We start from the raw sequence: 144,179 nt of genomic DNA on the forward strand, positions 1-144,179 counted from the left end.
GATGCGCTAAGATGAGCAATTATATAGCTTACATGACCCATGCGAAAGGCCAACAGCTATAAAATCTAAGTTTGTTAAAGAAATATCATACCTGACAGAGAGGCAGAAAAGATATTGAACTAAGTGGCTGTGAAGGAGGAATCTGCATCTTGAAACTTCTTTTCCACAACTCTTCTGAGAATCTTAAACATGCAGTCGTGGGTTCTTGGTAGAAAATGTGCTGTGGACAGGTCAAAGGGCTCCTGAAACCCAGTGCTTCTGAATCTCCTTCCCTCCGGCGCAGGAAGACATCTCTAGACCCCTAGTCCTCACTAGGCCCCAAGTGTGCTTTTATGACACCAATTCAACAACCTGCAGGACAACCTGGGAACAGCAGGACCCTAGAAACCACCGCCTATGTGTGAGACATTTTAAAGCTTTCTCAGGGAGGTGCCACTCCACAGCATCTCCTCCTCTGGGGCACCCAGTATTTTATGAAGCACTTCCCTGGGGAGAAGAGTTCTGACCAGGTCATGTTTCTGTTGGAAAACAGTGGCAAGGATTCCTGCACCTTCAGTCACTCTAAGCCACGGATGGGATTCCACGTAATAAAGCCAAGTATTTTCTGTGTCAGCTTACAACACAGGCAGTAAATTCTAGCTCTGAGGTAGCATTGATACAGCCATGAGGGTCCTTGGAATTTACCCTTAGGTCCCATATCACTTCTAAGTTGCTAATTTCCTAGCCAAAGCATAGAGTTGGAGTTTAAACATCTTTCCTCCCAGATGCATTGATCACCCAGGCAAGGTGGGGAGAGAATTTCCACTGTAGAACCACTGGGTACTTTCTCTGACAAAGCATGGCAACCACGGAAAGGAAATGTGCACTGGAGCAAGAACTGGACCCAGCGCGGCCTAAGCACACTGCGCCTGGGGTCTCTCATTTGATTTCCATGTGCATCTTCTCCCGCCCCCTTGAGGCTTAGGGTGGAAATGTATAAGACTGTATAGTAAAAAGCCACTTTTTCCTAATGTATGACAAGTCTGCAGTGGTTTTTTTAATATCTGTGGCACACCTCTGATCTTCCAGGACACACAGTAAGATAGTGCTTTCCTTTCATTAAAAAATATTTTTTAATCCTCACACGAGGACAGTTTTCCATTTTTGTTCAGACAGCGTGGGAGGGAGAGAGAGAGAGAGAGAGAGAAACACTGATGTGAGAGACACACTGACAGGCTGCTTCCTTCCTGTGTGACCCCGACCTGGGCTGGGGACGAACCACAACCGAGGCGCGTGCCCCTGACTGGAATCAAACCCCCATTTACCAGTCTGCAGGCCAACGTTCTAACCGCTGAGCCAAACCAGCCAGGCAACAGGGCTTTCCTTACCATGTGAGGGGGGTGGTCCATGCCTGTATCTGTGCTCCCCCTCTGCTCACCCCACTCTCATGACCACCTGGAATGTCCGCGAGGAAACATGGGCAAAGGGAAGTGAGAAAACGGAAGGCCGACATCGGCAGACACCGGCGTGGTGCAGGATACATTGGTCCGCCGCCGCTACACCACTGGCTTTGTCAGCTTCTCTTGACTCCTGTTGTTGATCAGGCAAAACAGGGGAGGGATCAAGGACAACTTGCGGGTTTAGCACACTGAAGTGGCCTCTTTTTAAGTTTTCAAATTTTCCACCTGCCTTTTCAAAACAGGAGATATTCCACAGTGATTTTCCAGCAGGCTTTTCTGAGGTAGATAAAACACGGACAATGCAGAGGGGGGCTGGGGCCTGGGCGGATAGGATTAGTCTGAAAGAAATCTCGTAGTGAAAGCGGAGCCTGTCACACACAAAACCACAGAAAAGGGAGGGGCTCAAGGCTGTTCACCTTCAGCAGGGGCCTTTAGAAACCACTAGGTGAGAAACGGGCTAATCTGGCCAGCAAAGGACAGAACTGTGGGAACAGTGACAGCACGAGAGGGACCCCGGTCAGCACTCTGCTAGTCAAGACCGGGCAGATATGCCAACCAGGCAGGAAACACGTATCCCTCAGGACCCTGGCGACCCGTAAGGAACATATATCACAGCATCGCACGAGCTGGAGGTTTAAACTGCCTCTTGTTGTTGTTTTGGATAAAGAACACATTTTGCCTCTTTCCTCAGGCCTATAATTTGAACACAGGTATTGTGATCACATCACGCCTGTCAGGGAAAGCCAAAGCCAGACTAAGTCATTAGTAAAATGGAGTGAGAACTCCTTTTTCTGCCCATTTGAGTTCCAGAAGAACTCAGGCCTGCCTAAGACCCAGCGCGCTTGAAACTCCAAGCTGGGGCCTCTTTTTCTGGAACATATCTGCTGGCATCCCAGGCAGATGCGCTGCTTTTAAATGAACCTAATGTTACTAGTTCAACACCATCGTCCCAGGAACACACAGAGCTACAGTCAGGTTCACACACAGCTGGTGAGGAAACACTCACCGGAGGAAAGAAATTCACCACGGGCTCCATCACTCACCAAGACTTCCGATACTTAAGGGGAGTTGTTTTATATGAGAGAGAGCAAAATATTAACTATTGACCTTGGTTTCTCTCCCCAGTCCAAGAATAACATTTGGTAGCACACCCACTGGAAACAGGGCGTCACACGTAGTGCTCTCGCGGGTTGACGTAGGCTCTCTCGGGATCGTGGCTCGGATGTTTGCCAGGGCTCCGGTCTTGGTAGCACAGCTGATTGTAAAGAGGGTGCATCTGCTCGACTCTGTCTTCCCCCACTGGGTTCTCGTCTTCATAGTCGAATCTCCTGCTATTCAGTCCATTCTAAAAATTCAAACATTGCTAATATTAGCAGAACAGCTGTTTGCATTTTTCTAGCACTTTGGTAAAAACAAGAAAGAACAGAATTCATTACAGTCTGTGTCCCCGATTCCTTATCTCACAAACTATTGCACGGCAAGGTAAAGTTCAACCGATTTTCATTTTCTAGTCCTTTGCTGCTTTCAGGACCTGAACAAGACTGGTGGCATCTCCTACACAGAAAACTGTACCTGATGAGTGGGGATATGGTCAGTTTCAGGTTTTGAGATTTGGATTAGCATCAGTTAACGTAAACCAGAGAAAAACAAGACTATGAACTTCAGGGGTCCCTCAGCATGGCTCAAGCCTGGAATGACTGCATGAGATATATAGAGAATGAAATTAAGCAACCAAAAATAAACAAACACACACACACACACAAAAAACCACCCCAAAACCCAAAAGAAACCTCAGGATTCAGCACTGGGGAGTTAGGGGAGACACACAGAAAAATGAATTGGGATTTGACCATATGCCCAATACAATGAGAATGAGAAACACTATCAAAAATATTCTCTCGTCTTGACCTTCCTCCCTTCCTTACACAGCTGACACTATAAAATGAACCGTCTGACGCTCACTGGTGGTGATTGGTTCCATAAAATTTCATTACTTCTAAGAGGGATAAGCAAGCTCAAGGAATTTACAAAATGATACTGCTGATGCTTAGATATCAGAGAGGTAAGTAAAATAAAATTTCATAGAAATCAAATGATGTTTTAATAACACGGTGGCCACCGGCTGCACCAGGGCTGACCGCAGCAACAAGACTGCGTTACTCACAGAGCGCTGGGGACCACCATCCTGTCTTCCCTTGAAGTGAGTTTGCAAAGGCAAGTGTTCAGTCTGGAGGAAGAGGAGAGAAAAAGGCACGCTCTTTAAAGCACCAAGCACACGGGAAACAGATCAACCAAGACTCTTGTTTTTAAAAGAGCCAATCATGTCTTGTGAAATTTCTGCCAACTAAGCAAAATATTCCAGATGAAGATGGAAAAAACAACATTTCTTGAGAGTTTCTCTCTTTCTCTCCTGGCTCCAGAATCCTTCTGGAAGGAAGAAGACAGACAGAACACCTGCTGCCGAAGATCCCAGGCCAGCCTGTTGACATCTGACTTCAAGGAGGACTCAGAGCAGGTCTCGCGACTTTCCTCGGCGAACAGTCCGCTATTTTGAATTGCTAAAAGTAGCTAATGAAAGGTCATTTTTTGTCTTTATCAATGGACAATTTATATGGTCAACCTTTACTTCCTGCTGTTATGCCCTGTGTCCTCTCTGCCCACACAGATTATAAAGGGCTCTCATGGTTTTCAAACCTTAGGAAGGCTCTTTCTCAGCTGCCCTTTGGCTTATGAACATACACTTACCCTTCAGCCCCCGGTCACATCTCACCTCTTCCTGGGAGCCTAGCACTAAACCCTCAGGCAGAGATGACAACTCTCCATTCTGGGCCTTCACAGTTGTCTGTGAATTTGCTTGTCTCCTTCACTAGAGTGGGGGTGCTGACTGGAATATTCTATGAACATCAGTTCAATGAATCTTTATAATAATTCTACAAAACCAATATTTTACAGACAACTAAAACTAAAGCCCAGAGAGGTTAAGTAAGTTGTCTCCAGTCACACAGCTGGAAAGAGGTAGACCGTGAGTCAAACATGGATTTGTTTGATGCCTAATCCTATATTCTTACATTGCCTCCTTCTGTCTCAGTGCCTGGAAAATAGATGTTCAACAAATATAACAAAAGAATGCCTGTATGTCTAGCATGTGGGATATCTATCAATATGCTGCCCCTTAATCTCTGGTCACGGAAATACTACCCATCCATCTTGGCCTGACTAGTCATTTTTCTTTCCCCTACAGGGCTTTTCCACATTGCCCACCAAAGCTAATTTCTGTAGGCCCTGTTTTCCTGTTCTTGTTTATACCTCTATGAGAGCACTCATCTCAATGCATTTGTTTCCTGTTCCTAACGTCAGTATCTTTCAAGCCAGTAAACAGCGAGCCATTCTTGGCCATTGTCCTCCACCCCCACAACCTCGCCTGTGGTTCTGTAACAGGAAGAAGTCAACAGTTAATGAATGTGCTGAATTCTAAACTATCAATTCTTGACATCCCATTTCAGGGTTATCCACATTATAAATTAGCTATGACAAATTCATCCCCCTTCTCATATTCTGCACGATTCTAGTGTGCTTTCCACACGACCAGTTCATAGTCAGAGCATGCAAAAGTCCAAGGCAGGGCCCGTGTCATGGCGGGGTCACTAGTCACACAGGACCTAGTGCTCAAAAGGGTCCTACTTTGGGGTTTAAGGCTCTGTGGTTGCCATCTTAGATTTCTCAATTTCATTGTGAATGTGTATTGTAAGTGATCTAATGGGATAATAGAGCATACTTCAGGGACTTGTAGCTTCAGCTCAAGGGCATCCCGCTACCTGCTGCTTGGCCATCACTCACTCACTCTGGTGCCCAATTTCTCCCCCCCGATACTGTTATAATACACCCAGTTATAAATAACTGGAAAGAAGCAAAGGGAAGGCCACATTTTATAGGTATGTCATTTGTGCAGCTCTGCCAGGAAGTTGCAGTTCAGATGGATGTGCAGTCAAGTGTGGGTGACACAGGGAAGGTGCTTGCCTGTCAGTCACACCTAGGAACAGGTCACTGGCCAGAGTAAGCATGGCTACTGCAAGCATGGGAAGATTTGATACTTAAACTCCTGAACACGGGAGTTTACTCTCTTGCCTTTTGGTGTGTTGCGCTCAATTCCTGGACTGTGGGGGCTCTCACTCTCTAGCATTTGCCCACACAATAGACTGATGTACTAGAACTAGCCAGATACTGTACTGGACCCAGCTCCATCACAGAACAGAAACTTTGGACACTGGCTTTGCTTCTAGCTCTACTGAATCCCCAAGTGCACATTTCCCAGGACTGGATTAAGAGAAATAAAATTTTGCAAGCCGAGGGATGTAATTTCACACAAATAAAAATCATTCATCCTCCTGTACGAATCTCAGAAAATTTGTTTTCTTCAGATGTTGTAAGAACCTGACCCTGAGCACCCAGTGGGGAAAGGGATCCCTACTTGCACTTGTGGACACCCTCCCACACTTCCACCGATAACACTCCCACATATACCTTCCCCCCTTGCCTCTGTCCAGTGACTACTGCTGCCCTGTGCCTAGCAAGGGCCTGAGTACTAGTACAGGGAAGACTGGGGTCAGGAGTGCATGCCCTTCTGCATCATGCCATATCTGGGAGGGGGCTGGAGAACATGTCTCATGAGGGCAAGTCTCTCACTCAGCCCTGATCTAGGTACCTAGTCTTACCATCTTGACATTTTAAATTTTGAAACAGGGGTCCTGCATTTTCTTTTCTCCCTGAGTCTCAAATTATGTTGCTGGTTCTGGTCCAAGGAAAATAAAAATACCTGAAATTAAAATTTGCATTTTGTTTTATTTATTAGCTGTTTTAGATTGTCCCTGTTGCTATTTCCCTTCCATTAATACATGTCACTGAGGAATGATTCTCCATCCCTGCTGCATTAATGTGCCCAGAGGCAGAGCACTTAGAGCTTCTCTGCAGAAAGGGCAGGTGCCTTGCTCCTGCTGGTGGCCGTGTGTGGGAAGCAGGGGTGCAGCCCACAGAGAGATCACGTTCCAGAAATACAGTGATTCCGACCTCCAGATTTCAAGTGAAGACTTGGTTAAAATATGTGCTGTTCTATGTTTATGCTATAAAATTCCAAATGGTAAATTTAACACGACCAGATAATAAATTACCATTCACACTTTCCTGACACTCTGGGTAAGATCTGCATTTTGGTCATTACCAAAGAAACACAGTGCACCCTAAGTCCTCCTGAGAAGCCAGTATTCATGGAGGATACAATGGGTGGCAAAGCATCATGAGAAACAATATAAATGGTATTAATAGTACTAGGGAATTCGAGAGGAAGGGAATTCTATTCTGTTTCAATACAAAGAGATTTCAAAGAGCCATGGCTTTATGACTAATAATAATAGCATTGCTACCTTTTTCTCATAATAGGAGATATAAAATTAGCCAGAAGCGGTATGTCTGACAATAAAGGACAAGAAAAAGAGTTCCTAGACCTGAACAGGGAAAATGGTGTCTGGACACTACGAACAGTCCTCACGTGCACCAACCGGATCACAAACAACTGTTGAAGTTCCTCTTCTCTACCCGATATTGCAAACCTTCATCCATAAATTACTACACCTCACATGAGCCGATGAATTTTTAGTTCTGCAATAATTAATCAAATCATTTATATAGACAGGAGCCCCATACAGCCTAGAGATGCACTCACCCAGCCCCCACACCCTGCCCCAGGAATCAAGGGCTATGGAAAAGCATGCTGGTCTCTACATGGTGTGGCCATTCAATGTCTCACAAGATACCTAAGGGACATAATGTATTCTAACAGTGTGTGTGTGGGGGGGTACACGTGTTCTCTTTCTGCTGCTAGTCCATAACTACATGAAAGGTTGCATGTTCTGATTTCTTTAAAAAGTTACTGACCACAGTAGAGAGAAAAGTGTCTTGTGTAATACCTCACATTTGGTGCTTAATACATAGGTACTGAATTAATCTATAATACCTTAACTGATGGGTTCGTGGCATATTTCTATTGTTCCTGCACTTTTTCCCTAGGAAGCCTTGGGCTACTCTGAATCTCTAATCCGTATTCCAGTTTCCCTACTTACATGTGTGCGTTACCTTACAACAATTGCTACTGAGCCACAACCCACATTCACTTTCCTGATTTACTGAAGTCACTCAGACTTCCATTCCTGGCTTCCAACGTGCTACCAACACTAGTTTTTCAAGTTTTATTATATGTTATCTTAATAAAAATTTTACCTTCTGTGGCTCAAAAAATAAACCCAAACCTTCACTTTTTACTATGTATTATATTTTAACCTGTTTTCAAAACAGAGCTTTCAGAGCTGTTGAGGTTTATTTCCAGTAATGACAGAGCAAGATTTCAAGTTGCTATGGTCATGAGGTCGACAATAATGCTGACAGAGTCCATTTGGATCCATTACTGCCACCACCAAATCGGAGTTCTTTTGCTCTCCTATCTTGTTTCATAATTTCATCTTAAGAGAGAAATAAAAAGATAATACCTATAAAACTTCAACTTCTTGGCCTGGCTGGTGTGGCTCACTGATTGAGTGTCGACTCATGCACCAAGAGGTCGCTGGTTTGATTCCCAGTCAGGGCACATGCCCAGGTTGTGGGCCAAATCCCCAGTAGGGGGCATGCCAGAGGGCAGCCAATCAATGTTCTCTTTCATTGATGTTCTTATTTCTCTCTCCCTCTCCCTTCCTCTCTAAAATCAATTAAAAAATTATAAAAAAAAAAATTTCATCTTCCTAAATACTAAAATGTGCTTAACTTACCTCTCAAAACTGAAGCTTAACAAGATACCTAGAGCTTATTATCTGCTGAAGGGCCATCCATCTTCTCTCAGTCCGTGTATGAAGATATTCTAAGCATCCTACAACCTCACACCTAGTGTGTGACTGGTGCTTCCTCTAAAGACCCCTTCCCAGTTTGGCATTTGCTACGCTTCCCTACCACGTCACTGGGTACTTTCCGCTGCCACACCAGACATAACCACCTATTTTAATGTGGAGTCACTATTTCTTATAGAACCAGAAAATCCCAGAGTATAGAGTATATGAAGAATGTATGAATAATACATATAAGACTTAATTACTTTGGTTCTGCCTGAAATCTTGGCCGGTTCTCTTAGAAATGGAGCAAATTATTACATACTGCCCCCCATTATGACTGTCAAGAAACTCTGAATCCTAGATAATACAACCTTTTTATGACTCTTTATATTTTAGTTTGCTTCTATTTGTTCTTTTGTTATTCTCTCAATTTCACTGGTAACCAGAGAAATCATGTCTCTTTCTTCCCTGTGCATCAGAGATTTAGGTTAATACCTAGGATTCACATTGAAATTACCTTTCCAGACACTAGAAAAGTGTCTGGAATTGCTGGGCTGCAGGACCCCCAGCCATTTTCTCTGAGTTCTTGCTCCATGACCTACATTATTTCCCTGGTTTATCTTCTACAAGATGCTCTGCATCTATTGGCACACACGCTCTTCCAATTATGCCTCCACAAAGCTTTTAAAAGGGTTTCATCCTATCGGCATATCTTGCCCTAATGCTTTTTCCCTGTGCTGACAAATGACACCTTTTTACTACTGCCTCCAGTCATGATGGAGAACTAACACGAGGCTAGCCCTCCTGCCATACATTACTAGAAAACTGATTTTAAAAAAATACATGAAACAACAGTTTTCAGATACTGAACATTGTGCTGCACAGCACTGGGGTCTCAGAGAATGGGAAACACGCGCGCACTCGCGCACATACGCACGCGCACGCGCACGCAGCAATCCCCTGACAGCTCGGATCTGTCTGCTGATTTGGGAGGAGAAAACCAAGAAGAGCACAGGGTGTTGCTGAGCTTGGGTCAGAGCTCTGCATTCCGCCAAGCTGAGGTGGCCCTAATCTGTGGGATAGGGTACTGAAGTGAAGGAGCGTCCTCACTGAACATGTGAGGCGTTCAGTAGAGACGCCAGGGTCACACTAGGAGTAAGGCTAAAGCAGTTCTAGAGCCGCTAGAACTACCCTAACCAACAAGTGTCTAGCATCTAATATAAAGGTACTAAACATGACAAAAAGGGCAAGAAGAAAAATAAGAGAAACCAACCCCCAAATTATGAAAATGTATGATGGAATTAGGAGACAAAAACTTTAAAATAGCTCTTACAAGTATGTTTAACAGTATAAAGGAAAATATGAATATGAGAATTGAAAACTATGAAAAAGAACCAAGGAGAATGTCTAGAACTGAAAAATATATCTGAAATGAAAAAGTCACTGCATGTCCCTAATAAGATGATTTCAAAACCAAAGTGCTGTAAAACAATGATTAAAAAAATCTAAATTGCAGCCAGAGAAAAAAATAAGATACAGTACGTACAGAGAAACAAAGATAATTATCACTGGCTCCTCAGTAGGAAGACAATGAAGGCCAGAAGACAATGAGGCTACAACTTTAAAGCTCTGAACGAAACAACACAGTCAAATTAGAGTTATATATTCCACAAAAATATTAAAAAACAAAGGTAAAACAAAGAAATTTTCAGACAAACAAAAGCTAGGAAAAGTTGCCAGCAGACTGGTACCATAAATAATGTAACAGAAAAGTTCTTCAGGTTGAAAATACTGACTCCAAACAAAACTTCATCAACTTCATCAGTTTTTGTTGTTGTTTTTTTATCCTCACCCGAGGACATTTTTTGTTCAGGTAGAGTGGGAGGGAGAGAGAGGAAGAGAGAGAGAAACATCGATGTGAAAGGGACACATCGAGTGGCTGCCACCCGCACGACCAGCCAGGGCCAGGGACAAACTGCAACCAAGGTACATGCCCTTAGCGGGAACCGAACCCGGGTCTCTCCGGACCGCAGGCTGATGCTCTAACCACTGAGCAAAACCGGCCAGGGCAACTTCATCACTTTTTAAATGTTTAAAAAAAATCCATTATAGTCCAAAACAAAAATAATAAGAATGTATTGTTGGGTTTATAACATGGATAAACATAATGTAGAAGAATAATAAGGAAGGAAGAAATGTAAGTGTCTGTTAAAGTTCTTATATGATACATAAAGTAATATAATGTTATATTAAAGTAGTGGTAAGTTAAAAGTACACATGCTAAACCCGAGAGAGATCACTAAAAAAGTAAAAACAAAGAGGTATAGTTAATAACTCAATAGAAGAGATTTAAAAAAATACCAAAAACACTCAGTTTATTTAACAGAAGGCAGAAAAAGACTGGAAAAAGGAACAAAGAACTGATGGGAAACAGAAAACAAGTAATAAGATGACAAACTTAAGCCCAAACAGCAGTAAATGTATTAAGTAAGAATACACTAAACATAGCAACTAACGGGAGGGCTTTCTGAGACTGGGCAAAAAAGGCAATTCTCAACTAGATGTTATCTATGTGAAATGCAATATAAATATAAAGACATAGATAGCTTAAAACTAAGAGGATGGAAAATGTATACCATGAAAACATAAATAATAAAAATGTTTTAAAAACTGGAACTGCTATATTAATATTAAAGTGATTTCAGGGAAAGGAAAATTATGAAAGATAAAGAATAATCTTTATAATGATGAAAGGACAAATTTATCAAGATGGCATAACAAAATAATTTTTAAAAAATATTTTTTATTGATATTTTAGAGAGAGAGGAAGGGAAAGGGGGAGAGAGATACAAACATCAATTGCCTGCCTCCTGCTTATCCTCAATGTGGATTGAGCCCACAACCTGGGCATGTGCCCCAACTGGGAATCAATCTGGTGACTTCTTGATCCATGGGTTGACGCTCAACCACTGGCTGGTCAATAATCTTAAATGTGTATGTACCCAATAAGAGACTACAAAAACATACAAATAACAGACAGAACTGAAAGGAAAATAGATGCATTCACAAATATAGTAGGAATTAACACTCCTCTCTAATTGGTATAAATGTAAACTGAAAATCATTATGTACAAAGAAGACTTGAAAAACACTGTTAACCACTGTGACCTAATTGACATTTATAGACTACTACACGCAACAGTAGCAGAATTTACATTTGTTTCTGTGCACATAGAATATTCAGTAAGATAGACCATATGTTGGGAAATAAAAGAAGTCTCAATATATTTCGAAGGATTGCAATCTTATAGATATATTTTAATCATAATGGAATTAATGTGAAATCAACAACAAAAACATATTTGGAAAACTCCAAAGTATTTGTAAATTAACAACATACTTCAGGTAACTCAATGGTCAAAGAAGAAATAACAGGAAAAGCTAGAAAATATTTTGAATTGAATTATAATGAAGTCATAACATAACAAACTTTGTGGAATTTCAAACAAAATGAGTGCTTAAAGAAAAATTTGTAGCCCTGGTTGGTTTGGCTCAGCGGTTGGAACGTCGGCCTGTGGACCAGAGAGTCCTGGGTTCGGTTTCCACTAGGGGCACATACCAAAAAAAAAAGAAAGAAAGAAAAGAAAAATTTATAGCTTTAATGTTTGTATTAGAACAGAAGATCTCAAATTAATGATGTAAGTGTATTCTTTATAAAGGTAAAGAAAGAAGATCAAATTAAGTCTGAAAAAGGTAGAAAGAAAGAAATAACAGAGTGAAAATCAATCAATAAATGGACATTGAACAAAATTAATGAAACCAAAAGTTGATTCTTTGAAAATATTAATAAAATTGGAAAACCCCTATTAAGAAAAAATACAAACAGATATCAAAACAAAAATGGTAACATTACTATTGCTCTCACATGAATTATTAGAAGGGTCAAAAAAATATGTTATAAAAACAATTTGAGCCCTGGCCAGTTTGGCTCAGCGGTTGACCATCGGCCTGTGGACCAGAGAGTCCCCGGTTCAGTTCCTGCTAGGGGCACGTACCAAATAAATAAATAAATAAATAAAATAATAAAGGCTGACAAGCATTCACTCTTATTAAAAAACAAACAAACAATTTGATGCCAATTAATTTTGGCAACATAGATAAAATGGACAAATGTCTTGAAAGACAAAATTAAAAATCCTTCCACAGAAAAACTCCAGGCCCAGATGGAATCACCGGTACATTCTATCAAACACTTAAAGGACTAATACTACCCTTAGGAACTCCTTTTAGGAGATTAGCTTCACCCTAATACCAGGACCAGACAAAGATAATACCAAAAAAAAAAAAAAAAAGAAATCTGAAAATTTTTATTCATTTCCCAAATTCTTAAATCAAAGCACTACTTAACAGATAAATGAATAAACAAATTATAGTATATTCAGAAAATGGGATACTATTCAGCAATAAAAAAAATTTATTCGTGCAACATGATTCTCAAAAACATTATGCAAAGCAAAAGAAATTGAACACAAAAGAACACACTGTGATTCCCTTTATGTGAAGTTCTTTTAAAAGGGTATAACTAATATATAGTGATAGAAATCACGTTAATGGTTGCCTGAAGCAGGAGGTGTGTGTGGGAGGTGGTGGTGGTGGAGGGTGTATAAAAGAAATTTTACAGGTGCTAGAAATGTTCTTGATTGGGATAGTGTGTACATGGCAAAGCTTATCATACTGTAAACTTAAAATAGAGCATTGATATCTCAATAAAGTTGAGTTTTTAAAAAATTATACCTTTGCATTTTACCATAGTTATTGCATTTTGGAGGAGCATACATGTGGAGGTAAAGTAGTCACTGATAGTCCAGAGTCTGGCACAACACAAGTAGATAGTAAATTGTTGATAGATTGTCTTTGATGCAGGAGTTTCTCAGCTATAGTATCCAACTGCCTATTTGTGCTCTAGTGACTGCATTCCAAAGCCAGAGATGATTTCACCACACCAAGGAAGACAGAAGAAAATGGCTACCATACATAATTCACAAAGTATAAATTCCTCGAGGCATAAAAGATATTACATTCCTATCCATTAAGTACCTCTCTGAATGGATTTATAAAACATTATTAAAATTATGAACAAAGGTCAATTTTCCTTTCCACTTTTTAAAATAGTTGTGAGAGCAGCTGACCATGTTGCATGAGCAACAACTATAAAGGCTGTGTTCTAATCAAGCAAAATTTATAACATTAATTAGGCACTTGTTTAATGAGATACATAATTGTTATTGTTCTCCATGGTAAATACTCATAAGGCTAAGCTATTCACGTGAATGTCTCTTATTATGAAAGTAGACCCTTGGCATTCATAGATTTAACATTGCTGGTTGTAACCATTCATGAGTGAGTTTAAAAAGGTTATGACAACCAGTAATTTGTAATTTTGTTCAGACACAAATCTGAATCAAGACCTAGGAGGTTTTTGTAACATGATAACTATTTAGTTAATGAGTTTAGCAACTGTTCAGTATTCATCTTTCAATGTGTCTTTATCATTCTCAACCCTCTGAGTTATAAAAAGATAGGGGTATTTAGGAATGTAGCTTTTCTCAAAAGCCTAAACATGTCAAGGGGGTGCTGTATTATTAATCAACCTTTTTATAAAACTTACTAGTTTTCCTTATTATTTTCTAGTTAATTCTTTTTTCTCTAGTATCTATAATCAGTCATGATGAACACAGACTGCCACTATACATTGTACAGGTTAAATGTGCAGAGTCTGTCCATACATACCACCCTATAAATCCTTTCCTGTTGACACCCTAAGAGGTCTACAGGGAAGTTCCCCCAAACCTCACCTGGTGCTATCACAGAGCAGATGTGCAATGAACCCTTGCTGACATACTATCCATGCACAGGATTTGTCCTGACTTTCATTCTTAGTCGGTAGACCTCACAAAGGTCTTGGGTGCTGGAGCATGCTGAAAAACCCGTGCCAATTGGACTAAAAACCTTGGGGTCTGAATTCCTAACTGCAAGGACCACATCCTTCTCCTATTTCCTGCCCCTTAAGATAGGTGTTGTACAAGATGCTTTGCATGGGCTCATTTTCTTATACTATCTTCTTGAGGTAATTTTATTATTGTTTCCATAATAAAGATGAGGAAGCTAAGCCCTAGAGAGATGAAGCAATGATCCCAAATTCATAGAGCTAAGATTCAAATTCATGCTTATGTAATTCCGAAGTCTGCGTCTTAAACCATCACACAAGACTGCCCATCTTGAATATAACCAGTCTTTTCCTAACTAGACTGCAGAAAGGACGGAAAGGCAAGAAGATGATGAACACATCAAAGGAAAGAGGGCAGGACTGAGGGGAAAGACTGGCAATACTCAGTACTTGCTCACTTTGCCATCTGCTGAGTCATCTGTATTGGCACTAGTTACGCAGAAGCTATGGCCTACGTTACATCACCTCCTACTTTGGCTCCAGTCTCGACTAAAGGAAAACAAATGCAAGACTTTTCTTGAGTAGTTTGACACTCTCACAAATTTTTTTTTTAATCTGCCCCAGCTCATGGTCATTTGCTATAGGATACTTCAAAAAATTAATTTAGAGGGCATTTCCCTACTGTTTTGTTGTTCGTTTATATCCTGTGGTGATATAGTTGGCACCTTAAAATGCAAAGCCCGGTCCCCTAATTTATAATATTAAAGCCTGCAATGAGGCAGTTAATGGCAATTTCAAAGGCAGGCTTAAGTCATAAGATTTATTTATAAACAGAAGAATATTGGATATTTAATCCCATAAGGTAGCACTGGAATTTTCTCAAGTAACTGAAGAATTATAACAGCCCAGTTGTTGTTGAAAATGTTATCCAAAAGGAAGTTAGTGTTCCTTCTTATCGTTGGTAAATAAATTTCATTACTTCTACAGAATATACATTCCAGATTTTAATTTTTCAAAGTGAAATTGGATATGACACATTTTAATGAAATTTCTTATCTTGGTTTTGGTCTCACTTAATCCTTACATTAAAATACACAAGAAAGTGATACTTCACTTATATTGTAATATATATGCAAAGCCAAATATCTAACTAAAGCAGACAGATGATAAAGGTGATGGAAAATTATTTGCAGACAAACTACACACCCACATACAAGGCTAAGATGGCCCCCCTCGTCAATCCTACCCATTTCCAGGGCATAAATCAAATGGTTATGTATTCAGATGCACCGTTTTCCATAACAAATCAATGCCTGCACATTTTAACATCAGACTGCTGCACTGCCCTTGTCACTTCTGTGCTCTTCAAGCGCGTGCCTGAATGCTGTACCAGATTACCCACTCATACCACTTCATCTCAAAATTGCCACAAGGTAAACATTCAATTCAGAGCTGTTAATGTAATTTCATCCTGGTACCCAAACGCCTTCAAAGGTGTTAATTGCCTCTTCTGTATCAGGCAAGTATTGTATCCCAAGCCACTAAGCACGGAAATATTATCCATCACACTGCAATATGATGTGCCCGTGTGAAAAGATGTGTCCTGAGAGACCACATGACAGAAAGCATGGCAGTTCTAGCTTAGTTGTAATGGTCAAAATGTTACACGCTAAAATAAAACCAACTCTAATTCCTCTCTACAAACCATTATTATGGGCTTCCCCAAACCTCATCTTTAATCTAGCAGCTAAATTCCTTACTCAGCTCATGGTGCTGGAAAAAGAGACTCAGTAACAACATCTGTGTGGTTAACAATTTATGCTATTATTAGCAAAAGTGATTTAATAAGAAACTAAAAAGAACCTCCTAAAACCTTCACTATTGAACCAATTTTAGACTGAAAAAACAGATAATATACTAAACGTAGAACACCACTCCCCTTATGTTCCTTCCTATTGAAAGGTAAAATAATACAGGAATCATTTCCTTTACCAATACTCTACTTTTTCTATGGAGGGTGTAACTGAAAGGTAGAAGATGAAATAAGGAAAAGTCTGTATCTGTTTGTTTAATGGTTACTATCCCATAAACCAAATAAGGGCGCTCTTGGACATATTTAGCTAATAATTACGTGTATTTTTCTTTGGGGTCTTAAATTTAATTGAATGTTTTATTGTTGTTTTTTTTGTTTGATTGTTTTTAACATTTTCCTGAAAGGAAAAAAAGAAAGTAATAGGTAACATAAACTATTTTTCCTTCTGAAGGAAGATAATCCAATAACAGAAAAGAAATTAGACAGAAAGAGAAATCACCTGCTATTGAAAGCTAATATTAACCTTCAGGGACACCAATTTTGGAAATATAAAAGCCATAGTAGTAGTTTTATTTGAATTAGAGAAGTAACCTAATCTCAGTTTGGCATTTTCCTGCACCCAGGCACTAACCCTTAAACAGCCTGCACAAAGGCACTTAAGGTGGCATCCAGACTCGGAGGGAAGCACAGCCTGAGGCATCGTGGTTAGAGTGAAGGATCAGTGTGGCTGGAGGAGAAAGTGAAGCCGAGGACACAAGAGGCGGGAATCCTGACTGAACATCTGATGGGGATTTTGGTTCTGCTCTCTATGAAAACTGACCTCTGCAGAGGTAAACTTAAGTCGTCTCTAAATGGACTGGAAATTAGTGGTTTGTCCTCTGAAATACTCTCATCATTAATAATGCTCTACTAATGGAAATGCAAAAGAACCACGGGCCCTGGCGTCCAGTAGTTTGAAATTGTTTCATGTGGTTCTCCTTCCAGTTAAACAGCAAAGCAAGGCCGTTTGAGTGCAACCTCTTTGAAAACGGGAAGCCTGTCTCTGGCTTTCACTTTTTCTTTCCTATCACAGTACCCAGGACACTGTAGCATGTAAACGCTGATGATCTGACCTGCTTAGATGCCCAAATCACTGCAGATCTACAATTTTTATTTGAATCTTTTAGAGACAGATGTATTTTGGAATTCATAATTTTTCAGATTTTTAGAAAGGCGACAGGAACTTATTTCATATATTTAGAAAACATCGCTGGTACAGAATCTCATAACTAAGCATGTAAATATTTCTGTAGAGGAAAATATGAGTATTCATATTAAATAAAAAAATAGTGAATATATATATGTATGTATATATATAGTGGATTTATATGTATATATATAAAATTTCATGAGAGTCAGCAGTACAAAACAAATTAGGAAAAACTTGAGGTGCTTGGCAATGTAGATAACAGATTGCAGAGCTATAACACCAATCACACAGGAGCAACAAGAGTTCAGAGGCTACAACAAGCAAGATAAGCTATGGAGAGGGGGGGATGTACAGTGCTGGTGAGATGGGAGAACCATGTGACCACACTGAGGATACTGCACTAGGTATGGTGCGGGCCAATCCCCAAGTACCACACCGAGAGTTCAGAGCCTCCAGAGCGCCACGTTGAAAGCGGGCTTGATGAATATTCATCTGACCAGTGATGATGAAGATAAGTGTGGCTAGGTCCTTGGGCTGCAGGAGAATCCAGCACTTTACTACCAATAGTCGGGAACAGAGAAGGGAAAAGGAAAGAAGGCAGAAAACATCAATAGAACTACAGACCTAACTCAAGGCTGCAGATGCTGTAGGAATATCCAAAGAGGGAGACTAGGAGGGAAAAAAAAAAAGACTTGTAGGCCACATACTTTATTAAAAGATTATGGGAGAGAGCTATGTTTGTCTGTGAAAAGGATAACAGTGTGGATGACAGCAGAGAGTATTACTATAGATTGAGTTGAAGCGTGAGAAAGATCACAATCCACCCAGGAAAACAGAACATAGATTTTTCTGAAAGCACAATAAAAGGATAAAGGAATATCAGCCCAATTGCAGGAGGGAGTATATCACAGGGGCTGGCTAATCTTAAGGAAAGGACAAAGACCATAAAAGCCCTGGTAGTGAGCAAGCAGCTCATGTTACAGACATTGAGCCAACTGTGAGGTTGGGGAGGAGTCCAAGGGACAGGGCTGCTATGCACTGAAAAAAATGGACAAGCCTTTATGGGCCTCAGTTAATGATGAGTGCAAATCAGAGTTGAATTGAGAAATTCTGATCGAAAGCATCAAAAGATCCAGAAGAGGTGAAAATTGCCCAAGGCATGAAATTGATGAGAGGCAACAAAATGGGAGGGGTTAAATGTTATCACATGGAGGAAAACGCATATGAAGATGAGGAGCAGCTGGAGGTTCAGAAATAAGCCTCCCTTGTTCACAGAGATGAAGCACGTTGCCTTAAAGAAGAGTGGCATGCACTTGGACAGACCAGAGTGGGTTACACATCAGAGACTGAGCACCATCTGTGTATTCAAGGAAAAAGCATAATGTTTGCTTTTGATGGTAGCCTGTTTTTTTTTAATGTTGCATTTCTATGTAAGTTGCTTGGAGGAGAGGAGGGAAAATACATACTCAATGGAAGTGTCTTCAAAAGCTGTAAACATTTTCTATTACTTTTCCTCCAAAGAAGCTGAGAGTGCTTCGCTAGAATCTCATTTTTAGTTTAAAAGGATTTGGGGAAACTCAGCAATATAGGTGAACAAACGTTCTCAGAGAGACTTGTACTGGATTCCTCAGTAAGTCTAGGTGCTAACCTTGTTCACAGAACACACGAGGGCTCTGACCCATGTGCGTCATACTTGGCAGATTAAAGAAACAGACCAACAGGAAAAATATCCTCCTGATAACAATTTGCGGTGGAGAATTCTTTTATAGACATTATGACACTATTAAGGATCTTTACTGCCTAGCCTGTTCAATAATTGAACGTAAAGACCCACTTTAATTTTCTCCTTCTAAAATAAATTTTGAATACTATTATCATCTTATATTTAGTATGGTTTGGGGAAATATAAATTTTTTAAACTAAGTACATAAGGAAGTTAAGTTTCTTCTCTGCGACACAGAAGCCAGGCTAACTTTGGACCCTTTAAATGTGTACAAGTTTGATGGAAAGGATCTTGTGTGTATTTCCTACCATTCGCATCTAGATTTTAAAAAGTTTATGACATTTCAAGCTCATGTTCTTTTTTGAATATGGATTTTAATTTGGCATCATTTAGGCTTTCGCATCAAAGTGACAAGGACCCCGAAGGACACGAGTGTGGTGCATGCCCGTGTGGCTGGGGTGGGGACCGGCAGTGCGAGGCACTAGAATAAGAAAGAAAAGGGATCGTGGAAAAAAGCAGCTGCCAAACACCGAGGGAAAAATATAAGCACCAAGATTATAGGTCTTAAAATATACTTGTAGGACTCATAAAGAACAGTCTTGAAATATGGCAAGTATCCAGAAGGATGTATAACAATACATTATTTTATTTAAAAATACCATTTTAGCCCTGGCCAGGTGGCTCAGTTGACTGCAGTGTCACTCACAATACCGAAAGGTTGCAGGTTTAATTCCTGTTCAGGGCACATACCTAGATTGTGGGTTCAATCCCTCGTCGGCGTGTGTACAGGAGGCAACCGATCTATATTTCTCTCTTACACTGATGTTTCTCTCTCTCTCTCTCTTGCTTCCCCTTCCTCTTGTCTCTCTAAAATCAATAAGAGCAAATCCTTGGGCGAGGACTAAAAATAATAATAATAAAGTAAAATACCATTTTAGTTGAATTTGCATTCAGTTCAAAACAAGAAGAGAAGACTCAGAATATTTAGATGGTTAATGCCAACCCAAATGCCCGAATGTTACCTTATTTTGTGAAATGTTAAAAAAAAAAGTCTACCTCAAGTGCTTGGCTACAAATCTGTGCAGCAGACCTTAAACAGGGTCTGCAATTGGATGACAAAGTGAGTAGTTCTGAAAATATATGCACTTCACATTGTAGCTAAACTTTTTTTTTTTAACTTACTAGGAGATGACATATATATTTCAACTGTTTTTAATTTAAGAGGGTTTTGTTTTGTTTTTTTCCTTATGAGGTTCCACCCATATGTGCAGTGGAGTCATATGATATCTCCTTATAAATAGCTTTCGAATGGCAACATGCACTGGCGTATAGAGTCCTGTTCATGCAGATGCAAAGGCACCTGATGTCTGGGCAAGGATGATGTATTAAATCGCAGCAGCTGAGCATACTCTGGTACAATCCCAGAGGCTGTGGGCTAACACAGCTACAAAGGTCTAAGACTGTCCTTAATAATTGATGACTCCAAAGCAGCAGACTTGCTGAGCCCTTTTCATCTAAGGAATTCTAAAATGTTAGTGCAAGAGGGCCTCAGGGATTATTCAGAAACAAATGCCCTCCTTTTACACATGAGGAAGCAGAGTTCCAGAGAGGTAAAGGGACTTCCCCAAGGATTCACTCATGACAGGGCTGGGACATGAATCTCGATCCACATTTCTTGACTCCCAGGCCAGTGGTCTCTCCAGTATGTGCAATGCAGTGTGGACTCTCAAGCTAGGCTGCCTGGATTCTAACCCTGGCTCTCACAGCTGGGCAACACTGGTAGTTACTTAATGCTCTGAGCTGCAGTTTGCTCATCTGAAAGTTGAGGATAATGCTACCATGTTATTACTCACAAGGTTGTTATGAGGACTACTTGAGTTAATACATACAAAGCACTTAGGACAATGTTCTGTATTTAATAAGTACTAAATAAATGTAAGCTCCCCTTAGTGAGCGTTACTGTATGTTCTCTGAAATGGTAGGCAACAAGGAATAGAAGAGCTCGTACCTAGGAGCCCTTTACTAGAAATGACCTTGGGGATTCAACCTCTCAAAGCCTTCGTTTCCTCCTCTATAGAACAATGAAAACAGTAATTCCTACCTGAGAAGGTGCCTGTAAGAATGAAATGAGAGTTCATGTGAAATGTTTACAACGTGTGTGGCGTATAAATAGTGCTCAATAATTAAAGGTATTATTCACAATACAATAATTCAATGAAAGCTTCCACCAACCTACTTGTTCCCTACACACTACCTTTCGCCTGTCTCCATCCCTATGCCCAATAAAGAAGAAAAGAGTACGGGATTTATTCCTTGACATTAAATAAGAAAAAGGAGAAAAAAGTTTTTAAAAAGAGGATTTAATTTACTAAACAGCCAAATTTATCCACTACAACAGTGGATGACAGCGGACACTTTGGAGACAGGAAAAAGGGGATGCATGAGCACACTTGCCACTCACCAGCATATCATTTAGGGCCTCAATGTAGCGAAGCAGTCATTTTGTTAAATGTAGACTAGCTAATAAATGAACTAAAATACATGCTTTTCTCTCATATGCTGTTGGTGGCAGTGTACATGAATATAAAGTATACATTTGTTGGCAATAACCATCAATATAAAAATCCATATACCCATTACTTTTCACTTAGAGAATCATCTAATAGGTATGCTGCCATGTGTATAAAAAATTGATTTTACAATGTAATCATTGCAGCTGATGTAAAACTGTTTCCATAATTCTTAGTTCAAGATTCTTGGCATTTTTCCAGAATCTAATCATATGTAACTATCACTCAGGATTTTAATGGATAAGTGATGTCTTCATATTAGACCTTAGAAGATAAGTAAATGGAATGAACAACTTTAAGATATGCTATGTTAACCATGCTTACAATATACTAATTTTCTGTGATAGTGCATTTTATTTACCTTTGAGCACAATTTGCTATGGGAAAAAGATGTTTATTGACAATATCACAGTATCGTACTGTATCATGCTTGATGTCAAATTTTGATTTTATAACATCAAACATTTAGGGGAGTGATATCACCAAGATGGAGCAGTAGTAAAGTCCACCTCTGTCCTCTCACTAAATGAACAGCTAGACAGCGATCCACAAACAAAAACAGCTCAGGAAGAGCTCAGGAGTCCACTTAAGAAACTTCAGCAAAATAGTGGAACAAAACACCTGAGGATAACCGCAGGAAAAGGGAAGGAGAACAGCTTCGTGTTGTCTGTGTCATTCCATCCCCCAGGTCAGCACTGTTCAAGAAGAGAGAACTTTCAAGCTAGAAAGAGTTCCCCTTCTGGGAAAGGGAAGGCAGGGTGAATGACCAGCTTCCCCAGCCTTTTGGGACACCACCCAAAGCTTCTGTTTCACCTGCCCAGCGACTGGCAAAGCTGAGATGCATAGAGACAGCTAGGAATAAGGAAGAAGAGTAGGGGCTAACAATATCAGCCATGTAGTAAGAGCAACCTCAGTTCCCAGTGACCAGCTCTGCAGAAAACCCCAGAAGCTTTCATCACTGAAGAAACCAGAGCCAATCCAGCCATCATGGAACTCTGCAGATTTTACCAGTTTGCACACCGAAGTATTTACGTTTGTAGACCACCAACCACCTGAGTCCTTCCCCACTGCCTACCCTCCCTGACCCCATTGCAGTCCAGGATCCAACTAAACAGCAGTCAGCCCAGGCCTGTGTGGTTGCATGAGTTCAAGACACCCACCTAGACCTCTGTGGCTGACTCTCAATGTAATGCATGCACCTGGAGGTAGCCCCTCAAGCTGTGCACTTGCACACCGCCAGCTTACACCCATCACTGGCCTCCACTGTTGCGTATGAGGCTGTCACAAGATCTCACCGTCACAGAAGTACACTCAGACAGTCAAAGCCCCCACAGATGCTTGTGGGCCCAGATTCAGCTCTATCTCTAGTCACTGGCCTATACCACTGGACTTATGTATAGGACTTATGGGACACCATCAGGATAAATAATCATATATGCATTCCTGGAATCCCAGGAAGAAAAGTGAGAAAGAAAGGAGCAGAAAGCTTATTTAAAGAAATAATGGCAAAGAACTTCCCCAACCTGAAGAGATCTTGATATCCAAGTTCATGAAGGTAATAGGTCACTCCATAATTTCAATTCAAAACAATTTTGTCCTAGTCACATTAAAATAAAACCACCTACAATCAAACACAAAGGGAGAATTTTAAAAATCAGCAAGAGGAAAATTTTTCTCTCAAACAAGGGGATCCCTATGATGCTATAAGTGGATTTCTCAGCAGAGATTTTGCAGGCCAAGAGAGAGTTAAATGATATATTTAAAGTGCTAGAAGAAAAATAAAACTCTGCCCATCAAAATGATTTTACCCAGAAATTCCCATCAGAAATAAAGGCAAAATAAAGACTCCAAAATAAATAAAAGTTCAGGAAGCTCATTATTGCTAGATCTAACTTACCAGAAATGCTAAAAGGAGTTCTTCAATCTGAAATGAAGAATGCTAATTAGTAATATGAAACATAAAAATATATAGCAATGATAAAAGTAAAAGTATTTTCAGATTAAGAATACTCTACTACTATAATGTGGTTTGTTGACCACTAAATGTCAATACAAAGGTTAAAAGATAAAAGTATTAAAAATAGTTCAACTACAATAATTTCTTAATGGGTACACAATTTTATAATATAAAATCATAAGATAAGAAACAAGGCAAGGGTACCCATTGTCACCAGTCCTATTCAACAGTGTCTAGAAATCCTAGCCAAAGCTATTAGGCATTCCAAAGATATAAAAGGCATCCAAATTGGAAAGGAAAAAGTAAACTTATCTCTGTTTGCTGATGACATGATGTTGTATATAGATCCTAAAGACTCCATCAAAAAACTGTTACAACAAATAAAGTAATTCAGTAAATTCTCAAGATATAAACTTGACATACAAAAAATTAGTTGCATTTCCATACAATAACAATAAACCATCTAAAAACGAAATAAAACAATTCCATTTACAACAGCATCAAAAACAATCAAATACTCAGGAATAAACTTAACCAAGGAAGGAAAACATCTGGGACCAAGCTATGGGCGGGGGAGTGGAAGGATTGAGAAAAGAGAAAAAACTTATAGACATGGATAAGACTATGGTAATTGCCAGGGAGGAGGAGAGGTGGAGGAGGGTATGGGTGAATAAATGGTGATGTTTGGAAATTTGACTTGGTGTGGGAACACACTATACAGTGTACAGATGATGTGTTGTAGAATTGTGTACCAGAACCCTATATTATTTTGTTAACCAGTATCACCCCAATAAAGTCAATAAAAAGGAAAAAAATATCTCCTTTTACTCATTTTTAGTCATGTCACTTTGGCTATATATTTCTCACACCAGCTCAGGGCATCAAAATTTCTGAATTTTGCCTCGTCAGTGTGGCTCAGTGGATTGAGCATCGTCCCATGGACTGAGAGGTCCCGGTTCGACTCCTGGTCAGGGCACATGCCCAGGGTTGTGGGCTCGATCCCCAGGAGGGGAGTGTAGGAGGCAGCTAATCAATGTTTCTTTCTCACATTGCTGTTTCTATCTCTCTCTCCCTTCCTCTCCCTCTAAAAAATAAATAAAAACATATTTTAAAAAAATTCTGAATTTTGATTGTGAGTTAAACAAAAAAATTTCCAAGTAATTAGAATTGTGATCTATAAAAAAAGTTAAATTTAATGGAAACACAATTAGCTTAAGAAAATAAGAATAACTGCAAAAAAGATATTTGGATTGACAGGACAATCCTCTGTAGAGTGCGCGCACGCGCGCGCTCTCTCTCTCTCTCTCTCTCTCTCTCTCTCTCTCACACACACACACACACACACACACACGCACGCGCGCGCGAATGAAAACAGACCATTTTAACAGAAGTACACGTATTAGACAAGAGGAAGTTCTGCTCTGTTCATTTAGCACTTACTCTCCTGTACTTTGTTCCAGAAAATACATTCCATGATAAACATTAAATTAGAATTTGCTCAGAGGAAGGAGGAAAGATAAACTATATCATATAAGGGATGGTTGAAGACCCTGGAAATGCTCAAGTTGGTTTGAAAAAATAGTGAGAGCAAGTCAGAGAACTTTAAATGTTTGAAAAGCTATAAAACAGTTCCTGAAGGGTTGCTGTAAGCATTTGAGGTATGTAGGAAAAGCATCTAGATTTTAAAAATATATGTTCTTAATAATTGTAGCTTAAATGGCTTAAAACAATTTTAAGAATTTTTGAAATCAGAATCAGAAGTAATAAAGTTGAAAGGAGGTTAGATTTCTAATCAAAAATGAAATATGATGCATTGTAAGGCAGTGAAATTGTTCATGCAAGTGTTTTGATTTGATGCTGTACGATTGCCTTGGAATACTGAAGGAAACTGCCTTGCTCGAGAGGCTGGGCTATGGCAACTCAAATGGAACTCTCAACTGCAGGGCAACTCAGATTTGCCATGTGCTGCCCGGACAACTCTATCCACATTCCTTCTTTTAAAAAAATTAAGTACTGTGGATCATGGACAGTTAGTTCACTATGGAAAAAAATACCATCAGGAACAGGATTACAAAGTTATAGAGAACTTTAAAACTGTAATGGGGATGAGGGTGAGAGATTACTCTCTGAAAACAATTTTGATGCTTCTACTTCTAATTACATGTAGTATTTTGAAACATAAAGACAGAAAACAATAATTAAAATTAACCTAGTACAGCAAAAATAGAAAATAAATTTAACTATGAATTGCTTTTATATAAACAAACAAATACAAAAGTGGACTTATAACAGGTAAACTAAAATTATTGTTAATTAATTATTATTAATTATAATATCAACACTTAGTATGGTCAGTCTTTTTTAATTTTAGCCAATCTAATGGGTGTGTAGTGGCATTTTATTGTGGTTTAATTTTTATTTATCTTAGGATTAACGATGCTGAGCATCTTATTTTTTTTTTTTTTAGCATATTTTCATATGCTAATTGGCCAATAGCATATCTTCTTTAATGAAAAGTCTATAAAAAAATCTTCTACTTTTTAAAAATTGGGTTGTTATCTTCCTGTTATTGAGTTGTAAGACTTCTTCATTTATTATGGACGCAATTCCTTTGTCTGATATATGTGTTGCAAAGATTTTCCACCAGTCTTTTGTTTTCTTTTTTTTTTTTTTTTTTTTTATCCTCACCCGAGGACATTTTTCCATTTTTTATTCAGGTAGAGTGGGAGGGAGAGAGAGGAACAGAGAGAGAGAGAGAAACATCGATGTGAAGGGACACATCAAGTGGCTGCCACCCGCACAACCGACCAGGGCCGGGGACAAACTGCAACCGAGGTACGCGCCCTTAGCGGGAACCGAACCCGGGTCTCTCAGGACCGCAGGCGGACGCTCTAACCACTGAGCCAAACAGGCCAGGGCTGTTTTCTTAATGGTATCTTTCATAGCTCACACATTTTTAATAATAAAGTTTAACTTATTATTTTTTACCTTTTATATTCTGTATTTTTGTGTTCTGGTACAATTAATTGTTTGGTGTGTATGTGTGTGTGCACACAGGCACACATGGTTTCCAGCTATATGTGCAGTTTATATCTAGGCAAGAAGTAACCACAGTAAAAATTTTCAACTTTGTAGTTACCCTTTCTTGAATATATAGCATGCAATTTCTCAGGTTCTACTTAAAAGTAAAGCTACTATTTTACATCATTTTTCTAAAGGGGTATTTGTGGTTTCCATGGGAACACAGACATCAGTAATAAGGCATTTAAAATGTTTCAAAGAAACACATTTACATGGCATTTCTTTTAATAAACAGGATTGATAGCCGAAGTAATTACTGCCTACCAAACATTTAAAATTGAGATTTCTACCTTGTGTAAAGTGTCAATGAATTTAAACTAGGAATCATTAAAAAGTTAAGTATTTCCTTTTAAAGACCTTTAACAATTCTCATTCTTCCAGAGTTACCATGAAATATTCTAGTTAGCAAGTTTTATATCTCATTTAATAGTCATTGTAGTTAAAGCTAAGGTAAGGATATCATTCAAAGTGTATTTTAAGCTTTAGTATGTACGTGAGCAGTCATAACTGTAAGCCAACCAAAAACAATGTATACTTTCATTTTAAGAGGAAAATATTTTTCTTCTTTAAAAAAAGGTAAAAAAGAAATTAAAGTAATTTTTGTTTTTCATAAAAACAATAATATCTGGAAATGACAATAGATCTTGAAATAAAACTCAATGAAAACATGTATGGAGTCAGTTACCTCTAAAATGTATGATTTGAGTAACTCATTAGCTAACGAAGCAATTGCATAGTTAAATATTACATTTGGAGTCACACTAAGCTATCTATATAGGACATTGGTTCCCAAATAACAGCAATGTTATTTTTCCCCCTTCCACCTATGTTATTTTCCTAGGGGGAAAAAAGAGGCAAGAGGCAGGACTAGAAGGGGTCTTAAAATTCAACTTTACTCCCAGTGTGGAAATGTTTCCAGTAACATACAACAGAGGACAACAACTGTGTCCTTTGAATAAGCCATTAGGATTACTTCTTGAGGGATTAGCCCCATTATCAGACAGACCTAATTATTGGAAACTTTTTTTTTTTTTTTACATTGGGTATTCAAATCTATGTTCCTATGATCTTCACTTTCCGGTCCTAGCTTGTTTTCTAAAACTACAAAGAAAAATTATGTGCTCCAAATCAGTGGAACAATACAAAATCATCATGGAGTTCCACTGTGTGGAAAAAAGCAGATAAGCAGCCATGTCATCATAGAAGGGCTAAAGGAACCCTAGGTGGGTCCCCTGAAAAAAGAAGTAGGCCTAAAAGAATTCGTCATAAGGAAAGATCCTGAATGTGTTACAGATGTGTATGGTAGTCATCGCCACACAAAGGTAAAGAATGAGAGCTGTGACATCTTTGAAAACATGGCAATGACTTTAACAGGCCTAATAATTTCTAATACCTATTTGTAAAGTAGCATCAATGATTCAAACTAAAGGACCATTCCAGATACATTTTTTTCCCTCCAAACAATGGGTTTAATGTATTCCTCAAGAACAAAATGTTGTTTAATGTTAATGACATGATTAATTTTTAATTTACATGCCCAAGGAAACACATATGTCACTTTGGGGCTTATTTCTTCTCAGAATCAGATTTCCAAATATCAAGCAATATATTAAAACATTGAGTCAACAGTAGGCTAATTGCTTGCCCAGCATACATTTCTAATTAAGCATAGATCAGTAAGGCAAACAAAGGGAGATTACTGTACATAAAACTCAGGAGATGAACATCTTGGTTTGAGAATATGTGTCAAAGAATCAACAAAATAAATTTGGAATCCTGCCACAGCCAAATTTAACCAGTGCTGAAAACACGTCTCTGGGGAAAGAGAATGGTGATCTGTGTCTATCATCATCCTAGGAACAGAACATTTGTACTATGGTAGTTTGGTAAGGATGAAAACTCATCTGATGAGTTGCCAAGGCCGATTGGGTGAAAGACTCCCATACTCATATAAGAAAATGAAATACTTTAGTGGTTCATGGTCAAATGACTAAGGTTAACTCATCCAAAGATAACAAGCCTTTTTTGTTTTATCATACACACACACACACACACACACACATATATATACACACACATATATATATTTAAATTTCTTAACTTTTAGCAGTTTAAATATATTTAAACCAATAAGTATCTTGAAACTGAGTATTTTTAGGTGATTTCTAACTTGTAGCATGCAAAAAAAGTATGGCCTCTGCTTTATTGTTTAGTTTTTTTAACTAACAAACTCTTTAGAAACATTTAAATTAGTTCATTCAAACATGCTTTCTTCATATTCAAGAGGTTTCAAACAAAATTTGATTTGAATGAAAATATTCGAATTTCATTTTATTTAAGACTGCTGAGTAGATTCTAAAATAATCAAAAGTGTGTTAAGTGTTCAGTAAATGTGTCATTAAATTAACTTTGTTTTAAATAAAGTGATCAATTGCCCATTTTCTAGCTCTTCCTAAAAATACCTTATGCTGTTTTCTAGTTCCTCTGCCACTTCGTGAAAGAGAATTGAAGTGAAATATTAAACATATGATATATACATAGCAAATCACAAAATTAGAACCCAGGCTCCCCTCCATCTCTTAAAGTTCTCCAAATAAGATCACTGTCTCCAATTATACTCTGGACACTGACTATCGCAGAAACAAGTACTTCCACTATAGTTCACATTGGTACATTTTATTCTAAATTTGCTATTCTTCTAATTAAATGAGCTTAGGGAGATTTTTTTTAGAGGAGGTTAAGGTGTAGGAGCCATTTAATTATGGGAAGAAAGTACTTTGAATTGGAATGATCAGAAATGGAGCAAGAGACAAGAAACTGAAGAAAAGGCACGGGAATAAGAGGACTAGGGAAGTCTCCTAGGGAAACTGCAGTCTCAGAATCGGGGTACAAACACATCCTGACACTAGGGTACAAATATGTGAAATCAGGAACATCCTGGAAATTCTAAACATTAGATTGCTGTATAAATACATAAGGAGGATTTTGATATTAATCAACAGCCTGAGATAGAATTCCCCTGGGATTTTCATGTTAACAGGTGGTAGTAACAGATATTACTAAATGTATCTCTATTAAACCTTATTGGAAATCTCTATTACTCTCTTATTCCCTGATGGGAAGTGAGGTCCTGTGGCAGGCACAGAGCCTCAAGGTACTGCACATATCCCAGCACGAAGGTGGCTGCCTACGGCAATTCTTCAATTAGCTCAGCTCAGCTGAACCGAGGACGCCATCCTAAACTGACGCTGAAGGGGTCTGAAAATAAATCACTACAATTCACCAAATGAATGAACACTCTAAGTTTAGACATATCGGTAGTATTTATCTTAAATAATATATCATTTACATATATTCTCAAAAGTCCATATGTGGCATTTATAGTTTTTTTTTTTTTTTTTAACATGTCAAAAGAACTCAAAAAACAAATGAACAATAAAAAACAAACAAAACAAAAAAACAAAAATCCCACAATCTGCCAGGACCAATACTGAGACTAGGAGCCAAATTTGAAATTAAATTAGACTGATAGTATCTGTGTGAAACTATGTACAAATAATGAATAAGCCCAACCTCTGAAAACAATTTAGTTGCTTTGTTCTGAACATTTGCAATATCTCAGCTCTCTGTCCAGACTTCTCTGTACTTAAAAAGGAATCACTCCCAATAAAGAAAATCATGAGTGCACTTAAAGGAAGAAAGATAGGGCCTCTAAAATTTGGGAGAAAATTTCATTGTATTTAGCTTACTGTATTTAACTTCAATAGTTCTTTTATTTCTACTTACTCATGAGTCAATCAAGAGTCACCTGCAATTAAGACTTATCCTTCCCTGATGGCAGTCTGAATTTAACACAGGTCTCCAATAAACCACTCAAGATTTAATGTTCTGATTGTATCTCAACTATGAATAATTTAAATTTAATTCTTTAAAAATAAAGGCAAAAAAGCCCTGGCTGGTTTGGCTCAGCTGTTGGAGAGTTGGCCTGTGGACCAGAGAGTCCCAGGTTTGGTTCCCGCTAGGGGCACATACCAAAAAAATAAATAAAACCCACTAAAGCTGTGACTTTAAAAAATTAATAAAGGCAAAAAAAAACCCAAAAACAATTTAAGTAAATTAATGATTAGAATAATATGTTTCTGCATAAATTCCCAAGTAGCGTTGAGCTATAAAAATAGTTCCCCCCCCTCAAAGTTTACATTATATCTGAGCTAATGCTTCAGCCTTTAACATGGCTTATTTTGGTGGTAATATTAAGAAATTGATGCCCTGGCCAGTTTGGCTCAGCGGTTAGAGCTTCGGCCTGCGATCTGGAGAGACCCGGGTTCGGTTCCCGCTAAGGGCACGTACTTCGGTTGCAGTTTGTCCCTGGCCCTGGTTGGTCGTGCGGGTGGCAGCCACTCGATGTGTCCCTTCACGTCGATGTTTCTCACTCTCTCTCCCTTCCTCTCTCTCCCTCCCACTCTATCTGTACAAAAAATGGAAAAATATCCTTGGGTGAGGATAAAAAAAAAAAAAGAAATTGAGGTTTTCTCTGGCCGGTTTGGCTCAGCGGTTGGAGCGTCGGCCTGTGGACCAGAGAGTCCCAGGTTCAATTCCCGCTAGGGGCAGGTACAAAAAAAAAAAAAATTTGAGGTTTGTTGCCAGTTATTATGAGTTGACAGTGATAATTTTTTAGAAATGGTAAGATATTATAGATTAGTACTCTGTTATATCATCTTGTTCAAAGACAATGATGGACTATCTATAAAATACCCAAACTGTTTAAAATAAATTTACTAAGTGTTATACAGGAGGTGGCACTGTCTGATGTTTTCCCTGTTTCCCCCAAATTCCGGAAATTACTCTCAGCAAGCTGAGAAACTTATTTATAAATATTTTCACTATAAGTGAATCTCAAAAGCAATTACTGGCAGCTGAGGCGCAGAGCAGTTTATTAAATATCAAGGCTACAGAGGAAGTAGTAGTCATGGTTTCCGTTTCTAAAGGGCTTATAATCAAGAAAATAGAAATATAGGAGAACCACAAATACACATATAAGTACAAATAGTATATAATTTTTATAATGAATCAGTTCTTATAAAAGTGCTAAGGAACCAAAGCGAAGATGAAATGTTTATAGTGTAGATAGAACCAAGTGAAATTATACTATAAAAAAGTCTTGCAAAAAGGTGTGAATTAGAAGTTGTGTCTAGACTACTCAGAAAATCTTAAAAGGCTAATATTTAATTCTTTATTTTAATCATCTACTTTTTTTGGTATTGCATATTGGTGACTATAATAAAGCTAGCTCTTTTAGGTCATTTAATATGCATACAATAATTCAATCAGTATGAGAAATAGTTCTGAAGGAACTACTGCATAACATAGTTTTTTAGGTGTGTTTTTTTTCCTTTCTTAAGATAGCACTAATTCTCCCACTCAGGCAGTTCAGCCACAAGTCAGAAACAGGTAGCAGTGAGAATCAAGGTTAGATGATTTCAAGTCCTATCTGAAAAAGCCCATAATTAATGCACTGATGCTGCTGGTACCATTAAAAACACTGAAATGCATTACAACTCAGAAGCTTTAATGTCTGGAAATTACCACTACAGCTTCCTAAGACCAGGGTTGGTTTATACGTATGCAGTAAGTCTAAAATAAACTTTCTTAGAATATTTCTACAATTTCCAGCAAGTCAAAATAACTGAATTTCAACCTTCTTAATTATAACAAGATTCTTAGATCCCATTTGATTCTACTGAAGAAAAGAGTTAATGACATGATTCTAAAATACTTTACCTTTATGTACTACTTACTTATATCCTATTAAATTTTTTATTAAGCATCTTCTCTGTGCTAGTTACTGTAGCTGATACAGAGATAATGGTTACTTCATTTGTGAGCCATGGGTCACAAAACACTATTAGAGAGGCCAGGTCTTTCTAATTCCATATTTCTCAGGTGAGATGAGAATTACTTATAGTTATATGTCTCCTGAGAATACAGAAACCGAAGGAACTCTACTAACCAAGTTAAACTACTGTCTTTGAATTCACTCAATTTCTTTATTAGTGATAAAGTTTACACAGGAAAGATAAATGATGTATCATAAAATTATATTAACTATGTTAATAGCAACTAACAAAAATAAGTATTAATTCCCCCATTCCGGGAAAAAAGCATATTACAATGCCATATATAAAGTGGACTTCATTAAATTAAGAACTTCTATCCTTCAAAAATCACTATTAAAAGAATGACAAGCCCCCAGCCCCAGTTGGGGTCCTGTGGGTGGCAGCCAGTCGATGTGTTTCTCTCACATCGATGTTTCTCTCACTTCCTCCCTTTCTCCCTCCTGCTCTATCTGAAGATAAAAGAAAAAAAAAAATGCCCTCAGGTGAGGATAAAAAAAGAAAAAAAAAAGAATGACAAGCAAGTCCGGCACTAAGAGGTCACCGGTTCGATTTCTGTCCAGGACACATGCCCAGGTTGTGGTCACGATCCCCAGTGGGGGACATGCAGGAGGTGGCCAATCGATGTTCTCTCTCATCGATGTTTCTATGTCTCTCTCTCCCTTTCACTTCCTCTCTCTCTAAAATTGATAAAGGAAAAAATAAAATAAAATAAAAACTTATTTAAAAAAATGACAAGCAAGCGAATGGGGAAATATTTCCAAATCACATATCTAACAAAAGACTTGTATCCAGAATGTTTTATTCTGGTAGGCTGCTATAACAAATTACCATGGAATGGGTGACTTGAAGAACAAATTTATTTCTCACAGTTCTGGAGGCTAGGAAGTCCAAGCCTATTATTTACATACGATTTTTGTTCTTGGTGAGGGCCCTCTTCCTGGTTTCTGTCTTCTTGTTTCTTCCCAAGGTAGAGAGCAGAGGGAGAAATAAGCTCTCTCCTGTCTCTTCTTATGAGAGCACTATCCCACCATGAGGGCTTCACCTTCATGACGCAATCACATCCCAAAGTCTCCTTCTCCCATACACCATCACATTAGGGATTAGGGTTTCAAAATATAATTCTGGGGGGAGGGGGACACAAACATGCATCCACAACACAAATATATAAAGAACTTTCAAACTCAACACTAAAAAATAAGCAAATATTCGGACAGAAACTTAACCAAAGAAGAGAAATGAATGACAAATCAGCAAATGAACAAAATATTCCACATAGTAGTAACTAAGAAAAACATTTTATTTATTATTTTTATATTTTTTTTCTTTTTTTTTTATCCTCACCCGAGGATATTTTTCCATTTTTTGTACAGATAGAGTGGGAGGGAGAGAGAGGAAGGGAGAGAGAGAGAGAAACATCGACGTGAAGGGACACATCGAGTGGCTACCACCCGCACGACCAACCAGGGCCGGGGACAAACTGCAACCGAAGTACGTGCCCTTAGCGGGAACCGAACCCGGGTCTCTCCGGACCGCAGGCCGACGCTCTAACCGCTGGACCAAACTGGCCAGGGCGTATATTTTTTTTCTTTATTGAATTTACAGAGAGAGGAAAGAAGAGGGAGGGAGAGAAAGAAACATTGATGAGAGAGAACATCTTATAAAGATGTTCTGCCTCCTGCATGCCCCCACTGGGGACTGGGCCCACAACCTGGGCATGTGCCCTGAATGGGAATCAAACCGGTGACCTCTTGGTGCACGGGTCGATGCTCAACCAGTAAGCCACACCAGTCGTGCTTAATTTATATTTTTAAAATGTTTTTCTTGTCCTGCCAGTGTGGCTCAGTGGTTGAGCATCAACTCATGCACCAAGAGGTCGCTGGTTTGATTCCCAGTCAGGACACATGCCCAGGTTGTGAGCCCAATCTTCAGTAGGGGGCATGCTGGAGAGGGCCAATCGATGTTCTCTCTCTTCAATGTTTCTCTCTCTCTCTCTGTCCCTCTCCCTTCCTCTCTCTCTAAAAAATCAATAAAGAAAAAGTAAATAAATAAAAATACAAATTAAAATCATAATGAAATACAAACATACATCTATTAGAGTGTTTAAAGTTTAAAGAGTCTGATCATAGATGGGGGTGGTTAGAGTATGGAGCTACTGGTGGGAACAAAATGGAATAAAACACTTAGGATGACACTTTGGCATTTTCTTAAAAATCTATACTTTTTCACCCCATTTTAATATAGTATTTTATTCAAGGAATATACATACTGAAAAGTGTACAAAAAATTACATTTTTAAATTTACATTTACCATATGACGTAGCCATTTTATACCTAGGTGTTTACCCAAGAGAAATGAAAGCATGTGTTCATAAGAGCCCCAAACTGAAAACTATGCATCAACTAATAAATGTATTTAAAAATTCAGTACATCTATAAGGTGTACTATCTAAAAGAAATAACTATTGATCAACACAACATGAAGGAATCCCTGAATCATTATGTGGCAAGGCCAAAAGAGAGAACATATTATAAGATTCTATTACATAAAATTCAAGAACATGCAAACTAATACATATAGACAGAAAGCAGATCGGTGTTTGCTTCCCTAGGGATGTGGAAGGGGAGCAAGGAAGGTTACAAAGGGGTGCAATGAAACTAATGAAAATAATAATATGTGTATTATCTTGATTATGCTGATGTTTCCTGGGTCTGTTTGTATGTATGCATGTATCTATGTATGTGCTTATCAATAATATGTAAAATGTACCAAACTCACATTTTAAATATATACAATTTGCTGTATTCCAACTCTACTTCAATAAAATTCTTTAAAAAAAGGAAGTCATCATAGGCATTTGTCTATTTGTCACTAAATATGTAAGGTCCATAAAGACACATAATAACTTTTTTATTTGTTTCATTAACTATGTATTCCCAGTATTGGAACATATTGAGTAGTTAAGAAATGTTTGATAAATGAATGACAGGGAGGAAAACAAAACAGAACTATGAATCAAAAAATATATATTCTGACATTTTAATTTCATTTCAAGCGCTACTAAGCTTATAATAAAAGTATCAATAATTTCCAAAAGAAATAGATGCTGAATTTACATGAGTCAAAGTAGTGTTAGTTTTATTCTTCTACTAAAGTAAATTTACTGCCTGGTCTCTCTAATATTTTTACTAAGAATTACTAACTTCTTTATTAATTTAACAATAATAATAACAGCAAAAAATATAGAGTTCACTATGTTACAGACACTGTTCTAATGATATAACATATAGTAATTTATTAATCTCAGTAAAATCTTATACAGTAGACTTATTTTCTCATTTATAAGATTGATTAGTCAGAGCTTTGATTTAGTAAAAACAGCAATCCTTTATACTTCAAATGTTGCATTTCTATTTCATTTAAATATATTATTTCAGTATTATTAGTTTATAAATTTCATCCAAGCTTTCCTGCTCACAAAAATTATCCCTTCCTCAGACCAGAACAAGGCCCCACAATTCTTTGATTACTTGACTTGTTAATGGCTACTGCCTATTAACTAGAGACAATATGCAAGATAAAACTGTTTTGTTACTCAATGCAAGAAATACTCAGTCCTCATTTATTGGAAGAATCCACTCAGTCATATAGTTTCCTCTAATTCGGAAGAAAAATGTCAACTCTTCTGTCATCTTCCTTCCTCCCTTCCTTCTCCCAGACCCCACAACCCATAACGACAGGTAGTTTCTGGAAATGTGTTAAAATATTCAGATCCTGGGAGAAAACCAGACCATGGATAATAATTACACAAGAAACTTAACTAAAAATATTATTGGAAAATGGCAGTGATGTGTTGGAAAGATAAGTTTTGAGAAGAAATAATGGGAATTATAAAACTATAGAGAAATAGGATGATAGGTTCAGGAAAGCCTTAAATGAAATATGGCATGATTAGTAACTGAAATGAAGATATCCAGAGGGCATATCTCTAACTCTAGAACTTGATAACAAGTAGGAACATCATGTGCTTCTAAACCACAGTTTGATAATGTTTGAGTTCTAATCATAACACAGTTTTCCATTTTTTATATTTCTATTGTATGAATCAATGGGAATATATGATTCACCTTACTAAAACACACTTTTAGTAGGAAATGTACATACCATTCATGCTAGAATCAAAACAAGAAAGTTTCATATTTACTTATAAAATGTTCAAATGGCTCTAGTTTTGACCAATAAATAAGCACACAAAAAATGACAGACTGGCCCTGGCCGGTTTGGCTCAGTGGTTAGAGCGTCGGCCTGCGGTCCGGAGAGACCCGGGTTCAGTTCCCGCTAAGGGCACGTACTTCGGTTGCAGTTTGTCCCCGGCCCTGGTTGGTCGTGCGGGTGGCAGCCACTCGATGTGTCCCTTCACGTCGATGTTTCTCTCTTTCTCTCCCTTCCTCTCTCTCCCTCCCACTCTGTACAAAAAATGGAAAAAATATCCTCGGGTGAGGATAAAAAAAAAAAAAATGACAGACTGCAGGAAAAAAAAATGGCCTTGTACACTTGAAAATAGGTTGAAACTCACTAGTAATGAAGTTGCAAAGTTACAATAATATACGTACATACTATTTTTTTCCCTAAAAGGCTACCAATAACCAAGCAAAATACATATGCCATTGGTGAGAATTTGGAGAAATAGACATTTTTAAGCATTACTCAAAGGAGTGAAAGTGGTACAGTATTTATAGAGGACAATTTGACAATATCCATCAAAAGTATAAATGCATTTACTATTTGATGTAGCAAGATCAAGTTTAAAAATGTACCTTGCAGACCACTCGCACAGATAAAAAATATCACATATACTAAGCTATTCACTGCAGCGTTATTGGTTTTTGAAAATATTTTGACATTACAAACTCTGTAGTGCATATACATTAGTAGCCTATGCAGACAGAGGTAAAAGTGAAAAAGCTCTGTATCCCAATAAAGATCTCTAATATATCTTACAAGGAAATGTCAACATATGTAATAATATAAATAGGTTACCTTTGTAGAAGATCAAATGTGTGTGTTTCCTTGTCTATGCTTAAATAGGCCATATTAAGACCAACAAGAAATTTATAAAAGTGGTTTTCTGTAGAGGTGGTGGGGGTAGGGTAAATATGAATGGAAATGGGAATGATATGTTAGAAAAGATTCATTTATATTGTTTTGAATGTATTATCTACTCAAAATAAAATATTTAGAAACATTCTTCCTCCGTAACACTCTGGCATGAACATTTACAAAAATGTACTAAAGAATGTGTTATCTGCCCCGGCTGGTTTGGCTCAGAGGTTAGAGCGTCAGCCTGCGGTCCAGAGAGACCCAGGTTCGGTTCCCGCTAAGGGCATGTACCTTGGTTTTAGTTTGTCCCCAGCCCTGGTTGGTCGTGCGGGTGGCAGCCACTCAATGTGTCCCTTTCACATCCATGTTTCTCTCTCTCTCCCTTCCACTGTATCTGAACAAAAAAAAACAGAAAAATGTCCTCGGGTGAGAATAAAAAAAAAAAGAATCTGATATCCGATAGTGAATTATTGGATGAAAAATCGTAATTTTCCACACAGTGAATTCTGCTTAAGTACTGCCATAACCAGTCTGACTGATGAAACATTCCAGTCCACTAATTCAGGTTCTCAACAGATCTGTATCTTCCTTTTTCTTTTTTTTTATGATTTATTTTTTTTATTTAATTAATTCATTTTTGTTACAGATGTTTCTCCTTTTCCCCCCACTGATTCCCCCCTCCCCCACCCTCCCCGCCCTGTCCCCAGCTTTGTCCATCAGTAGACGAATGGATAAAAAAGCTGAGGCACATATACACAATGGAGTACTATGCAGCTGTAAGAAAGAAAGATCTCTTAACCTTTGAGACGACATGGAGGGACCTGGATAGTATCATCCTAAGCGAAACAAGCCAAAGAGAGAAAGACAAGTTTCATATGATCTCACTTATTTGTGGAATATAATGAATATAACAGTCTGAGGAATGGGGTAGTTCCAGAGACGTGGAAGTGGGGTACAGACTGACAATCCCCAGAAGAGGGGGTAGTGGGGGAGAGATAAACCACAGAACTTATTATATGCATGTATGCATGAACAATGGACACAGAGCTGTATCTTCCTATGCTAAAATGCCACTGACAAAGGGGAGAAAAAGCACTGTAGAAAAATCAGAAACTACAGAAAAATATAACAGAAAACATAATTTTCACTAAAAAGTGTAATACAAAGATAATCAATGCTCACAATTTGGAATGTTTCTATAGAGTCCCTGGCTCCCTGTTCTTTTTCATACACGATATATTGATATTTGATACATGATATTAGATATACTGACATTAAATATACTGAAACATAGTATCTGGGACAGGAATATTCTAGAATAAACACTGTAGAAATATTCACAGATCATAGACTAAGTCATTTCACTTAGTCATTCAAAATTTTTATTAGAGATCTGCAATGTGCCAAGAAGCACTGTTTACGGTCTACAGCAGATGTCCTTAAATTCTGAGCCACTTTATGCTTTTAAATTTTGAGGACTCAAAGCACTTTTGTTTATAGGGTAATTGCTACCTATATTTATCATTAAACATTAACATTAAGAAAAATTTAAAGTTGTATTAACTTTATTTAATGAGTAATTGACCCATAGTATATTAACATAAATAGGATCTTTGGAATGAAAAAATAACGTTTTCTAAAACACAGGTTAGTGAGAAGAATGGCCTTTTATTATTACTTTCTTATTTACATTTCCAAATCTTTTTAATATCTGAGCAAAATGTGAATTGGTTGAAATCTATGAAGAAAAAATGGTCTCACACAGATACATAGCTGGAAAACAAAGGAGTATTTCAATAGTATTTTCAGATATTTGGGAAGATTCTCTTAATACTATACCAAAATTCAACAAGTGGTAGTTTCTTAAGGTTAGTTGCTATCTGAAAACATATCAATAAATTTTTCATAGTCTGTTATTTGAAAATCTTTACATCTATCTTGTACTTTGAATGGATAGTTTACCTATGCATGATTTTGTAATAGCATGGATTGTTCATTTGGAAATTATTGGTACAATAAGTTATACATATCTTTAAAATCTTGGTACTTTTCATTATTCAATATTAAAAACTCATATTTATTAATTTCTCCACCAATATCAATCTCATGCTGACAGATACAAGTTTTACAAAAATTATAATTTTTACTTAGAATTGAAATTTTTTCACTGGCAACAAATACTGTCAGTTGTTTCCCTTGAATGATAGGTTTACGTCATTGATTTTTGAGAAACATGTTTGCAAAATGTTCGAGGCTGGATGACCATAGAGTTTTAGTCATTCTTTGCAGTAAAAATGGTGTTTCACAAAAAGGGCAGCTTGTTCACTGAATTCAGTTTTTCAAGTACTTTGCACATATATCCCCTTTCATCACACCGAATGTTAATACACACGTATTTACATCTATTACAAGTTTTAAACCACAAAAATTAATTTGTGTATTCCAATACCAGAAATAATGCCCATAAAACATTAAGGTTGTTGAAAAATAAAAATTTACCAAAATTCATCAGACAGATCATTTCTTCTGCAAATGTGAACATTAAGGTGGAAAAAAAAATCTTATGATAGCTCAAGAGATTATAAAGCTTTTAATAATGTCATGGGCCAACATTCCCACAATAATTTCAAGTGTGATATTCCCTATAATATTGCTGGCTTGACTGAAATCACTCGAGTCAAGTAACAGTATCTATATCAAGGAATCTACTAGTCTTGACTTCCCAAGAATAAATGCTATTTTAGGCTAAAACACAGAGTATTCTAAAAGATTTACATTTACATCTAGATTCTCCCATATTAGAAACTAAACTGTATTCACTAGATATTTTTTCCTGAAAATGTTCCTTGAATCATTTTAGTTGGTTTGGGAATTATTTTTTTCACATCTGAGTATAAAACTCTTCCAATACAAAGCTAAAAAAATAGCATTATCCAGTGTTGTTCAAATTTTAATACAAAAAAATTTATCCAATATTTCATGCTGGATTTAAAGCTCAATAAAATAAAGCCCCCTAAAACTGTCAGCATTTAACATTCTGCTAGAGGTTCTAATCATTGCAAAAAAAATAAAAAATAAAATGAGGAAAGCACAATAATAAGGAATAAAAAAGATCGCTTGTTATTTGTAGCAAGTGAATGCTTGAAACCACAGGTAGTACCGTACCCTATATATGCTATATTTTTTTCCTATACATGCATACCTATGATAAAGTTTAATTTACAAATTAGGCACATTAAGATATTAACAACAATAACTAATAATAAATTTGAATTCTAATAATATATTGTAATGTGAATAGCTTTGGGGCCACTATTAAGTAAAATAAGAGTTAGCTGAACACAAGCGCAGTGATACCACGTGGATACACTGGACAAAGGAATAATTCACGTCCCAGGTGGGGTGAAGCAGGGTGGTATGAGATTTCATCATGCTACTCAGAACTACACACAATTTAAAACTTATCAACTGTTTATTTCTGGAATTAAATATTTTTGCACTGTGCTTACCATGGGTAACAGAAACCATAGAAAGTGAAACCATGCATAAAGGGGGACCACTATACTATTTATGGGAATATAAATTGATACAGCTAGTTTAGCCAGCAATATGGCACCTACTTAAATGTAAAAACAAAACAAAACAACAACAAAAAAAACCCACAATAATTATATTTCTTTGCATATACTTTATGAATACATGTGCATAATACACATGTGTATATACTTTAAATTAAGTACATAAAAGTACCCTTAAAGCAACAATTATAATTATAGAAAAAAACTGGAAATAACCAAGGGAAATACTTAGGTAATCTGTGGTATGTCAACATGATGGAATACTATTTCAGCCATTAAAATAAATACAGGGACAGCAACATTTCTCAATCTTGACTGTGCATTAAAATTTATCTGGTGAGCTACGTAAAATACGCACTGCCTCCAACCCAGAGATTCAGATTCAGTAAACCTGAAACTGTATTAAAAAATCTTCATTTTTAATAACCCAAAGGATTTTGATAAAGGTGGCAACATTGACTACTTTGAAAAAGACTGGTCTGTAATACAGGAGAAAAAACAAGTTCTAGAACAATATGTATCCTATGATTACATTTGTGTTTTTAAAAAATATTTGTAGATTTAAATTTGAATGATGTGCACAAGAAAGTAAACTCGTAGTAAAAGTCTGAGATCACAATGGTGATCTCTCAGGAAGGTAATCATCTATTTGGGCAGCAATTCTCAACCTGTGGGTCACGACCCCTTTGGGGGCCAAACGACCCCTTCACAGGGGTCGCCTAAGACATAACAGTAGCAAAATTACAGTTATGAAGTAGCAACGAAAATAATTTTATGGTTGGGGGTCACCACAACATGAGGAACTGTATTGGGTCGCGGCATTAGGAAGGTTGGGGATGGATAAATAAAAGAGAACTTTCGCCCTGGCCAGTTTGGCTCAGCGGTTAGAGTGTCAGCCTGCGGTCCAGAGAGACCCGGGTTTGGTTCTTGGTAAGGGCACTTAACTAGGTTGCAGTTTGTCCCCGGCCCTGGCCCTTTTTGGGTCTTGTGGGAGGCAGCCACTCGATGTGTCCCTTTCATGTCGATGTATCTCTCTCTCCCTCCTGCTCTATCTGAACAAAAAATGGAAAAATGTCCTCAGGTAAGGATTTAAAAAAGGGGAGAAATTTTTCAGTTAATACATTTCCGTAGTATTTGATTTTTTTGGTACCAAGTATTTGATTTTTTGGGTACCAAGAATATTCCAATGTATTAAATATATAATGTTAAGAAAATAAAACATAATAAAATAAAAAATACATTCTAATGTCATGAGTTCATATCTGCTTCCTAAATGAAATCTCACTTCGTAGGCTTATCATCTAAGAACCTAACAAGCTGGTGATATTTCTTAATTACTTTTTGACTACATGCAAGACATTCCTTTTTATTTCCCTCACAGTTATGCGTGCCTCCATGCATCATCTCAGAGTACAGTAACAGTTCCCACTCAAGGAAATTGCCTCTTCATAATACCTCATTCCCCTGCCTAACTTATACTTAGAAGGAATATTCTCAGGGATGAGTTTTGGCACTAGTACCACCAAAGCAATGGTTAAGCAGGGTAGATAAATGTGGTGTCGAGAAACTGTTTCCTGCTGTTTCCATGGCAGAAAGAACACTGATGGATAGAACAAGTGAGTCACGGTGACATTTGGGAGCATGGCCTGGCTTACTAGCTCACTAGGCCTCGCTGTGAGGGCTAAGGGCTAACAACTTCAGGTAGGAGTTAGTTTGAAGTTGACATGTTATCCAGTGAAGTGGAACATTAGAAGACATTTATTATTACAACATACTATCATGGCTTGAAACTAATTAGATAGTAATTACACACTTACATATAGATTTCCTGGTATCCAGAAAACAGTTCTATATAATTTACATTTGATATCACAACATTAATTAAAACACAGACATATAATTAACATATGACATTATAATGCATGAATCATAAATTGTCTTACTGATGGATAATGAGTTTAGCCTAAATTACTCTTAAAAGTTTTATAGAATTAAGAGTTATTTAATCTCCAACTCAAGTTCTGACTTCCCTAAGCAAAATGAAAGCAACTAGCCTACCATTAGCAATATTTTATAGAATCAGTTTAACAGCCAGAAGATGAAATCAAACAATCATGCTTTTCACCTGCTTAATTTTATAGATGAGGACAAAGTCACGATTTACTGTAGCGTCTCTGATTCCCAAAGCCCAATGTTGCTATCCATTGCAGGTGCTCGCCCATCAATTTTCTTTCTAAAATTCCCATTACTTTTCCACAGAACTCTTCATTTTCACCCAGGTTTATGCTTTTGATTATCCAGTTTACTACAAGTGAAATTACTCTAATCAACAACTAATTTTATCACACGCTTCAAAAACTCCTACCTCCAAAATCAATCCATCCAAAAAGTCTTCTCTGACTTCAAGGTACTAATTGCAGTTTGTACCACAGCCAACTCAAATTTTTCAAGAAAAATCTTCCTTTGTCTTTATTTAGCAGTGCCTACCTACATACATAGCAATCATATTTTTTTAAACTAAAACCCAGAATACGTGATCTAAGCCAAGTAATTTTTTCCCAATTCATAAGCTTTTATAAATATTTAATTTGAAAATATTAATTAACAGTAAGTTATATAATCAATTGATTTTAGAGACAAGAATAAAAATATATGCCATTAGAATTGTCCTACAAAATTACTAACAACATTCTAAAAACATTCCCAACACTGAATCTAGAAATCCTCTGGTTAATTGCTAGATCTGTGGAGAGAGGAAGACAGCTATCCTTTTGTAGCAGTTAGCAGCTCTAGTTAAAAACTGTATTAACATTACACCTATTTGTTAAGTTCATTTATTTGCCAAAAGAAATGTGAGGCTACATTCTTTATGTGAAAACAGGAGGTCAGAAAAGATGGCAAGTCTTAACCCCACGAAACCCAACTTGTGTGAGATGACAAAGCTGCCAGGGAATGCTCCCTCCTGCCCCAGGCTTGGGCAGGACACTGACTACAAGGTCCACAAAGAAATAGAAACTGAAAATATCTTAATAAATATATATATTCCTTTGGAGTTTTTCCAACAAATTAAATTAACTAATTGGTGGGCAAATAATTTGTCTTATTCAAGTTGAAGATACAGGGTATATTTTAGGAATAAACTATTATAGAACATTCCCACAGGTAATAAAACTCCAATATAGGGTTAGAGCCCTAATAGGTTGCATGGGTGATAGACAAAAAACAAAATTAAAAACAAAAATAACTAAAGCTCAGAAAAAAAGTATTCAAATATTCTGATGGTTTAAACTTTCCCAAGTAAAGCATATTAATCTAGGGATAGAACTTGAGATAGAAGCACTGAATCAATACGTTCACTTGAATTACTGTAAATTGATTCTAAAAGAAAAATGTTATCATAAATGTTAATACGGGGTACAATATTCATACCCAGGCTTTCAAATTGGATTATAAACCTGTTGTTGCTAAATAAAGAAAAGTTAAAATTCAGACCTTGAATATATTGAAATATAAATAAAATACATACTCCAAGTAGAAAAAGCTCTTTATCATACCCTCCCGAAGACATTCAATTTTTTCACCTTATTATATAAAAATGCATATTTTATAATAAATCTCTATGTCAATAAAACTATATAACAGTGTCTTCAGCTACCATTTTAGTAAAAATCTGTACTGTTAACACAGTTTTGATTTCTCTTAGCTACAGTGGCCACTGCTTATTTTTCTCACCAATTTGTAGACAAAATTTGGCCACCTAAAGTTTTCAGAGAAATGATTACATATTACTATGCAATATTTAATACAGCATGACTAATATTTTGAAAGAAATGATATGCATTGCTTAGTATTTTTTATTTTATTTCATTTTAAGTGTAATCATGAACACTTACCTGACATAGAAGGTCTTTCTGAGGCAAAGGGGGGGATTGTTCTTCATACACAGGAGGCGGCTTATGTGTGGGTGGAAGGTCAATCCTGCATTAAAAAGGTTTTAAAAATGTGACTACCACATTTAGCAAAAATAAAAAAGAGAAAGAAAAAAACAATCAAGATTCTTTTAATTTTTGAGAATAATTCCTCATACTGACATTTATATATTAGTGTACATCACATTTAATTTAGCTCTTATATTTTCACTACTCTATCATAGATGAAAAACAAACTAGTTTTAAAGGTTCCAATGCTTAAGACAATCTAATAGATGTATTTTGTAAAAAAAACTTAAACAGAAGCATTTTTCAAATTATTACTAAGCAAATAATATAGTACATGACCAATTTACTTATGCTTGCACATTTTTGCATCTAGACGTGCCTGCAGATAGTAAAATGTGTGTAATGGAAGGCACTTTCCTCTAAAGCAGTGGTTCTCAACCCTCCTACTGCCGCAACCCTTTAATACAGTTCCTCATGTTGTGGTGACCCCCAACCATAAAATTATTATCGTTGCTACTTCATAACTGTAATTTTGCTACTGTTCTGTCTCAGGCAACCTCTGTGAAAGAGTCCTTCAACCCCCTAAGGTGTCATGATCCACAGGTTGAGAACCACTATGTGTCATAAAAATGATTTAAGACTATACTTTAAAATGATAATGAAAAAAAGTTTAGGTTCTATTTAGAAATGCTTCCAAAACTAATTTTCAAAAGCCTGTGGCCACTCTTAGCATAGTCACCACACAAATTAATTTTTGAATCTACAGACCATTATATATCTTGCAACCTGAAATAAACAAAGGAACCATTACAACCGTAGAGAATGCCTTTTTATTTATTTTTTGTGCCAAAATGACCTAATCTATTTTTTAAAAAAGTACCAATAATATTATGCATTTTAAGCACTGTTAAATTATAACAAAAATGAATATATCTTGTAGTTCTCTGTACTTTAAAAAATAATTTTTATATATTCTCACACTCTTGAAGATCACAGGTAAGTGATATTGAGTACTCATGATTAATACATCAAATAAAAATGTTACCTATATTAAAGGATAAAAAGAATGAAAACTATAGAGGCCAAATTCTCTGTGGTCTAATAAACTTCTCAATGAGGGCATGAAATAGTATTTTAAATGAACAGAATTCAAAGAATAAATAAAATGGTTACATGGATTTACTAGTTTAGTAGTAAATTATGTTTTTGAAATTATAGAAAATCCCAATAATTTGGGAACTAAGAGGAAATTAACCACATGCTAGTCACTCTTGAAATATTAAAGAATTTGACTTACAGATATTGCACTGAAAGAGTACTTTACAGTCCTTTTATTTAAATTAATTACTTCTTCTCATCTAATAAAAATCTCAGCAACCTTATTGCTCCAAAGTGCCATTGGTCATTTAGGTGAGAAAACTGAGGCTTATGGAGATCATGTGACTTGTTCATGGTCATGCCACTAATTTGATCATGATAAAGCTGAGACTAACTCCCAGGTGTCTTCAATGCAGAAAGATCAGTGCTATAACTGCCAGTCTACACACACATAAAAAGCATTTATAAAAACAGAGAAAATACATTCTCCAAGAGCCAGCCTTTGTCCTAATATAAAAACTATAATAACTACATAAGAAATAATGCCATTTGTATAAAACTTTAGAGTCCATAAACAACATTATCTGATTCTGCTCTCATCATAACCATGTGAGGTAAGTAGGACAGTATAATTCACATTTCACAGATGAAGCAACAAAGCTGCTGATGGAGTTACATAAATTGCAACATTAGTCTTTTGATTCTACAGCAAAGTGCAACTCCTGCTTTATAATTCTTTCTCAATGATTAGGCCAAAAAACACTGTTTTTTCTGTAAATAAAAAAGATGCCCATTTTATAATTCACCAAACCCAACATTCTTTAAGAATAAAAACTTTCTTTCTTTTAAATTTTTTTTTCTTTATTGATTTTAGAGAGAGAGGAAGGGAGAGGGAGAAAGAATAGAAACATCGATGAGAGAGAACATAGACTAGCTGCTTCCTGCTGCTCTCTCACTGGGGATTGAGCCTACAACTTGGGCATGTGCCCTGACCAGGAATGGAACCAGTGACCTCTTGGTGCATGCATCGACGCTCAACCACTGAGCCACACCAGCCATGTAAGAATAAAAAGTTTAAAATTTGATGTATTTAATAACTCTTGTCAGTTGAAAGTTAAGTCATATCTATACATAAGACAGGCATACACAATCTGAAGAATGAATTAAACTTCTAAGATATTGTTATATCTGTCTTTTCAACTACTTCATTAAGACCTACATTTTTATTCAGAAGGCAGGACAACACAGAGTCTCATTACGTTACCATTTGAAAAAGTGTCCAATGTAGTGTAGGTAAAAAAGATGTCTAATGTATTTGCTCCAGCAGCCCCTTGACAGTTTATTTACCAAGATGTAATTTGAGACATTCTGATGAAACCATGGTCATCAAAGATCTAAGAGAACCTTTACTTTTATCCTTGTCACTTTATATATGAGTAGCTACAAATATAGACATAAAGACTGACACATACTGAATATTCATAGTTGAACACAGGCAAAAAAAAGTTACTTACACTTTGTCAAGATAGGATGGTCTCTTTTTTCGAGGAGTCAGCAGCACAGTCACAAAGACAGCAATGATGAGAAGGGCGAGGACAGCTCCAATGACAGCTCCAGCTATGGCTATGGAAGAGGTCTGCTTAATTGGAACATCTGTAAGGTAACAAGAAAGAGGCTTTTCAAACAATTTGATAAAGTTCTTGAATTTGCATATCCCAATTTCTACAGTGTGCAAGGACTATGTGATTGAAGTATGTCATCCAACAGCAAGTTTAGAGGAACCCAAACTTGATCCACTGATTTTGTAGCATTATACTAACATTCTTCTTGCTTTTAAGATGTCACCTTAGCACTCCAGCTTTGCTTTTCTCAAGTTATAAAAAGAATATCAACAAGTGAACCTATTCTCTATGGGCAAAGAATATCTAGGGGAGTAAAGAAGATAGAGAAAAGAATAAAAATTTTAAGTTCTGACTGTAAAAGGTGATAAAACAAACAAAAAAGCAGCATTCTTTAATAGAGTTAACCAACAATATAGATCTTTACCATTCTTATTCTATTTAACATAGAATATATTCTATTAAAGAAACCAAAAACTGAAAGGGGCAAAACAACAACAAAAATCGCATATGTACTTAAAATAGTCAAAAAGTCACATTGTAAACCTTAAAAGTTTTTAAAATAGAAGTATACTATTATTAATTTATCTTATGCACTTAAGATAGTCTCTCTATTACAAAATTAATTGAAAATTCATCCCTATCTCCTGGCTATAGGAGATAGCACTATATCATTTCTGAATACCAATTTGTATTTCCCAGCCTTCATCACAAACTTATTAAGATTTTTAAAACATAGTATTTAGGGGTTAGAATTTCACATAATTCTTAAAAATTAAGTCACCCTATTTTATTAACTTCCAAATTAAAAAATTACAAAAATTATTATAACTATGTAATTTAAAAATAAGTATTATGAATATGATAAACCATCCTTAATGAGTAGTATTTTGACAATTTTAGCCACATTAAATCTAGTAACTAAATTTTGTTACAAAGTAACTTGAATATACATATTTTATTTCTCTAACCAATAAGAAAGATATTTAAAAAATTCTATAAATGAAAACTCAAGTTCTAAAGTTAAATATTTGGCCCAAATTAATTCAGTCAATGAGTAGTACAGAACACGGAATAAAATAAAGCTTGGTTGGGGTAGGATCAAAACTTCCACCCTTAAGCCTTTATTGGGAGAGAATACTTTTTTACATCTAACGCAGATGCTCTTCCTGGGTCCCCTATTTGGCAATGAAGAGCTCTTAGTTTTCAAACTGACATTCACATATATTCTTAAATAACTGCAATTACTGTTGGGGTCCAAATGTGGCAAATTTAAATGGAATTAAAACACTCAGTTTTGACATGTGTGTCACCTACTTACCATTGCAGTAGTCCATATAAATAAATATTTAGAAATATTTTCCAACATTTTAAATTGAAATGAGTGAAGTGGTGCTTCAGATTCCTAAAAATAATGCTTTCTTTCCAATTATAAAAACTTCTTTAGCAAACTAAAAAAAAAATCCTGGGTTTATTAATGGGTCATTTTATTATTAACTTCATTATAGACTAAAAATCTTATACCAGTGAGTGCCAAGTAACCCATTTCAATAATGTTTTAAACTCTGAATAGAATCTAATAGTTAAGTGTACAATTATTTTATTTTAAAAAAGGGTTTTTTTTTTAATTGATTTGAGAGGAAGAAAGGATAGAAATATCAATGGGAGAGAACATCAACTGGCTGCTTCCTGCATGCTCTCCACTGGAGATTGGGCCCACAACCTGGGCATGTGCCCTGACCGGGAATCGAACCAGCGACTTCTTGGTGTATGGGTTGATGCTCAACCAGTGAGCCACATCAACCAGGAAAGTATACAATTATTTTAAACAATATAACCGGCTCAATCATTCAGGATGTTACCCTCATTTTCTACTACCTGCCTGGTTTATCTTCCTTTTGTTGCTCATTTCTCTACTACATATTATATCCATTTGAATATGTGCTAGATGAGAGAAATATTTGAAACCTAAGACAGTCAAATATTACTGTTCTTGTAAATGTGAGAGATTTTGGATAACTTAAGGGTAATCTTCTATTCTATACTATCATTTTTCCCACCAGGAAATTATAGGTTTGTATTTAGTCTTTAAAAGTAGGCCAATGGATACACAGATTCAATAGTAGAGTACGTAAATCCAAGAAGCAAACCACTGATTTGGAATATAAGGAAGCAAAAAACGCCCAATCAGAACAGCAAAAAGAAAAAAGAATCCAAAAAAATTAGGATAGTGTAACGAGCCTCTGGGACAACTTCAAGCGTGCCAACATTCACATCTTGGGGGTGCCAGAAGGAGAAGAGAGAGAACAAGAAATTGGAAACCTGTTTGAAACGATAATGGCAGAAAACTCCCCTAACTTGGCGAAGGAAACAGATATACAAGTCCAGGAAGCACAGAGAGTCCCAAACAAGATGAACCCCAAGAGGCCCAAAGCAAGACACATCATTATCAAAATGCAAAAGGTTCAAGATAAAGAGAGAATCTTAAAAGCAGCAAGAGAAAAGCAGTTAGCTACCTACAAGGGAGTTCCCATAAGGCTATCAGCTGATTTTTCAAAAGAAACTTTGCAGGCCAGAGGGAGTGGCAAGAAATATTCAGAGTGATGAAAAGCAAGAACCTACAACCAAGATTATTCTATCCTGCAAAGCTGTCATTTAGAATCGATGGACATATAATTTCCCAGACAAGAAAAAGTTAAAGAAGTTCATCACCACCAAACCGTTATTATATGAAATGATGAAGGGTCTTTTTGAAGAAAAACATAAAATACATGAACAAACAAAATGGCAATGAATACATATCTACTGACAATGGAATCTACAAACAAAATGAACAGGTAGAACAGAAACATTCTCATAGATACAGAGAACATTTTGTTGGTTGCCAGATGGGAGGGGAGTTGGGGGAATGGGTGAAAAAGGTGAAGGAATTAAGAAGTACAAATTCATTGCTATACTGACAAACCTCAAAGGGAAAGGGGTTGGGGGCTGGGAAGAAATAAACCAAATAACTTATATGCATAACCAATGGACACAGACAATAGTGTGGGAAAAGATGGGAGGGGGGCGGGAATGGGGAGGAGGGGGCCAATGGGGGAAAAATGAGGAACATCTGTAATACATTCTACATTCAACAATAAAGATTTAAAAAAAAAAAAGTAGGCCAATTGAAACCTATTAAGGTTACATGATCAATCTTATTTGACCAACATCATATGCTCTGGCACTAGCACAAATAAAAAATCTCAATGTGTCAGATATGCTTGTTATCTATTCCACACTAGTTATTCAAAGGATCTCCTTTAATGAAAATTTTGCTTTTGCTAAGGGATAAAGCAGCCCTATGATTTCTGTCCAAGTGTACAGAATTTAAATGAGTATTGTTTTGATAATAATGGCAAAGTTAATACTATATTTACAGTAATACTTCTGAAATTATTTTTCTAAAACTCGTTATTCTTTTAATATTAGTCCAAATTAAGATTCTCAATGTACAGATTATAAATTCATCAAACCTCACATCTTCTCCAAGACAGTCTTTCATTCAGTCTTAGCCATATTAAATTTGGTAGTGCTTTGTCAGTACTAAAATTTAATCAGACTTTTTCTTTTTTTTTAATCCTCACCCAAGGACATTTTTGTATTTATCTTCAGATACAGTGGGAGAGAGGGAGGAAGAGAGACAGAAAGAAACATTGATGTGTGAGAGACATATCGATTGGTTGCCACCCATATAACCCTAACCAGGGCTGGGGACAAACTGCAATCAGGGTACATGTCCTCAGTGGGAACCAAACCCAGGACTCTCTGGTCTGCAGGCCGACACCCGAACCACTGAGAAAAACTGGCCAGGGCCAGACTTTAAATATCCTAAAGTAATTCCAGACTCAAATATATACTATTTTTAATATCTCAAAGTAATTCTCTGGTCTGCAGGCCGACACCCGAACCACTGAGAAAAACTGGCCAGGGCCAGACTTTAAATATCCTAAAGTAATTCCAGACTCAAATATATACTATTTTTAATATCTCAAAGTAATTCTAAAGTCTAGATACAATTTTCTAAACATTTAAACTATGGTTTATTTACCCAATTCTGTCCCATTAGTCTTACATTTTCTAGCTTTTGGATTCCTTAACTGAAAGTTGACAGTGTGTATACTATGACACTTTCTTCTATCTTAATTTGGGCATATTTATTTCACCTGCTCCATTTTCTCTTTATTCATATTTATCCTCTCTTGTTTGCACACTTCTTCTGAGTATCATGGCAGTCCAGAAAGTACTGAACTGAGAAACTAGAATAAAAGTGATCTCTTTACCAATTAGATAATCTACTCTATATAGGTAATTTGTTCAATACTTATATGGAGTATATTTCATATTTCCATTTTTTTATTTTCTACTGAGTAAAAAAACAATATATTTAAGGACACTAACAGATGATGAACATTAGTATAAAATGTAAAGGAAAAGATACAATTTTTTGCATTGAAGTAAAAGAATTTTGGTGAAAATTTAGAATTTAGTCCCAGCACTGCCTCCCCAACATCCGTGACTACATAATCTATATAGACTCCATTATTTCAACAAAAATGACTACAATGGGAAAAAAATTTTTTTTAAGTGTATAAAAATGTAGCCTTTGAAAACATTAGGTAAATGACATGAAGTAACATTACCATCACCCAAGGAGCTGATCTACTAAATCTGAGTCTGTGCTTATAAGCAGCCAGAAAACAGAAGGACGACGTGTTAAAATATTTAGCATTAAAGGACTGGTGCATGTTACCTCTTAAAAGAACAGCTTCCTGTCATCACAGCAGCTATATCAACATACATTGGGAACTCAATTCTAAAAACAGAAAAATAGCATTCCCCAAAACAACAAAAGTATACTGCCCACAATTAAAGATATAATTCATGTGTTTTATGAGGAAAATGTTAGAAAATCAGTTACAAGTCACACTGAAAAAAATATTAGAAATACTTTCATTATTTTTTGAAAAAATACATTCATTATAAATAATACACTTAAGTTTGTCTTTATTACAAATAAAAGATATGTGAAAGTTATTCACACATATACCTTATTCATATCTGAGACTGAGACATGACAAAATCTTTAAGAATTAAATACCATTCTATATAATAAAATACTTGTTTGCAGCAATTTGCTAAAATCATTTAAAAGTCCCCATTCAAACTTACAAAAATACCCAGCCCTAACAATTAAGTGAAACATTTAAGTTTTGCTTTTTTCCCTCGATTCCCTTCACCAAAACTTCAGTGATATGATTCACAAACTGTACAAACTTATCTTGCCACCTTTTATTTGCTCCCATAATACATATCACTGCATTGCCATTTTTTTCTGTATAAATAACCCCATCTTTATTTTCCATTAGCCTCTTGTAATGCTTATCTTTTCAATATGCCATCTAAGTCTTTATATCCATTCAAATATTTATCTTACTAGTTTTTAATACTCAATTTGGGTCAGGTCAGGCTCCTCAGCCACTAATTCAACAAATTACCTATAGTAATCTGTGTCAGGTCTTATGCTAAGTGCTAAGAATGCAAGGATGAGTGTCACAATAGGGAGCAAAATCCCCAAAGTGAAGACACAGAATCCATTAATATATTTTCCAATTAAGTATAAAAAGAGATGATCACATATCTAAAAAATAAATAAATAAAGGAGAAGGCATTTGATAAAAATAAATTCTGTACTAGTGTGTACGATGGGCACTGGTAGTTCCGATTGGTCCATGTGTGAGGTGTTCACGAGCCACACAGGGATTCATAATGTCTTATGTGAAGTGTGGAGCGGGAAAGTTCCAGAATGAAATCAAGTAGGTTGTTACACCCTTACTTGGCTGTTACCCCTTAGCACAGTCAGCATCATGTGATCAATTGTGACGTATGAGAGCTCAGCAGAATGAACAAACCTATGTGGAGTTAACTAACAGTCAAAAAGGTAAAGGAGGGATGACACGGGTGACCTGTGTGACAAGTGACCATCTGAATCATGGAGCAAGTGAGGGTATCATTGCTAATCCATGCTATATATTAATACACATTTATTCCCCATGAATATCATTTCTCCAAAGAACTGGCAGAATGAAGAGAACCCAATAATAGAGGCACAAATAACAACAAAAAACAAAAACTGTCAATGCAAATGTTACTCTTAATACACAAACTTTATCAGTTACATTATGAAGTAAAACCATGGCAATCTAATCAGATGAGATGAGTCAACCAAAAAAAAAAAAAAGTCAAATACATTAAGAGACCAAATAACATTTTAGGTTCACTCTCAATAAACCTCACACTAAACCCATACTATGCTGAAATCATATCTAATGTGAGGGGTGAGTTTATTGTGATTAGCAAGACATTGAAAAACCAAACATTTTGAACATGAAGACAAGCTCTAAATATTAGTTTGCAATTAAACTCTTGAGGTCCCCAACAATATACTCCCATCCATTTGAATCTACTTGTTTTTAAAAGGTAGCATTTTAGTTATCACACCTGAAAAACAAGTATCAAAATATATTGAACCTGAATTCACATCTTTAAATCATTGAATCAAAAAGTATAAAATCAAGATTAAATAAAAAAAATGAAGCACATTCATGCAGGGTTATTTTTAAACATTATTTTTTACAACAATTAAAATATTTTAGTGAGAAAAAAAGTTGACTTTAATATGAAGGACACAGTCTCCCCAAATATTTCTGCTTTAGTGAAACAATTATTTTTAAAATATTCCATCAAATGATAAAACTTCTATTAAAAATTTTTTTTTCTTTATTGATTTTTAGAGAGAGAGGAAGGGAGAAGAAGAGACAGACAAAAACACTGATGAGAGAGAACATGGACTGGCCAACTCCTGTATGCCCCCCACAGGGGTTGAGCCCACAACCTGGTCATGTGCCCTGATGAGGAATTGAACCAGCAACCTCTTAGTGTATGGGTCAATGCTCAACCACTGAACCACACCGGCTGGGCAAAACTTCCATTTTTGAGTATTTTTATAATGCATAGAGCAAACGTCTATAGTAGCACATATATAATTTGTAATCAATAGGTACAGAAAAGAGTACTGAAAACCACTGATTTAAAGAAGATGGATAGGGATCATATCTCGACATAATAAAGGTCATATATGAAAGACCTACAGCCAACATCATACTCAATGGACAGAAACTAAAAACATTTCCATTAAGAACAGGAACAAGACAGGGATGTCCACTTTCGCCACTCTTATTTAACATTGTACTGGAAGTCTTAGCCACAGCAATCAGACATGAAGAAAAAATAAAAGGGATCCAAATTGGAAAGGAGGAAGTGAAACTGTCATTATTTGCAGATGACATGATATTGTACATAGAAAACCCTAAAGACTCCATCAAAAATCTATTAGACTTAATAAATGAATTTGGCAAAGTAGCAGGATACAAAATTAACGTCAAGAAATCGACGGCATTCTTGTACACCAATGATGAACACACAGAAAGAGAAACTGAAAAAACAATCCCATTTACCATCGCGCCAAAAAAATTACAATACCTAGGAATAAACTTAACCAAAGAAGTAAAGGACCTATATGAAGAAAACTACAGGTCATTGAAAAAGAAATAGAGGAAGATATAAAAAAGTGGAAGCACATACCCTGTTCATGGATTGGAAGAATTAACATCATTAAAATGTCCATACTACCCAAAGCAATCTATAGATTCAATGCAATCCCCATCAAAATACCAACGACATACTTCATAGAACTAGAACAAATACTTCAAAAGTTCATATGGAACCAAAAAAGACCCCGAATAGCCACAGCAATCTTGAAAAAGAAGAACAAAGTAGGTGGGATCACAATACCAGATATAAGATTATACTACAAAGCAACAGTAATCAAAACAGCCTGGTACTGGCACAAGAACAGGCATATAGAACAGAAATGAAAACCCAGAAATGGACCCAAGGCAATACGCTCAATTAATATTTGACAAAGGTGGCAAGAGCATACAGTGGCGTAAAGACAGCCTCTTTAATAAATGGTGTTGGGAAAATTGGACAGCTACATGCAAAAAAATGAAACTAGACCATCAACTTACACCATATACCAAAATAAACTCAAAATGGATAAAAGACTTAAATGTGACCCGTGAATCCATAAAAATTCTAGAAGAAAATGTAGGCAACAAAATGTCGGACATCATACACAGCCGAATTTTCACTGATACATCACCTAAGGCAACAGAAATAAAGGAGAAAATGAACACATGGGACTACATCAAACTAAAAAGCTTCTGCACAGCAAAAGACACAATCATCAAAATGGAAAGGCAACCCACTGTATGGGAGAACATCATTGCCAATGATGTATCAGATAAGGGGTTAATCTCCAATATATAGAGAGTGCTCATACAACTCAACAAAAGGAAGACAAAGAACCCAATTAAAAAATGGGCAGAGGAGCTGAATAGACACCTCTCCAAACAGGACATACAAATGGCCAAAAGACATATGAAGAAATGCTCAACATCACTAATCATCAGAGAGATGCAAATTAAAACAACAATGAGGTATCACCTCACACCTGTCAGAATGGCCGCCATCAACAAATCATCAAACAACAAGTGTTGGCGAGGGTGTGGAGAAAAGGGAACTCTAATACACTGCTGGTGGGAATGCAGACTGGTGCAGCCGCTATGGAAAACAATATGGTGCTACCTCAAAAAATTAAAAATTGAACTTCCATTTGACCCAGTGATCCCACTGCTGGGAATATACCCTAAGAAGCCTGAAACACCAATCAGGAAGGATATATGTACCCCCATGTTCATAGCAGCACTATTTACAATAGCTAAGATCTGGAAACAGCCCAAGTGTCCACCAGTAGATGAATGGATAAAAAAGCTGTGGTACATATACACAATGGAGTACTACGCAGCGGTAAGAAAGAAAGATCTCTTATCCTTTGAGACGACATGGAGGGACCTGGAAAGTATTATCCTAAGTGAAAGAAGCCAAGCAGAAAAAGACAAATACCACATGATCTCACTTATATATGGAATATAATGAACATAACAGTCTGAGGAATACAGTAGACCCAGACACATGGAAGTAGGGCACAGACTGACATCCCTCAGAAGAGGGGATGTGGGGGTGGGGTGGTGGGAAGAGATAAACCACAGAACTTATATGCATGTATGCATGACCAATGGACATGGACAACTAAGCCGGGGACAGGGCGGAGGTGGGGTGGGGTGGGGGGTGCCAATGGGGTAAAAGGGTAAAATATCTGTAACAAAAAAATAAATAAAAATTCATATAAAAAAAAAGAAGAAGAAAAAAAAAATAAAGAAGATGGATAAAAACTAAAATAAAATGTGTCCGGCCGGTGTGGCTCAGTGGTTGAGCATCAACCCATGCACCAAGAGGTCACCAGTTCAATTCCTGGTCAGGACACATGCCCAGGTTGTGGGGGGCATGCAGGAGGTGGCCAGTTGATGTTCTCCCTCATCGATGTTTCTATCTCTCTCTCCTCTTATTTCTTCTCTCTCAAATCAATAAAGGAAAATAAATAAATAAAATGTGAGAAGTTACACTTAAGTAGATAAAAGTTCACATAAAAGAATATGGCAGCAATTATTAATTCTAAAGGGGAAAGGAATTCCATAAAGCTATAGTTTGAACTGGACCTTGCATATGGACTGGTTTCCCAGGGTGGAAAGGGAATTTCAGGTAAAGGGAGCAGCATGGACATAAGTACTCAGACATCAAAGTACATTGCATAGTGAGAGAAATTAACAAACTTGGACATTAAGTAGATTCCTTGTTAGTAGATCTAATAGAAAAAAAGCAGGTATTATATGCCTATCATATGGAAGAACATACTACCATTTAAGATAATCTTTTCTCCCCAATTAAACAATCATATCAAGGCTCTAGAACTCACTGTCAATTATCCAGAAAATACAGAGGTGCAATTAGCACAATCCAAACTAGGAAACTATAGGACAAATAAATTGCAAGAAAAAAATGAGGGACTAGGGCAACTGGCATTCGAACCCATTACACCTAATCATTCAAAGACATTACACCTAATCACAATGTATGGATCATAGGCACATACAAATTAAAACTAAAAAAGTATGTGATTAGAAATTTGAATGCTCACTGGATACTTGATATAAATTTTCTGGCATAATAATGAATCTTTAGTTACTTCTTCCTAATGTTCTTTATTTTTTAGAGCTATATGCTGATACATTTACAGATGAGATAATGGCAGGAGGGATTATGTAGGAGTTTGAATGAAACAAGACTAACCATGAATTGGTAATAATTGTAGCAGGTGGTACATGAAGGTTCACTTCATTATTCTGTCCTACTTTTATAAATCTCCATAATAATTTTATTTTATATTTTTAAAGGAGGCCAAGGACTCTACATCATTACCTTTAACTGTTAAATCAAACCATCCCTTCAGGATTGGTTTCCCATGAGATAATTTTCATAACTGAGACTGTGAAATTAGGTATATCTATACAGAAACACTCTGCATATAAGCGAGAATTAATCTCATTTTGAGAATTATTTATATTCTGAAGTTATTCTATTCAAGTCACTTTTCACTATGCTTCATCCATAGCACCCAGTCAGCAAAAACAGCAGTTATTAACAAAGGCAAGTAAAATAAGACATCTCAAAATTAAATCAACTTTTAGCCATCTAAATTGAAATAAACGTATCTATGACAAAGGTTCAAGAAAGGCCCTGGCCGGTGTGGCTCAGTTGGTTGGGCATCCTGTGCAACAAAGTGTTGCTGGTTCAACCCCCAGCCAGGGCACATGCCCAGTTGCAGGCTCCATCGCTGGTAGGGCACAGGAGGCGGCCAGCCTATCAGTGTTCCACTCCCACATCAATGCTTCCCTTTCCTTCTCTCCCTTCCTCTCTAAAAATCAATAAAAATATTTAAAAAAAAGAACCCCCAAGGGTTTATACAGTAAAAGTTTTTGTAAACTATGTTTGGTTTCAAGCTCATCATGGAAATTTATCACTACTCAGTGGAAAAAAAAAAAGTACAACTTACTGGAAGAAAACAAAGTATTTTTAAACACTGTATACTGTGTATACTATTTTAAAGGTTCTTTCATGCATGAATTTTTATTGGTATAATCAGAGGGAAACCAAATTTAATCCATTCAAAATGTTACTGAAATTAGGAATTGCTGCTTGCTCTGAAATTAAACTTAAAGTTTAGAAAAATAATTATAATTTTATAAGTGAGACAGAAAAAGGGAGGTGATAACAATTAGCAACAAGGGTGTTTAAAACCAAAGTAGCTCATAAGCAATAAGTAAAAAACACTAAATGCCAACTTTAAAATATCTTATTAAATATGTTAATTCTAAATTGAAAGTCAATGTATAAAATTTGAATTATGCAAAGTCACAGCAAAAACATTTAAAAATTGCTAGGGCTAGAGAGTAAAGATAATTAGTGATAGAAAACGTATTCATGATGTATACATGAGATAGGAATTAAATGATTAATTAAAAACAAAGTATATAATGGCAAACATTCCAACTTGGACACTCCCTGAACTTTAACTGTATCCTTAACCTGATAGACTTATTTGAAAAGAAAATAATTTGATTTCTAAATTCCACAAAACATCATTAAAAAACTACGTTACACACACAGACACACGCCAGCAAATATCATAATAAGGACAAAGAAGGCTTGTTATAGAAATATGCCTCTAAAGAATTTTAAAAAAAAACAAACTTTAATTTATTGTATAGCTATTGGGGCTAACACCTGATAAGTAACTTGGAATAAAAAAAAAATACTAGTACTAATTAAAATTCAATCCAAACCCAATATAAAAAAAATTTCAGAAAGCTTTTTATAGATGATACATTTCTAATTAATAAGCAAACAGGAAAAATAATTTGATCGATAAATCATTCCTATCTTAGAATTTAAAATTCAATAGGGGTTCTTCCTTTGTTCTATTTTACATTGATTACTTCTACATATAACAATGTCTTATTTGTTCATATACCTTGTTTTAGCAGTATCTACTAAAAGCAAAATCAAACTCAAATCAGATGTTTTCACATATAAAATGGCTACATTCTTCTCAATTTCTGTACTTATACATTGTACTTCCTACAGTCCTTATGTTAAACATTTAGCCAATGTTATTTTTATAAAACTTTTCACTATATGGCTGTTAGAAACAATTTAGAATAAGTAGGACTTACTACTGAAAAACCTTAATGGTTTCTTTAATATTAGACTTATCAAATAGAAACCTTTTAGGCACATGGTAAAATACTAAATTACAAAACACTTCTTAAACATCAGTTTTAAAGCTAACTCCTTGCCTACTGAAGTTTCTATGTATTTTAATTAAGATTGACAGAAAAAATAAGAGTTACATTAATCTCCATTGCATTATACAAATAGTTTAACTAGTGTGAAAGAAAAACCTAAATACAAAAATAAAAAACCAGTTCAAAGAACATGAAAGAAATAAATATAAACATGGTCAAAATACTATTCTTTCAACTTGTCTGAGAATTTTCATATATATCTTAGCTGTGAGCATCACTGATATTCAAAAATTAACACAATTGTTGATTTCCTATAACTATTCATGTTTATAAACAAGTCTCTGTGTAAACATACACAAAACTCTAATAAACAGTGCAGTGCTTCAGAAAGTCTTAAGCACTAGTATCAGATTCTTAAAAATTTGAAATCTTTTAGTTTGCCAAGTAGTTTAGATTAAGGATACAGAAATATATCAAATACTCATTTGCAGTTTTCCATGCATCCTCTTCAGCCAAAAACAAAAGAAAAAAAAAATCCCTAACTGCACAATGGCCACAGTATAAAGGAAATTAATAATCACTAAGTAGATTATTTTTATTTCTGAAATATAGTTCTTGAAATACATTTCTAATTCCCTTCAGATTATACTCAAGTTGAGACTAATACAATATCATAAATATAAATGCTCATATTCATATAGCATTGCAAATTATTGTTCTAAAGATGAAATTTGTTTTTAAAAAGCCACAAATTTACATCATCCATGGTAAGAAAACGTAGATTCATCTTTCTCGTGGCCATATCATTGCAATACTTACATATATTTTTTCTTTTTTTTAATCCTCACCCGAGGACACTTTTGCATTTATCTTCAGATAGAGTGGGGAAAGAGAGAGAGAGAAACATCGATGTGAGAGAGACACATCCATTGGTTGCCGCCCATACAACCCCAATTTGGGCCGAGGACAAACTGCAACCGAGGTACATGCCCTTAGCAGGGACCAAACCCGGGACTCTCTGGTCTCCGGGCCGACGCTCTAACCACTGTGCCAAACCGGCCAGGGATATACATATATATATACACACACACATAAAAGTCACTTCAATCCCAAAGTCAAGAAAGTTTTTCTTCCAAAGATACTTAATATTTGTATATCAGTGGTTATATTTAAAATCAAATATTTTTAACAAGATACCATTGATATCCTTAATTCATATTACAGCCTTATACGAAGTGTTTGGGAAAATAAGTTTCTAATTTTCAGAAAATATTGATAGTTAAAATAAAAGAAACTAGGTTATAATCATTTATAATAAAGCCTTAACTACTTGTAAAGGTCTATGAACATGTTACAGCTTTGTCTTATAATTTTTTTAGATTTAACAAGGATCAGAAGGGGGAGAGTTGAAGGTAAAAAAAAAAGTACCTACTTTGCTTTTTTATTAACAAAATAATTTATTTAATTTATGATTCTCCTACTTACTTCCATTTCAATTCCCTGGCAAACACCTAAGGCAATTCTATACAGTCCTTTTTTAAATGAATCATCAACAGAAAAAAAAAAAACATATCCTTTGGGCTTCAAAACAGTTGTCATTATTACAATTTTATAGGACTCCACAGTAGAAGCAATTTAATTACCTCAAAAAGAAAATCCACATTTGAAGATTTATATAACATCGTTTTTTCAAGATACATTTCTGAAAAAAATATACTTAATGAATTATGTAACAAAAACAAAACAAAAATCTCATGATGTTTCCAGTTTTAATTGGAAAAACAAAAATCTTGAAACATATACATACATTTAGGAGGATAAAGAGGATGGTTTGACAATATCTATTAGCATTAGTGATTGGTTTTATAATTCAGATTTTTCTTGTTAAATCTCAAGTTCCCAAGTTTATCTAATTTTTTTTTCTGTATATTTACCCGTTTGAAAAATATCAATATTAAATGACTAAAACAAAATGGTCTAGAAAATTATTTGTATAGATTCTTGGCTGAAACATCTCATTTCTAAAATTGGCATTCCAATGCTAGTTTGCCCATGTTTACCCATATAACAAAATGCCCTCTCTGCTCTATACTTAACTGAGTACCGTATTATTATTATTCTTATATTTAGGACATAAAGCATCAAAACAAAACTACCACTTACTGTACCAAAATCCATGTTCACATGACTATATAAGAAGTGACCTCCAGAGATGAAAAACATTGTAATCATTATGATGTTTAAAAGGCATGTTTTTATTACTCTTGCATGTATTCTGGCCAAAAATATTGAGCAGCTAATTATGCTCTTCCACACATGGTCACTGAGTTTACTACCACAGTTTTAGTGCAAAGAAATATATTTGAAAAGCCACTCTACAGTAATTATGGCAAGGCTCATTAAAATGCAGAGGTAAAGATTCCATTTGTAGAGAAACTTAGAAAATAATGTTTGAAAAGGAAAGGTGTTTCATTAGACTGAATACTTTTTGTATACTAAAAAATATATATAAACATTTCTTGAGTTAGTCAATTTTGATGTAGTATCATTTAGTGGTGATAAAGTTTGAGAGGTATGTTTAACAAACATTGTAATTGAGATTATAGTCTTAGGTAAACATTTAATACACAATGCCAAGATAGTTTCCTTTTTTTTTTTTTTAATATTTGTACCAAAAAAGTCATACATTTAATGTTGACATTTCTTCTTACCTGTATGCCTCAGATCAATAAAGTACTCTGCATTAAAATTTAAATCTTGAGACAGTAGTACAGCATTGAAAAAAATTGTAAAGCAGCTCAGATACATTGAACCCAGATTTTACATTTTCATCTGTCAAATTAGAATATAAAAAGTAAGCTTGAAAATCAAGGTGTAAAAGCTTATTCTTCCTCAAGAAAAAGTATGAACAATTTGAAAATGATCAACTAGTATGAATGAAACATTGTACATAGTTAAGTCACATTTAGTGGTTGCTAAACATACCACTCCCTCCTGGAAATTACGGAACCATCTACATGTGAAACTAAGTCATCTTCATTTTCGTCATAATGTTCATCATTGACGAACTTCATTCCCATTTTTAGATCTTCATAATAATCCATTGGTCTTTCAAATCTACTGAGATTTTCTACATTGTTCCACTGGGTTTTTTCAGGCTCTTCTAAATAGTCTTTCCGTATTAGGTTGTTCACTGGATTTTTGTTTTCTTTTTTTACACTGTCTGGGTAAGAATCAAGCTCATCTTGTTGAAGGACATCTATTTGAGATTCTTTTTGCATATCTGATGGTGGAATGTAGTTCTTGGCAAAATAATCTCCACGAAACGTCCGTCTTCTCCTATAGCAGAATATTCCAGCCAAAACACTTACAAGTATTACGAAGAGAGCCCCACCCACTACACTAGCAATGATTGTGCCAATTGTGTCATCCTTAATTGTTGCCAAAGTTGACAATGGAAAGGGCAATTTTTTAACTTCTTTTGTTAAATCTTCGATGTCAGCAGTTGAGGGATGCCACTGAACTGTAGGCTGAAGGGTGGTAGTAGTAGGAGGATCTAATGGAAACAGTAAAGATAGACAAGACACAGAGAAGCAAAGAATGTCAATGCAGGCTGATTCAGCAGCAAGTTGAAAAGACAGCACAGTTAATGAATATATATTCATAGTAACAATAGTTTTTCATTCTTAATTTGATTTAAGATTAGAATGTAATGGTACTTCCATATATTTTTTAAAATGACAAAACTGACATTTAGTCAATTATCAATGAAGTAAAAGGAGTAAAAATTATGTACAGTATAAATCCTGAATTATTCTATTCCATGTTTAAATGTGCTATTGTACTCAAAAAAATTGTTTTTGTTGTCTTTAAATAAAGAGCATTACTTAAGTGTCCTATATACAGCTGGCTTAAGAATGATCATACCAAAATTAAATCAAATAAGTCAAATATAAAAGTTTTTAGCCAGTAGCACAAGGAAATTAAAAAGAAGAATGAAAAGAATTAAAGTAGGTTTTCTTAATATCCATTTTACCTAATGTGGTTTATTTTTGTAAGATCTGAACTTATTTATAAAAGAATGAAAAACTATAGAATCTTGTTAAGTGGTCACAGAATAAGCTGTTGGTTTAATAATTCTCTCAAAAATATTTTCCTCAAATAAAGAGAACGCTTCAATTTTTAAAAAGGACATATACAGTAATACCATTATTTAGTAATTAAAAAAATAAAAAGTATATTTCAACTGTGTTAGCCAAATGGGCTATTATCAAATGAGACTAAGAGACAAAGTAAAAACATGTAAACTCTAAAATGTTATAAAAATGTCATCGTTGTATCTATATCCCATGGGTAAAATATCTGAACACTTAGGAAATTGAGATATCAACCATATCTGCAAAATTTAATGTCACATTGTTTTAGCATTGAATCTCAAAAAAAAGTAGCTAATATTTTAGAGAGAACATTCTAATAATACTTAAATATTAGATGCAAATGATCCTGTGTATTGCCATTAGAATACAGAGAAAATAGCCATTAATATTAAAAAGCAACTAAACATAAACAGTAAAAATTAAAGATTGGTTAATTATCAATTAGGTGGTATCTGTAGGTCATGTTACACAAAACTCTAGAGTTTGAAAAAAGAATGAGATAAAAAAATCTTGAATTTCTTCATTGATAAAAATAAATGACCCAAATGGTAATCTCCTATAATTAATTTTTAAATGAGTGGTACTGATAGAGCTTTTAAAAAATGATTGTTAGAAAAATACTAAATCTACATGGGATAAGTTATTCTAAAATTACAAGCTAAAGAAAAATACTTACTGAAACAGGTTTCATCACGGAATGCCATATGTATAGAATGTGGTAAAAATTTAGCAAGTACAGTATAAAATTTAATAAGTACAGTTTAACTAATTTCCTATGAGTGTAAACCAATATAACAGGCAATCCTGTCAAGTACCTTGAAGTGAATAATAGTTATCATATTATATGTAAGTGAATCAAAAAAGAGTTTTAATTTGTGAGAACATATTCACTAGCTGAACAAATTTAATCTTAAAAAAGAAACAATTGTGGAATTGCAGGATCTTTTCTAGTATTAAAGTAGTAAAGCCTCATATAATCCAACTTCACAGAACCAGGCTATTAAAGAAATAAACTAAAAATTAGTAATTTGTAAAACAAGTCATGTATTTTCTGAGGAGGGAGGACTAATGGAAAAGTCAAGTTTTAAGTATTAAATGTCATCTTTACAATGATTCCCAAAGAAATTGTATTACAATAAACTGGTAGCATGTTTAAATAAAAGTACAAATCACCTAAGTAATTACTTTTAATTCACACATTTTTATATACATAAAAATTTAAACGTTTTTGATAGCTCTTAATGAAATGTATTTTTCTCATAACAGTGCATATACCTCAGCTCATACCAAGTATAAGACATATAACAACATTTTTGCCAAGTGTCCTGAAAACAACAATCCCTGCCATATACTATGTCTACTTGAATGTTCTTTATGTGAACAAAGACAGGTATCTGTCTACATCAGAATGATCAAAATACAGCTTTCAGAAAAGCTAACTACAAACAAACAAACAATAGTACCTCCAAAAAACACCTATTTAAAAATCTTATTTAATTTTCTCAGTGGTTCTAGAAATTTTTCACCATCCCCTCCCTCAACTAGTGTTAAAACCAGCACAGCCTATTAATGATTGCATGAAAGTGGGACTAGTGTTAATACTTGATTATTTTGTATTTTTAAGCAATGGACATATGACAATGCATAAGACATTTATTCATATTTTCTAATTCTTTCCCTCCTCCAAGATAATTACAGTGTAAGTCACAATTCATGTAGGGAGGCAGAAAGACTAGCATTTTGTAATCACCAATAGGTACTTATTTATCATGATTTAAAATCCTTCCCAACAGCATCTCTTATTTTTTCAGTCAGAATTTTTTTTATATTCTTTGCTGAACATGTGATAAATGAGTATACAACAAAGCAATCAACTATATATAGACTGAGTTCTCCATACCTAAATAACTTCTTAAGTTTCTTAATCAAATTAATGAGTTCTTCCAAATAGGAAAACATATAGGCCAATAAGGTCCCTGTAGCTATGAAGTATATTTTAGCATAATTATTGTGTTTAAAAAAATTAAATTGATTTTTTTCTTTTAGACTTTATATGAATTCTTTAAGTAAACAATATCTATGAACTTTGAAGTTTAAAGATTGCTAAGAATGTGTGAATTCTTAAGTCTGATTAATATATCTGGATCCTAAAATCAGTATGATTAGAAATTCAAGATTTGCACAGAAATGTCCTCTGAGTTTTAGAAATGGGAGAACTTATGTGATATATACAAATTGCTTCCCTATTCTCAAAGAGAAGTAAGAGGTATCAGGGAAAAAATACACACCAAAAGCAACTAGTAAAACACATAGTGGACAAGAGAGCCATCGTATTCCCATGAGTAAGAACTGAAGACTAATACTACAGTCTTGAATCAATCATCTCTTGTCCAAAATCTTATGCTTACCAATGTGAAAAATGTATAACAAAATTATGAACAATTTCTCTCAGAGATGCTAACTCTACTCTGTTCTGAGTAGAACTTTTAGTCTCCATCATAAGGTATTCTTTTTACAAATATTTTAAATAATCATTTCTAAAAATTATAAACATCGCCCTGGCCGGTTTGGCTCAGCGGTTAGAGCGTCTGCCTGCGGTCCAGAGAGACCCGGGTTCGGTTCCCGCTAAGGGCATCTACCTCGGTTGCAGTTTGTCCCCGGCCCTGGTTGGTCATGCGGGTGGCAGCCACTCAATGTGTCCCTTTCACATCGATGTTTCCCTCTCTCTCTCTTCCTCTCTCCCTCCCACTCTATCTGTACAAAAATGGAAAAATGTCCTCGGGTGAGGATATTAAAAAAAAAAAAAAAAGAAAATTATAAACATCAATTTTAATACTGAGGTAAAAAATTTTTTCCAATGAAAAAGATTAACTTTTTTTGATCATTTACTCTCTGTGAATTATAACCTTTTATTCTCATAAAAGCCTACTAGGCTTTATTAGTCATTTTGGATAGGCAGTATTGTATCTAGGTATCTCCAAGAAGCTCTTAGAGGATTTAAATAAACAGAATAGTGGACTGTATTAAACACATTGGATAAAAAAATAAAGTCTAATTATTGATGAGTACTTGAAAAAAAGCATCCTATATAATGCTATCTTTTTCTTAATTCCTTAGTGGCAATTAACTGCGATTTTTTATATTTATTGAAAATGAAATGATTTCCCCTTTTAGAAGACTTAGTAGAAAATGATGGAAAAATGTGTGAAGTTTATTACCAGTTATTTTGTCAAAAAATTAAGCCCTGGCCGGTTTGGCTCAGTGTTAGAGCATTGGCCTGTGGTCCCAAGAGACCTGGGTTCGGTTCTCACTAAGGGCATGTACCTTGGTTGTGGTTTGTCCCTGACCCTGGTTGGGTCAATGTGTCCCATTTACATCGATGTTTCTCTCTCTATCTCTCTCCCTTCCACTCTATCTGAACAAAAAAATGGAAAAATGTCCTCGAGTGAAGATAAAAAATAAATAATAAAAAAAAAAGAGTTGCCTGACCCTGTGTGACTCAGTGGATGACTGACCCATTATCAACAGGTCACTGGTTTGGTTCCCAGTCAGGGAACAAGCCCAAGCTGTGGGCCAAATCCCCAGTGGGGGGCATGCAGGAGGCGGCCAATCAATGTTCTCTCTCATCAATGTTTCTCTCTCTCTCTCCCTCTCTTTCTAAAATCAATCAAGAAAAAACAAAAGAGTTAAATAAAATCAGATTCTGAATTTTTAATTCTTTCCAGATTGCTTTCTTCTCAAATTTATTCATTCATGTAACAAAAGTTGACCAAACATCTACTATGTGCTAATAAACATTATTGCAGATGAGGGGGGATGCAGTAGTGATTAAAGCAGAGAAATATCTCGCCCTCTTAGGATTTATGTCCTAGTTGGGGTAAAAAGAGGCAAGTGTATAAATAAAATATGTAGTATGTCACGTGGCAATAAGTATGGTAAGAAAAATAAGGGAGAGAAGGAAGGCAGAAACTAACAGAGAGGTGAGGAAAGAGAGGTCTCAACTTTAAATACAATTGTGAACGTGATATTTTATAAAGACCTAAAGGAAGTGAGAAAAAAAGCTATGAGGATACCTGAAGAGCATTGAAGGCCATGCAAACAGCAACACACAAAGATTCTGAGGCAGAAATGTGCCTGCTGTTTTCAAAGAACAGCAAGGAGGCCAGTGTGCCTGAAGCCAAGTGAGCAAGGGATATAAGAAATGAGGCCAGCCCTGGCCCGTTTGGCTCAGCGGTTAGAGCGTCGGCCTGCGGTCCGGAGAGACCCGGGTTCGGTTCCCGCTAAGGGCACGTACCTTGGTTGCAGTTTGTCCCCGGCCCTGGTTGGGTCGTGTGGGTGGCAACCACTTGATGTGTCGCTTTCACGTCGATGTTTCTCTCTCTCTCTCTCCCACTCACTCTATCTGAACAAAATATCGAAAAATGTCCTCAGGTGAGGATAAAAAAAAAAAAAAAAAAAGAAATGAGGCCAAAGAGATAATCTAGGACCAGAACATGTACAGTCTTATAAGTCACTGCACAGTCATTGTGGGTAAATGGGAAAGTTTATGGAAGATTTAAAAGAGAGGCATGGCATGATATGACATGCCTTTTAAAAAAAATCATTCTGGCTGCTCACCTGATGACAGGTTGAAGTAGAAACATTAAATAAATGGCTGTTCTGATAGTTAAGAAAGAGTTGCTGATGGCTTGGACCAGAATATTTGAAGTAGAAGTGGAGAAGTGGTAAGGTTCTGTATATAAAATAATGGGAGAGTTGACAATGATTTGGTGATAAGTATAAAAAACCAAAATCAAAGATAAGTATAAAGGATTATATCCTCAGACAAAGTAAGGACAGAGCTACCAATAAATGAAAAGAGAAAGATTAATGAAGGAGATTTGGTGGCAAGAGGCAGGAGAAAGATCAGGACTTCAGTTTTGAATGTTAAGTTGTAAATGCCTATTTACACTTCTACATAGGGTTAATAATCATTAATAGGCAGCTGGACACACAAGTCAGGAGTTCTAGGACGTGGACCCAGAATGCCAAAAGATATGAATTTAGGATATCACCAATGTAATCAGTATATATAAAAATGCCCAAACTGAAACTTACTTTATAATTGATTACATAATCATAACACATTGAATTTAAGATTTACAAGTAAGATTACACACCAAATTTGGTACAACAGAAAAAAAAAAGCAGGCAGTCCTTAAATGAGTATATTTTAAATGTTCATTTCCTGTGACTTTAGGATTCTTTTGTTCTTTAATAAAAAAAACCTCAAAACGAAGAAAGGGAGACTAGCATACTAATATTTAATCTTATTAAGATTTCCACCAAAGCAGTGCTATTGGAAGAAAGGGACAATTAGGGATATACATAGCTCTAAGCTTCTTGTAAGATTCATGCCAAAAAAAATTTGAGTCTGTATCATAATATTGCCAGACATTAAGTGGTAAATGAAGTGAACACAAATTGTTTAAATTTGAGAATAAATAAGTAAATGAATCGACTACGAATTGTGTAATATGAGGAACTTTTCTTAGATTGAGTGATCATACAAGGACTGAGAATATAACATAAAAGCAAGCTTAAAGTTTCTCTAAAATCTGTAATTGATTTAGTTTTAGATTGGAACAGAAATGAGTATCTTTATTACCTATTACAGAATTACCATACAAACCTGCATTTCTCAGGTTCTCTTCCTTTTGCCTTTAATTTTCCATGTGTTAAACATGAAGATTGCTGAATTCTTATAGTTAGTAAAGAGAGGCTCAAAATAGTTTACAGAATTTGTATAAATAAGAATTCCACTGACTATCATTTATAGCCATACCCAGGGAACAGTATATTTTTAGCTCTAACTATGTTTTATGAATATTCCAATTTATATTGTCAAATTAACAAAAACTTACACAGTGAAACAAATGGAATGTGAATAACCTAAGCTCTTAGTGGTTTAAGGACTAACCAATTAGAGACATCTTAAATTTTATTTCATTAGAACATTTTCAGTAGCATTCCTATATCACCTCACTAATCCAATATGGATTAGTAACATGAGTGACAATTTATTTAACAAGCAAGGTCATCAAAGTTGATACCCTATTTTATTTATCAGAACTTATGTGCAGAGTATACACCGAAAAAAAAAAAAAAAAAAACCCAGTGTTTGTTCTCGGTGTAAAGATAAAAGAACCTAGAATGGCATACTATACCTATAAAAGTAATACATCTATACTATTTAACTGTAAACTTAACTATATGCGTAGGTCTTAAAATGTAAATAAAGTTGTTGCAGACATTTTGACACATGTATTTCAGAAGGGTTACTTTATTATATCTTTTATTTGGAAAAAATCAGACTGAGGAATCTATATCTTCACAAGCATAAATTACCACCATGTTATTGTTATGACTGTCATTATAGGAATAACTCAAGTAACCCATTTTGCAAGTAGATAGTAACTTACCTGAAATGTAGATGACCTTTTGATCACTTCTTTGACCAAGGGAATTGGTCACTTTACAGACATAAACACCAGAATAATTGAAAGTCAGTGGATGGACAAAATGAAGAGTAGTGTCTGAAGCCAATAAGCCATCAGGCCAGTGTCCATCCAACCTAGATTTAAAAAATCATCAAATTATTTTATACATCCTCAGTCTCTATTCATTGATAGCTTTTTAAACAGGGTATTAACTTTTGAGACCTTAGTGAAAGAACCTGCATCCTATGGGTAAAATTCACTATGAAATGAAGCGTGTACTAAATTATAAATTTTTATTTTAATAAAGTTGAAATAATAGATAAACTCCATTAAGAAGTCTTTCAAAATATTAATTTATGTAAGTGTACTTAGGTCAACATATTAGAATGGGTGGGAAGAAGATAAAAAAATTATGTGATTTTTAAGAATCAACCAGAAAACTAGAAAATTAGAAAAACATTATTTGAAAGCACACTCATATTACCAAAGGATCAAAATAAGTATCCATGAATTATGGACCTACTCATGATATATCTAGTCTTTTTAATGGAAAGTCATCTCATTTAAGTACATGATATGTTTTAGCACTTTCTGTAACACATTAAAAAGCACATTTAATGCAGAACAAGTCTATACTAGGCCCCAACTAAAGATGGTTAGTTTTTAAACCACCAAGAAAAGGGTCTTCTTATAAAATAATTTCATTTGTAATGCGGAAATCTGTGACAATAGAAACCAAGGCACAATTTGGTATCAATAACTCTTTTTAAATGGTGCCTATACTAACTTGGCTAAAAGGTCCTATCTAGGATATTACTATAAACCACAATGGGAATAAAACTCCACTAAAAGAACTCTAAAACCATTCGTTGCAATGGAACTAAGTATACTGTTACACATTTTTCCAACCTCAAGGGATCAAAAAAACCTCACTAATAGGTCTTTCTTTTGAAATAGTTTCTAAAGGCCATAGGTTATTATTATTATTATTATTTTAAGAGGGTAAAAGTCACGTAAACCTATACACTTAATTACTATAGTCTGAGTTAAGTGGATCTTCATAAAGCCCATTCACTTCCTGACTGAGCCATCCAATATTTACCCTACTCTTCTCTGCTGATGTTGCTGAGATTCAAAGCTCAATATGATCTGACACTTGTTTTCAATGATCTGAATAGACAGTAGGAAACCAGTAACTAACTACAGAGAAGATAAAAACAAACAATAATAAAAAGGTACAAAGAATAATAAAAAGGTAGAATGAAGCAAGGAGAATAGGAGAGATGATTCTGTTCTTTGATCCTAAGGATAGTATGTAGAAGAACAATCAATAAAATATTTTACAGTTGCCAGTACTTTAATTTAGCAATGAGGAATAAAGGTAATATTGTAATGGTTAAAAAAACAAAAATACCCAACTTACTTCTTGAGAACTTTGAAAAGAACATTTTTTACAAACATTAGCTTTCAAAAAGTGAACTCTCTTATTAAGAGTGTAAGAATAAATATAAACTATATCTATCTTTCCAACTATCTCTACTTTAGGCCCAATATTCAAACCCCTTTAATTCTGAGAAATATAAAAATATCTTATAATCCTTTAAACTGTTTATTCAAATAAACCACATTTAGAAAAATCCAAGTATCACATTGAGCTTGTAACAAATGACATCCTAAGCACATTCTATGCTCTTGCACCTATGTTACATTATTTATGTCCTCTACCCTCACAAAAACTCTGTGAGGTACTATTATGACTTCCTCAAAAAAAGACACCTCCAAGTACAGACACTAGGGATTGCATAACATTTAGAAACACTCTTACCACACATCTAGACCAATGACTGTTTCCCACTTTTAAGAAAATGTAAAAAAGGCCTTTCCTACTTTTAAAACTGTATCTTTGCTAAAGGCAACAGATTGACCAAATATACTGTGTCCTTACACTCACAAAATCCCACCTAAAACAAGAGTAAAATAATTAAAACTATTAAAAACCTATGAGGAGAAAGAAAACAGGATGTAGAATTCATCACCTAGGATGTTTCATCAAACTTTTAGAAGACAGAAAACAGATGGAGAAAACAATGTATGTTTTAGGCCAGTGTTTCTTAATCAGAAATGATTTTTGTCTCCAGGGGACATGATGCATGTCTGAAGACATTTTTGGTTGTAGCAACAGGGGTAGAAGGAGGAAAAGAGGAGGGGAGATAAGGTGATACTGACTCTAGAGATTGGAGGTCAGGGATGCCATTAAACATCCTACAATTCATAGGACTGCCTCCCACAAAAAAGATTAATCCAGCCCAAAACATCAACAGTGCCAGGTTGAACAGCTCTGCTTTGGGCTGAAGAAGTGATTACAGGAGGCATATGGATGAAAGAGGAGCCAATTTGGTCCAAATAACTCAAAATGGATTTGGAGCTTGACTCACTGTACTACAGAAAGACAGAGTGAGGCAAGGGGCTAGAGGTACGAACATTAGTTGAAAGTTGAAAAAAACAAAACAATAGACTCCTCCCAACTCTCTACAGATACAGGCATTTATGTTTAGGCAGAAGAATGAAGGTTAATTCAATAAATAAACTGAATGGCCATGAAAAAAAGACTTCCACCCTTCCACACAGGTGACATCAGAAGCTTCCCCAGAGAAATAACCACCTCTACCTGATCACTGAGTGCTATCTACTAATAAGTAATCCCCAATATAGACAGAGTTTCCACTCAGCATTTTAACTTAATGCATCACTGTGAAATAACTAGACAACTGAGAAAATTAAGGAATGTCTACAAAATGAAAGACAGAAAACACATTTAAAAAATAGGAGACTAAGAAAGACAATGAGTATTTTTTTAAAAAGTTTCTGCAAAGAAAAGAATTCTAGTATCCCTAGGAAAATAACAAGATGACACCCATAAACTAAGAAAAGTATGCTACGAAAGTGAACAGAGAATAAAAAAATGCTCTTTAGAAAATAAAAGTATGCCCCAATTTTTTAATCAAGAGAGAGAAAAAAAACAGTCTCCTAGAAAGAACAATAAAAATTATTTGAAAAATAAGAAAGGATATTTAGTATACAATAGATAGAAATTCCAGTAAGAGCAAACAGAAAATAAAGAAAAAGAAGGGGAAATAAACAGAACAAAACAAACGAAAAAGAAAATTATCCACAGTTGATAAATACAACTCTGTAGATTAAAAGGACCCCTAAATATTGAGAAATATGAATGATAACCTTACTGTAATAGTTAAAATTTCATAATTAAAGAGAATTAAGGATATTCATAGTAAGCTATACAAGTAAAAACAAGGAATTATTAGTCTCAGGGAAAATAGCTTTAGACAAAAGAAAACAGAATTCCAATATACTCTTTAGCTCTCAGTAAATATTTACCTGTCATAGAGAGGCAAACAATAATTACAGAATTTAACTAAAAGTAGCTTAATCTCATTGGGACTATGAAAGGTAGGAATATGTATATGAATATATGCATGTGTGAAGGGGTAGATATAAAATTAAATTTTTACCGATCATAATAAGTAATACATAGACAGCATTAAAAATGACTAAATCAAGCAGCAGTTTAAGACCTATAATGGGAACTACCAGAAGGAATTGTTAAAATAGTCCGAGGAACAAGAACTGTGATCAGTAGGAAGGTGGGGAGATGTGGAATAGAAGAACACTTAAAAACCCTTCATTTATTTTAATTTTCAGCTATTACTATAATTATGTATTACATTGATAAAAGACAATTTTATGTATTTAACAATACTTTGCACTTTTAAATACATTCTTTTTAGAAGTATCTAACATTATTACCTGCTCCACACAGATTTGAAGGGTGGTGGATTTGCATCAGCATTACACTTGAGATTAACACCTCTTCTTCCTACAAACCAATTTCCATCATAGCCTGTTACTGAAACCTCAGGAGCATCTATAAAATAAATGCATGACAGAATAGATTATCTTTTATTAATAATAAATACAATATGCAATGATAAAGCATAAACATAGTAACTTAAACTTTAGAACAACAGAAATATTTTTTCCTTTTCTCAATACACATAGCCAATGTGGAAGACAGTACTCAATAAATATTAGTTGACCAAATAAGTGCCCAAACATGAAACAACTACCAATACATACAATTCTAGTTATTATATACACTGAATGCAAGAATATTTGCAAACCTATAATCACTAAAAGCAAAACTTAAGAGTTTTATTATGAAAAATGTAGATCCAAATGAAAATACATTAAGTACTAAATATGGTAATGAGACATGGCATTTAAGTATAAAGTCACTATATAAAACTATTTTTAATGAAATGTTTAATCTGAAAGGGAGTATCCCTAAAGAGATATCAAGTCAATTACAATTAATAATCTATGGGCACGTAGAGATGCGACACAAACTTTCTAAGACTATAATTATAACTGAAATAAATTACCTAAGACCTCAACTGTTCTAAAACATGAACTTGTATCCATTCGATGTAGCCAAAGGTCTTTTAGCATATGTGCAATATGATTAGTTAAATGAGCAACTGTCCTTGTCTACCAGCAATATAAATGTATACCTTCAAACTATAAAATCCAATACTAATCACTCATTCAACCACCATATTGTTTAGCTTCTTATAAGTGATAGGCACTGTTTTAGGTATATGGTATACTTAGAGACTCTATATTCATAAAATTTTATTTTAATAGTAATAGAAAACAAACATTTAAAAATGATTATACTAAACATATTAAGGAAAAGAATAGGATACTAAGAGAGAGGAAGACAAGAGGAAGGACCTAATTTAGATTGGGGATGAAGTTGGGAATGTCATGGAAGACTTCCATAAACAATTAATACTTACACAAGGTACAGGGACCTTCTATCTTTCTGTGAGCTACATAGTAAACTAGATAAATAGTACATTGTCAGATGGGAGGTTAGAGAAGGACCATGTCAGTATTTACACAAGAAAAACCGACCTACTGTCAAGCAAGGTTTTCAAAAAAGTAGAAAAAAATTAAACTTTCAGTAAGGTAACATTCCCTTAGTATTTTAAAAAAGAAATGCCCTTCTCTTATAAATACAAAGAATTAACAAACATGTTTGAAACTTAAAACTGGTACTAAAAAAATGCTGAAAGAACAGAATAGGTATCTGTAAGTTTAATTTCTTTTTAAAGGAGGAGGGGGAAGATATTAAAATATTCCCAAAGAATACCTCCAAATTTTGAGAGATGAATTTTGGATGTAAGATTTTATCTTCTTAAACTTTGTTCACATGTTTCATAGGTCCCAATTAAGAGGGAAAAGTCGTAAGTACTCTAACAACATTTTAGGAGCATGCCAATAAATCTAAATGATAATTACAAAGTCTTATATTAGAAAAAAATATTTTATATATGTACACTGCATTCAAGCAAACAAAAAATTAATAACATCTAATACAAACTGAAGAAAATTTCAGTTATGATTAGATACAGGTAAAGAAAAAATATATGTGAAAAAATAGTAATAGTACTTACTATTAAGATCTAAATCTTACAAGAAGGGAAAAGTTAAGGGTCTCTAAAAGCTAGGTAGGAAAAGGGGGAAAAATTTAATTGGATTCTCCTGAGAAGTAAAAAGAAAACAAGGTATTTGTATTCAAGAATACAATGGTAATAACATTCACATAGATATCTTCTCAAGTTTAATCCTGTAAACATATTTTTAAATCCTTATAATTAGCTTTAGAAACCTTTACACTAAGTGTAATAAATATGTGAAATTAAAATTCCATGCATCATACAAAAAAAAGAGAAAAACAAAACAAAACTTCGTAAACCTGTTTACATTTATGATCTGTGCATTGATGGAAATGACAGTAGAACCTAAATACTTCTCCTAATTTTACCTCTAATTGGCTTAATTTTCATTTTCTTTGATGTAAGTTATCTGCACCATCAGTTTTTCACTTGCTCAAATTTTAAAATGCTACAGAAAGAATGTAAAGGAAAAAGTACACATATAGACACAAAAGCATAAAACAGAGTATCTCATAACAAAAAAAATACAAGATGGGCCAACTTTGAATTTTATCTATAATGATTATTAGCCCAATGATGTGTTTAAAATATTGTTTTACCTACAAGAATCTTACATGATCAATAAAACTGGATTAGAATATTAAAAAAACAAGATTTTTTTTCCCCCAAAATAGTGTAAATGCATCTAGGAAGTAAGATTCATTCTTTCTGAAAGATGAAAACTTCATGAGTGGCATCAATAAAACTGAATTACATCTAAAATAACAGGATTGGAGTACTGCACATTTTGAAGTATAAATTTCCATGATTCGCTTAAGTCCACCTTATTTCTAAGGTCTAAAAAAAGATAAATAACTTTTTAAATAAAAAGTTAAATAATTCTAAGTTAGAGAACAACTTAAATATCACTGTCCATCTTTACAAACTGATTAAACATGTTCTGGTTAAATAAAATTTCCACAAATGTTTTTTAAATTAAGGAGAAAAAATGTCAATAAGAAAAAACTGTAATAATTTCCAAATACCAAATGTTCAAACTAAACACAGTTTGATACAGAATTCTAAAGGAAGAAAATAAAAATAAAACACATCACATGTTTAAAAAAGCAGATGTTACCATTTACTTACATTGTATATCTAATATGAAAGAATATCGGATGTCCTTTTCCAAGGCTGGATGTTTTACAACACAAGTAATTCGCCTTCCTCTAGCAAATCTGGTTGGAAACAGCTTATACTGGCTGACAATTGTAGCTGTTTCATTTGGAAAGGAAGTTGTAGTGGATTCCATCTCACCAAGATCACCTTCCCAGTTAATATGTGCAACTGGTTTCCCAGTGGCTGCGATACAAATGGCTGCTACTGTTTCATTTCCTCCATCAATTAAAGAATCTGGCCCTTTTATCAGGCTCACAGTGGGTTCAACTGTTCAAATAAAAAAAAAAAATTGTTACATTTCAATTAAGAAGGTATATATATATATATATATATATATATATATATATATCCTTCCAAGCCCTATCTAGACATATTTCATAAATTGAGAAGTAACTGCATATAAAATCTACACACACACTTTTAGGTAATGCCAGCATCAACTGGATTCTGGGAACAAGAGAAGATCATGAACCAGAATAAATAAGAAGCCAAGGTTTTACATAACCATTACAAAGATGGATCTCCTAATAGAGATATACTTTTCTTTATAGGAACAGTGAGTCCTTCCCAAAATTAGCATATACCAAAAATTCCTGTAAAATGGACCATAATTTCCATTATGAAATTAAAGGTTTTATTATTCTGAAAGGAAAAAGTAGTTTTAATACATCATGCTTCATTTTTGCAGCAAAAAATATTTAAACAAAAAATATTTTAAAATAAGTTACAAGTATAGAAGCAACACTGTTAAAAAGGAATGTCACTAATACCTGTTCATTGAAATGTATATGTCATCTATTTTTTCCTGGTATAAGAAAGCTCCCCATACAGACTGACAATCCCCAGGAGAGGGGGTGGTGGGAGAGGTAAACCACAGAACTTATATGCATGTGTGCATGAACAATGGACATGGACAACAAAGCTGGAGACAGGGAGAGGAGGGGGGGAGGGGGAATCAGTGGGGGAAAAAGGAGAAACATCTGTAACAAAAATAAATTAATTAATTTTAAAAAAAGGAGGAAAAAAAAGCTCCCAGAGGAAAAAAGTAACCTTAATGTTAGACACTTTCTATCAAAGGCCTTCAATCATTTTTTTGAATTTCCCTTAAAAACTGATAAACACTACTACCCAGATGATCCCTAAGTTTCTCTAACTTTGATATAAGGCTTAACTCTATTGTTTCTAACCACCTGCCTGGTATTTTTGGCCTATATATCTTCAAACTCAATAAACCAAATGCTGAACTATCATCTACCAATCCCTAACATCTGTTTTTCAAAGAAATGCCCATTTAAATTAATGGTAACATAATTTACCTGATTACCACGGTTCTAGACCTGTTACTGTTCAAATCTCCCTTGTTTCTTATATCCAGTCAGTTACAAAGATCTGGTAGTTATTTCTTTATAATAGTTCCCTTCTTCAGTCAAGTGGCAGAAATTAGTAAATTAACCTCAAGCCTTCATGGCCTCATGGCTGAGGTATAATTTCAGGACCTTTTCATTTTAATTCATCAAAAACACCAGACCAATCATACTGAATCACAACTTTTATCACACTGCTACCTAACTCTGGTCTGAGTTAGTCATCCCTCTAAGCAAGGTGAGAAGGTGGTCAGAGGAGTCTCTCTCAAACTTTCTGTGCACGCAAGTCATTTAGGGATCCTGATACAATGTAGATCACTCAATAAATCTGAGAGGAGTCTAAAATTCTATATTTCTAACAAGCTCCCAAATGATATCAATGCTGCCAGCTATGAGCCACACTTTAAAAACAGCTAGAAGAGGTGAGAAGCAGTACAGCATTGTGTACTAAGTTCACATTGCCAGTAACAGAAAACTCAAATTCCCCATCCAAAGATCCATGTTACTTTAATGTGGTCCTACCTTACCTTTCTAGCCTTTAATTCTTGTATGTTGAATAAATCCACTGAACAATCAACAAATTATTCAGTGGTTCCACTGAGGTTTCTCAACAGTGAGTAATCTCTACCCTTCTCCCTCAGAGAACTCTTGGCAATATCTGGAAATATTCTAAGTTGTCACAACTGAGGGACTGCTACTAGCATCTAGTGTGTAGATGCTACAAATGCTGCTAAACAGTCTGTAATAATAAAGAGGATAGCACCCCACAACAAATTCCAGCCCTAAATTTCAACAATGCTGACTTGGAAGAAAATTTTCCCTAATATATATTGTTTTCTGACTGTCTCCATTGGCTCACTTACTCTCTCCTATACTTCTTTCCTTTTTGTCTACCCCAAAACCTATCCACCATGCAAGAACTGGTAACTATCTTTTTTCTACAAAACATTTCTAAACTGCCAAGTTCACCAGCCCATTCCTATACCATTCTTAAATAACATTAAAGGCTTTAGGGATATAATTTTAAAGTGTAAAGTTGCAGTCCACCACATGTTTATAGTGAAAAAAAAAATGTAATAAGCAGTATGGTAACAGCTACAATAAATATATGCTCAAGATACAAAGGCTTTCCAAAGAATGTAGTCTGATGAATATTAGTTAAATAGGAGAATGCAGGAAGTGAGACACAGGAGGAAAAAGAAGGCAATCCAGGCAGGGCAAACATGTGTAAAAACATACACAGGTGTTAACAGAAAACTACAAATAGTTTATTAGGATTATAAATTTTGGGTTCTTGGAAAGGTAGAGCAAGAAATGAAATAGGTGAAGTTAAAGAAGTAGGCATGGGTAAAATTGTGATTAGTCTTACACTGTGAACAGTCTTGAGTTTTAAACCATTGAGTACTGTATTAATTTAGAAGAAATTCGTAAAATTTAAAGCAAAAAAATTTATTCTCATGAGCTCTCTCTTCCATATAATAACTATTTATTATTTTCTTGACACTGAACTTTTGTGACCTTGTTTTGTCCTGATGGCCTGTAATTGATTTTTCAGATATTTATGCCTTGTCTTTCAATCAAAACATTTCTCAAAAACACCAATTTTGCAAATGTAAGTTATATTTCTCCACAACTCCTGGGACAGTGTCTTAAACATATAAAGTCCTCAAATGTTTAATTATATTTCTATTCTTACATACTTTCTCTCAATATGAAAAATATATATAATAAATTTGGACAAAATTGCTTTCCTGCATTAAGAGACCCTAAAATTATGGCATTAAATATTAAGGGCTGTGTACTTGTTTGGTTCTCTGAAAGCAGACACGGAGACCAAGTGAGGAGTACTAAAGGCTTATTAGGGAGTAACATCTGAGAGAAAAGTGAAGAAAAAGGATAGAGTAGGGGGAGCTATCAGCAGACCTGACAAAATCCCTGACAGGTAAACAGGCAGATTTGGAGCAAAGACTGCCCCCATTAAAGGAGGTCCACTTTAGCCTGGCCAGTGCTGCTCAGTGATTGAGTGTCAAATCATGCACCAAAAGGTCGCTGGTTCGATTCCCAGTCAAGGCACATGCCCAGGTTGTGGGCCAAATCCCCAGTGGGTGGCATGCAGGAGACAGCCAATTGATGTTCTCTCTCATCAATGTTTCTATCTCTCCCTCTCCCTTCCTCTTGCTCTAAACTCAAAAAAGAAAAAAATTTTAAGAAAATGTAGTAAAGGAGGCCCACTTTAGGTGGAAATGTCTAAGGTGCTATAACTCTTTAATCCTTGTTATTTTATTCAAAAGTACTCGCCAGCATTTCTAAATTGGTTTATCTTTCACTGCAAGTGGCTATCTTCACACAAATATATTAGCTGATTCTAAATTCCACCATAAACTTTAACTTTTTTCAGCCAGAAAAATAAGACCTTTCATTAGGAACTACAGCCCAGGACTCAAATAACTATGCAAATTCATGATGCAGAAATAAAATGTTTGAAAAACAAATCTGAGGTGTCAATGGATCCAAGAAGAAAGTCATTTTTAAAAATGGAAAAGCTATTTAAAGGTGGTAATTTAATTACAAGTTGAAAATTTGAGGGAAAATAATGAAACTAGCATAGCAAAGAAACTCAGCACTTAATGTAAATAAAAAAACACTCTTTCATTTAAAAAGTAAAATAGCTATGAACTACATCAATTATATAGATAGGTAAGTAGATAGACAAGATTTTGTTTAATTTACGACCCTAGATTCTAAGAATTTTAATACAGAACTTGAAAAACTACCTTTGAAATTCTTTTATTTTAAACCTACATTTATATATAATTTCAATAATTTTAAATTATTAAAAATATTTTTAGTATAATCCTCACACCACCAAAATATATAATTTAAGCATACCCACCTAATACAGTTACGGTTGTAGAGGACTGAGCATTTCCAAGTGGGAATGTAACAGCTTTGCATATGTATTTTCCAGAATCAGAAAATCCTATGTTATGTAGAGTAATTGTTGCATCATTAAGTGAATAGTTTTTAAACAAGACTCTTCCCTGATATTCTCCTTGAACAGAGAATCCATATTGAGGATGATGAACTGCAACAGTCTGTGAACTTTTGCCATGTACCTTTTCCCAAGAAATTTGGGTTATAGTTTCATTTACTTCAATTAAACACTTCAATGAAACATTCTTTCCCCATACTGCTGTGACATGTGGCTCCACAATAATTGGTCCAGCTAAGGCACCTATGAAAAAAAATATACATAGTTCTTAAAATACAAAAATGTTACACATACACAAACACAGATTTATAATTGAATAACAGTGCTAGATGTTCCCAAGGCTGGATATAAGACCCAAAGAGTAACTCTTAAATAAAGCAAATACCTGACAGTATATGTTGCAATGGAAAAAGAAACAACCACTAGATTAGGCCAAGAGAAGTTTAGAAACAGATCCTTACCCACTCAAGTCTTCAGATAAGATCCCAGCCCTAGCTGACACCTTAACTGCATTCTCGTGAGACTGAAACAAAGAACCCAGCTGAGCCATGTCTGGATTCCTGGCCCAAAGAAACTAAGAGATAATAAATGTATGTCTTCTAAAGCTACTAAGCTTTAGAGTAACTTATTACTCAGTAATAGATAACTAATACTTGCTATAATACCAAAGTATCTTCCTTTGAAGGTTCCTGCTATCAAAAATCTGCCAGAAAACATTAAGTTAAAAAACAAAAATGTGAAATCAATTTTTCCATTTCACAGATGAAGAAAAAAAATGCCACAAGTTGCCTAGCTGGTGTGGCTCACTGGCTGAGCATCAACCCAAAAGGTCACCGATTTGATTCCCAATCAGAGCACGTGCCCAGGTTCTGGGCCCAGTCCCCAGTGAGGGGCATGCAGGAAGCAGCCAATCGATGTTCTCTCTCATCGATATTTCTATCTAAACATCTAAAATCAATAAAGAAAAAATATTTTTTAAAAAATGTCACAAGCAAAAGTTAAAATGACATCAAACTTCTCCCTCATAATACTGATTTCCTTCCTAAAAAGCAATGGATCAAATCTGAATCATTTTAAGAGAAATAAGACTGATATGCATGAATACTAAAGTCAAGTAAGACACTGATCATTGACAACTATATTAAAACATAAACCATAGTTCTTAAGATAGTTTAAAACTCACATATATATCCTGACAAAATAAATTCTCAAGCTAAGAAATAAACCAACATAAGCACTCAGAATGGAAAATACAAACAATAAACAATACCTTCAAAGTTTAGAGTTATGTCTAGATAACATTTTTAAATGAATACAAAAAATGCAGAACAGTAAGTATCTCTTAAAAGATAATTAAGAAAAACGTGCTTAGATATGTTTAAACAGTTCTAAACAACAAAAACTTTACAAGTATTATTTCCATGAACCTTTTTGAGGAAAAAAAACAACATAAATAAATGAATTAATTCATGAAAAATAAGAGGACAGACTCAGATAAGAAGGCAAACCTTACCATCCAAAAAAATGACTGAGGATATTACGAAAAAGTACTAACAATTCTTAACAGCTATGAAAAAAAAGGTTTTTTTAAAGCATTGCCTCATAACAAAACAAAACAAAAAAATATCAAGCTCCAAAAAGTTTACCACCATGCTCTAAACATGTTTTCAAATGTAGATAATTAATAAGCTTTTAAAATTAATCTAAGACATATAAAACATATAAGTATTCTAATGTATTTTAGCAACCTATCATAAGCCTGGTATTAAACCAGAAAATATATAGGCAATAAAAGAGCAACTTATGAATATATTAATTAAAATTTTTATATATTATGAAATAATACCCAGGTCTGTATCTAATGAAAAAGACACCATGAGCAAGTAGAAAACAGTAAGAATGTAAAAATATATTGAGGTTACTCATCACACTGAAATCTCACACAACTTTCTTATCTGATGCTGAAAAAGCATTTAATAAAATTTAGTGTTTATTATCTGATTTTAAAAATCTGAGAAGGATTCTTAATAATAAAGATGATTCTTCTCAAATGGCCATCACAATAAAACAGAAAAAAGGGGAGCATAGCTATTAAATAAGAATCAAGACTAGATGGTTTACTACCATTATCATTGTTAAAACAGAGAATGAAAATTCCAATGCAAGGAGATAAGAAAAAGAAACAGAAAAGTAAATATTAGAAAGGAACAAATGATCATTGTTTGAAAGATCTATTACCTGAAAAACTTAAGAAGGCCAAGTAAAAGGCACTAGAATCAATAACGTGGTTGCTTACAATGCATGCAAAATATAAAATCAACATGTTAAAATTGGTGATAACCTTTACAAATTTATTGCAGAAAAAAAATTAATATTTGAAAAATAATAATATTTTAAAAACCCATATATAAAGTTGAAAAAAACCCCATAAAACTGAATGACTGACTTGAATAAATAAAAGATATGTCATATTACTGGATGAAAATACCTGATACTACATAAACATCAAATTTCCCCATATTAACACACAAATTCAATGCAACCCTGATGAAAATTCTTTAAACTACACTAAGAACAATAGCTAAGAAATGTTTCAAAAACAACAAAGGCACAGTTGGAGACTGAAAAATATTAAAGTAAAAATAATAAAAAAACTTTATATTAATATCTTAAAATAATGGAAACCACACAGACCAACATATATAATGGCACAGAGTATATAAATACAGTTAATTATTTTATATGAGTGGGGAAATAATGAATTAATCAAGATATGCTAAAAGGAGAAGAGCTAAAAATTTCGAAATCGATCCGTGCTTTACACTAAACACACACACACACACACACACACACACACACGCACGCAGTTGAACTGAAGATCTAAATGTAAAAAATTAGCCATATATGTATGTACACATATTATCTGTATATTCCGTCAGATAATATTAGTTACTCCTAGAGAATGGGATTACTTAGGGCTAAATAAAGAACTACCCATTTTTACATTGTGGTCTTCTCTGATGTCAGAATAATTTACAGTAAGTAATTTTCATCATAAAAAGCAAATTAAAAATAAAAAGAATTCTCCTCCGTGGAGGTGAAGAGACAGGATAAAGAAGGAAATTCTGTTCGCTTGCTCCCAGCACAAGACTAGAATTGAGCCTAAACTGCTGAACATTTGACCTGAAAATAGCCAACTGGAAATACTTTGAGTGGGGAGCATCGAGAGAGGACAGAAGAAAATGCAAAGTTGGTGAGCCAATTCGCACAACTGTGCAGCACAGCTGGGAAGACTGAAGGAAGATGCAGCAGTGCAGCTTCTGGCCCTGGGAGCAGAGGTACTCTGGGAAGGGAAGCCCACATAGCACAGCACAGAGAGAATCAGAGGTGTTTAGCCCACCGGCGGGGACTCAAGATAGCATTATCACGGATACAAGCAAGTGCTTGGTTACTCCAGCAGACTGTGGTCATTGGAAGGGGCCACGAAGCAGAACTGTGGGACTGAGGAGGAGTCTGAGATGATTACCCAGCAGTGAATCTGAGGAGCTGAAAGAACTTTGATGGGGGCTAGACAGAGTACCTGGGGAAAGAGGCAGGATCCTTCCCAGCTCAAGAGAATGGGAGGTGTCTTTTCACCCACCCATGGAACAGCTCTGGGCTGTAAATCGGCACCCCAGCAGCTGGGCATGGCAGCACTGAGGATTCAGATATCTGGCCAGGTGGGAGCCTGAGCAGAGGCCTGGCCCAGTGAGAGCAGGCCACGCTGAAAGATTAGAGAGCCAAGAGAGAGGACCCAAATAAATAAAATCAGAAACAAAAGAGGTAAAGTAACAACTGACGCCACAGAAATACAAAGGATTTTAAGAAAATACTATGAACAACTATATGCCAACAAATTGAACATACAAGGTGAAATGGACAAATTCCTAGAATCATATAATCTTCCAACAAGTAAGAAAACCTTAACAGACCAATAACAACTAAGGAAATTAAAGTACTAATAAATAAACTCCCAGCAAGCAAAAGCTGTGGTCTAAATGACTTCACAGAGGACTTTTACCAAACATTCAATGAAGAACTAACATTTATTCTCAAACTATTCCAAAAAAATTCAAGAGGAAGGAAGACTTCCAAGATCTTTTTATGAGGCCAGCATAACCCTAATTCCAAAACCAGAATAAAGATACAACAAAGAAAGAAAACTACAGGCCAATATTCTTCATGAACATGGACGCCAAAATCCTCAACAAAATATTAGCAAATCGGATCCAGCAATATATTAAAAATAACTATTCACCACAACCAAGCAGGATTTATCCCAGGGATGCAAGGCTGGTACAATTTTCACAAATCAACAAATGTGATATACCACATAAACAACATGAAAGATAAAAATCATAGGATCATATCAATAGATGCTGAAAAAGGTTTTGACAAAACCCAGCACCAATTCTTGATAAAAACTCTCAGCAAAGAGGGAATAGAAGGATCATACCCCAACAAAATAAAGGCCATATATGACAAACATACAGCCAACATCATACTCAATGGGCAGAAAATAAAAGAATTTCCTTTGCGAACAGGAGCAAGATAGGGATGTCTGCTTTCTCCACTGTTATTCAACATAGCACTGGAAGTCTTAGCCACAGTGATCAGATGAAAAGAAAAAATAAAAGGCATCCAAATTGGAAAAGAGGAAGTAAAACTGTCACTCTTCAGATGACATGATGTTGTACCTAAAACCTAAAGACACCACACACAAAAAATCTACTAGATTTCATAAATGAATTCAGTTAAGTAGTAGGATAAAAAATTAACATCCAGAAATGAATGGCATTTTCATATACCAATAATGAACACTCAGAAAGAGACACTAAAAAACGATCCCATTTACCACAGCAAAAAAAAATAACTAAGATATCTAAGAATAAATTTAACCAAGGAGGGAAAAAAGTTGTTCTAAAAACTACAGGACATTGAAAAAATAAATGGAGGAAGATATAGAAAAGTGGAAGCAGCCCTGGCCGGTTTGGCTCAGCGGTTAGAGCGTCGGCCTGCGGTCCGGAGAGACCCGGGTTCGGTTCCCGCTAAGGGCATGTACTTCGGTTGCAGTTTGTCCCCGGCCCTGGTTGGTCGTGCGGGTGGCAGCCACTCGATGTGTCCCTTCACATCGATGTTTCTGTCTCTCTCTCCCTTCCTCTCTCTCCCTCCCACTCTATCTGTACAAAAAATGGAAAAATATCCTCGGGTGAGGATAAAAAAAAAAAAAAAAAAAAAGAAAAGTGGAAGCATATACCATGTACATGGATCAGAAGAATCAAGATCATTAAAATGTCCATAATGCTACCCAAAGCAATCTATAGATACAATGCAATCCTATTAAAATACCAATGGCATATTTCACATATCTAGAACAAATACTCCAAAAGTTTAAATAAAACCAAAAACAACCCTGAATAGTCACAGCGATCCTGAAAAATAAGAACAAAGTTGCAGTATCACAATTTCAGATATCAGGTTATACGACAAAGTCATTTTAATCAAAATAGCCTGGTACTGGCACAAGAACAGGCATATAGATCAATGGAACAGAACAGAAACTGACCCAAGACATTATACTCAATTAATATTTTACAAAAGAGGAAAGAGAATACAATGGAGTAAAGATAGTCTATTTAATAAATGGTGTGAAGAAAATTGGACAGGTACAAGCCAAAACATGAAACTAGACCACCAACTTACACCATACACAAGAATAAACTCAAAATGGATAAAAGACTTAAATGTGACTTGTGAATCCATAAAAATCCTAGAAGAAAATGTGGGCAACAAAATTTCAGACATCACACACAGCAGAATTTTCACTGATACAACGCCTAAGGCAAGAGAAACAAACGAATAAAATGAACACATTGTACTATATCAAACTAAAAAGCTTCTGCACAGCAAAAAAAAACAAGCATCAAAATGAAAAGGGAACCCACTGTACAGGAGAACGTATTTGCTAATGATACATCAGATAAGGGGTTAATTTCCAAAATATATAGAGAATACTCATAGAACTCAACAAAAGGAGGACAAACCAATTAAAAAATGGGCAGAGGACCTTAAAAGATACTTCTTCTAAGAGGATATACAAATGGCCAAGAGACATGAAAAAATGCTCAACATCACTAATCATCAGAGAGATGCAAATTAAAACGACTATGAGATATCATTTCACATCTGCCATAAAGGCTGCATGACAAGTGCTGGCAAGGGTGTGGAGAAAGGGGGACTCTAGTACACTGCTGGTGGGAATGCAGACTGGTGCAGCCACTATGGAAAACAATATGGTGTTACCTCAAAAAATTAAAAATAGAACTGCCATTTGACCCAGTGATCCCACTTGTAGAAACATATCCTAAGAAGCCTGAAACACCAATCAGAAAGAATTTGTGCACCCCTACATTCATAGCAGCACTATTTACAATAGCTCAGATCTGGAGGCAACCCAAGTGTTCATCAGTAGATGAGTGGATAAAAAAACCTGTGGTACATTTACACAATGGAATATTATGCAGCTATAAGAAAGATCTCTTACCCTTTTAGACAACATGGAGTGGCTTGGAGAGTATTATGGTAAGCAAAATACACCAGTCAGAGAAAGGTAATTATCACATGATCTCACTTATTTGTGGAATATAATGAACAAAATAAGCTGACAAACAAAACAGATCCAGAGACATGGAGTAGGGAACAGACTGACAAACCTGAGAGGGAAGGTGGATAGATTTAGGGGTGGGAAGAGATAAACCAAAGAGCTTATATGTATATATGCATAACCAATGGACACAGACAATAGTGCAGTGAAGAGGGGAGGGTAGAATGGAGAAGAGGGTCTCAATGTGGGTAATAAAAAGGGACATATGTAATACTTTCAACAATAAAGGTAAAAAAAAAAAAAAAAAAACCAAAGTATTATGGACTGAATGTTTTCACTCCTTTAAAATTTATATGTTGAAGCTCTTACCTCACTTCTAAAGTAATAGTATCTAGAGTTGGTGTTCTTTGTGTAATTAATAGATTTATATGAGGTCGTGCTGGTGGGATCCTCATTCTGGCATATGAAAAGGAAGAGAGACTCTCTCTCTCTCTCCCCACCCCCCATGTTAGAACAAAGTGACAAGGTTAGGGTCTCCTCACTAAGAACCAAATTTGCCCTTATGAACAACGGGTCTCCTCACTAAGAACCAAATTTGCCCTTATGAACAACAAGCTTGAGTAGATACTTACCAAAACAAAACAAAAAGACCAAAATTATAAATGGCTATTTTTTTATGTGTTCATCTTTACTAGTAAATAAATATTAATATAAATATCGGTTTTACTTTCTGATTTTTTATATCAATATACAGGAAGTAATGAATGAATTCTGCTTTCTAATTTTTTCTACAAAGATATTCTGAGCAGTGTATGCTACTTGCAAAAGTAAATTTTGATGTACGTATTTTCTTCGTTCAACCCTTAAACCACTGAGCAAGGGTCTATACTATCCTTCAAGTATTTATAATTTGGTTCTCTCTCAGATTCCATAAGCTTCTAATGATATATCTCCTTTTTCATATTTTAAATAGCCAGAGTTAGTTTCTATTGCTTGCAAACAGAAATGTCTAATATATTTCCAATCCTAAACTAAACCATTTCTGAATAAGATTTTCCCCACAGAATATTAAAACCATGGAGAAACAGATTTTCCATTGTGGTTCTTGGACCAAAATCAGTATTACAATGCCTCAGTACTCAAGGTCTTCGAAACACTGAACCTACTCCCTCCCAGACTACTGCCCCGTATGAAGATGAATTTGACTGAAGAGCAGAATTGTGTCCTGTAGAAACATAAATGTTTATTACTAAAGATCTAAATTATTTTAAGTACATACACTTCATTAATGGTGATATAAGCTTAGAATATAAAGAGCCTAAGGAACAGGAAAGGATTGAATCTTTCCTATCTGGCAAGAACCTAAACCTGTCATAAGGTGTTCCTGGCTACTGCATACTCTAGGGGCCAAAGAAAAACATGGTAAGATATGATACTCTGTTTCTACTCTGTGTTTACTTGATTTATAAATTAAGTTTCGTATCCTTAACTAATTAAATTGAATTCATTATATTTCAGAGAAAATGAAAAAGGAATGTTTTTCCAATACCTGTAGCTCTCATAAAAACACTGCAACCATGAAAATACAACTATTTGGAGTTTTCATGTGTATCTGAATAGTCCAGAGATTTTCAACCAGTAGGCCACAAGAATTTTTTTTTTTTTTTATCCTCACCCAAGGACATTTTTCCATTTTTTGTTCAGATAGAGTGGGAGGGAGAGAGAGGAAGAGAGAGAGAAAGAAACATGGATGTGAAAGGGACACATCGAGTAGCTGCCACCCGCGGGACCAACTGCAACCGAGGTACGCACCCTTAGCAGGAACCGAACCTGGGTCTCTCTGGACCGCAGGCTGACGCTCTAACCAGTGAGCCAAACCAGCCAGGACACCACAAGAATTTTTAGAACATGCAATACCTGACCTCTTTTCCCTTAGACTGTCAAATAAAAAAATCACAACAGTCAATACAACAACAGCAATCTGGTGTGAATGAATCAAAATTATACATATTTTTTTGTCAAACTGACAAAAAATATATATTTTTGGTGTGCTACAGGATTTTAAGTAATTACTTTATATGTGCCATGAGAAAAAAAAGGTTGAAAATCACTGCAATAGTCATTCAGTCGGAATTTAGAATGCCCAAAGTATACAAATCATCAGAAAATACATATACTTAAAAAATAAGCTTGTGACAGAAAAAGAAAATACAATGATTCATGTACTGCAAACTTCTATGGATTATTTAAAACCAAAAACAAAAAGACTTGAGGATTCCCAGTAGAGATCACATTAAAGTGTTTGAACTGGATGTGTGAATAAATTGGCATGACTTCAATTTCTTATCTTTCTCACTCCTGGCAATGAACCAACAAGTAATAGAAGTCATTTCAAATCTTTAATACTATCCTTTTTGATACATTGATACTATCTTTCACCACATCTAACTTCTCAACCCACAAGAAAGGACAGGCATCTCGGGCATTATAGGTCCCAGGATCTTTCAAATGTTAGGATCTATAAAATAGGTATGTGCAAATATTCTACAAATGAAACATTTATTGTACTCTGTATCCAACTACAAACAATAAACTCCAAAGATCTTTAAGGTATGGATCCTTTCAGATGCCTTAATATTTACAATAATTTATTTAAGCAACTGAAATAAAGATACATTTTCAAGAAAGTAGAACAATCACAGTATCTAGATATCTTCAACAATTTCAGTATACTTAAAAACACATTTTAATCAAATCTGTCATCAATAAATTCAATAATTAATTTTAATTGTTTTAAACTGATAAGTTTAAGTTATGCACTTTGAAAATGTAACAAAAAAGTATTTCAACAAAATCCCCAAACACTCAAAACAAAAATAAGCACAGAAGAGTACAACCAAAAAATAAAATTATGAAATGTGAATACTATTTATAAACTACAGAATCAAATACTATTAAGTATGGAAGAATCTCTAACTTCCTGTCATGTCGTAACTAGAAAGAATAACTGTGGGATCACAGGAGGTCCCATATTCTGAGGAGATACCTGGATCACATAACATAAAGTGGTTGAGAGAACTAAGGGACTCATTTATCAGTATATATTAGATATGGACTTTGTGCCAGGCACTGTTCTAGATGCTGGGCATAGTACTGAAAAGACAGCCATGTCCTTCTGAAGTTTATATTCTAATAGGAGAAACAGAATTAACAAGAAAATAAAAAGATATCAGATAGTAAGAGCCTTGAAAGAAAACAAAACAAGGTAACAGGAATGGTGATTACCTTAAGGTTGCACCATAGCTTTTTTATTTAAGAGTTATAAAAGAAGGTCTTTTAAAGAGAACACTGGAACAGAGACTTGAAAAAAGTGAAATAGTACAGTGTCCCTCATGTCCAAAGGGAGAGAAAAAATGGCAAGTAATGAGGTCACAGGGACTGCGGGCTGAAAATCACTAGACCATAGAGGTAAGACTAGGCTTTAATCCTGAATAAGATAGAAAACCAGCAGAAAAATTTTACCACAAACATGACATTCTAACTTATCTTTTAAAAGGATCACTGTCTAAATAAACTTATACAGAGAAATAATTAATGGTATTTTATGAAGCTCCATTTACAATATGTGAGTCAGGTCATCATAAGGGCAAACAGTGCTAGGTTGGAAGACCAGGACTGACAAACTATATGTGAGAACCAGTCCCACAACAGTATCCACAAATAACATAATAACTGACAATACACAAAACATCTCCCCTCCTCAATAGTGTCCTAGTTTTTGGCAATTCTATACATAATACCAATTTAGACAAACTTCGTATCAGAGAGCCACTTAATCAATTTCCTTGGACAAATATTCTGATTCACCTAAGCCTAGTACTTTCCTTTCTTGCCCTGACCCTTGGAGCTAAGTTTCCATGACTAAAGTCTCTCTCTAATATATAATCTGGCTTTAATTTTCAGTGTTAAAATGGTTACAAGGGCAGTTTACTCTGAAGATAGTAGGGGATCACATGACAAAAAAAGGTTTACTTATGGTTTGGAGATAGAATTATTACTAATATAGCTACACACCCCTAGTAATCTTTTTTTGTTACTTTGTTTTTAATTGAATTTTGGGGGGTGACAATGGTTTTAAATTATATAGGTTTCAGGTGTACAATATTGTATTGTGTGCTCACCACCCCAAGTCAAGTCTCCATCCATCACCCTTTATCCCCCCTTAGCCCTCTTCTACCTCCCCCAATGCCCCTCTTTCCTTCTGGTAATCAACATACTGTTGTCTGAGTCAATGAGTTTGTTTGTTTGGTTTTTTGCTTAATTCCTCCATCTTTTTCACCCAGCCCTCTAACCCCCCTTTCCCTAACTGCTATCAGCCTACATTTAGCAAGGACAAGTAGTAGTCCTTATGTAAGACCTAAGATCAATATAGAAAAATTAATTTTATTTCTATGTGTTAGCAGTATGAAATTAGAGAAAAAATTTAAAACTCTGCTGTTTAAAATAGCTCCACACACACAAAAAGATGAAAAAATAATATATCTGACAAGAGCTGTGAAAAATCTATCCAAATAAAACTACAAAATTTGCTAAGAAATTAAAATCCAAATAAATCTATATACTTTGTTAGAAGTATAGGTTACAAGATTCAATATGCTTAAAACGTTAATTCTCTCTAAATTGATCTAGAGGTTCAAACAATCCCAATTAAAACCAAACAGACATTTTATAAAAACTGACAGGCTGTTTCTAAATTTCATATGGAAATGCAAAGATAGTTTTATAATCTTGGGTTGGCAAATATTTCTGCTATGTGACCAAAACCACAATGAGTGAATTTCATCCAAATTTAAAGTTTCTGCCCTTCAGAAGACACTCTTGAAACAAGCCATTTCATATGTGTGTGTTGGGGGGGGGGAGGGCTGTGCAGAATATATTTGATAAAATATCTCTGATTTAAAAAAAAAAAAAAAACTTGAATATGAAATACATAAAAGAAAACTCTCAAAACTCCATTAAGAAAAAAGCAAGCCAACAAAAAATAAGCAAAGGATCTGAACAGACACATCACCAAATAGCACATGAAAAAATGCTCAACATGATTAGGGAAATTCACAGAAGACTACAAAATATACCACAACATATCCATTAGAGTAGCTAAAATTAAAAACACTGACATTTTGAGTGTTTTCTCTTTTTTCCTTAGTGAGTCTAGCCAGAGGTTTGTCAATTTTATTAATCTTTTCAAAACACCAGCTTTTTGTTACATTGTTTTGCATAATCTTTTTGTTCTCTGTCCCCATACACAAAAATTAACTCAAAATGGATCAAAGACCTAAATATAAGACCTGAAATAACAAATTACATAGAAGAAAACATAGGTACTGAACTTATGGACCTTGGTCTTAGATTTTATGAATTTGACCCCCAAGGTAAGGGAAATAAAAGCAAAAATAAATTAATGGGCCTATATCAAACCAAAAAGCTTCTGCACATTGCCCTGGCCAATATGGATGGCTTAGCTGGTTGGAGCATCATTCTGCATCCCAAAAGACTGCGGGTTCAATTCTCGATCAAGGCATATACCTGGGTTGTGGGTATGATTCTGTTTGGAGCACAAACGAAAGGCAACTAACAGATATTTATTTTTCTTTCTTTCTCTTTCTCTCTCCTCCTTCCCCTCTCTCTAAATCAGGTAAGGATTAAAATAAATAATAAATAAATAAATAGCTTTTGCACAGCAAAAGAAACTGCCAACAAAACAAAAAGCAACCAACTGAATGGGAGAAGATATTTGCAAACAATAGCTCCAACCAAGGGTTAATAGACAAATTATACAAAGAACTCCTACAACTCAACATGAAACAAACGATCCAATTAAAATACGGGCAGAGAAGCTGAACAAACACTTCTCCAAGGATGACACACAAATGACCAATATGAAAACCTGTTCAACTTCACTAGCTATTAGGGAAAGGTAAATCAAAACTACAATGAGATGCCACCCTGACACCTATCGGAAGGACTATTATCAACAAGTAAGGTACTAACAAGTGTTGGAGAGGTTGTGGAGAAAAAAGAACCCTTATTCACTGCTGTGGGAATATAAACTGGTACATCCACTATGAAAAACAAAATGGAGGTTCCTTAAAAAAATTAACTGAGTTAGTATATGACCAAGCAACCCCTCTTCTGGGTATCTATCTAAAAACATGAAAATATTTATTCACAGATATATGCACTCCTGTGTTCACTGCATTATTCATGGTGGCCAAGCCACGGAAACAAAGTGCCCTTCAATAGATGATTAGATAAAGGTGCGGTACATATACACAAAGAAATACTACTCAGCCATCAGAAAAGATGAAATACTGCCATTTAGGACAATATGGATGGATCTTGAGAATATCATGCTAAGCGAAATTAAGTCAAAAAAAGTCAAGAACTGAAAGCAACAAGTAAATAAACAAGAAAAACAAACAAAAACTCACAGACACATATAACAGTATGGTGGTTACCAGAGAGAAAATGCTTGGGTGAGGGTAGTTAGTAAAGGGGATCGATCAAATACATGGTAACAGAAAATCTGACTCTGAGTGGTGGACACAATGCAATATACAGATGATATATCACAGAATTGTATACTTGAAACCTATTTAATTATATTAACTAATGTCACCCAAATACATTAAATTTAAAAGACTGATAAGTGTAAAAGAATGTGGAGGAACTGAAACTCTTCTGCATTGCTGGCTGAACTATTATACACTGAAAGACACTTTGGCAGTTTCTTAACATACAAGCACATATTATCCACCTATTTCACTATATCTTTACTTATTTGAAAAGAAAGCATGTATCTATACAAAGATTATACACAAATATTTATAGCAGCTTTATTTCTAACTGCCCCAAAATGGAAACAACCCAAATAGCCATTAACAGGTGAATAAATTAAGAAATTGTAGTATACCCATATAATAAAATGCTACTCAGCAATAAAAAAGAAAACCCAACTAGGAACAGACAAGATAATCTTCAAGTTGATTTAAAAAAAAATCTATTTTTAAAACCTACAGCTAATATCATACTTAATGATGAAAGCCTAGAAGCTTTTCCAAGAATATCAGGAACAAGTCAAGGATGTCCCCTATGTTGTCCCCTACCTTAACATCATATTGAAAGTCTAGCTAATAATAAGAAGAAATAAAAGGTATACTGATTAAGAAAGAAACAATTTTGTTCACAGATAACATAACTGTCTATGTAGAAAACAAAAAATAATTCACAAAAAAACCTCAAAATAAGTGATTATAGCAAGGTTGCAGCATACAATTAATTGCTTTCCTATATAATAGCAATTAATGAGTAGAATTTGAAATTAAACATATTGTTTATATTAGTAGTCCAAACTTAAATAGTTATAAATCTAACAAAAAATGAACAAGATCTATATAAGTAAAACTGACAAGTGATCAAAGAACTACATAAATGTAGAGATATTCCATATTCATGGACAGAAAGACTCAATATTCTCAAGATGTCAGTTCCTCCCAACTTGATCTACAGATTCAATCAATCCCAATCAAAATCTCAGCGCAGTACTGTGTGGATATTGACAAACTGATTCTGAAAATGTATATAGAGAAAAGACTCAGAATAGCCAACACAATATTGAAGAAGAAAAAAGTCACAGTACTGACACAACCTGACTTCAAGACTTACTGTAAAGCTAAAGTAATCAACACTGTTGGCATTGGCTAAACAGACAAACAGATTGATGAAACAGACAGCCCAGATACAGATTTATGTAACTATAGTCAATTGATCTTTGAAGGAGCAAAGGCAATACAATGGAGAAAAGAGAATCTTTTAAACCAATGATACTGGAACAACTGGACGTCCACATGCAAAAATATGACAGATTTTACATCCTTCACATAAATTAACTCAAAATTGATCACCAACCTAAATGTAAAATACAAAACTATAAAACTCCTAGCAAGTTAACAGGAAAAAAAATCTAGATGACTTTGGTTATGGCAATGACTTTTTAGATACAGTACCAAAGACATGACCCTTGAAAGAAATAAAGAGGTAAGCTGGATGACATCAAAATTAAAATTTCTGCCCTGCAAAATACACTCTCAAAAGAATGAGAAGACAAGCTACAGAATGGATGAAAATAATTGCAAAAGACATATCTAATAAAGGGCCACTATCCAAAAATATAAAAATAACTTTAAAACTCAACAATAAGAAAATAAACAATCCAATTAAAAATGGATCAAAACCCTAAAGAGATACCTTATAAAGAAGATATATAGATGGTAAATGAGCATATGAAAAGATCTTCAGATCATATCATTAAGGAAATGCAAATTAAAACAATAATAAGGCACCATTACACACCTATCAAAATGGTCAAAATCCAAACAATGACAACACCAAATGCTGACAAGGAGTTGAAATAACAGGAACTCCCATTCATTCCTGGTGAGAATGAAAAATGGTACAGTCACTTTGGAAAACAGTTTGGTGGTTTCTTACAACACTAAATATACTTAGCAATTGTTTTCCTCGGTATTTGCACAAACGAGTAGAAAATATACGTCCACAAAGAAACTGTGTAATTTCCAAAATTTGGAAGCAACCAAGGTGTCCTTCTATACATGAATGGATAAGATGTGTTATATCCAGACATAAAGGAATCTTAAATGCAAATGGTTAAGTTAAAAAAGCCAACTTGTAAAGGCTATGATTCCAACTATATGATATTTTGGAAAAGACAAAACTAAAAAACAAAAACATCAGTAGTTGCCAAGGGTTAGAGGGATGGGAGAAATAAACAAATAGGTAGAAAACAGAATTTTTAGAACACCGAAACTACTCTGTATGATACTATAATGGTGGATGTATGTCATTATACATTGGACAAGACACACAAAATATACAATACCAAGAGTAAACTGCAATGTAAACTATGGGCCTTTGGGCTATAATAATGTGTCAATATAGGATATAGGTTCAATAATTGTAACAAAGGTATCACTTCCACAGGGGATGATCACTGTTGATCATCAGATAGGGGAGAAAGAGACCTGGGGGAAGGGCACTAGGGGTACTCTGTACTTTCCATTCAATTCTGCTGTGAATAAAAACTTCTCTAAAAAGTTGAAGTCTATTAAAAAGTTTTTTCTAAATATTCATATAACCAAATACCACTCAGCAATGAAAGGAAATAAACTGATACATGCAGTAACATGGATGAATTTCAAAATAATTATGCTCAAAGAAGACAGAAGACGAGTACACAAAGTATGATTCCATTTATACAAAACTCTAGAAAATGCAAATTACTTTATCTTTACAGAAGGAGGTCAGTGTTTGCTTGGGGATAGAGGAGTAGGAAGTAATGACATAAATGATTTAACAGAGGACACAGGGAAACTCTTGGGGATGATGAGTAACATCCACTACCTTCATTGCAGTGATGATTTAACAAGTCTATACTTTGTTAGAACTTATCAAATTGTACACCTTGCATATGTACAGCTTATTATATGTCACATACCCAGAGTTTTATGAAAAAAAATGAGAACAGGAGAGGGAGTGGAGAACATTTAGTATACAGGTAACTTTTGTGAGGATTTTTACGATAAAGGTAGGCAAAAAGATCAGACAGAAGCTCATGAGAAACAGGTAAAAGCAAGTATTTTTTTTAAGGGGCCATAATAAAATGATTAAAAAGAAAAACCAATAACATTGTTGTGTAACAGATAGGGCGATTGTTAGAGTGGCATCTTAGAGGAGAAGACAGACTGGAACAGGATTGGAAGGGATACCATCAAGTCATTGTGCATCTGCTGTAACAGGCAGTCTATATAGGCAGGTAGTTTGGTTGACAAGGCAGTGAAAGTTCTTTTCTGACTATAGTAGCCCTGCCCCCATCTGTGATTTCACTTTCTGTGGTTTCAGTTCCCTGCAGTCAACTGAGGTCCAAAAAATTTAAATAAAAATTCCAGAAATAAACAATTAGGAAATTTTATATTGTGCACTATTCTGAATAATGTGATAAAACCTTGTGTCGTCCCATTCCATTTGTCCAGTATATATATCCACTCTATATATACTACCCATTAAGTCACTTAGAGGCTTAGCTGACTGTTGCAGTATCACAGTGCTTACGTTCAAATAACCCTTTTTTTACTTAATAATGGCCCCAAAGTCACTCACATAACTTTCATTACAATATACTGTAACTGCCTTATTTTATTGTTAATCTCTTACTGTGCCTAATTTGTAACTTAAACATTAACACATGTATGTATACATAAGAAAAAACAGAGTATATATAGGGTTTGATAATATCCAGAGTTTCAGGCATCCACTGGGGGTCTTGGGAAGGTATCTGTGGTGAATAAATGGGAACTGTAATGAGACAGTGCCATTTACCATAGTTTTAGACTCTATAATCAGGAAATGTCTTGCAAGAGGTAGCATTTAAACTGTGCTTTGAATGCTGTTTTTCATAAGGTAGGAAGACCATTCCAGGCTAAGCAAAGATCCAATATGAGGTCAAATACAGAAATAAGACTGGAGAGAAGAATTAATAAAAAATGGATAAAAGAGCAGTAAACAGAAATGACATCGTAAAAAACTAGAACTAGTCTTCTGATTATTCTCTGGCACAGTGCTTAGAACTTCTTAGAACAGTACTGTCCCAGCCATTAAGCTACATGTGGTAATTAAAATTAAAATTAAATTTCAGGTTTTCATTTACGCTAGCCAGATTCTCAAGTGCTCAACTGCCACATGTGGCTTGTGACTCTAGTCCTTAAGAGTTTATATTGTTTCAATGCAGAAAGTTCTGGATAGAAGAATTCTAGAACAAATGTTCAATAAAGGCTAACTTCTTTTCTAACTACAGGTCTAGAGTTTTCTACAAAGCCAAAAGAATCAGCCTCAAAAAGTTAATTTTTAAGTTTAGATTTCTATAATAATGACTTAAAAGTAACCAACAGAGTAATAAAAGGTAGAAACTGTAAACTTCTACTACCATATCTCCTTTACATTAACTTTATAATAATATAGATTTCACCCCAGTATATCATATCATCTCTGCTCATCTTTAAGTAGCAATTTTAGCCTTTATAAATGATCTTTCTAAAATGTCATTTCTACCATCTACTATCAATCAATCACTACCTTTTAATTTCAAATAAAGAAAACATCTTAATTTAAGCAATCAATGTTAATGAAGGTTCTCTTTACTTGAATTTACTTTATACTTAAAAGCACAATTCAGAATGGAAGTACAAAATCTTAGATCAGGAAGAGAATTTAGAGAGCACCTATCTAACTTCATTTTACAATGACAGTGAAGTGATCTGGCCTCATCATATGACCAGTGGCAAAACAAAAAGCAGCAGCAGCCGCCTGGCTTCAAAAAGTAATCTTTCCAACACTATTATGCAGAGTACATCATGAAGAAATTCTAAATGTTTCCCAGGAAAAAAAACTAGAAAGGATATTAGTTGAGACATTCAAAAGCTCAGATATTTTCAAAATAAAAAGGTGGAGGGGAACTGTAGTCCTTAAGTCAGCACTACTTCCTCCAGAGATGAAATGCAAGGGAGAATGAATGAATTTCATAATAAAGAATATGCTCTTTTAATTCCTATTTCAACTTGTGAAACTGTAGCAATTTTTAAACAAATTGTTTAAATTTGAGTTTTAATCATTATAATGAAATGTATTCCCCAAAATACTATACTGATGATATTATATTAGGCTTTTGTTATTCTAGCAGTAAAATTTATAATCCACAGTAAACAATTTTCAACAAAAGAAATTATTTTTAACCATACTACTGAATTTACTCTGACACCTTTATTTTGAGCTTTATTATAAGTGATACATAAAAGTGAGGTCTGTGAACATGTACATATTCTCAGACGAAGTAGACATATTAAAGAACTAGTGTTGCAAAGACAATGATGTCATATCAATTCTCATAAATGATAGCCTTCTATAATGAGCCACATAAAATGTATATAAAATTTACATAACATGCATTAATAATCCAAAAATCTCATTTTAAAAGAGGCATCTCTAAACAAGTACATGGAGCTTATGGTTCAGTAGTATGAAACTTCTCAGAGTCAAGCTTGAGGCTTAAAATTGTGAATGGTAACAGGGTTTAATTAAAAAACAACAACTTTGGAGCCAGACTCACCCAAATCCAATTACAAGTGTCCCTATAAGTGACACACAAAGAAAAGACAGAGAAGAAGGCCATATAAAGACAGAGGCAGAGAATGGAGTTATGCAGTTACAAGTTAAAGAACATCTATAGCTACCAGAAGTTGCAAAAAGCAAGGAACAGAATGAGACAATTCCTAGAGCTTTCTGGAGGAAATGTCTCTGCTGACACCTATACTCCAAAACTGAGAGAATAAATTTGTTTTAAGCACCAAATTTATCAGAATTGGTTATGGTGGCCCCATCAAATGATTATAGGTGATTACTGTACAAAACTAGGCATGAGGGAATAAATGTCCAGAACAAGAGCAGTGACAATACATGGAAACAGGGAAGATGTTTAGACTTACAAACCACTCAAAAGTCCCAAAATCACTGTGTTCATTTAGAAGTATTTTTCTTCTCTATTCCAAATCTGGAGAAAAATATTACAGATTAAGACAAAAGAAAACCACAATTACAACCTCATCTAGAAAAGAAAAACTCTGGACTAGAAAAGTAGTTTCAAATTGTTCTCCAGGTCCAATTCTAATGTAATTCAAGGAAGGAGTGAGGAGGATTCCTTACCTAACAACTCCAAACCAGTTCCAGCCTCCTCTGCTATCAAACAGGCTGAACTATACCTTCTCAACAAAGTCTGAATCCTTTCCAAGTTTGTTGTACCACATTATAAAGAAAGAAAAATAATGATACGATCATTTCAAAATTAAGATAAAGCATTTAATAAAAGTAAACACCATTCTTTGACAAAAACTTTAGCAAAGTAGTAAGAGACAGAAACTTATAATCCAATTAAAATGGGTCTATTTTTGGTAAAGCTACAGAAAATATCATACTTCTTTTTGAAATGTTGAACACTTTTTTTACCTCTGAGTTTAGGAATGAGACAAAGATGCCTGCACTCACCACTTTAATTCAACATCATAGTGGAGGTCCTAGCCAGTGCAATAAGCAAAGGAAGAGGAAAAAAAAAAAAGTATAAGGATTGGAAAGAAATAAGGCTTTCATTATCCACAGATGGCATGACTATACAGATGGAATATCCAAAACGTTCAATGAAGTATTAGAATATAAAGTTAGCAAGGTATCTAGATATAAGGTCATGATACCAAAATAAATTATATTTTTTATATGCCTGAAAAACAGTAATATTTTAAAATATCATTTCAATAAATCAAAAAAGCAAATAACTTAAAATCTATAAACTTAAATTTAATCTAAAATGTATACTGATGCAAAAAAAAAAAACAACTATTTTATAACAAAAAGGTAAAAAAAAAAACAACCTCAGTAGAGAGATAAACCAGGTTCATGAATTGGAAGATTCAGTACTATAAAGATGTTAATTTAGCCATGTATTAATTTTATGTGCTCACAATAAAAAATCCCAGCAGTTTTTTGTCTTTGTGGAAATTGGTAAATTGTTACTATAGAAATGAAATGGACCAAGACTAGCCAGGATAAACTTGAGCAAACAGATGGACTTAGTCTTCCCAATACCAGGATATATTATAAAACTATAAAAAGACTTTGTGATATCTGTGAAAAGATAGTAAGTAAAATGAACCAAAGGAAAATAGAGAGTCCAAAAATAAATGCAGGCACATATGGCTACTTATTATAAAGGCAGCAATGCACAGCAGAGGGTCTATTCCATAAATGGTGATGGTTGACTGGATAGTAAAGAAATTAAAAACACAAGCCCTTCCAATAATCATAAAAATCAATTATAGATGTATTACAGTAAAGGCAAAATAATAAAGCTTCTAGGGAAAAATCTTCATTGATGGTGTACTAGAGAAAAATTTTGTAAAATAAGACAAAGAATTAACTGTAAAGGAAAAGACTGGTTTTGACTACATGGATAGATATTAAAGAACTTCTGTTCATCTACAGATACCATTAACAGAGTGAAAGACCAGAATAGGAAAATATATTCGCAATGAATGGTTAAAAGAAAAATACTGATATTATAAGGGGCTGATGAGGATGTAGAGCAACTACTTGTGGGAAGTATAAGTTGTTACAAACACTTTGGAAAACTTTTCAACAAATAGTACATAACAGGAACCAGCAATTCCACCACCAAGAGAGGTACAATGTTCATAGCAGTAATATTCATAAAAGCCTCAAAGTGAAAACAACACAAATGTATGCCCAAAATAATGGATTAGTTATAGAACAGAATACTGTATAGTGGTATAAGAAAGAAAAAGAAAAAAGGAACAAGCTACTGCTACATACAACAACATGAATGAATCTCTCAATACCAACAAAGTTATATAAAGTTCAAAAACAGGTTAAACTAATTTATGTTGTTAGAAGTCAGAACTGTGGTTATTACTGGGAAAGAGAGAGGATTTGTGATTAGAAAGGAGTGTAGAGGGGCTTCTGCAGTACTGGTAAAGATTTATTTCTTGATGGTTTCATGGATATGCTCACTTGGCAACAGTTCATCTCATTAAAAAGTTTTAATATTTTATGATCAAAATCTTGTTCAAACCAGCTCATACCACCCATCTTCAAATGCTGTATTTACCTGAAACTGACTTGAATTAAGCCTCAAATCTCATAGTTAACACAGTTATGAGTTGCGCTGTCCCCCTTAAAAAAAATAAGTTGAAGCCCTAACTCCAAGTACCTGTGAATGTGACCTTATTTGGAAATATGGTCTTTACAGATGTAATTAAGATATAAGTTAAGGTCATACTACAATAGGATGGGCTTAATCCAATATGACTGCTGTCCTTAGAACATGCCATGACAAAAACATACAGGGAGAATACCATGTGACAACAAAGGCAGAGACTGTAGTGATGCAGCTGCAATTCATGGAATGTAATGGACTGATGGCTACAACCAGAAGCTAGGATGAGGCAAGAAAGGATTCTACCCAAAGTATCAGAGGGAGTATGGTCCTACTGACACTTCAATTTCAGAAGTCATCCAGTTTGTGGTACTTTGTTATGGCAGCCCTAGGAAATTAATGCACTCTTCCATGTAACATCTAATTCTTAGCTCAACCTCTTTTTCAGCAATATTTACACTATTTTCCCATCTGGCTAATACAAAAATTCCCAATGCACTAATTTCCCCCCACTCCTCATATCCTGGGATCAGTAAGAGGTATTATTTTGCCTTTTAATAATCTCGTTTTTAAACCTTTCCCTTTCATTTCTACTATTACCATCCTAATTCCAGCCTAGTAACTCTACAGCTAGATTACCCTGCTTATAAGTCAGTATTTTTTAAATACTACTTCCACTGTGTTATTTTTTCCGTTCCCAAACTTCTGACAATACTTTATTATATTATACTTGAAAGGCACTTGGTAATCTAGCTCTGTTCATTTCTTTCGATACATAAATACAGATGGTCCTCAAGAATACATTTTCTTTTAACAGCTAGTTTTCTACAGTACCTAGAATAATCTCTGGTGCTCGATCAAATAATAATCACCACCGCCAGAACGGTATGGCTCAGTGGATTGAGCATAGTTCCAAGGACTGGGAGGTCCCAGTTCCATTTCTGGTCAGGACACATGCCCAGGTTGTGGGCTCGATCTCTAGTGAGGGGTGTGTATGAGGCAGCCAAAGGATGTTTCTCTTTCACATAAATGTTTCTATCTCTCTCTCTCCCTTCCTCTCTAAAAAAAATCAATAAAAATAATAACCACCACCACCATAAACTTATTACCTCCACACCAACATTCATATTTTATGAGTTCATGTTAATGCCAACTCATGCCTTAAGTACTGACCCATCTTTCATTCTTAGTTGATATCTTACTCCATTTTTACCTAAAGAAAGGTTCTACCACTAAGTCCCAACATTACCTCTGAACTCATTTGTTTTTCAAATATATCACTTAAACCACTGATGATCAAAGCCTCTCCATAAATTCTCTCTCTTATACCTGGAAGTGTCTCTATACCTTCTTCTATTATTTTCTTTTTTCCTATCTAACAGAAAAAGAGCCTTTCATCACTTCTAAGACTAGCCTCTCTCAATTGTGTTTTTAATGTTTCTACTTTATTTATGTTCCTAGACCTTTCCATATCAATATGCTTCTCCCACCACCCTTCCAAAGACAGAGAAAGAAAAGTCTCATCATTGAAAAAAAATTTTTTTTCAGCTTTCTGTAATAGCCCATAGAAAATATATTCCCTTAGACTATGACAACAACAATATCCAGTTTCTAGGAGCAGTAATGCCAGTGTCAGGGGCAATACTATAATACCCAATGTCTCAAAACACAGCAAGCAAAGAATGACCTTGAAAGACAGCCCCTTTTCTTTATCTTGGCTGTGGTTCTGGAAACACCTAATATCCTTTAAACAATTTTGTTTTAACTAAGGTTAAGTTTCTGATGTCTGTAATTAAGAACCTTGACTGACACCATAGCTCTAGATGCTATAACAAAATATCATAAACTGGGTACCTTAAACAACAAACATTTCTCACAAATCTGGACAAATGGAAGTCTGAGATGAGGGTGACGTGACAGCATGGTCAAGTTCTGGTGAGAACTCTCTTCCTGGCTTGCAGACAGTTGAGACATGGTTTGCAGACACGGTAGACAGAGAAAGCTCTGAGGTCTCTCCCTCTTCTAATAAGGGTACTAATCCATCGTGGGGACTCTAACCCCATGATCTCATCTAAATCTCATTACCTACCAAAAAACCCTTCCTGATATCACAGTGCAAATTAGGGTTTCAACATATAAATTTTGGAATAACCACAAACATTCAGTCCATAACAACTGATACATTATTCTTTCCTCTTAAATTACTCTCTCATTTCTCTCTTTCCCAAAAGTAGACCCTATCCTACCACTTCTTCACTATCACCTTATTTGTTTATTTATTTATTTTGGAATTTGACTTTTCTCTTAACCACTTTTACTAAATTACTGAATCATCAATGTACTCTGCACTCCTCTTAACTACTAAGCCTATTAGTTTATTTATCAAGTAAGATTTTTTCTCCCAGATTATTTCTCCCCATCCCTTCCTCACTCTTATCCAATCAAAATGCCTCAATCCTGAATTTTTTTCCAGTCCCCTCCATATTTCTTCCTTCATTCTCTTCTCTCTCCCTTCTTTCCTCTACCTCTGCCTCCTCTCTCTCTAACAGCTCATCTAATCCAAATACCTCAATCCTGATAATTCCTAATTCCACATCCTACCCCCTACCCTCTCCTAACAAATTTACAACTACAGCTTTAAAATATGCCCCAGAGGCAATTAAAATTCTTCCTCAAAAATGGATTGAATTATCCTTTTACCAGCCTACTCTAGTTATTCAAGACAGAAAACCTAAATTCATATCCAACTCTTCCTTCCTCACCCACAAATGATATCCAAATACCATGTAATTTACTTCTCAGATCCATCCCTCTCTTAAAATCCCTCTGCCAAACTGTCATTTATCTCCATAATCTTCTCTTCCAATTAATGACTGCAATGGTTTTCCTCATATCTCCAGTTTATCTTTAACAATTTTTTTCTTTATTGATTTGAGAGAAGAAAAGAGAGGAAGAGTGATAAAAACATCGATGAAAGAGAACATTGACTGGTCATCTCCTGCATGTCCCCCACTGGAGATTGAGCCCTAAATGGGAATTGAACCAGTGACCTCTTGGTGCATGGGTCAACACTCAACCACTGAACCACACTGGATGGGCTCCAGTATATCTTTTACATTGCTGTTAGAGCTATACAATGTTCTCAAATCAGACTCAGTAGTTACCTGTCTTCAAAAGCGCCTCACTGCCTACCACATAAAGCTTAATCTCTTTAGCAAAAGCATTTAAAAATCCATTACTTCCCTCCATAAAGCTCATGCTTAAACCACATGAAAACATTTATTCCTTGCAGAGCCCTCAGTCCAATCTCTTCCCAGTCTCTTTGCAGCCTAGAATGCTCTCTTTTTCATTGATCTTCCCTCACAAATGGAAATCTGAACACTTCTTTCAAGGTTCAGCTAGAAAATTAAGTCTTCTATTAAGTCTTACCCCATTCCCAGTTAAACTGCTCCTTCTTCTCTAATCCCACAATACTTCGATTATATTTCTAAGACGATTCGTTTTCCCTTGCATTATTGTTAGTTGTATTAGTAAAGCACTTTATCGCAGTTTAATAAGTATTTCATTTAATTTTCACAGCAACTCTCTACATTTTACAAGAGATGAAACCAGAAGAGAGGTTAGTAATTGAGTTTAAAGCAGACAGACAAGCACGGGCACGCAGGCACGTGCGAGCACACATACATATAATTCCAAATCTCCTAACAATTATATTTTACATTTCTTAAGGGCAAAAACTCCAAGGGTCCTAATGTAGTCCTTTCGGTGTAACAGATGCTTTGTGTTTTAATAAATATTCTCTTCTCTGTTTGAAATAACCCTGTTTTATCTGTCTGAACTCTAATTTGTTCTTGAAAACATAGCTCAAAAGTTTCATCTCCTTTAATAAACTCTCCTTAGCTCTGGCTGGTTTGGTTCAGCAGTTAGAGCACCAGCCCGCGGACCAGAGAGGCCTGGGTTTGGTTCCCACTAGGGGCACATACCTCGGGTTGCAGTTTGTCCCCGGCCCCGGCTGGGGTGGTGTGAGTGGCAGCCAGTCGATGTGTCTCTCTCTCTCTCCCTCCACCCCTCCTGCTCTATCTGAAGATAAATGCAAAAATGTCCTCAGGCGAGGATAAAAATAAAAATAAAATAAATAAATAAAGATAACCTTAAAAAAAAAAAAGTTCTCCTTAACTCTTCCAGGCCTTACTTACCTTTTTTAGGCTGTATCATACTACTTGGTATGTTGTTACATATATATATTTTAAAATGTCTTAGTAATGGGTTATAAGCTTGAGAGCAGCCACAATGCTATATTACACTGTCGCATCCTCTATTCTACCTAGCACTTTGTTGGTGCTCTGTCACCTGCTTCCTGATTGATGCTGAATAGTCCAATTTATTCCCTGCTCCAATTTCTAAGCCCTTTATTTTTTGCATTACAGGTAGAGATAAACTGTTGTGACTAACTAAACATTATCATATTTTAACAGTAAATATTCCTCAAACCACTCCTAAAATTTAAAACTCACAGGTTAAGGAAATACTTGAATCATCTGACAGGATAAAAATCTAGAGTGACTATTTTAGATGACTGTAGAGGGCAGCAAAGCAACAGTAGTATCCTGAAAGAAAAATGTTTTCTTAGGGAATTTCAGATTTGTCTTTATATTTTAACAAATGCTGTTATGATTAAAGCTTTTAGAATACAGACCTTTTAGCATGCTATACACAAATTTCACCAACTACTCATATATTTAAACATTTCACTATTAATTATAAATATAACAAAAATGTATCAATGCCCAGATCCTTTTACACACAATTAAAAAAGTAAGTTTCATAAACAATGCATGACTTCAAAACAGCTACCATAATTGCTAACTTATTTACAAATCTAAACGTTGAAAATATTTTTCTACTGAGAAGTGGAAAAATAACCAATCTTAAATACAGAAAAGAATGTCAAGTCTAACCAGTCTTATTTTTTGCTTTCATTAGTAGTACTAATTCTAGCCTTGATATGTTTTCTTTTTGTTATTCAAAATCAGCCAGTCAAATGTAGGCGGGCATCCTAGCTTTAAATGAAAAAATATAATAAATCCTCTGACACTGTACTAGTGTACAACAAACAGAAGGTAACACCTTGAAATATAATAGGTGTTTCTTAGTATTATTTCAATATTAAAGCTCATTTTGGTTCTATTGTGAACTAGGCAAATGAAACTGTACCATCAAAATAATCATATATGTATAATCTCAGAATTACTTCTAAATAGGAAGGAACCATAAAAGTAGATATTTGACAGAACAGCATTATTTTTCTGGAGGTTTTTGTTGGTGGTATTTTTTTTTTTTTTTTTTTTACTTCTTTTAAGTTTAACACAGCGGAAATCAGAGACTTAGAGTAGCTGCTACAGCTATTAACATATAGACTCATGGTTTAGTGGAAAATGCTATGATGTTTTAGCCCTTTGCCATTAGTGAGGATAGAACTGTTAGCTATATGTACCTTCTCCCACTTAAATCTCATCAAAAACAAAGATATTGAGATGCTTTATTTTTAATTTTTGCATTTAAAATAAAGGAACCAGGTTATCTCTGAGCAGATAAAACTAGACAGTTTATTGTCTGACTTAGTATTAAATTGAACTTCTAGCCATGAATAATTATTTTTAATCTAAATAAAATTAGAAGGGAATTTGAAGTTCATAAAGACACGACACTTGTGAAATGAATCTTAATCTATCTCAGTAGCTATGACTAAATTAGAAATCAAATTAATAATTTTCAAAAACAATAGCCTAAAATATTTTAGTAATGACAATCATGTCTATCATGGATAACTTGTAGAAATAGTTACTATATAAAATTAATCTTATCGTTTATCAATACTAACATTTCATTAATATTTTTGTTTTTCCTCTGAATTGAAGCATTAGAAGAATCAAACACACTCTTAACTGTATACAATGCTCTTTTTTTTTTTTTGAAGCCTTAGTCCAGGATATTTTCCCTTTGGTTTTTAGATAGAGTATGGAGGAAGTGGGAGGGAGGGATGGGGAGGAGGAGAGAGAAAGAAAGAATGAGAGAGAGAGAGAGAGAGAGAGAAACACTGATGTGAGAGAGATACATCAGCTAGTTGTCTCCACATGGGCCGGGGATTGAACCTGAATCCGAGGTATGTACCCCTGACCAGGAATCAAACCCCTGATTCTTTGGTTCAAGGGATAATGCTCTAACTGCTGAATCAAACTGGCCAGGGCTGTATACAATGCTCTTAAACACTGAATTGAGTCCTAGCTGTGTGCATCAATTTATATGTGTCTCTTGGTTTTCTATTGTCCTTCCCAGTAACAGCACTGGCATATTTTCATTACAAAATAGACTAGCTATCTTAAATTTACCCATTTTATTCCTAAAACTCAAACCCAGAGTAAGATATGCCACACTGAAGTATGCCACACTGAAGCTGCTTAAACTACATCTAAATGAGCATAAATAATACACAGCTGATTTTGAAATATCAAAGAACTGTATTCATACTAGGTCAATTTTGCAAACACTTCAGATTCAAAATGGGTAAGACAACGGGGAATAAAGATATAGAACAAAAGAAAGCAAAGAGAATTTTCAGGAAAAAAAAGAAAGAAAAACCAATGAAGATCTGTCAACCTTTTCCAGTTTAAGTAAATGCCTGTGTGTGTGTGTGTGTGTGTGTGTGTGTGTGTGTGTATTCCCACCCATCTTGGCAGGTAGGAATAGGAGTAATATCAAGATAGGAATAATAACAAGTGTGAAAACCTCTCTAAGGATTATGTCCTAGAGGGTGTTCTGCACAAAATAGCTTCTGCAACATAACAGATATTACACCCACACAAAAATAATTTGTTTAATTAGTTTGTAAAACAATATTTTAATAAAGAATTACTTAGATCATTAATAAAATAATCTACATAGTGACTTTCCATGAGGGGGCTATATGATTAGTTTTTCCCATTCCCAAATGTATTCAATCGTGCTACTTTCTTCCAAAAACGTATCTTGAGACTAGTATTCCACTAAAATACATTGGCAAATATTGCTCTAAACCTAAAAGCATGAAAAAAAATGAAAAGAATTTGCATGCATTTCCCACTAATGACATGTCACACTGTTAAACACAGAACAGGACAGGCCTTCAGGGCTTAAGGATTTGAAAGATATCTAAGATTAGATAGAAAATAAGTACGGAAAAGTTTATATAGTTATTTATTATAGCTACTATTCTATTTTATTTCAACATGGAAGATGCAATCATAAACCAACCATTCTCTTAAACCAGTTTATTGTATAGCAAATTTGGTCAATTCCTTAAACAGTTATAATGGGAGAAAAAGCAAATATTAAAATCAATGTAGTTTAAAAATAATTTGTGTTTCTTCTGTGATATGTGCTATGCTGCATATAATGAAGCTTTAAGCCAGGTTTTTACTGCAAAGAGCATACATCACAAAACAATTTATAATTAAATACTAATTCATTATAGATACAATTAATTATATACTATTCAGTATAGAAGGTTTCATGGAGAAAATTAATCTTAAATTGGCATTTCAGAATATGTCTAGGTAAAAGAGTAATGTCATTTTAGGCCTTTATAAAGACCAGAGAAGGATATAACCTACTTCAGAGACAAGTAGTTTAGACCTGCACTGCTCAGTATGGTAGCCACCAGCCACATCTGACTACCAAGCACATGAAATACAGCTAGTCCAAATAACAATCTGTAAAGGTTAAAATATATACCAGATTTCAAAGATTTACCACAAAAGAAAATGTATCTCAAATTTTAAATATTAACTGCATTCTGAAATGATATTTTTGGTTATATTATGTTAAATGAAATACTAAAATTAGCCCGGCTGGTGTGGCTCAGTGGATTGAGCATCATCCCACAGACTGAGAGGTCCGGGTTCAGTTCCTAGTCAGGGCACATACCCAGGATGCAGGCTCAATGCCCAATAGGGGCCGTGCAGGAGGCAGCCGATGGATGTTTCTCTCTCACATCAATGTTTGTCTCTCTCTCTGTCCTCTCTAAAAAAATAAAAAAAAAAATCAATATAAACATTTTTAAAAAATTAATTTCATTTATTTTTTAATGTGGCATCAGGAAAACTCAAAATTATGTATGTGGCTCACATTTTATTTCTATTAGATAGTGTTGGTGTAAACTAATTTTGATTTTGCTGTTAAGCTCCTGAAATGAAGAAATTTGAGAGCCTACTCCATGTCAAGCATATGAGGATACATGAACAAAATAGCTCTTCCGTTCAGAAGAGCAACCATATCTGGTCAAATAATAAATCAAAATTCTGTAAAAACCGTACTTTGAAGGGAAAAAGAATCACCTGATAATGTCTCTTAAAATGTGAATGCCCCAATCCCCGGGTTCCATTTCCCACCCCTCTTGCAAAAACTCGTGATCTATTAAGTTCATAGTGGGGCCTGGAATGTTCTGAAAAAAGACTCCCTAGTACCTATAATTTTAATCCATCCACACACCCTACTTTTGCTGACCCTGGCTAGCTGAGAATGCTGATTTATAGCCACTCCCCACTTTAAAAAATTTTATTTCTTCCAAAGAAACCTAGGCTGAGAGACTCTACTGGGTAAAATGGCCAGCCTATTTAAAATAAGAAAGAGTATGACTTTATTTTTAACAAAGTTAAGAAAACCAAATAAAGTTTTAAAAAACTATTACAACCTCTCCTATTTAAAGAGTCACATTTACTATCTTACACCTAATAAAATAATCATCTAAAGTGTTGAAAGGTATACTGTCAATTCTTAGCCACTTAATCCATATTTACACACATGCCTCAAATTCCAGTTTATGAATATCTACTTACAATGCAACAGGTATTTCTTTCCTACTCATCTTAATTAGCAAAATCAATGTTGGTTAGTCAGCAGAGTTACAAGAAAAATAATCTCCCTGGATGCTAAAAATTCACAACATATGTATTCAATAAATACAATATCCTTTCTAAAACAACTATGGAACCTGCAATATGGCTTGTACCTAGATTCATAGGAGGCAGCTCTCACTAAAATTTTAAAGTAGTGACCTACACTATAAGAACTGAGACACTTAGGAAAACATTTAAAGCTCACCCTTGATAAAGGTTCATAACAAATTTTATTTAAATAAATGACTAAACTATGTCAAAGCCTATTGTAAAAATAAAAATCCTAAGTTTTATAAAATTCAGGAAAGGACATGGGTTCACAACTTTACAATTTTAGATAAAATATAAAAGGTAATCAAAAGTACAACATTAATGATATAAAGACTTTTGGATCTGATTGCTGGCACACAAAATAATTTTTAGTATTCATTCCATTACTGATGTAAGGGTTATCTGATTTCATATTAATAATCATAATTAATTAAATACATCTTTTGTAAACCATATAGTCCTTGTCAATTTTTTATGAAGACTTTAGGAGGTTACAGAATATGCTATAACAATATATTATTTACTCACTAATTTTTAAGTAGTAAATTACAGAATGTCAAAACACTTTTTTAGCAAACTTCTCTTTAGTAATTTCAAAACAGGCAAAGCCATACGTTTCATTTCTTAACTAATATACAGATACAAATGTACATCCAAGTTACTAAATCACTAAATTATATACGTAAGAATATATGTAAGCATAAGTGACATAAACAAGGTAAGATAATACACACATACACAAATACGTAATTGTCTAGTTTTTTCCAATTCCTATTGCTGATACTGTACCTAAACACAAGAAAAGATTTGATCTTTTTTGCTTGTTTTTAAGTTTTGTTCACTTTCCAATTACATCTGTTTAGGATGCAGAAAGATTCATGCCAGCAATATGTATTAAGGCCCCAACCTGATACTATGAGTAACTTGATAAAGTATAAGCTAAGCTGAGACTATCCTCTTCAACTCCACATTTTCAATATAATCACAAACATTCGAAGTGACTTTATAGAACTTTCAAGTCCTAAAATGCATTCTACATCATGAAGGGACGATTCAACTAGGTTTCATACAATTACACAGCTGACTTCACCGAATCCTCATATTCTGAAAACTGATCATCTTTGAATTTATCTGAAGTAAATTTAACAAATATCTAAAAAGCACTCACTGAACTAGATACTTAATTATGTAAAATACAAATACAAGTCAATGGACTTAAAAACTCAATTATTCAAGACATCATGATAGAATTTAAGAATGACAAATATCAAGCTAGTTGGCATGTGCAATATACTAAATGCTAACATATGAATGTTTACTATATTGCATACACTCTGCTAAAAGTTGTATTTTATTATTTCATTTAATCCTCACAAGAACTCTATAGGCAAGGTGATACTATCCTTTTTATTTTTAAAGATGAGAAAATTTAAGTTTACTGAGGTTTAAGAACTTGCCAGTGACTCACACATCTAGTAAGTGGCAGTCTTTTTTCAAAGTCAAATTATTTAGTATCTAAACCATAAACTGCAGAGAGAGAACAAACTTGTACCATCTAGCACAATGTATGATCTAACAGCTTATTTTCTTAAAGTAGTTTTTTTCCCTTTTCTCAGTTCACATTCATATATCTTTATCTAATGGGTTAAGTATCCCTCTTCTGGACATAGTACCTCATGTAGGTCTCTATTATAAACTCCAAACTGTCCTATAATCATCTATTTCCTTTATGTCTACCACAATGCTATAAAATCCTTGAAACCAGGATTCTGCTTTATTCATGTCTTATGCCCCAAGTACCTATCAACTGCCAGGAATATAAAAAGTATTGAAAGTGCTGTTAAAGGTTCAATATCATATTAGATCTTTTCTATAATCTTCTAAACATCATCTTAAGATAAAACCTTACTGAAAATGGAAATAGTAAAATCCTAGATTCAAATAAGAACTAAGTAAGGGCAAATAGTCTAACTTCTCTTTCAGTAACACTATATCCCTGCTAATATTATCTACATCTCAAGAAAAATGTTGGGGAAAGAAGTTAGATAAGTCTGATCACCTATGAGTTGATCACAAAGGAATACGCAATTCCAGAATTAAAAAAATGAGGTTTATCAAGTCAGATGGTATTATAAATCTAGTCTCCTTAACCTTTATACCTAGGAATTTGTTAGGCTTAAATTAAAAAATCAAAACCTGGCAGTTTTTCAACTTGTAAAATTCTCATTTAAAAAGTTTAGCTCTTCAATAAGACAGCTAATGCGCAGCCCAAAACAGCCAATCTAATTTAATTTTTTTATCTTTCAGAATATTGAGTCTACCAGTTGCAACGGTGTGTTTTTTTTAGCAGTCAAATTAACATGATATGAAAATTACCTTGTACTAATAAATGGTATTGCAGAAGTTGAGCTATAGTTAAGACTATGCTAAATGTAAACCAAAAAAACACCAGATAAAAGAAAAAAATCTGTACATTATAAAAAAAAGTAAAGCATTCTATTAACAAATCATTAGACAGACATCTCTTTAAGAGCCTAAAAATCTTTTCAACTCTGAAACTGACTACTCAAACATTAGTACATGCCAAACCTATGAATGTTTGATCAACAAACAGGTTATAAGAAGAAAATTCTGTTCTCCTACTTACTAAGCATCCATACGTCACAACTGTGCCCTACTCAATGACTGAATTTCAAATAGAGAAAAGTTGACGGAAAAAATTCATCATAAGGGTTCACAAATTAGGGTGTTATAACACTATAAGCCAAAAAAGGAAACTCTTAAAATGAGCAGTGCACAGTAACACAAAATGAGTGTTTGCCTCTACAACTACAGAGTTGACTCTAAAAACTTCAATTTACACTTCCTTTAAATCACAAGTCCACTTGCCTATTCTGCTTGAATTTTTAGGATTCTAAAGCATAAAGTCCCTTCTATAGCACATTATTAAAAGATTGTTTTAAAACAGCTGTTCTTCTGTCATGAGAAAATCAATGTCTTCCTTCAAAAAGCAATCAACACTTCACTTACACAACTGTGAAATTACTGCACAAATTCTATTTCCTCGTAATAGCTGTATGTATTACCTAGCTAATAGTAATACATAAAAGTAGGGCTTTTGCCTAGCTAGATAAACCTTTACTGAAGGTACAAATAATATTCTCTTAGTCCTTAACACAATCTAAGTAAAGATAGTAAAACTGTTAGCACGTTTCTCCCACCCAACTGTTATCCACAGTCCTTCTTAATGGAAGAGAACAGTACACAAATTCAATCTAGAACCTTGCATCATTTTAAAGAGGTAAACGCACTGAGAATTGCGTGGTGGAACCAAACATCTGGAGAGTGGGGCTACAACATGTCATTAATCATCGTATACTTTGAAAATCAGAAACTTTCATTACAGAGCTTGAAACGTAGTAGTAAATTGCTGGTGGAAATTCTCAGCCTATAAGGGGCACTCAATCTCTTGAAAACTTTGCCTCCCTCATAACCAACCACCTTGACACACCTACTCCAAACAGGATTCTCTTCCTTCTAAATCACACTATCCAAAAAATTTGCACACATCTTTCCTTTTAATAAATACTGATAAAACTTCTGGTGTCATTTAAGGTCTCATTACACACTGAGACCCAACAGAAGCCTTATGTACCAGTAAAATGTCTTAGGTAAACCAATCTTTGAGCAAACGTCAATTTTGCTTCTCCACCTTCCTTACCAAGTAAGAGACTTCGAGTGTGTAACATCCTGCAGTGTTTCCGTATTACCAAAGGGCAGATAGAGCTAATCCCCCAAGACCGGTGGCCTTATTTTGCCAAATCATCGCCTTCCATTAATGATCACTTACGTCCATCTCGCTTACATGAAAGACATAGGATTCTTAATAAGTAGGCTTCTACGTTCTAATACCCAAGAACAGAACACACTAACTCCCAAATGTGACTTAAAAATTGTACCACAAACACGAAGGAAGAGACGGGGAAGAGGCATGAGGTTTGGAGTGATCAGAAGAGCCGGTGCACAGCCGATGCCATATTTAACACATAAGTTAAAGCCCCGAGGACTGCAAAAATAAACACTGACAGTGTGAGAGACGTTCCACAAACGTCGGGCTCCAGGCAAAGCCATCCAGAGGCAGTCAGGGCAGAACCGGGCCGGAGGACGGAAGAAAACTGACTGCAGGGGATGCTGCAGGGTGGGCTACCATGGTGCCTTCTCCAGGGTGGAAGGCGGAGAGGAGGACCCGAAGGCTTCATTCCGTCGGACTCTGGTCCCTAAAGGTATCTGGGTTCACAGCTCAAGTTTCACCGGGGAAAAAGGCGGCGGCAAACGTGCATCCAGGCACCTTAGCCCCAACCCAGAAGTCTGCAATCTCGGCTTCCGGCTCGAATTAGCGAGGGAGTAACGGTCCCCGGAGCACACGCCGAGGAGTCGGGGCAGAAGGCAGCACCGCCGCAGCCCGGCCAGCAGCGCGGCCGCGGAGGAGGGGAGCGGGGCCGGGGTTGCACTCGCGGGCCCCGGCTCTTCCCCGGCCTCGCCCCGGGCGCGGCGAAAAGTTTCCAGGCAAAGTCCGGGGCACCCGCTCGCGCAACCAACCGCCGAATGCAACCGCCTCGCCGCTCGGGAGAGTGGCCCGCGCCGGCCCGGCCGCGGCGCCGGGACCCTCGGTCGCGCCTCCCTCACCCACGCCGCCCCACCAGGTTCACCTACCACAGAGCCGGGAGAAGAGCAGCAGCGGGAAGAGCAGCAGCAGCAGCGGCGGTGGCGTCGGGGGCGGCAGCAGGAGCCCGGCCCCGGGGGGAGAAGCGGAGGAAAGTTGTGCTTTGCCGCCTCCGGGACACAGCGGAGCCGGCCCAGGGGTCCGCGCCATTCCCCACCCTCCCCCCGGCCCGCTGGCTCGCTCGCCCGCCCCCACCGGCTCCCCCGGACCCGGCGCCTCTGGCTCTGGGCGGCGGCGGCAGCGTCTGCGGCACGGCGGCGGCGGAAGGTCCGGCGCGCGCGTTCCTAACTCCTAGTTCTTGAGCCTCCGCCGCCGGCTGCCACTGCGCCGAGCGCTCGCGGCTGCCTCGACACCGCCGTCGCCGACGCCACTGCCGAGGCTGAGGCGGGGAGCCGCCCGCCGCTGCCGCCGCCGCCACTCCCCTCCCCCCTGCACCCGCCCGCTTCGAACTCCTGGGAACTCGGAACGCACCACCCCGCCCCGCGCGGGAGGGGGAGAGGAAGCCGACCCTCAGAGCGGGCGCTGGAACTCGCCCGCCCACCCCACGCAACTCCTGCTCCCGTCTGATCCCGGACTGCCTGCCGCGTCTCCTCCCACCCTACTCCCCTACACACGCTCCACCCCTTTCAAAAAAAAAAAAAATCTCTTCTCTCCACTTTGATAATGGGGTTTGTCCCAAAGCAGGGCTTTAAAAAGGACAGGAAAATCTGGAATAGGTTAGTAGGCCCCGCCCCTCGTTTCAGCCTTGTACCCCCCCTTCCCAGCATTTCCAATGGTCTCGCCCACTCCGCCCCTAGCGGGTCCACTGCTGCCCCGACTGAGACGGAGGCGGAGGGCGGCGGCGGGACTTTCGGGCTCGCGGCTGGCCTCGCACAGGCGGCGCGCTCTCTGGCAGGGACCCGGACGGGGAGGGGTAGGGAGGGGAGGCAGGACGGGGTTGCCCTTCCGTTGCCCATGCTCAAGGTTCCTGTCTAGAAAGCTGGACGCAGCCTGCTGGACTAGTCATCTTTCTCCTCGCGGGGGGCTGAAAGGAGAGACCTTGTCCGTCCTTCCTGCTTCCCGGGACAGCTCTCTCCGAATGCCTCCCTTCTTCCCAGCTCCACTCCCTCCCAGCCCGCCGAGGCACGTTTGCACGGGCATTTTTCTTGCTCCTTTCACCGGGAGGCGGCTCCCGGCCAGCGTGGAAGGGCCAGCGTGGTCGGGCGAGAAGAGGGGCCCCAGAAGGTTTGCTTTCCCGCGCTTGTTTCTCCTGGCTGCCGGGCTGTCCGCTCTCCTTGCCTGGCGACTGGCAACAGGAGGCCATGGATTTCCCCCATCGGAGCGCCTCGAGTTCGGTGGTGTTTTTCTTGGGTTTTGTTTCATTTGCATGTTCGCACGTGTAATTTTGTTTTCATTGCTTGCATTCGTTTTAACTTATTGCGGGAAAGTGACCTCGGGAAGTGTTAAACCTTTGCCCTTAAGAGCGTCTGTGGTCCACCACGACCCTCCCTCACCCCACATGGGTGGCTCGCCCTGCCCTCTGCTTCCGCCAGCCACGCACAGCTCGGTGGCCTGACCTCGGGACCACAGCCACCGGCGGTTCTGCGGGGGTGGCGGACAGTTTGAACTGTCCTGAAAGTGACTGGAGGCAGAGGACACACGTCCTCAGTCCTGACACCATTAATTTCACGTAGATCTTGCCGTCTCCACCAGTAGTCACACATACGCTCCAGTAAGTCGAGCTAGGATTTAGCCGCCTGTCTCAACTAATCTAGTGCTTGCCTGGCGCCCAGATCACGCTGTCGTTCCCCTTGGATCACTAGGGTCTCCCATTCTCCACCTACTGACAATGTTTTACTCACCTCCAAGGCTACACATCATTCTACCCTTCTGCCCACCTCTTTAACTTCCGCCTCCCATCCTAGTTCTGAGTTTAGAACCTCTGTTTCTCCACCTCCTTTTCTCACTCCCGCTCTATGCCTGCCTGCCTCTGCCCATCCCTGTAAGCCTGTCTCCAGCAGCCCTCCTTTTCATCACCTATCCTCAGGATGCACTTGTGATTAAACCTTGTCCTGCATTCGCTCTGGGAGATCCCATGGTGATGATCATAACTGACGAAGGGTAGCTATTGTGACATTCCTAAGCTCTGCTTACACCGCAGTTTCCCTTGGGAATATTTATTTTTCTATTTTCGCATTCCCTAAGCCAAATTTCACTGCTAAATTTAGAGTCCACTGCGCAGCGACTGGCTAATTATCTGGTTAGATAGCACTTTAACACGTTGTTGATACTCAGTTAAATGTTAAATAACCAAAATTTTAATATCGCTAGTCCCAGCCTTTCCCTGATGGTTCCGGTCTCCAGAAAAAGTAATGTAGCCAACATTTGAAAAGGTGCCAAAAGCTTAATATGGGGCCACTGTGCAATTGCTACAGAGACCGTGAGGGATTAGCTGGTTTAGTGCTCAAAAGGATGATATGGAGCCTTAAAATATATATATATATATATATATATATATATATATATCTTCCATATTTTGAGAAATTTGATTAGTGGCATGCTATGATTTTATTCTCCTCTGACCTAAAGTGGAGAGAGAGCTTGGAAGAGTAGTATTTATAGATATTATATAAGCATTAAAAGAGCACCATGCTGGTGTTTTATGTGCATACAAGCATTATGTTATAATAATAATAATTTGTGTTGATATAGCATCTTCAGCCTGAGATGTCAAAGTACACTCTACTTCTCACAGAAGGTAGCAATTACTATTATTCCTAGTTGCCAGCTGGAGAAACCTAGGCACAGAGGTTAAGTGCAAATACTACAAGCTATGCATGGTGGTTTTCCTACCAGAACCAAGTTCTTGCTTTCCTTAACTTCCTTCTTAAGTTAAAAACAAATTTACTGAAATAACTCGAATTTCTGCTTTCTAAGTGTTCAGTCTTAAATTACATTCTCCTCAAATAAAGATATACCCACCCTAAGCTTTCCTATTGGAAATTATTATTAGCTACAGAAAAAGATTATACATTATGTAGTACAGCTCTTTTTTTTTTTCAAGGAGCAGACTTAATGTTGATTTTTTAATAGCCTTTAACATGAGAGCATTACTTGGTTTTATATCATTTTTAATTGTCTAACAATAGGTAAGTTCACCTTTATTGTTTGAGGGACAAACTAGTTGAAGGAATGCATAATTACAACTGATGTTAATATTTGTGGTACCATGGAATCTAAAGTATACATGTGTTTTATAAGAATAAAAGTATCTGAATAAAAAGCAACAAGATCCTGCTCTGGCTGGTTTGGCTCAATGGTTAGAACATAGGCCCACAGACCAACAGGGTCTCAGGTTCAATTCCTGTCAAGGGCATGTACCATCTCTAGCCCTGGTAGGGATCATGCAGGAGGCAACCAATCCATGTGTCTCTCTCATGTCGAAGGTTTTCTTCCTCCTCTCTTTTTCTCTCTCTCTCTCCCCCTCCCTTCCACTCTAAGGGTCAGTGGAAAAGTATCCTCGGTGAGGATTAACAACAACAACAAAGCAACATGAGCCTAATGCCAAAAATGATTTCATTGTTTTGGGTTAAGAATACTGATGATAACCATCCCACTGTCTGCTTCAAAAGACTGTTGGTCAATTATTTTCATTAACTCTTAACTAAAAAACAAAGGTTGACATGTTAACAAAGAAGTAATTATGTACAGTGCTGGGCATTTTACATCTACTCAAATAATCCAAATTAAAGGTTTGATACTATTATTAGAATTTCATAGCTGACTCTAAAACAAAGGAAGTATTTTATAGTAGAGGTAGGCCATTATGTACTCTAGGTAGTTCTACTTGCCATCAGCAAAATTTTTATAACCTGCTAAGTGAAGAAGTATAGCTCTTCCCTCAGTGGAAGAGATGAGCAATGCTTTGTGGAATGTTTGAACTTCATACTATATTTGATAAGTTGATTTTTCCCAGCTATAATCACAGTCTTCTAAAGCAGAACTATGCAAATAGTTAAACAAACTGAAAACCTATACATGCAAAAAGTCTATCCATTTGCAAATTTTCACCAACCTCACTTTTATCAACTATTTCCTACTGAAAAGATCTCCCACCCCCATAGATTTATATTGTTTTCTTCCTTATATTTCCTTAGGGTCTTTGCTCAAATGTCACTGTATCATTGAGATCTTCTATGACTCCATGTGAAAGAGCTACCCCCATCTCAAACCCTGTCCCCTCTTAACTTGCTCTGTTTTCTTCACTGCACTCACTATCTGATATGGTAGATCTTTATTTACTGTATGTTTTTCCTTTGCTAAAATGAAAATTCCACAAGGATGGGTGGGAGCTGCCTTTTTTGTCACTATTGAAACCCAACCATCTAGAAAAATATCTACAATATAGGTTCCATATTGGAGGATTAAGTGATAGGTATAGTGTCGTCGCATAGTCAGATGCATGTCTAATGGCAGATAAACAACAGAAGAATATTAATTTTTTAAGGTCTTGAGTATATGATTATGTTGAGTTTTTTAAGCTGGAAGATGATTATGCTGACCATTGTTTAAGACTTTTTAATCCTCACTTGAGGATATGTTTTTATTGATTTTTAAAGAAAGAAAGAGAGAAACACACAATGCAATATACCGACGATGTATTATAGAATTGTACACTTAAAACCTATATAATTTTAGTAATCAATGTTACCTCAATAAATTTATTTAAAAAAAATAAACAGAGCGTTCACAAACATAAATAAATAAATAAAAGGGTAGATTAAATTCAGGGAAGATGATTGAGCTACTATGTGGTGGAGTCTATGTTAGGTGTTAGGGATGAAAAAATCTGTTCTTATTCCCCTAACCATAATAGTTTTGCAAATAATGGAGGGTTGTACAGTATAGGAGAGAGCAAAGGGGGAGCCCCATGTATACTTTAAAAAGATTGGGAAGGGCCCTGGCCGATTTGGCTCAGCGGTTAGAGCGTTGGCCCACAGACCAAAGAGTTGTGGGTTCAATTCCGGTCAAGGGCAGGTACCTTGGTTGCAGTTTGGTCCTGGCCCTAGTCCGGGTTCTACAGGAGGCAACCAATGGATCACGTCAATGTTCCTCTCTGTTTCTCTGTCTCTCTCTCTCTCTCTCTCCCTCCCTCCCTCCCTCCCACTCTGTCTGAAGATAAATGGACAAATATCCTTGTGTGAGGATCAAAAAAAAAAAAAAAAGTACTGGGTAGGCCTAACAGGAAAGATAACATTTGAATAGTCTTAAAGAATGTGTAGGAGTTTTTCATACAGGTGAGGTAAAAGCAGTGGAGGGAATAGGAGAATGATAGATGGAAGGTTACAGAGGCTTGATAGAGTACGATGTGTTTTGGAAACCACAAGTATTTCTGTGCTGCTAGTGGGTAAAACCCAAAGGGGAATTAGGAGAAAAGGTAAAAAAGTTAGATGGTAGGCAGGTATCTGGGAGGTCATGAAAACAAATGAAGAATTTTGAGTAGGAAATGACAAAATTAAGCTTGCCAGCAAAGTCAGAGAACAGTGTAAAGATGAGGATGGATGAATGGTCAGGGGATTGGGGAGAATTATAAACAGAAAATTAGGAAGTTGTAAGAACAGAGAGAATGAAGGTCTGAATTGAGCAGTGTGATAAAGTGCATGGGGAAAAAAATTAATTTAGGACAACTTAGTATTTTAAAACAAAATAATTTGTTCCCACGGTGGTTTGAATATGGTGTGGCTAGCTAAGAGAGAGTAATGCAGGCAAATGAGGCAAGTAGAAGACATGAGGAAAGAGACATGAGCAAAAGGATGAAAAAAAGAATCACTCAAAAGGTGGTAGTGAAAATGTGGATCGAGACAGGAGGATATTAGAAGAGAGAATATGAAACAGGAAATTGGGGCAGGTCAAATGACAGGTTGCAATAATATAATTGATGGTTTTATAAGTTATTGGGCAAATTTTATAATTTCCTTCTACTTTATATTATTCCTTTAATTCTTATGGTCATGTCACATATCTGTTTAATATCCAGTACAGTTTCTTTTATATTATTATTAATAAGTATTTGCTGAATGGAAGGGAGGGAACAGAAAGAATAATTTTGTGGATGATCTTGCTGTTGTATTTAGATTAAACTGAACTAAAGAAATCTGGTGTTTGTGTAGGTTCAGTACAATGAAGAGCCACTTTTCTCTATGGGTGTTTCAACAGATCCTATCCTAATTAATCTAACTTGTATACTTTGGTATCTGAGCAAAGACAGATACTTGTCAACCACTCTACTTCTAACGACCCAGAGAGATGCACATCGGGAGACTGTAGGATGTTACATAAAAAGCCCTGGAGCTTCACTGCCTGTGTTTCAGTTCAAATTCTCCACTTGGTGATCTTGAGCCAAGTTACTGAGTCTCTTAGTTTCTTCATAGGAAAATGATTATTTATTTCTCTCAATGTCATTTAAGGACAAAATTAGTTCATGTAATGACTTTAGAATAGATTTGCTATATAAAGCCCAAGCGGTGTTTGTTTTTTGTTATTATTAGTAGTAGCATTAGTGTTAGTAGTTTTACACATAGATTCGGGAATTGCATATTAATCCTCAGCGATGTAAAGTGGAATTTTGTTAGGGCTTATGTTCTTCCATCCACTGAATTCTTGAAAACAGGTCTTTTAAACTCTGCCTTCCATAACCAGATTGCATTAACGCAGCATCCTTCTTTATTGTTTACACACCTTTGCAGTGTTCCTCCCAAGAGAGTCAGAATAATAGTCTCCCAAAGATATCCACATTCTAATTCCCCAAACCTGTGGATATGTTAAGTTACATGGCAGAGGAACATTAAGTTTGCAAGTGGTTCATCAGCTGACTTTAAAAACAGGGAAAGTATCCCGAATTATTCAGGTGGGCCCACTATAATCACAAGGGTCTTTAAAAGTCAGACAAAGACAGAACAATCAGAGGGAGATGTGACTACAGAATATAGTCAGAGATGCAATGTTAAAAGCTTTGAAGAATAGAGGAAAGGGCCCAGCCTGTGTGGCTCAATGGTTGAGCATCTACTCCTGCACCAAGAGGTCACCGGTTTGATTCCTGGTCAGGGCACATGCCCAGATTGTGGGGCAAATCCCCAGTGGGGGGTATGCAGGAGGTGGCCAGTCAAGGTTCTCTCTCATTGATGTTCCTCTATCTCCCTCCCTCCCTCCCACTCTATCTAAAAAAATAAATGGAAAAATATCCTAAGGTGAGGATTAACAAAAACAAAAAGAACTCACTCAAACTGAAGTGGTTCTGATAGCTTCCAGACTGGTGAACACAAAAAAAGTCGGTCCACTCAGAGAAGGCATGGAAACTCTGTCCCTTTCTACATTCATTGCTCTATGCATATTTTACCTTTGACCATTTCAAGTTCTGTCATAATAAACTGGCAATAAGTTTTTCCCTGAGTTCTGAGAATCCTTCTAGCAAATTGTCAAACCCAATGAGAGAGTCATAGATTTATAGCCAGTTGGTCAAAGATGCAGGTGACAACTAGGGACTTATGATTGGCATCTGAAGTGGAGGTAGTCTTGTGTGACTGAGCCCTTAACTTGTGGGGTCTATGCTAATTCCAAGTAGTTCATGGTATAATTGAATTATAGAACACCCATTTGGTCTAGAGAGTTGGAGAATTGTTTGGTGTGGGGACCCCAACACCACATTGCCTTTAACATTCCTATCTTCTAAAACTAAATGAAGAAAAAACAGGATTTTCTCTTAAAATCTAAGATTTTTGCATCATCTTCTACAGAAAACTTCTGGATTTTTTTTCTTAAACTTCTTCAACCCATGCTGCCTGGAACAGGGCTAGGGGTATCTATTTTTAAATTATTGTTCTGTAGCTTTCATTCACCAACCTGTCCTCTTTATAACCTTGTGTACACCTTTATCTTCCGCTTCTACTGGAAATCCTTGACAACATTAATACATTTCAACCTCCTGTGGACCTTTGTTCTCAGTGGGAATTTCTCACTGAAGAGCTTTTTCTAACCTAGCCTCCTGTTTTCCTACCAGTTTATCATCACCATTAAATTTACTCTTTGTCTTCCAATTGTCTTTTAACACTTATACCCAACTCCATTTTTTCCATTCCGGCTTTTCCATCTTCCTATCCAGAGTGGGCTATATGGCAAACTTTCCAACAATGCATTCACCAGCTCTTGTGTAAGTTGGTAACCCTCACTAACAACATTCAGTATTCTTGCCATAGATCAGAGTTACTTGATAAAATCTCAACAGGCACCTGTTATTATTCTTGGAATCATAGTATCAAACTTTCCCTCAGATTCTCAAAGCTACTCAATAGTACTTAGAATCATCTTATTGAAATCTTTACAGTGACTGCTCCAAATATTTAACTTTCTCATCAGGCTCCTATCCCTTTCTTTGCTTCTTATTTTCCAGGGGAAAAAAATGAAGCTCTCCTACAGTGAATTGTATCAATCATCTTCTAATTTAACTTATCTGTCCCTTCCTCAGCAATAATTTAGAAGTTCATTAACAGTAACCTCATCTCCACTTTCCTTCACAAATCAGAATCTATAGATTGTTATATGCTAAGCAGCTGAAGATGAAAGAGCATAGATACAACTCACCTCTTAAAAACAGATCAAACACTTTGAGTATTAGAATTCTTAACATAGAATTTCAGAATCAGAAACTTGGCTTTAAAGATAACAGACTGCTGATAGCTCTGCTACCTTCTTGTACCCTACAATCTGTTACGGGAATAAAAAGCCAAACAAAGGAGTTGACCTAATGACTAGAACTAAATGAGAAGCCGTAAACCATTTGTCAAGGAAATCAGTTCCATCCTTCTCATGATCAAATATATTAATGCTTAGCTATTGCCATTCACTGTTTGAAATATGATTATGATATAAAATGTATGTGAATATTTGGGTAAATAGGTTTTATTGTTTTCATATGTGATTGTATAACTAGATGGCTAGAACCTCAGGGTTGAAAGAAATATTTGCTTTCTAATTTTCTTTGTCCTATTTACTTTGACCACTATATGATTCATAAGAATTCCATTTATTTAATTCCTTAAGTTTGTCTTTTTATATCTATTTTGATAACAATCTTTATATCTTTATGGTTACTTAAATAATTGTGAAATATACTATATTATTTAAAAAGATCTAGGCATTCATACTTCTAATACAACTCACCTTGAAAAATGAATATGTTATTTCTGCCCATATCTGTATAACAGCATGAGAGAAATCTCTTAGAAACTGACCCTTTTAACTAATAATAAAATAATCTTTTAGAACTATTATATATTTTGTCCCTGGAGAGATTACTGACAATGAATGAACTACCTTTTCAAATGCCATGATAGAACATACATTTCATTTATCCAGTAAATATTTATTCCACATTATTAATTCTCCATGCAGTCGAGATGTAGCAGGAAAGAAGAAATAGTGGTCCTTCTTTTTGATGACCTTTAAATTTAGCATGGGAGGCAGATGTTAAATAACTATACGCTCTGGATGGTTGCTAAGTGGTTAGAGCATCAACCTGTGGACCAAAGAGTCACAGGTTCGATTTCCATCAGGGCACATACCTCAGTTGCAGTTTGGTCCCTGGCCCTGGTCAGGGTTGTGTGGGAGGCAACCAGTCAATGTGTCTCTCTCATATTGATGTTTCTCTCTCTCTCTCTCTCGTTCTCTTTCTCTCTCTCCGCCCCCCCCCCCCCCCAATCTATAGAAAGATAAATGAAAAAAATACTCTCAGGTGAGGATTAAAAAAATAAAATAAATAACTATGCATTGTTTTAGCCACAATTTTATTAATGTTATGAGGAAAGGCATAGGGTACCAGAGAGTATATATTAGGGACCCAAATTAATACATGGGGTCAAAATAGTTTTATTGATGAACTGTTAATTCAGCTAAAACCCCCAAAATAAATTGGTATTAACCCTATGAAAACCAAATCAGTGCGTGTGTATGTATGTGTGTCTCAAAACAGTTCAGTGTAAAGCCCACCGTTTGGTCAGTTTAAAAAATGAGAAGAGGATTATGTGCCAGGTATTTGTGCATAGCTCTTGGGTCCATTCCTGACCTGCTGTGTTTTCTGAATCACAGGAGCTAGAAGCCAGTAAACTACATTTTGCAGACTTCTTTTTCAGCACATTTCCTGTTAGTTTCTGTCACTATGCAGCACCGGCAGGACTTTTAGAGTAGGAGAATTAAAGAAGCCATTTTTTATGCCTCTAGTAGAGCCTCAGTTAGCAGCAAAAGTGGTAGAAGACTCTGGGATTCAGTAGTCAGTAAAGGATTTTTAGCAGCATCTATTGAAAGACAAATGCCTGTTCAGTTTCAACAGCAATAGAACAGGTCCCGTGTCTCCAGTATAGCAAAGAAAAGTAAAGGTTGGTGGGCTGTAGTCCAGGATGGATAGCACTTTCCTGATCTTCCAAGTAATAGCTCACTCATTGAAATGTCCTTAGGTTCCATTTTTCTGGCTGTACACTAATGAATACAGAATGGAAGAATGACATAAGATCTTAGAAAAGTAGAAAAGGTACAGGTAAAGGAGATTCTTATAGGTCATCTTAAATATTTGGAACTTTTCCTAACAATAATGGGAAGCTATTGAAAAATTCTCAATAGAGAAGTGACATATCAGCTTTCCTTTTATAAAAAGAGCAACCTGACTACCATGGAGAGAATGGATGGACAAGAATAACAGTAAATTCAATGATTAGTTAAGTAGATATAGAAATTCAAGCAAGAAGTGATGACAGAAACAAAGTGATGAACATAGAGAAATTGACAAAGGAGATTGGAATTTGAGGGAAAGAACAAAGTCAAGGATGACTCTAAGCTTTCTAACACGTGTGCTGAGTAGGTGGTGATGCCGTTTGCTGAGATAAGACAATTTTAGGAGTAAATATAACTTTGAGTTTGAGGTGCAGATGAGATTCCAAGCAGATATGCTCACTACATTATTAGATATCCAGAATAGAACTCATAACATTGGTCCTGGCTGGGGAAATAAGTTTAGCGGTAATAAGCCAATTGATTGTATTCAAGCCACCTAAGAACTGTATATGACTTCACTTAGGACACAAGTAGAGCGGATAAGGTGTAATCCTGAGAAGTGGAAGAAAAGGCAGCTCTGGCAAAAGACCGAGGAGTTGCCAGAGAGAAAAAAAAGGAAACTACAGATGTGGTGTCATTAAAACCAAGGGACAAAAATGTTTTTAGAAAGAGGAAATAATTAAGTTGAATGCTATGGTTAGAAGGAGGATATTGGTAATCTTAGGAAGAGTAACAAAAAGCAAGAGGATAATATAAGCAGCATGCATTGTATTAATATAATAATACAATATATTACTATAACAGAATTTATTAAAAGAATATTGGGTAGTTCATTAAATTTCTGGGAAGCTTGTTAAACCAGATTGGAGACTAGCAGCCAGAAACAATGTCCAAAGTCACATTGTAGGGAATCAAGAGAAGATACTACTGCTGCGGCCATTGGACATTAGACGCCACATTTGGCACCAAGGACAAGGCTCCAGCTGTACATTAGACAAGTAGAGGAAGAAAATGTTTTTCTCAGCCCTCTTAGGGTTCCTGGCTGGGTCTAAAAATCAAACCGACTAAGACAAATTAACAGGAGAAAAGCACACAAATTTATTTAATGGAAGTTTTACATGACAGGGAATTCTTCATGAGAAAATGAAGACCCAAAAGAAGTTAATTCCGAGTATTTTGTTCTATGCTCTATGAAGAATAAACAGCCATGGAGAAATATGGCAGGAGAAAGAGTATGAGATAAATGTAGGGAAATTGGCAAGGCCTGCTTGTGTGAGTCTTCTTGGTGTCCCCTTGTCTTCAGAAATAAGGATCCTCCTCCCCTCTGTGTATGCGGGAGTCACCTTTTATCAGAGGGTCTTACGATCTGCTTTAGGAGAGAAGAGCAGCAGCAAGGTCAGAATGACCTTCTTGTTTCTGCCATTGCTTAAACTCCTTCCGATGAAAATATTCAACATGCCAAGGTGCTATATCTTGGGATAGCTGTATATGACTTCACCTAGGACACGAGTAGAGTGGACAAGGTGTAATCCTGAGAAGTGGAGGAAAAGGCAGTTCTGAACCCTATCAGGCACCATCTGTTACGCTGCTGCCACTGTCACCACAGGACTCAGTCTTCCTGCAACCATCAACACCACTAAAGAGAGTTTCTTGAATACCATATGATTGATAAACCAGTGCAACTGATCTGCCTAGTGGTAGAACAGAAGCGAGAATGAAATTAACGGAGGAATGAACGAAAAAGGAGGAAATGAAAAGAACAAACATAAATAACTCTTTCAAGGCATTTGGCTTTAAAAGAAAAGTGAGAGCAATAGTTGGAGTGCAGTGTGGTATCCACAGAGAGCCTTTCAAGACTAGAAGGATCTAGGAGATAGGGAGAAGCTGATGATATTTGGGAGTTAGAAGGTAATCTACAATGTAAGATTACCTGAGTAGCAAGATAAAAATGCCTATAATCGCACTATTTTTTTTTTTTTATCCTCACCCGAGGATATTTTTCCATTTTTTGTACAGATAGAGTGGGAGGGAGAGAGAGGAAGAGAGAGAGAGAGAGAAACATCGACGTGAAGGGACACATCGAGTGGCTGCCACCCACACGACCGACCAGGGCCGGGGACAAATTGCAACCGAAGTACGCGCCCTTAGCGGGAACGGAACCGGGTCTTTCAGGACCTCAGGCCGACGCTCTAACCGCTAGGCCAAACTGGCCAGGGTTATAATCGCACTATTGTCTAGCATTCTGGGGATATGAAATAGAGAAAATGAAAACGAGAAGGCGTTTTTGGAGATTTAAATATTAAAGAGAAATGTTGAATTATCCCTATTTGTAGGCAATATAATTGTATGCCTAAAAATCCCAAAATAATTAACTGGAAACCTACTGACATTAGAGAATCCAGTAAGGTGACTGACTACAAAATTAATATACAGAAATTAGTAGCCTCTATGTATTGAAATGATTTGGACGAACTAATAAAAGACAGGATGCACTTACAATAACAATAAAAATGACAAAATACCGAGAAATGATATTAACAAGAAATATGTAAAATTTTTATGAAGAAAACTTGAAGACAAAAATCATAAAAGTAGTACAGGAAACCATAAGAATTTTTTTTTTCTCCCATAAACTTGGGGTAGGAAAGAACTCTCTAAGTATATCACAAAAGCCAGGAGCCATAAATGTAAAACTTTAATGAATCTGACTATAAAATATTTTATCCATGGTCAAAAATATTGCAACTCATATTTAAGAAGCTGTCTTTACATATAAATGACTTCTACAAATAAAATTTTCAAAAACACAACATGAGGAAATAGAAAAAAGATATGAACAGTTATTAGAAAAGGAATTACAAATGGCTTTTAAATATTTAAACAAATTGTCAGTCTTATAATAAGAAAAATGCTAATTAAACATATGAGATCAGCAGAAAACTTGGTGACACCCTTTTGTTAGGTGAATGTTATCACTCATACATTTTTTATGAGACTGTAGTTTGTTTTGACACCTGTGGAGGATAATTTGGCAATATCTATCCAAATCACAGTTATGTTTATCCTTTAACCCTGTAATCCCACTAGTAAGAATTTAACCTATAGGTATATCTTGACATATATGAAATAATAAAAAAAATTTTTTTTTACAATGTTTTTTATAACAAAAAAAGTTTGGAGACAAGTTAAATGTCCATCAGTGAAGTCAAGTTAAATAATTTATGGGACATTTATAATTAATGCTATGTAGCTATAAAAAAAAAAAAAGAACCAATATTTTATGAATTAATATTGTCTCTAAGATATTTTGTAATGAAAAAAGCCAGATATGTAACAGTGTGTAAGGTGTACTGTTCAAAAAAAAAAAACACTTAAGAAAGATAGTTTCATAATTAGTGTGTGCATAGAATATCTTTGTCAGGATATTTGCCCCAAGGCTAAGATAAGTGGCTGGGACTAGAAATAAAAAAGAGACTTTTCATCATATTTCCTTTTGTAAGTTTTGAACTTTGAACCATTTATATATATTGCCCACTTGAAACAATTAAAATTTGAGGATAAAAAGGCCTGCGGAATAGAGTGAAGAAATAAAATAGAGTCAATATGATCTAGCGGCTAAATTATTGAAATAAAGTAGACTGATGCATGAGAAATTATTCTATTCTTGCCTTAACTAATCTGGGAACTTAAACTCCTGAACTTTTCAGTCCTTTTTTATTACCTGGATGCCCATTAGGTTATTGTACATTAATCCCTGAACACACATTAAACCCTTAGATGACCATCTAAATGACCTCAAGACAAAATTGTTCCACTGTTCAGACCACCGGACATCTGAAGGTTACCATCCTGGACCAATCCTGAAACTAAGAATATAGGATTGATTCTTCTTAATAATGTACTTTTTACTACAAGTACCCTCAGCTTTTCTTTCTCCTTCAGAATATTTCTAGGTTTTACTTGACTGTATTTCAAGTTTGCAAATTCAAAGATCCCTGAATAAATTTTTGTTATTTATTTTCTACCAAAGCTTATTTACTATTTTTGAGTTTTTTCAACAATCCCTTGAGTTTCCTGGAAATACAGAAGGGAATAATCCACAGAATATGTGGAGATACTGGCCTTGAATAACAAGAGGAAACATTTTCTCCATTTTTATGGGACAGAAATAAGAGAAGGGGTGAGGTAGCATTAATTGGTGGCAGGAGATTGAAGGGTTACATAAATCTTCTGGCCCTGGCCAGTTTGGCTCTGCGGTTAGAGCACCAGCCTGCCAGCCTGCCCTCCAGAGAGACCGGGTGGGTTCGGTTCCCACTAAGGGCATGTACCTCGGTTGCAATTGTACCTCGGTTGCAATTGATCCCTGGCCCTGGTTGGGTCGTGCAGGAGGCAGCCACTCAATGTGTCCCTTTCACATTGATGCTTCTCTCTCTCTCCTCCTCTCTCTCTGAACAAAAAATGGAAAATGTGTTCTCGGGTGAGGAATAAAATAAATAAAAAAATAGGTAAGTCTTCTGTTTGAAACTCTTTTTAAAGTTTTTATTTTATTATTTTTTAAGGAAAATGCAGTGTCTTGAGTGTATGCATACATAAGAGGATGGAATCTGAGAAGAGTAGAAGTTAAAAATACTTGTTGTGGAGTGCAGAAGAGCGAGCTGACCCTAGGAATGCGCTCAAACTGTAAGGCCATGCTGAGGACCAAGTAGAGGTTGGTTGTGAGAGCCAAATTAGTTCCTGTCTGCTCAGTTGTCCAATTTGTCTCCAACTCTTACCTGGTTGGAATGAGAGATTAAAGAAAATGAAGTGTTTAATGTTTCACTTTTGTTTTCTTGCTAATAGGAAGACTGAGGAAGAGATGGTCTCTGTGAGGGCATTCTAAGAATGGGTGATTAAGCTGCCTGGACATGCCAATCAGTAGAAAAAAGTATCACTTTATTGTTTGCCATCAGCTATCACACAGAGACAAGAATAAATTTGCAAGGATTTGCTTATAGAGAAGCAACACAAATTCTATTTGATTTTCTTAACTTAGAAATTGTGTGAGATTCTAATTTAAACTTCATCAATAAAAACTGGAAACACTTTGTCAACTTAGTGTAAATTCTTTGTTATTTATTTATAGTACTCATGGTAAATCCAGTATAATATGAATCTGTTTTGAGTGGTATTTTTAAAGGAACTTTAAAAAGAACAGCATACTAAACTGAGTTTTGAAGTTATTGTACCATGTAAGTCAAACTTAGAACTTATCCTAAATCATGCTGATTTATAATGTGGATCCCAAGAAGAACGATTCATTTGATGTAAGCCCCAAGAAGAGATTTATCTGCTGAGGGCCCACATTTTATAAATAATAAGAGCCTAGTGGCCATTTGCAGACAAGGGTCCTCATGCATTATCTATGCTGAGGGAAGAACCTCCTATTGAGGTCACGGTTTCCCTCCCTGTGCCCAACTTCTTTACTCTGTCTGAGTCAAACACGGCAGGAAAACCCTGGTTTCATCTGTCTACAACCAGACTGAGACCTGCCCCATCTAATCAGAACTGCACAATTTGAATAACATCATTTACATAAAACAAACCTAATTGAGAAGCTGGGTGAAAACTTTTACTATAAACTGTGGCCTCTCCTTTTTCTTGGTGTAACACAGTTTGGGTTGCTACTTGAATCTGTCTCCCAGCCTGCAGCTCATTTGCTCAAATAAGTGCTTTTAAGCCTTTATTATAGTCTAACATTCATTTTGTTCTACAATAATTATTAAGAGCAGAAAGATTGTGTGTATCAACTGTTTCTGACATGGTAACTTGTTAAAATATTGAAGCACATGAAAATAATACATTATTTTTTTCAACATTCCCTTCCCAAATATACTCTGAAAAATTCTGCTCACTAGATTTGGTTTTTAAAAATTCTAATTTTAAGATTGAAAATAAATGTAATTTCTCAGAAAGGTAATCTTTATACTTAGCTAAGATACTTCCATCATTTTAAACTTTTTAAATTATGTGTAAGAAGACAATAGTTTTTTGTTTGTTTTTTTTTTTATGATAATATAGCCTTCCATAAAAAATGAGGGTGATATTCATCTCCTGAAAGCTGTTTTTTTGCAAATCTACTTAAGTACTTTAAAATCTCTTTAATTTTTTATTTTCTTTTTGGCTTATTGAGATCGTTCTTTTTCAATGATGAAGCATTATCTCCCATGGTGATCTTTAAATAGCAACAATAAAAAGATTTGTTCTTCAAAGTTGTCACTGGAAAGTATTTTCCTTGTGCTGGGCTCAGAGTAAGGACTGAATTGATAGGCCTTTTCCAATTGTCTTTTTTTGCTTTTTTGTTTTTGTTTTCAATTAAGGTTTACTCTCACTATTATTTTATATTGGTTTTGGGTATATAACATAGTGGTTAGACATTCAGATACCTTACAGAGTGTTCCCCTCAATATTTCCAGTACCCAACTGGCTCCATGCATAGTTATCACAATATTAGTGACTATATTCTCAATGCTGTACTATACATCCCTGTGGCTATTTAGTAACTGATAGTTTGCACTTAATCTTTTCACCTCTCACTCAGTCCCTCTCACTCAGTCCCTCAAACCCCTCTCCTCTAGCAACAACCAGTCTGCTCTCTGCATCTATGAGTCTGCTTTAATTTTGTTTGTTTATTTTGTTCTATTCCACATATAAGTGAAATCCTATGGTATTTGTCTTTCTCTGATTAACATTTTTCAATGAGCATAATGCCCTCTAGGTCCATCTATGCTCTTGCAAATAGTAAGATTTCATTCTTTTATTTTTTATTCTTTATTGATTTTTTTTTATCCTCATTCGAGGACATTTTTCCTTTTTTTTTTTTTTTTTTGTTCAGGTAGAGTGGGAGGGAGAGAGAGGAAGAGAGAGAGAGAGAAAAAGAGAAACATCGACGTGAAAGGGACACATCGAGTGGCTGCCTCCCGCACAACCCAACTAGGGACGGGGACAAACCACAACCGAGGTACGTGCCCTTATGGGGAACCGAACCTGGGTCTCTCTGGACCGAAGGCCAACGCTCTAACCACTGAGCCAAACCGGCCAGGGCTCCTTTATTGATTTTAAAGAGAGAGGAAGAAAGAGGGAGAGACAGAAACATCGATGAGAGAGAATATCAATTGGCGCATTCTGCATGACCCCCAGTGGGGATTGGGTCCACAACCTGGGCATGTGCCCTAACCGGGAATCAAACTGGTGACCTTTTGGTGCATGGGTTGACACTCAACCACTGAGCCACACCAGCCAGGCAACATTTTATTCTTTTTTTTTATGGCCAAGTAATATTTTATTGTAATACAATTTGGGGCAATAGTAGATTTACAGTTGTGAATATGTGAAACAGAATTTATTCTTATATTATTATTTATTAATTATTTTATTACTTTTCATATGAACAACTGTAAACCTACTTTTGCTCTACCTTATATGGACCACTGCTATTTTATTCACCTGTCTATCACTGGGCACTTGAGTTGCTTCCATAGCTTGGCTATTATAAATTACACTGTAAAGAACATAAGGGTGCATATATTCTTTTAAATTAGTGCTTTGATTTTCTTTGGATAAATACCTAGAAGTGGAATCTCTGGGTCATAAGGCAGTTTCACTTTTTATTTTTGAGGAGCGTATTTTCCATAGTGGCTACACCTATCTTCATTCCCACCAACAGTGCACGAGGGTTCCCTTTTCTCCACATTCTTGCCAATACCTGTCATTTGTGGATTTATTGATGATAGCTATTCTGACAGGTGTGTGTTCATATCTCATTGTGGTTTTAATTTATATTTTGTTGACAATTAATGACATTGAGCATCTTCTCATATGTCTATTTGCCATCTGTATGTTCTCTTTGGATAAGTGTCTATTCAGGTCCTCTGCACATTTTTTAATTGGGTTGTTTGTTTTTTTTTTGGTGTTGATTTGTTTGAGTTCTTTGTAAATTTTGGATATCAACCCTTTATTAGATGTATCATTGGTGAATATTGTCTATTTAGTAGGTTGTCTTCTTGCTTCTGAATACAACAAGGCCAATATATTTTTGAATCAGAATTCTTAGAACTAAAATGGTTCAGCCTTCTTATATTTTACACACAAGGAAACTTAGGTTCAAACCCTTTAAATAATTATTTCAAAGCTGATAACTGTTACTAGTTGAATACCTTTAACTGCACATTACAGATAATCTCAAGAACAGTAGCTTAAACAAAGAGAGATTTACTTTCTCACATAATGGAAAAGTTAGAAATAGCCAATTGCTGGTGTTAGTTCAGCCGATTAACAACACTTAAGGCCCAGGCTCTTTCAATCTTTCTACTAATGTCTCCACAGATCGCTGGCTCTTTACCCTCACAGTCTCAATGGTCATCGTCACAAAAAGGCTATGAGGCTCCAAGTATCATGGTTAAGTTAAAGGCAAGAAGAAAGGAGAATTGGAAGTCAATAACATCTCTTCAAGAGTGCATTGAAACTACCCAGAAGCCTTCCAAGAGACTTCCCTCATGTTTCTTTGTCTTGAAATGAGTCAAAAGGTCTCCTAGTATGGGCATTTTTAGCTCTTTGTAAGAATCATTTTAGGAATGATTGTGGGGTTGGCCAACCAACAATGTTAGTCAAGCACAGCTATTTTAATTTTAGAAAATCATTTTTCTTACAAATAAAAATTAGCTATAGTGTCCCTAAATATTCTGAGATGGAAAATAATTCAAGAATGTTTAAGTTGCTTAAAGTGGAATTACTTCAGAATAATGAAGGAAAAGTAAGTAAAGTGTCCCATTCTTCACACTGCCATTATTATCTTTATTATTATTATTATTATGACTGTTATCATCTTGCTTAAGATCAGGAACTTGCTTTCCTTTAAATGTTGTAATTATTGGGACACACCTCTTTTCAGAAGGATTTTAGGTCTCTTTATAAAGAGCCCACCAGGCTTGTAAGAACCCTCTCCATTAAATATTGTTCTGGGAGGAGATTTCTCAATATGCGTGAAAGTTCTTACCTTATTCAGGGACTTTTATCTCTTTCTTTTGCATCCTTAATGAAAGACACTCATGACAGAAATGCATCTGCGAGACTCAGGTGTGAGTCTCACCTGAGCCAAGTTTGCTTCTGCGGTCACAAGTCACAAAGTATCTCAAAAGCATGTTAAAAGTTGAGATGTAATTGCTCTTCTGCTTTTGAATGTGAGATCCTGTAATTCATCTCTGAAGTAAACTAGAATGAGATGAGATTTTGACCCTTTGGTCTCCAAGAAGTGGGAAGGTAGAAAGTATGAGTGTCTAACTGGCAATCTGTCTGTCACTCTTCTTGGGACCACCTCAAGGGTTCTCTTATTTACAATAAGGTTTAGCAGGTGCAATACAACAGCAAGACCATAGGCTTTGGTGTCAGAAAATCAAGTTTTGAAGCACAGGTTCCCCACTCACTAATTCATTATAAATGCATCATCTAAATTCTATTTCTTCTTTAAAATGGGGATAAATTATAATAAATAATAATACTTTCTTCAAACATCTGTTCTGCGAATCAGATGGAACGTTAATTAAGCACCTCATAAATCAGAAAGAAAGATTTAATACATAATTTTGTTAATTCAGCAATTTCATTGGGGGGTCTAACCTGAGGTGGACTATATTTTACGGATTTATAATGAAGTTCTAAAGTTTAACCAAGATTGTGTCTAGAAACATCTCTTCTTCTTGTTTGTGTGCTTCTTGTTTCCCTTGCATTACTTATTACTTACAAAGCAAGGTATAATTTTTAAAAAGGGTCTCAGTCTATTTATAATATTAGGTAGACTCCCTCTCTCATTCATATTGGGATTTAAAATTTTTTCCTTATACATCTAAAGGTAAATTATCTGGTTCAGTGCCTTTGTCTTTACTACTTTATTTAGTAAGCTCCACTGACATCAAATAAAGAAGTATTTTTATCTGGGGGTCTTCTCTCATAGCAATAAAAAGTGCAAGTTTACTGGATGAAGTCAGTTTAAATTCAGAAAAATTAAATAGACCTGTACTTACAAATAAATATGCATACCTTTCCATTATATTTACTTTGATGGTATATAGATACTCTTAATAATATTTTTTTATATCATAAGACTTAAGCTACTAATTTTTCCAGAATATCTATGATCATCACCAAATATTTCTAAGATGTTCATATGTAAAACTTGCACAAAGAAGTCTTCTCTGACCCTCTAAATTAGTTACTCCTGGTTATTCACAAAGCAAGTATTTATTTGATTTAATATCTAACTTACAAGGGTATAAGTTTCATTAAGACTTTATCTATTTTGTTGACTACTATATACATACCCAGCACTAAGCTAATATATAGATACAAAGAATATTTGTTAAAGAAACTAGTGAATAACAGCAAAGAACAGATAATGCTTTTAATTAATATGTTTTATATTTATTTACATATTTACCTTTCCATAAATGGGAAGTAGAAAGAGGCAGAGCGAGAAGAGAGAGAGAAAAAAAGAAACCACAGCATTTTAAAGAATTTAAAAAGCATTTTTGCATTAAGATTTTCCTTTGTTTTCAAGTTTTAGATCCCAAACCTGAAAATCTGGTCCATATGAAGTGGTATCAAGCAGTTCTTGAAAATCTTGTTTAATTGTCCGGTGTTTATGGCAAGGTGAGAGACTCTTTTTTCCCTATATATGCGAACAGTCCAAGTTTAGGGGGAAAAGACAAATAAGGAGGGAGAGAGAGAGAGAGAGAGAGACAGACCTGGGAAGCAGGTGGAAAGTGACTGCTGACTAATGCTGCCTTTCGCTGTCCTCCTATGGAGAGCAGACAGACTTACTCTCATCCTCTCTATTCAGCTTCCTTCGTCTGCCCTGTGAAGAACAAGGGCACATCCTGCCTCATGTGAAGTGTTCCCCAAAGAAAGGTGCTGATGCTAACTATGAAAGTGATTGATGCTTTTGAAGCTCCCAAGTAGTCTGTCCTGGTAGCTGTGGTTATTATCTTGAAATATAAAAAACAAGTAAAGTCAAAGCAATATTTTCTTGATTTTTTTTTCCTCTTGAAGTATATGTGTGTGCATGTGTATATTGAACATTGTGAAATAAGTCGACTTAGTAATATTTTTGAAAATGTGATTTTTAATCGTCTGAACCATAACTCTTTGAGTTATTCTTCTCAGTTTATAAGAAACAATCTCAAATGTGTTAATTATTAATAGGACCCTGTTTAAAGCATGGTGTCTACATATGCACAGATTGTGCCTTCAATTTTACTTTTCCATAGGATACTAGATTTCCTGGACAAAGTTTATAATATTTATGTTTGAGGCATACTTTTGCTCTTAAGAATTTCTGCTATCTCTATCCTTTGGCTCAGGAAATAAATAGGAGAGTGCACATACCCAAAGGCCTTCTCACAAGGCCAAGAGTGACCTACTGTGCCAAATAATCTTCACAAATCAGAGAAGTACACAGAGTGGTTGGAGCCAGAAGCCAGGAACTGCCTGTTGGCCACAGAACAACAATCCAGCTCCTGGAAGTTCATTTTTCTCAAAATCTTAGAGTACATTTTAAAGGAGTGTCCCTTGTATGATGGTGACTATAAGCCACAGAGTTGAGGAAGTACAAAAGAAAGAGTAATTTACCAGGCTCCCTAAATCTACTCTCAGACATTTTTCCTAGGCAGAAAGAAGATGCGATCTTACCATGCCAATCCAGAGAGGTAAGACAGCCATAAAGAAGACATATTTTTTGTGTAAAAGGATCATATAAAACTACACTCATGTGAAATAGGAATGATGCCTCTCACAGCTATTTATAGCCTGAATGTTCTGGAAACAAGTAGAACTTTAAGACTAAGCATTTATGCCAGTGTGTCTATTTGGTTAACGAAAACCCTACTCTTGGAGAAGAAGTTGGGTGGAAGGTGAAAAGTGGTAGGTTAGTCTACCTGCAAAAGATGAGACCTTGTGAGAGCTTCCCTGCACCTGCAGTGACATACTGGGTGACCCTAGAAGTCACCTTTCAGACCAGCGGCCATCTAATTTCCATAGGCATGCTGGATTGAATATATTTTATTTCCTTATGTGCTTTATAGTTAAGGAAAAGGAATGGAAGCCAAATACTACAACCCTTTTCCCCATACCCACTCCCACATATCTATACACAGCTCACTGACTAATAGACTTGTAGAGCTGGAAGGGGCTGTAATTATCTCATTTTAATATACTTGCTCTTTGCTGATGTAGGCTGAAGATACAGGAACTGAATCAATTGGCCTGAGGTAACATGATGTGAGAGGAAGGATGCTGTACAGGACAAGAGAAATGGATTCAAGTCTCTTTAAAAAAAAATCTGGGGTCTTTTCTCATAGCACTAGAAAATGCAAGTTTACTGGATGAAACCAGTTTCAACCCAGGAAAAATAGACCTTTACTTACAAATTACAATGATTTTTGAAGACATATAGATATGTTCAGAGATATCTAAAGAGCTTGTGCAAATCAACCAATGTGTTTGAATCTTTGTTTCTTTATCTTAAAATGAAGAGTTCAGATAACAGTAATAGCTCTAGGAGGGTAGGGGTGAGGAGTGCACGCTTCCCAGCTAAGACCCATTGGATGGTAATCTTAACCTTGATGTTAACTAGATATGAAATTTCAAATACAACCCTTGATTGCTCTGAGCTTCAGTTCCTGTAAAAGATGGGTATGAGATTAGAAGATCTCTCAAGTTCTTTCTAGCTCTAATGTAAATTCCTCATTCTCTTTTCCTATCCTGGTGGCTTCTTCCTCTGTTTGTCTCCATCCTGCAGCCATCAACCATCCAGGTCAATTTATCCCATGACTATGTAAATATAACCTGTTCCGAATCAGTCTCGCTGGAATCAGGCTCAGTCATTGCACATAACCTGGACAGGTTTATCTCCTTAAAATACTGCTTTTATCATTGTATACTTACTGTTCAGAATACTGAACAATTTCCCATTACTGCTATACTAAGCAGCAGAAATCAATTTGCTTGCTTCTCCTAAGCCAGAAGTTGCTCACTTAAAGCCTACACTGGTCAAGCAGGCAAAGTAGAGTGAAGCCAACTGGGTGAGTCCATTTAGCAAATCAGAGAATATAGGTCTTACTGAAAAGGAAGTGGCTAAAACTTGGCTTCCTCAGGCAGCTGCCAAGTGGGAAAGTAGATGCAGTGATGATGCCCTCCAGATCTTTCAATATCCCACGCAAAGGACATTTATTTATTTACTTATTTATTGTTTTTTGTTAATCCTCACCCGAGGACATTTTTGCATTTATCTTCAGATAGAGCGGGAGGGAGAAAAGGGCGAAGAGAGAGAGCAAAACATCAATGTGAGAGAGACACATCGAGTGGTTGCCACCCACACAACCCTAACCGGGGCTGGGGACAAACTGCAACCGAGGTACCTGCCCTTAGCGGGAACTGAACTCAGGACTCTCTGGTCCGCCGGCCAACGCTCTAACTGCTGAGCCAAACTCAGCAGAGCTAAAAAATAAAAAATATTTATTATTTTTTTGTGTGTGTGGCACGTGCTCCTAGCGGGAACTGAACCCAGGACTCTCTGGGCCGCAAAGGACATTTAGATTTCTTTGTAAAATGTCCCAATTTGTAAATGTTAACAACTAAATCAATATATTCCTTTGTTATCTCATATTACTTGTTAATGATATCAAAACAATATTCCAAAGTTAAAACAATATTGCAAGTGACATTCACAGAAGTCTTGCTTCCATTCCTGTTCATTCCACCCTGCTATTCCTTCCCTTAAAAGTAACTGCTTTCATTTTGAGGTTGTCTTTCCATCTTTCTTTTTGAAAATATAAACATTAAACATGTATACTCTTATTTCCTTCATTTTCTTATACAATCAACAACATACCAAACGTATCATTTTGTCCTTGTTTGGTTTTTTTTTTCCCACTTACTGCATTCTGGAACCATATCAGTGTGTAGACCTCTTCCTCATTTCTATATGCAATTATACGGCATTCCCCTGTGGGGATGTGTTGTAGTTTATTCCCAGCATTGACAAACTACAGCCTGAGGGCCAAATTTCTAGCCTGCCATCTGGTTTTGTATGAACTTAAAGCTAAGAATGAGTTTTATATTTCTAAATGGCTGAAAACAAACTCAAAATAATAATGATCTGTGATACAAAAGTTACATAAAAGTCAAATTTCAGTGTCCACAAATATTTATTAAAAAACACAGTCATACCAATTCATTTATTGCCTATAGCTGCTTTTGTGCTATGATAGTATAGTTGAATATTACAATACAAATCATATGCCCACAAAGCCTAAATTATGTGGTATTGGGCCTTTTATAGAAAAAGGTTGGAAACCCTGGTTTATTCAGCCAATCTACTATTAATAGATGTTTTGGTTGTTTCCAATTCACTGCTAGTCTAAGGAATGTCTTTAAGTATAGCTTTGGGTATAAGTCACTTTGTGTTTTTGCCAGTGTATCTTCACAACAGATGTCTAATTGCTGTGTTAAAGGGTAAATGCATATGTGATTTCACTAGAATTTGGCAAATTCCTCTTGTAGGGATTATACGATTTTTGTTTTCCTGCCAACAATGTATGCGAGTACCTGTTTAGCTACAGCCTCACCAACAGAGCATATTGTCAAATGCTAATTTAACTTGTTTTAACTCCAACAAAGTAAGTCTAAACAAAAAATTTCAACTAGGGATCAGCAATGTATTATTGGTCAGGTTGTGCTGTGAATGAGGTTGTCTGGCACCGGGGTTACAAATGGAGACTGAAAGCCATTCCCGTTCACTGGAGTTAGCGCCCTAGTGCAGGTCCTCCTGCATTACTGGGGGAGAGTGCTTTTATCTAATTGGTTCAGCCAGAGAGAGTTGCCATTTTCTAGTGTAGTCAGTGGAGATGTCTTTTTGTAGTTTACTGCTATGGGGTGTGCATGGCAGAACAGTGGTGATGGAGGGCGGGAGACTAGGGAAGGGAGACAGCTCTACAATTTGTGACCCCTGTTGTAGTGTGTTCAGATACAGAACTCATTTCACCTACCTATTTATTTTTCCTGCTCTTCCCTGATATGCACTCTATTTCCACATCATCCTTAAATCTTAGCTAGCTGAGATCCTGTCTTCTCAGCAAAGCTTTTCTTAGTCACTTCCACTAATCCTTCATTCTTTTATTCATGCATTTATCCATCCATTCACTCTGTCACTCTGTGCTTTACAGTCGGTTACTAATCTGGTCCATTTTTTTAAATTGTTTAATCTCACCACCTCCTTTTGTCCCTTCTATCTTCCCTGAATCTGTTTTCTGTCCATCTTCTAGCGCTCTTCCTCTTACATAGTAGACTACTAGGTACTTGGCAGATGTTTACAATCCATTATAAGAGTGGAAACATACACTGTGAAGAAACATACCCAGTTTTCCAAAACTGCATTCATAAAACACTTAAAGATTCTTACTGGGTGGGGCTTTGCATCTGAATGGGATCTTCTGGTCTCTCTGATTAGCAGGAGCAGAAGTCATGTGAGCCAGGAATAAGATAAGAGGCTGAGGTCAGAGCCACCAGAGCAGCAGCAGATATCAGGAGAGGGTGAGGACCAGGAGCTGAGGTCAGCACGGTTTGACTGGTGGAAAGCTACCTGTGGCAGCGGGACCACTTTTTCGATGGAGGGGGAACAATGTGAGAGTTCAGGATGGCCTCATATATAGTAGAATGTCAGGACTGATCTTCTAACAAGGTTGGCAGCCTTTGCAGCCTTAGGTCTCTGTTGCAACTACTGCTGTTGTAGTGCAAACACAGCCACAGACAATGTGCAAATGAATGTCTGTGGCTGTGTTACCATAAAACTACAGACACTGACATTTAAATTTTATATACTCTTTAGATGTCTTAAAGTTCTATTTTATTTTATTTTATTATTTTTATTTATTATTTTTTGTGTGTGTGGCACGTGCTCCTAGCGGGAACCGAACCCAGGACTCTCTGGTCTGCAGGCCGACACTCAGCTGCTGAGCCAAACTGGCCAGGGCTTAAAGTTCTATTTTATTTTTTGAACCATTTAAAAGTTATATTTTAATGAGTAGATGAAAATCACAACTATCATATGAATATATCTACTATGAATATCTATATCAACATCAACATGCATCAACAATTTTAATGTTTTAATATCTTAAACCTATCACTTACCCTAAATACAAAAGTCAACCACAATCTATATAATGTCCCTTGGAATTGGTGAGGGAAAGCATGCTACCAAATTTTAGAAAGCAAAAAAAGAGTTAATTAGATGAACTATGACATATCCTTATGATTTTTTTCAAATTATAGTATATTTTAAGCATACTTATATTAAAGGTATATATGTTATTGGCTTTATCGGATGCTGAAGGTAAAGATACATGAGTGCTTCAGTTTATATATCCGGGAATCAAGTTCAAGTACAAAAATAATGTATGCAACTATTTTTTAAAAATAAATACATATTGACTATAAAAATA

At 35.8% G+C, this 144,179-nt stretch overlaps 1 protein-coding gene across 2 annotated transcripts; it reads right to left on the reverse strand.

Annotated features, from left to right (window-relative positions):
- Positions 1 to 2,088: 2,088 nt before the first annotated feature.
- Positions 2,089 to 117,390, reverse strand: NECTIN3 (nectin cell adhesion molecule 3). 2 transcript variants are annotated; one of them, XM_036243006.1, is made up of 9 exons: positions 117,063 to 117,390; positions 81,773 to 82,114; positions 77,486 to 77,782; positions 74,643 to 74,760; positions 70,800 to 70,951; positions 47,712 to 47,850; positions 45,055 to 45,139; positions 3,604 to 3,666; positions 2,089 to 2,784 (listed from the first exon to the last, which is right to left on the reverse strand). In XM_036243006.1, exons 1-9 carry the CDS (start codon positions 117,220 to 117,222, stop codon positions 2,608 to 2,610), a joined length of 1,533 nt encoding a protein of 510 aa, XP_036098899.1. In that variant the 5' UTR covers positions 117,223 to 117,390; the 3' UTR covers positions 2,089 to 2,607. The 2 variants fall into 2 exon arrangements, with proteins under 2 accessions (XP_036098899.1, XP_036098898.1); XM_036243005.1 differs by lacking the exons at positions 2,089 to 2,784; positions 3,604 to 3,666; positions 45,055 to 45,139; positions 47,712 to 47,850 and adding an exon at positions 62,416 to 63,737.
- Positions 117,391 to 144,179: the final 26,789 nt, after the last annotated feature.

This window comes from Molossus molossus, unplaced genomic scaffold (assembly GCF_014108415.1).
Source record: "Molossus molossus isolate mMolMol1 unplaced genomic scaffold, mMolMol1.p scaffold_m16_p_5, whole genome shotgun sequence".
In the NCBI taxonomy this organism is placed as follows: domain Eukaryota; kingdom Metazoa; phylum Chordata; class Mammalia; order Chiroptera; family Molossidae; genus Molossus; species Molossus molossus.

Excerpts from the sequence above, each read along its gene's own strand:
- NECTIN3 (XM_036243005.1), bottom strand. The coding sequence starts at position 117,222 with ATGGCGCGGACCCCTGGGCCGGCTCCGCTGTGTCCCGGAGGCGGCAAA. Across the intron at positions 82,115-117,062 it reads GCTCTTCTCCCGGCTCTGTG|GTGCCTTAGCTGGACCAATT; the intron begins GTAGGTGAACCT and ends TTTTTTTCATAG. Across the intron at positions 70,952-74,642 it reads TTCAAATCTGTGTGGAGCAG|GTTGGATGGACACTGGCCTG; the intron begins GTAATAATGTTA and ends TTTTAAATCTAG.